The sequence below is a fragment of the Peromyscus maniculatus genome, chromosome 18 (assembly GCF_049852395.1).
Source record: "Peromyscus maniculatus bairdii isolate BWxNUB_F1_BW_parent chromosome 18, HU_Pman_BW_mat_3.1, whole genome shotgun sequence".
In the NCBI taxonomy this organism is placed as follows: domain Eukaryota; kingdom Metazoa; phylum Chordata; class Mammalia; order Rodentia; family Cricetidae; genus Peromyscus; species Peromyscus maniculatus.
In genome coordinates this window covers 25,164,770-25,308,948 of record NC_134869.1, presented here as the reverse complement: position 1 = coordinate 25,308,948, position 144,179 = coordinate 25,164,770, and the positions used below count along the sequence as shown (strand labels likewise).

The 144,179-nt window shown below is 42.2% G+C and overlaps 2 protein-coding genes and 1 long non-coding RNA gene across 7 annotated transcripts; 1 reads left to right on the top strand and 2 right to left on the bottom strand.

Moving 5' to 3' along the window:
- Positions 1–38,969: 38,969 nt before the first annotated feature.
- Kitlg (KIT ligand) lies at positions 38,970–125,787 on the bottom strand. 3 transcript variants are annotated; one of them, XM_006979578.4, is made up of 10 exons: positions 125,577–125,787; positions 89,510–89,623; positions 77,302–77,364; positions 64,673–64,843; positions 61,624–61,774; positions 60,827–60,910; positions 53,082–53,191; positions 52,133–52,200; positions 51,148–51,223; positions 38,970–43,347 (listed from the first exon to the last, which is right to left on the bottom strand). In XM_006979578.4, the coding sequence occupies exons 1-9, from the start codon at positions 125,589–125,591 to the stop codon at positions 51,184–51,186; spliced, it is 816 nt and encodes a 271-aa protein (XP_006979640.1). In that variant the 5' UTR covers positions 125,592–125,787; the 3' UTR covers positions 38,970–43,347; positions 51,148–51,183. The 3 variants fall into 3 exon arrangements, with proteins under 3 accessions (XP_006979640.1, XP_006979641.1, XP_042119104.1); XM_006979579.4 differs by lacking the exon at positions 60,827–60,910; XM_042263170.2 differs by lacking the exons at positions 38,970–43,347; positions 51,148–51,223 and adding an exon at positions 51,243–51,395 and having other exon boundaries at positions 125,577–125,741.
- Positions 88,759–105,684, top strand: LOC121823665 (uncharacterized). The gene is made up of 3 exons (XR_006065163.2): positions 88,759–88,883; positions 90,665–90,757; positions 105,569–105,684. It is a non-coding gene; the product is annotated as an uncharacterized LOC121823665 (long non-coding RNA).
- An 11,584-nt stretch (positions 125,788–137,371) lies between the features above and the next one.
- Positions 137,372–142,093, bottom strand: LOC143269152 (uncharacterized). 3 transcript variants are annotated; one of them, XR_013045502.1, is made up of 3 exons: positions 140,122–140,308; positions 138,869–139,310; positions 137,372–138,578 (listed from the first exon to the last, which is right to left on the bottom strand). XR_013045502.1 is itself a non-coding variant. In XM_076553839.1 (2 exons), exons 1-2 carry the CDS (start codon positions 140,805–140,807, stop codon positions 138,523–138,525), a joined length of 561 nt encoding a protein of 186 aa, XP_076409954.1. In that variant the 5' UTR covers positions 140,808–142,093; the 3' UTR covers positions 137,372–138,522. The 3 variants fall into 3 exon arrangements, 1 of the variants encoding a protein (XP_076409954.1); XR_013045501.1 differs by lacking the exon at positions 140,122–140,308 and having other exon boundaries at positions 138,924–140,115; XM_076553839.1 differs by lacking the exon at positions 138,869–139,310 and having other exon boundaries at positions 140,303–142,093.
- Between the last annotated feature and the right edge of the window lie 2,086 nt (positions 142,094–144,179).

Here is a 144,179-nt window from a genome sequence, read left to right as displayed (position 1 = left end):
ATGCAAGATGGTGAAATAATAAATTTTAAACAAGTAGATAAATACCAATGATAAATCTCTAGTAGCAAATGAGACCACCTGTATTTTTCTGAAAGTATTGAGATTTCAAGGAGTGGTGGGATTTATGTAAGGGGAAAGCATAGACCACAGTTCTACATAAACCAATGCGACTCCTGTGTTTTCTTCCCGTCATTATGACCTCTCCTAACATAGCACCTCAGCTCTGGTTGCCTCTGGTCTTCTCTCCTCTTAGTGAATTGATACAAAAACCTTCTTGTGGCTAGTGTTTTCAGAAGACACTGGGATACAAAAGAATGGAGAGCATGTTTATGGCTATTGAAATAACAGAGGTAAATAGACAGTATTACCAAATATATAGTCCATTGATTAAGACATATATGTGGCAATTTTGAACATAACAGTTATGTCTCATCCATGTCTAATGACAATATGTATTCAAGCAGATGTGAGAGGTAAGAGTGACAAGAATAGTTGTAGAGAGATGGCTCAGTGGTTAAGAGCACTGCCTGCTCTTCCAGAGGACCTGGGTTCAATTCCCAGCACCCACATGGTGACTCACAATTGTCTGTAACTCCAGTTCCAGAGGATCTGACACCTTCACACAGACACACATGCAGACAAAAAACATCAATGCACATGAAATAAAAATAAATTTTTAAAAAAAATTAAAAGAAGAGTGAAAAGAATAAGAGACGTTATCTGAGCGCCTTCATAGTTTCAATCCTCTTTTTTCATAGCAAGCAAGAAATCTGGGGTCACATGCAGTAGCGTATTCTAGAACTCCTTACCGATGGCCTGTTTCAGGAGTCCTCTTGTGAGGCCTGTGACCTCTAAGCAGAATGGCATGGTGAAGTCAGCAAGCATCTGCTAAGCTCACTTCTCTTTTATGAGGTCCTTTGCCCTTCCTCAAGCACTTCTGCCTTTCACCTCCCCCAGCTCTCTCAGCTCTCCGCTCTAAGTGTCGGATGAAAAAAGCAGTCACTAATACTTTAGGGATGGGGGAAGAAACTGCTGTTAGGTCTCTCTAAAAATCTGCGGTTACTGCTCAGACAGTAACTCAGAATATTAATTCTCTAGTGAGAGAGGTGACCCATGTGGGTATTTGAACTGCTATAGCTCCTGATTCAGGGAATTATTTTGCTTTTAAATTTATCATCTATACAGAAAATTCTACCATAACTTGGATGCTACCTGCACTCCAATCTCAGGTGGCTTTGGTTAGCACTACAAAGATGATATAAAAACCATCGTCTACCAGCTCTCTGTAAGGAAATTCACAACTTCAGGTTCAAGCCAGACTCACGCAGCGGATGCAGAGCTGTGAGTGTCAGAACACAGTGAATGGAAGCCTGCAAAGTGGTTCTTTATTTCGAGTGGGCCGCCGCTGCCCTTGCTGTGGACCTCACCACTTTCTGCCAATGTGTGCTAGTTGAGTAGACTTGGCTATTGGGCATGAAGAAATCACATTGTCAGTTAAGTAATCAATCAACAAACATGATAGTCTCTGGAAATCTGCAAAGCTCTGAGGAAATATACAGATCATATACCTGTATGTATATTTAAATATATGTATATATAATATACCTGTAATATATTTCTGAGGAAATGTATAGGTGTTTATGAAGCAGTAGGCCTCTTTGTAAGCAGTCTGTGATGACTGCTATAGGAAGAATGTACATAAGCCATGCTACTAATATCAGAAGTGAACACCACCATGGCTGAAAGTCCTCTGTACAGTAGCATTTTTGCTTTACTGAGTAATATTACAGGACAATAATGGAATGAATGCTCTTACTGAATACTATCCTTGGCCAAGCACTGGGTGAGGGTCCTTCCACATACAACATATAGGCTACTTAGATAACTGAGTAATGCATGATGATGATGAATGGATATTAGATCTTCTTACAATAGTGGGACTCATTCCCATTAGACTCTTTCAATAGGAATTGTTATCTTTTCCATTATAATCAAAAAGGCACATTAGAACTATTAAGAGATAGTAAGAGACACCAGTTCTAAAACTGATAACATTGATGAATGAAGGAAGAAGTTGGTGGTGAGCATTGGGTCCAGGAAGCAGCAGGAGGAGATAAAGCAAGCTGATGAAGTTCAAACCTTGTTGATGAGGTCAGAGGTAAATTCAAGTATGATAAACAGGAGAGCCTTCTCCTGAAACTTTCCTTAACTAACATAATTCCTAACTGTACTCTAAATACTTACCCTTATGCATACAGATGATTGTATCTCAGCCCTCATCAAAAAAGCTTCTGTTTTTCTTCTTTTATTGAAAATAAAAGAATATATAATTTCATTATATAATATATCCTGATCATAGTTTCCCCTCCCTCTCCTCCCATTTCCTCTGCACCTCACTCCCAACTAGATCCAGCCCCCTTTCTGTATCTCCTTAGAAAACAAACAGGAATCTAATGGTTAATAATCAAATAAAATAAAAAGATAAAAACTAAAACAAACTCATCTAATCTGGGCAAAATGAACAAATGTAAGGAAAAAAGCTCGACATGGCCCAAGAAACAGATATAGACACAAAGACCCACTCTTTCACACACCAAGAGTCTCAGACTAACACAAAAACACAAGTCATAACATATATGCAAAGGACCTGCTGCATAAAAAAAGAAAGATAACAGATAAAATATAGAAATAAAATAAAAATTAAACAAGATAAAATTAAAAGTAAAGTAAAAGCACTGACATGACATTATGAAACAGGGAATCTCCAAAGATGCTCTTGAGTTCCTTTTCTATTGCTCATCTACTGATGGACCTGAAGCCTACTGTTAATAATAGTTTGTTTCCCCAGTGAGACCCCCCTCAAAGAAAACTAAATTTTCATTTACAAGTGGTTATCAGTTGGCAATAGCTTCTGGGTTAGGGATGGGGGCATGTGTCCACTTCTCCTCTCAACTCTAAGACCCTGTCTGATGCTGACCTTTGCAGGTACTGTGCATGCTGCCTCCGTTCCTGCGAGTTCATGTGTTCATCCATCCTGCTGATTTTTTTTGGGGGGGGCTCGTTTCCTTGGTGTCCTCTATCCCCTCTGGCTCTTACACACTTTCTGCCTTCTCTTTCTTGGGGATCCCTGAGCTCTGAGGGGAAGGATTTGATGGAGACATCCCATTTAGGGGCTGAGTGTTCCCAGGTCTCTCACTCTCTGCATGTTGTCTAGCTGTGGGTCTCTGTATTTGTTCCCATTTGCTCCAGGAAAGGTAAAGAGGCTTCTTTTGTAGAAGATGAAGACTATTACAGAAAATGATAGCAGGTCAAAATGCAGAGAACAACTGACTCTGGGGTGCCTAACCCTAACAGATACATCTGTGTTTCCCAAAATATTGTGCACCCTAATAAACTTATCTGGGGTCAGAGAACAGAACAGCCACTAGATACAAAGGCTAGAAAATGGTGGCACTCACAACTTTAATCCTAGCACTCCAGAGGTAGAAATCTGTCTGGATCTCTGTGAGTTCAAGGCCACATTGTAAAGGGCCAGGCATGGTGACTCACGCATTTAATCCAAGGGAGTGGTAGTAGAAAGCAGAAAGGTATATAAGGCGTGAGGACCAGAAACTAGAAGCACTTGGCCTGGTTAAGCATTTGGCTAGTTAAGCATTCAGACTTCTTGCAGCACAGTTCAGCTGAGAGCCATTCGGATATGAGGACACAGGGGCTTCCAGTCTGAGGAAACAAGATCAGCTGAGAAGTTGGCCAGGTGAGGTTATCTGTGGCTTGTTCTGTCCCTCTGATCTTCCAGTTCACCCCAATACCTGGCTCAGGTTTTATTTTATTAATAAGAACTTTTAAAATTCATGCTACACAACTCCTACACCAAAGGCTCAGGGAACATCTTGGAAGAGGGGTGGAAAGATTGTGAAAGTCAGAAGACAATTCATGATGGTGCCTTCTATATATGACAGTGAAGGTGCACCAAGGAAATCTCAACAGTACCGGTCTCTGAAGCAAGACCTGAAAAATGACATCAACTGACATGTCAGTAAGGATGGGGGACATCTCACAATCCCTACTCCTACATGAAGAGCTGCAGGTAGTTAATGGCTGCTAAGAGAGGGACGTTCGGTCTTCTTCAGGGATGAGACCCCTAAAAGGTTATCTAATTCCAAATTGACAGTCTTAAACACATATACATATGAGCAATACTAATGTACTCATCAGGTTATATTTACACACACACACACACACACACACACACACACACACACACACACATACACTCCAATAATAATTAAAGAAGTAGAGTTCAAAAATTTTAGAGGAACTGGAAGACACTAGATGAGCTGTAGCATGGGAAGGGATAGAAATGATATAAAAATAGTAATCATATAAAATTCTTAAAAATAATAAATTGTATGTTATTTTAAATGCTTTTTTAAAAGCTGCAAGAGAGTCAGGCACAGTGTTTCTCTTGGATAAGTCTGTACTCTGGAGGCTTAATCAGGAAGATCATAAGTTTGACATATAATAATGAGTTCAGCCTTGATCATATTCATGTTTATATCAGGACAGTTATAAAATGCAATTCCTATTGTTTCATTTTCAGTGGGGGACAGGGCATAAGTGCTCTTGGCCCAGAAAAGTCATGCTGTAGTCCTACACATGGTGCTGACTCATAGGAAGGGCAGAATGACTAGGCATAAATGAGGACTTCGGGAATGCCTAAAATCAGTTTTTAATGAGCTACTTTACACTTTGATTAACTTTGTGGCTCTGACAATATTAACAAAAACAAAAATATTACAAATAAAGAGCTCAGAAAAGCCAAGGGCCTCTACAGACATGAGTGTGGGGTAGAAGGAGGGCTATAAATCAAAGCAGTCAAATAAAATGCAAGCCTTCTGACTCTAGATAACGGGCAAACGCATACATGTGTTGTCATCAAGTTCCAACATTTTTTTAAGTAATGAAAGAGTTGTATTTTTCAAAGCCCATAATGATGTTGAAAAAGTATTAAGCTCCAGATTAGAAAATGAAGACAAACTAGAAACAAGCCCAGGAGACAGTGGCAGGATTCAAAGGAGAATAAAGTGGCTTAGGATAGAAAGTAGCCTTATGTAAGTAAGTAATTATGTAACAAGTACAATAATTCTTTAAAGCAATGGTTCTCAACCTGTGGGTCACGACCCCTCTAGGGATCAAACAACCTTTTTACAGGGGTCATCTAAGACTATCAGAAAGCACAGATATTTACATTACAATTTATAACAGGAGCAAACTTACAGTCATGAAGTAGCAGTGAAAATAATTTTAATGTTGGAGGTCACCACAACATGAGGAACTATATTAAAGGGTGATAGCGTTAGAAAGGTTGAGAACCACTGATTTAAAGGATTCTGAAACAACTTAATCAAGTCTATCTAGCCAGCAGACTAACAATTTTGTCTCCAGGATATAAACCTATACTAACAGTTTTCAAAACAAGGTGACAATCTGCTGGGCCAAGATGACAGCAAACAGAACTAGCAAATAAAACATGATCTTGATGTTGAAAAGAACATGTCGCAGAGTTTAAGCCCACAGGACAGTGGGAGAGTAAGATAAATGACTCAACACAGCAGAGCAATGTGCTCGAATGTTCTAGCTCTTTTCATGTTTTGCATGTAAAAGTTCCAGCCTTGCTTGCCAATCTCACACAAAACTGGCCTTTTGAAATTTGGAGTATCATCATACACCATGATTAGGACAGGCAGGCTGGTGAGAATCAGATATACATGACTTTTAAGCCAAGTCAAATGTCTATATATGATATGACTGGTCCTTTCTTTGCATGTGTGTAAGAACAAAGAGTATCTGTGCATTAAAGAAAAGGGAACATTATAAAAATGGTCCAACAAAGCAGTCACCCTGTAAGAAAAGTTGACCAGATTACTAAAGTGCAAGCTTCTTCAAAAAAAAAGGCACAATCCGAGAATTTTATAGTTCTTAGAAAAAACAAGTGCAAGTTCAAAAACAAATGCATGCAGACACGAGGTCACGAGGTCAGAGAGCAAAACTGATACAGCTGAAGACCACATTCATGATGTGTGCAATGAGTCCCCAAAACAGAAAATTCAGCACAACCGAAAATATTAAAGACAGAGAATGTAAAACTCAGGAAAAAAAATAGGGCCCAAAGCCCTTATAAGCCAAAGATTTGAGGTGCGGTTTAATGACTTAGCCAAAGCTGTCATCATTACTGACATTGGCTGAGTTTCCAGGTAAGGTTAGAGGTTAGGGTGTAACTCTACAGCTTTTGTTAGGGTTACATATTTTGGTGAAAATATTTCTGCCTGTGATCAAAATGAGATCATTTTTAAGGACTTCATTTCCTACAAGAATTACTAGTAACTTTTGGTGTAGGGAGAGGACCCTAGAACAGTCAAACACAGTTTAGTTGACATGCTTAGATGCCTGGTAGCTCCTTGCAGGCACTCTGAGAGGAAGTATATGATACTATGTCATCTGCCCCCCCCCCCACTCTTTCCTCAGATGTCTCAGGCTGGCTTTGAAATTGCTATATGACCAAGGATGACTTTGAATCCTTGATCGTTCTGCCTCCAATTTCCCAAAGCTGGGATTACAGGCATGCAGCACCACACACAGCCCATGCAGTACTGGGGATCCAATTGAAGACTTAATCCTTGCTAGGTAGGCACCCTACCAGCTGAGCTACATCCCTAGCCCTGATATTCTTCCATTATATGTTTTAAGATGTAAAACAAAGGAATACAAAGAACCAGAAAAACAGAACTGGATGCAAAGAGATTCTTAAATCAACTGCTAACATAGACAAAGCAAAGAGGTTTCCAAGTTGAAGGCCCAACTTAGGGCTGCCATGATACTCAGCACCAGCATCGGCAAGGCCAACACACTGTAAGTGGATATTGGAGAGTCAGATTGAAATGACATCGTGGCAGATAAGTGACACCAAGGCAGGTAATCATGAGACTTAGGTTTGGAGAGAGGGGCATCAAGTTGTATTTATAGTTCTGGAAGAATTGAGGACCCGAAACAGAAAAAAAGACAATCAATGGAGATGGGACAGTAAAGGAAACTTCAATTGGAATAAATATCAAACATCACAGTGGTAGAATTAAAACAAAGCTAAAGAACCAGAAAAATCAATAGGCCCAGAGTCTTGCTGATCAAGGCACAAGAAATATGCAATCAGAGACCTTGAGATGCAAGACTGAAAATGAATGTTTAAACACATCCTATATATATAAACAGACAAATATCCTCATTGTTGTGATAGCTTGATTTATAAAGCAACAGAGCCAGAAATAATATCGTAGTTGTTTGGAAGTATTGAATTACATTCCTCTTTTTATCACACCCAAATTCCTTTGCTTCCTTTCTATCTCCTTAACATTTTTCATGTTTGGGCTCAAAAAAAAAAAAAAAACAAAAAAAACAGACTTTTCTGTTCCAAAACAAAAAAAATTCTGGTGCAGATATCTGGTGGACAGGGACTAGCAGGGGAGGTTTGTCTGAGCTCCTCTAGATGCTTGAGAAAACAGCAGTGAGCAAAACCACACTGTGTGAACACAGTCCATGGAAACGCGTAAGTGACGTGGGCAAGAACAAGGCAGGCTCAGAGTGAGCTGAGTGTGCAAAGGCTTGCAGGAGGGGTGCTGGTTCGTGCAGGAAAATCAACAACAGCCTCTGCTGCAGTAAATTTTAAGCATATACTCAAAGTATGTTTAGAAAAGGAGTAATGTATCTCTTCAGTGCAAAACATTCCTTTGAAGGAAAAACGCAGTGAAAAGGCCCTGGGGTGCATGAGGGAACTCATGCAGTGAACTACAGCAGCTTTGTCTCCCAAGACCTGCCCATCCTTAGTGAACTGTTTTGGTAGCATCGTCATTCAAAGTGCCATAGACTGAGTAGCTTAAAAGACATGAATTTATTTTCTTACCATTCTCCAAGCCAGAAGGCCAAGGTCAAGGTACTGGCATTTGGTTACTGAAGCCTCTTCAGTTTTCAGATGTATGTCTTTATGTGAATGTCTGTATCTTTCTTTTCTGTTCAGGACAGCTAAGTGAATTAAGACCTACCTACCTTAAAGTCATCAAATTGATTTATTTACTTTAAAATCCTACTTCTTAATATAATTTCATTACAACGACTTGTGAGTCTCAAAGCATGCATTTGGGGGATATACATGGTGCTCAGTAATAAAAATAACTGGAGTGCATCTATTCAGCTATTGACTACGTTTCTCAGCCTCCCTTTGAGTGGGCAGATGGCTGTCATTTTACTCTTAAATGTATACAAAAGTGATATCATTTCCATATTTCTAGTCCATCTCGTATAACAGGGGGAACATTCTCCTCCTTGACATGTTTCTTTCCTGGAGCAGTGAACCTACTCCAGGAGGAGACCCATGACACACATCCTGTATTGTCATATGAAAGAGAAAGAAACCTATGTTTTCATTGAGAGTTTAAGCATTAGCTGAATCCCTTGTCCTTAACACACGCGCACGCACGCGCACACACACACACACACACACACACACACACACACTTATGTATATACTTGCCTACCTAGTGTTGACTGAAGGGAAGGTTGGATATTAACCTTTAATTTGAACATAGTTGTCAGGCATAAGGGTAAAATAACTTAAAAGTTCCATAGTCTATATTGTAAACTTAATTTTTTCTTAACAATAATACAGCCATTTATTAAGTTGATAAAATTAATTTATTGAGCCCTTACACTCTAGCCATAATCAATCAGGCAAGAAGCAAACTCTATGGATTTCATACTATCTTTGACCTCAAGTTACTCAGAGTTCTATGACAGAAAATGTAATCAAGATCTATCAAGTGCACTCTGCTCAAAAGGAAGCCTGCATGATTTGCCTGGGAAAACCATAAAAAAACTGCAAATTAGAAATGGATGGCATTTGAGATGTGTCTGGATGAAACTACAATGGATTATTATATATGAATTTAAAGGAAACATGCAAGTTTTCGATGATATAAACATGGGACAATTAGGAGAAAGTTAATTGTAAGTATAAGATGAATGAAAATAACTCATGAATGAGTTTGAAATAGACACAGAAGGCAGACTTATGTGAGAGAATTGTTGACAGTTATCCTCTCTGCCGGGTGATAACTAGTAAGAAAGATGCTTAAACGTGATCAGGAATCCGAATTCCTTGTGCTAAGAGGATGGTCTAGGTGTCAGGTAATGGAAACCAGCTTTGTATCTGGAAAACTTCAGAGTACATGAAACTCAGGCCTCTGAAGATGGGTTCCAGCTGCCTTGAGGCAAGAGCTTAGGTATATCCAGAAGCTGTTCTTTTGCTTGGGGGAAGGCGAGAGGAAATCTCACAAAACCAAAAGTACGTTCTATAGTGGCCATTTGTGATGTATGTCTATGTATGCTCTTTGTAGAAATGCTTATGTCAATCCTGTTTTTATAGAAGAGGAAATGGATCCCCAGAAAATAAACATATACGGTCATGTAGAGGAAGGAGTGAATTCTATCTGACTCTGATGCCCGTATTTTTCCATTTCACCTTGTACTTTGTTTTCTGCAACCTACTTGCTGTGGGCGCTTCCAGAACCTTCACCTGCAGTATCTTTTTTTCCTAGAGTTTCATCACAGTGGCTGAGCAAGCCATCTCTGGAGCCTGGCTACCTGGGTGTGAAAGGAAGCCTCATCCCCTGTGAACTTTGCGGACGTGGAAACATGCTTAAATTCTCCTGCCCTCCCATTTCCCTCTTCCCTCCCTCCCTCTCCTCCTGGGCTTCTTCTGTAGGATGTACTCACTGCAGAGAGCTACCCCCCACTGCAATCCACAGAGCAACCATGACATACAGCACCTCTACTGTATTTACCTACTCTTGGCTGTGACCCAGGATAGATTTTTTTTTTTCCGTTCATCAACTTTAGGCTTTAAAGGTCAGCATTTAATTTTTCAATTTCTTTCTTGAGATGCAATATTAATCTGCACAATAAAAAGCAGAAGCTGAATCTATTGTGTAAGAAACTCAATGTTTTTGAAGATGATTTGGGGGCTCATTGGTCCTAAGTGAAACATTATGCCATTATATCCCACAGATACGTGAGGTTGAGACATTGTATACTCACGCTTCAGTTATTAAAATATTTGAGTCTCACAAGCCCTTTTTTTTTTAATTTTTAAAACTGCACTGCTTAACCCTTTGGTAGGGAAAACAGCTCAGAATTCATTTCTCCTTGCTTACTCTCCCACAGAACCTAATTCTGAATCAATGCTAAAGTTGATTCTGCTGTTTGTGTTGGTAGCTGTCTAGCTCTGCTCTGTGTCCCCATGGATAATCTTTTCCATTGATAATTAATCATCTTAGGTCTGGAATCTTTTTCTCCTTCCCAAACTACTGGTACCCATGTGGGTATTCCATGGCTGTTCATGCTGAATCTAGACACTGTTTCATGGCTCCCCACTTTATAACTATAGTACATATCCGTGCCCAGACTAGGTTCATTGCACAAGCCACACAGCAGTGAGCAACAATTCATTAGCTTTCAACTTGCAAAGTCCAAAGGCTCTCCTGCTCACTCTCTTAACTAATGCTTGTTTCCTCTTTGGCATTCTAGTAGTAAAAGCAGATGTTCAAGTATCTCTAATTATCCTAGGTGACCTAACAGGAGAGTGGAATCCTAATAATAACTATGTCAAGATCACAGGTGCAATAGAGGTTGGGATCTCCCTAGTCAGCCCAACCTTCCCTCACCATCTGTAGAAAAAGAAGCTAATATTCCAGACTAGGAATTAGGTAATGTTCATGCCACTTCCATTCTTTGCTAGTTATGTCCTTGAGCGTTAAAATGTACCACTCTGTCGCTACAATTGAATATAATCTAAACTTAATAGTACTGTTATAATTTTCAGCAGCTTTGGAACTTTTAGTTTGAGATCTAAAGTTACAATAACAGAAGTACCAGAACAGCAAATAATTTTGCCTTTAAGTTTTAACGATATTTGTAAGTTGATAGTTTAGTCCTATGTGTATAACCAGTTGAAATGTGTGCACGGGTTAACACACAAGTACAAAAGCATTCATAACAACAGTGTTGCATTCTGAACTAGAGACCATTGACATGTTTATCAGCAATAGAACTCATAAAACAATATGATACACAGCAAGAGAATGAACAATTGCATACAAACAAGGTTGACTCTCATAAGCATGTCCTTGCATGTTTAGATACTAGACTCAGAGCAGAACGTATTGCCTGATTTCATTTACACACTTTCAGAGAGAGATTACATTAACACATGACATTACAGTAAGCTATGCCAATGGCTGTCCTTTATTGGGTAGTCAAGACATGTAACAAAACATACTCGGAGAATATGAGATTCTAAAAATATCCTGTACTAGCCTAATTAAAAGGCAATTCAGTTTGTGAAAATTCAACCAAATATGTCCTTATATTTGTTCTCTATTCAATATATATGTTGTACTTTGATGCCATTTTAGACTTTATATATGTAGTCATCTTATATAAACAAACATTTTTCTCCTGAAAGCTGGTTACACCAGTTTTATGAAAGAAAACCCAGCTCTCAGCAAATCAACAGAAAGAATGCAATTTCAATTAAATGCATTAAATTCAATAAAATTTCAATGAAAATCTCTGATTGCAGCAGTCAGCTGTTAAACAAGGGAGTATAGAGCTGATGATGTGGTGCAATTGGTAAAGGACTTTGTTAGTATACAGAACACTATAGATTCGATCCACAACACCCCTAAACCAACACCTGAGAGAGAAGAGGAGGAGGATTAGAAGGTCAAGATCATCTTGGCTTCATAGTAAGCTTGATGCTAGCTTGAGATACATGAGACCCAGTTTAAAAATCAAATGTACACAGTGAATATATAAAACAGGGGAAAAATCACAAAATATGACAAATAATTCTTTTCCTTTTCAATAATATAACTAAATGTGTTTTTCTACATGTTACAAACACAAACTCATTGTCCCTTAATGTAGGATGCTTAATATTTGATATGAAGATATATTTCTTTCAGACATTTGATGTAATTTGCATTTCTAAAATAATGAGGGGAGAGATGGCTCAGTGGTTAAGAGCACTTGACTGCTCTTCCAGAGGTCCTGAGTTCAATTCCCAGCAACCACATAGTGGCTCACTACCATCTGTAACGGGATCAGATTCTTTCTTCTAGTGTATACATAAAATACATGAATAAATAAATCTAAGAAAAGAGAGAGAGAGCAAGCCATGCTATCACTCTTTCCTAGTGCCCTTGGTCTTGACTTTGCAGCCTTCTCTGTTTCGTTGGTCTGGAGAGATGGCTCAGAGGTTAAGAACACTGGCTGTTCTTCCAGAGGTCCTGAATTCATCCTGAGTTCAATTCCCAGCAACCACATGGTGGCTCACAACTATCTGTAATGAGATCTGGCTCCCTCTTCTGGCCTGCAGGGATACATGCAAAACAGAATACTGTACATACATAATAAATAAATAAATCTTTAAAAAAAAAAAAAAGAAAGAAAGAATGAGGTATGGCTAGAAATGACTTGGCAATTAAGAGTGTTTTACTTTTGCAGAAGAACTGAGTTTTGCTCCCATATCATGTGGCTTCCAGTAACTCCCTGTAACTCCAGTTTCCGTGGATCTGGTCTCCACAGGCACCAGTACATACCCATAATTAAAAATAATAAAAATAAATCTTAGAATTGTTAAGGTTTCATGCAGACATATTTACTGTTGGCTGTATTACAAACATCAAGAAAACCTGAGCTTGATGGGGTTGGGCAAATGGCTCAGAGGTTAAGAGCACTGGCTGTTCTTCCAGAGGTCCTGAGTTCAATTCCCTGCAGCCACATGGCGACTCACAACCACCTCTGATGAGATCTAGTGGCCTTTTCTGGCATGCAGACAGAACACTGTATTCATAATGAATAAACAGATCTTGAAAAAAATCCTGACAAATTCTATTTCTTTCCATTTCCTTAACATGTGTGGTACCAACATTGTCCCAAGAATTTCCATTTGATTAAGAAATTTTAATAATCTTTTGTTGCAATTTACATGGTCGGATGTTTTGCCTGCCTGTCTGTGTGCCATGTGTGTGCCTGGTGCCTGAGAAAGCCAGAGAGGACATCACATTCCCTGTACCTGAAGGTATAGCTAGTTTTGGGCCACCAAGAAGGTGTCGGGAATTGAACCCAAGTTCTTTGGAAGAATACAAAGTGCTGTTAACTTTTGAGCCTGCTCTCTAGCTCTCTACTAGAAAGTTTTAAGCAGTGAGTCCTCCTTTTGAAAATTCACATATCTTATCGGGACATGATAGCTCAAGTCACACTAGCTCTTGGAGGGGGGGGTGTGCCGAGGCAAGAGGGCTGCTCAGAGATTGGAGCCACCCTGAGCTAGAATGAGATAAGAAAAGAAGAGAAGGGAAAGGAGGAAGAGAGGAAATGAATTTCCCAAATCTAACAACTTGAATTTCCTACACACTCTTGTCTTGTCCCACACAGAGTAACCAAATTCTTCCATCTCTGCACAAAGGTTATATTTATATTAGAACTCCTTTATGTTAAGGCTGGGGGGGAGGGGAAGCCTACCAAACAGGCGGTAGGAGAGCCCTCCGGCATTTCTTCCGCGGGGACAACTGGAAGAACTTAAATATGGACAGAAGTGAGAGAAACGTCTTACAAGAAGCACCCTAAATACGGCTCCAACTCAGCTTCCCAAGTAAGATCTTAAGAAGATCCAGGACAGCGCTAACATGTTCCACATAGGAGAGATGGCAGGAGAGGAGTTCTGGAGCGCATACTTTGGAAACTTACAGAAACACCAGGTCAAGTGAACCCAAATGCTGGCCCCTTGCTGAGGCCTTCAGGGATGGATGAGCGCGGGTTCCATTGGCTCCAGTCTATATCTACTCTGTTTCCTCCCCTGCCTCACTGGTTACTCATCGCTTTTCCTGGAAAAGGGCGCTTCATCTCCGATTACTGTCAAAACACGGCACACACGCCTACCCCGGATCCTTTGTCATTGTGATCATCACCCCACGGGTCAGGTCGGCACTGTTCAAGTTTTCCCTCAGTGACTTGTCATCGAGTTTCATCAGCCTGCCTCATGGGCATTCTGTTTTAGGCCGGTGCACAGCAGCTGGTCAAAGTGTCTGGGATTTGTTATCGACCATTGTTATGGGATGACCAACAGAGCACAGCTGGGCAGCGGCCATTAAGCTTTGATGCAGCCCTGGCAGGGCTTCAAGGGCCTTAATGGTTTTTCTCTTGCCATTTGTTGTCGATTGGATCCCAGCGAAGAGAGCAGAGCTTTTATGGAAACACGCAGCAGCCATATTTCCAGCCCTCGGTCTCAGGACATGGTTCTTGATCCATCACTTGTGCGGACAGCAACTACTTTTTAATTTATTTGTGCTGACTCTTGGCTCCATTTTACACCTTGAAAGGGTGGGCAGGAACCTTTATCCTCCTTCATCCCTAATGTGTATTTGCCTAAGAACATGACTAACATTTGTGCTTACCATGGGTCTTGTAAGCACTTAGATCAAGAGTTAATTGCACCGAGAAGATGGCTACCCAACCAATGAATTTTAGCACCCTAACGATAGTCTATTACTAAGTATTATTCTCCACAGCCCAAAGAAGTACTTCATTTCTCTCAGATAATATAAAGGTTTTTTTTAAATTTATTTAACTTTTATCTTATGTGCATTGGTGTGAAGGTATCAGATCCCCTGGAACTGGAGTTACATAGTTGTGAGCTGCCATAGTGGGTTCTGGGAATGGAACCCGAGTCCTCTGGAAGAGCAGCCAATGCTTTTAATGGTGATCCACCTCTCCAGCCCTAATATAAAGATTTTATGTGCAGAACAGAGATTCATTTAAAGTCTCAATAAAGAATTAAATAACTTGAATTATCTTAATGCCATTGCTCAGGTTATGTTTAGATTATCCAACTAGTTGACAAGAACCACTGAAAGCTTGTTTGTTTGTTTTGTTTTGCTGGTATTATTTCACAAGTATTATTCCATTATTAATTCTCATATTCAAACTATATGAAAGGCAGTATTATCCCTGTTTGGAGAAAATTGAGCCTCAGAGAAGGGATATGTTTGCATGAAAGAAGACTAACAGGATACTGACTAGTTTGAAACATCATAGGGTACTTTTCACAGCTATGAGAATGTCAACTTTTAGTTAGCCACATTGCTGCACAGATAAAAGGATAAACTCTCCAGTCCACTTTGGAGCTAGCCATTAGGTTTTAAGTAAGATATAGCCTGGGGCTATATGTTATTTCTTACAATCATCCTTAACGAATAAAGGCCATCTTCCCTTTTTGTTCCCTCAGGTTTCCTTGAAATCAAATGTAATGGCTGGAGCAACAGCATGTCTTTTGATTTTGAGGTAATTTTTAGAAAATGAGCACCATGCATTTACACAGGAAGATGAAAGGTGTTGAGTCTGTGACAGTTTTCACACCGCTCCAGAAAGCCTACCCCTGAATTTATTTTGTCCTAATGAGAAAGAAATACGCAAGCCACTATTTTTCAGATTTTTTGTTTGTTTGTTTGTTTTTTTGAGACAGGGTTTCTCTGTGTAGCTTTGCGCCTTTCCTGGAACTCACTTGGTAGCCCAGGCTGGCCTCGAACTCACAGAGATTTGCCTGGCTCTGCCTCCCGAGTGCTAGGATTAAAGGCATGTGCCACCACTGCCCGGCTATTTTTCAGATCTTTATTTGCTATAATAAGTAGCTAATATATACAAAGCAACAAGTCTGCTGTAGCTAAGGCTTTGTCATTGCATCAGTTGGAGGGAACGGCCATCTTAAGTCAGAGCATTTCACTCCATTTGCAAACAAAAAGGTGATGATGGGTATTGCAGCTATAGTGTAAGTGAACTAATGCAAACATTGAAGGTCACGTGCCTTCCAGGAGTGGGATGTGACTCCCATGCACGTCAGCCAGTTTTCCAAAACGAGAGTCTACATTCCCTGAGCCCCTTTGCCAGCTTGCCTCCTACCAGGGCAACACTGGTCAGCATCTTGCCCTGGAGGACTGCTGGCCTCACTGAAGAACAGCTGGAGGAATGCTGTTGTGAAGTCACTAAAGACCTATAAGCATCTAATACAGGACCTTGAAATCAGCTGGTGAGCACATTTATTTTTGGCCGTCATTTGTTTCTTTAAAGTTCATGCCCATCAACCTCAACCAGCACATTGCTTGTTGGCTCTACTTCTGTAGTCATCAGCAGCTTGAGAAAGTGTGGAGTTCAACACCTGGAGTTTATAGCTGAGGAGAGGAAGCGGTAGAGAGTTGAAATGATGGATCAAGATCCAACCAGTGGCCTGGCGGTGCAGCACTTGGGAGGCAAAAGCAGGCAGATCTCTGTGAGTTCGAGGCCAGCCTGAACTACAGAGTGAGTTCAAAAAAAGAGCCAACCAGCTAAGTGTAGGTAAGAATTAAGAGTCTTGGTTGGCCATCAATCACCCCTCTCTAAATTAATTGTACCCCAAAGGACATTCAGATGACCTTCCTTCTCTTGACCTTTAATCTTAGCTCCAAGCATGTAGACACTCAGAAGTCACTGTGATCTTTTCAACTGAACCTAACTTTTAATAATTAATAAGAAAAAGAATGATGATACAGCTATCGCTGGCGATGTGTGTGGCATTTCATAAGCTCGCAACTGCTTCATGAGGTTGGCCCTTTATCATCCTCACAGACGATGGAGCAGAGCAGCTTCTGCAGTCAGGAAGCAAGCGAGCAATGGACTGAGGACTTGAATCTACAGCTTCTGACTCCAGAGTTTGCTTGTAATGCCTCTCACACCTGCCTGCTGTTACCCTAGCTCATAGTTCAAGTTGTTGCTCCATAACAATTATACTTACTAAAGGAGTAGTTTCCTCCCAAACAGCTTCCTTTTCAGATGGCATGGTAAATGACTGAAATTTATTTATCTATTTATTTATTTCTCTGTCTCTCTCTGTCTCTCTGTCTCTCTGTCTCTCTGTCTCTCTGTCTCTCTGTCTCTGTCTCTCTCTCTCTCTCTCTCTCTCTCTCTCTCTCTCTCTTCTTTTTTTTTCTCAAGACAGGGTTTCTCTGTGTAGCTTCAGCTGTCCTAGAACTTGCTCTGTAGACAGGCTGGCCTCAAATTCACAGAAATCCACCTGCCTCTGCCTCCCGAGTTCTGGGATTAAAGGCATGTGCCACCACTACCCGGCTTTCTTATTTGTTCATAATCTTTACAGGATGGATTTGAAAACTAGGAAGGGGAAAAAACAGAAACGTGACACGGTAAATGATAGAAAATTCTAAGCAATTATTAACATTTTAACATTAAGTTATTGACAGATAAGCATAGTTGCTCCTTGGAAATACTGAAAAAGCATGAGGTAACACACTGGGTTTTGAGATGCTGGAGAAGGTAGTCTTGAAATGCTGAAGACAGATGAAAGAGATCTCAAATTTAGTGGTTAAAATGCAGATTATTTGCAAAAAAAAAAAACAAAAACAAAAAACAAAAGGAAGGATTGAAATTCAGATACACTTAAAAGGATTTAAATTTGTTTTTGCCAAGGTGTTCCATGCTGCTTGGAGACCTCCTTCTCAACCAGTACCACCTAGTTTTGATTTTATTCATTTTATTTAAGATTATTTAATATCACTTTGCATGAGATCATTGTGACAATTTATTTTTATTGGGATTAGGCATATGTGTGGGATGTGTGCATATATTAGTATATGGTGTGCATGTGTTAATATACGTGCATTCCCCTTGTCTACGGGAGCACATGCTTGTGTGGGTGACGTGTGCATGTACTAGTGTATGTGTGTTCCTGTGTACATGGGTGCACATGCATTTGCGCCTGTACATGTAGAGCCCAGTGGTTGACATTACATGTCTTCCTTGATGGCTCTCCACCTTGTATATTGTGGCAGGGTCTCTCCTGAACCCCAAGCTCTCAGATTTGGCTAGTCTAGCTACCAGTTTGCCTTTAGAGATCCCCTTCTGCCATCTCTAGGATGTGAGCATTGGGATTTCAGATGGACTTCTGAGCACAACTAGGCATTTATATGAACGCTAGGGATCTAAACTCAGTTGCTCATGCTTACACAAGAAATATGTACCCACTGGGCCATCTTCCCGGTCCCTAGTACCATTTTTTTCTCTCACTCCAGTTGCATATTTTACAGGTAATGTTAACAAGCATAATGTAAACATATTTCTCTCACCTGAAGGAATAATCTCTAATTTTACAGTCTGATTTTAATAGGGAAAGCAGTATCCAATATGTAGAATTTCACTTAAGCAATCATTTTTACTAGCAACAAATTTTGTTTTCAAGCTCTACATCCTTAACGTTTTGCCTTCAGTATTACAACCAATCTCAAATTCTTATTTAGAGCCTGCCAACACTGTGCCTTTTAAGCTTCTGATAAAGAAAACAGTTGAACTAATTTTTTTTAGTAATCCCTTGTGTATAAGCTTCATATTGCATGTTTTACAAAGCTATACAGTATCATTTGTAATCAGGTCTGATCTTATAAGCCTTTTAATGAATTCCGTTCTCTCACTGAGTGAGGTTCTGCATGCCTATTAGACATGAATCATCTGTTCCTGCTAGCAGCTCAATGAGTCTATAAATCATGACTCTGGGTAAAGAATGTCTAAAGTATAAGCCTTTTTTTAATCTGCGTGACATACACACTCTAAGTGGAAAATTGCTAAGTGAACAGTAGCAAATTCCATGTTTGATTAGGCATTTGTCTGTTCCATTGGGTTTTAAAACCATTCATAGTCATGCACGGATTTCCTTAGTTAGCCTGAGGCAGCAGAACTTTCTCTTAAAGCCTTGCTCCGGAAGTAGTCTTCTGTGCTCTTTTCTTTAGATACACTACCAGATCAGGTGCCAGACAAACACTCTCTCAATGTATGCACCTTAGGAACCAGCTGAGACACTGAGTCCATGCGGACTTTAATGTTTATTATACCAGGCACTATCATTTTGGAGAAAGTTAACAGGATATGAAATTATGGCTTTACTTGTGTAGAGATCCTGTCTTTAAAAAAAAAAAAAACCGAAAAGTAAAATAAAATAAAAGTGATGGTAGCTTTTGCAGGATCTTCCCAGTACTGAGGGAGAGGAACCAACAGAAAAAGCTTATTGGAGAAGATGAGAAAGAGCTGAATTCCTATAGGACCTTAGTAAGTGCATCTCAGCGAAGTGGTTAAAATCCATATAGACTTGAAAAAGCTAGAAACCGTGCTGTCAAAGCTCAGTCTGGGACACATCGCAGTCAGTATTCCTTATCTTGAAAGTCCTCAAGATGAGATGAAGAAAATTAACATTAATAAAGTATATTTAGGGTTTAGGAGCTTCAACTGTTCAACCAGAATATAAGAGCTGGGGTTGGGGTGGGGGAGGGAAGAAACAAAAACAAACCAAAAGAGCCATTAGAAGTTTAAGGATGAGAAGAATCTTAGCAGTCCAGCCTTATTATCGTGGTACATTAAGCGTGTCTGCCTACCATTGGTTGGGTATCATTGAAGGGGGTTTTTCAGCTACAAGTAGCACAGGTGAATTAGAGTGCCAAAACAAAACCTACAAGGAAGAATGACCAGCAATAGATACCCAAGGCTGTCAGGGAAAGTTCCCTGTTGCAGAGACTTTCTCCTCTTTATTGCTGTGTAGTCACAAGATGGCTTCAGCGCATTGAAGTTTCACAGCTCTTCTTTAGGCATAAAGAGAGGAGCAGCAGCAGACAGAAAAGCCAGCTAATCCCCTTATATTGTATTTTCAAGAGGACAACATTTCTTAGGAGCCGGTGTCTCTCCGCTTTATTTTTATTATATTGGTCAGAACTGGGTCACACGAGACTCCAGAGATGATAAGTCATTGTGGAGTGAGTGCTGAAGAGGAAGGACATTCCTGTAGTTTAGATCAGAATTGGGATGGGGATCGTGTGTGCCAGGAGTCCTGTCCTAAACATGTGAATCAAACTTATTAGGGTTTATGTTAACAGAGAGGAGAGGATGCGAGAGGGTACCAGTGCAGCCTTTGGATGGCTTCTGCCATAATTAGCCATGGAGTCCTAGCCAATCTTCATGTTTGAAAGCTAAACCTTTCAAAAAGCAATATATCATTTTCTGAAAAGCAAGCAAGCAAGCAAACAAACAAACAAACAAAACCTTGAGGATATATTGGTAAAACATGTTTCTCATTTGTTTAGTATTTAGGTGACTATAAAAATTACAGAGGTTTGTTTTGTATAGTCATACATTTTTAGGCACGTATACAAAACAATAAAACACAGAATCCTCTTTTTGTTTCCCCCCAGAAGCTAAAATCTTTCAGCTCTGCCATGAAATTATGAACTCTTATCTTTGGAAAGAAAGAAAAGTTTTTATTGTATAGTGGAAGAAATGTCATCAAAAGTCCTTATAGAGACAGTCCTCCTTCTTCACGCTTAGGACAATACTTTAAACACTAGGATAGAAGTCCAAAAACCATCCATCCCCATGGCAGAGTAACAGTCATCTGATGCTCCGCTCAGTGAAGCTGGAGAGCTGTAAGGCCTAGGAGAAAGCTTGTTGAATAGGTCAACCACACACCAGGGCGGGCCACACTCCGAAGACTAGTTGAACAACACATACTGGATTTGATGGGAGAAAGAAGAAAACTCAAAATAAGATGGGAAGCGGGCGTTGCAGAGGGTACTTATGCAATGAGTTGGGATAAGTGGGAGGAAATGTCAAATATGTTCAAAATACGTTGTATAAAATTATCAAAGAATTAATATAAACATTGCTTTAAAATTATTTAAATTGATTATTTATAAATTTGTTGTACATGGAAATACCATGAAATATGGACTGGTATGTGTACAACCATGAAAGTGCAGAATCGTAGCTCAGTACCCTACAAGAGTGGCCACAGATGCACATCAGTTTTGATCTGGGATAGAAAAGAACAATAAATAATTCACAAAGGACTGCTTCGAGGCCTATTGCAAAACAGTAATTCATCAAAGGAAACTAACAAGAACCTCCCCTCCACCAAAACCTGCATGTATCTTACATCTTCCGACCCACAAAGGAACAGAAGGAAATAATTTTTATTATCCCCAGTTGCTGGGATAGAAAGAGTAAAATTTTTAATGACAGTTGGTAAGTGGTAGAGACAAGATTTGAACCTAATTGTGTATGAACTTAAAAATCTCTGTTTCATCCATGACAGAGCCCTGTCCCCTGGACAGCATAGATGAAGATCCATGTTTGAAGTTTCTTTTTTATATGGAGTCATGGGACACATCTCCACCTTGATCTCCAGTGAAGACTAAATTACAAAAGGTGTCCTGAGTAATTGTATATTTATACTTACAGACACATTAAGCAAGTCTTATTCGGCTATTACAATGGTTAGCATCAATTTTCTGACCAATCTCTTCCAAGATCAAAAATCCATTTCATGCTTTTTTTTGGGGGGTTCAAACCTCATTTCTTACTTCCATTAATTTTTCTTTTACTCTTCAGTTTGTTTACTCTGACACTATGAGATTCACAACTCATAAAGATATACATGTCTTATCTAGTGCTCTTGGCTCACAATTCTCTCTCCAAAGCAGGTCATATTTCCTAGCAATTCTATCCCAGAGATGACCATTGATGTTACTTGACCTACTTTGTCTGAGAGTAGATAAAAGACCTTCATGTCAGAAGAAGTTTTGCTTATACACCAGGAGAAGGACTCCTGCTGAGAGAAGCCAAAAAGGATTAGGAAAGGTCATGTATGGTCCCAGTCTTCTGTCTAGTACCCTTAAATCATACCCTTTTGTCTAATTACATTTACACATGGACCGTTCAAGCTTCAAGGATGCCTATTCAATAAAGCTGTCATTAAAAACTTCAAAGAAGATTCAAGAAGCACTGTATATGTGAACTGCAGAGGCTTCCGAGAAGCAGATAGGACTCATCAGCATTCCATAACATTGACTCAACCCAGCTCCTTGGGAGCAGCAGCGCTTATGCTCAGGACCCTTCTAAACCTTACTTTCTTGATCTGGTTGTTTAATATTCTTTCATACACCACCGAATTTACAGAACACAAACTTTAAGAATGCGGAGTTAGTTAATAAACTCATCAATTTTAGGAATGTATCTAAAAGAAAGATTATGCTTATTATGGTATTCATTTTTGTTGGTATCCATCATTTACTTTAATGTGTAAAGCGTGAGAGAAATAGAAAAGAAGGAAGGATTTTCCGGTAATAAAAAAAAGAGTATTTATGACTAATCATGAATACTGAGTCATGCACTATGAAAGGATGAAAAGATGAGTAAGACATATTTGCATACAGAGTCAACAATGGGCCCTCCTTAGTCATTGGTTTTGTGCCTGGATTCCACCAACAGTAGTTCAAAAATGGTCACTGTTACCCTTATTTCACGAGGTAATTAGGGCCATAGTGGTTATGTCTGTTCTGAACACTTGCAGACTTGTCTCCTTTCCTTTACTCTGTAAACAGAACAGTACAAGAACGTTCATGAAGAATTTAAATTATATTGGATAGGAAGGCAATTTAGACATGTGGCAGATTAGATACGGATATATTTTGTTTAAGTAACCTGAGCATCTGCAGACTTTCTCATCTGCATGGTTCCTAATGCTCTGTAGATACCAAGGAATGACTGTATGTAATCATTGTCAATTGCACCTTGGTTAAAAAAAAAATTTTTTTTTTTTTTTTTTTTTTTTTTTTTTTTTTGGTTTTTCGAGACAGGGTTTCTCTGTGTAGCTTTGCGCCTTTCCTGGAACTCACTTGGTAGCCCAGGCTGGCCTCGAACTCACAGAGATCCGCCTGCCTCTGCCTCCCAAGTGCTGGGATTAAAGGCGTGCGCCACCACCGCCCGGCTAAAAATATTTTTAAAATATGTATTTTGAGCTGGTGAGGTGGCTCAGTGGTTAAGAGCACTGAACAACTAACTCTTTCAGGGGACCCAGGTTCAATTCCCAGCACGCACATGGCAGCTCACAACTGTCTGTAACTCCAGTTCCAGGGGACCCTACACCCATGGCAAAATGCCAATGCACATGTAAACAAAACAAAATTTAAAAATATGTATTCCCCATCCTTAATTTCAAGTAACTGCCATAAAGGACGATTATGACAGAGATGTATAAAGGACACTCGGAGACTAATAGAGTGAAATGGTCAGTTTCACGGTCTGATCCTTCTGGGAGCCCTGAAGGCAAATGTGTCCTCTGACTTTCACTTAACGTCTGGTAGCAGTATCAATCCTCAGTTTGTAATGTGTAGCTCTCTTCTCTGCCCCTATCACTCCACGGCCTTCTTTTCTCTGACTTTATCTTCCTGCAACTTCTTTCAGCTCTAGTCATTGGATTTTAGAGCCATCAATTCAACATGACAGCATTGAGGAGATAGCCATACATCTGCAGACCCTATTAACTAATGAGATCATGCAAGTAGACGTGAGCTATGGAGATGCTCATGTCAACCCCATACATTCACTTGTCAGTTACATGAATTTAAAGAGGTAGCTTCTTTGGGCCTCATATATAAATGGAGACTAATAATAGCATCTAAATCCTAAATCATAGAGACATTTCAATAAAACATATCAATGTATTCAGGATACTGTTTGGCAGATAATAATTGGTAAATAGCCAGGCGGTGGTGGTGCATGCCTTTAATCCCAGCACTTGGGAGGCAGAGCCAGGTGGATCTCTGTGAGTTTGATGCCAGCCTGGTCTACAGAGCGAGATCCAGGACAGGCACCAAAATAGCACTGAAAAATTCTGTCTCGCAAAAAAATTTTAAAAAATGGTAAATAAGTGCTAAGGAGTATTAGTTCCAAGTGCTACAGTCTATTTCTTCCTTATAATAATAATCTTGTATTGGCTTGTCTTTGGGAAAAGTCTATGAAATCCATCCTGCTGAAGGGTTTAGCTCACTTCTAAGCTGCAGCAGAACCTTATTACATGCTTACAAAAGCTATTGGAGGAATATTAGTGCCAAGAGTTTTACAATTATATGAAAGGAAAGTCATGCCCCAAAAATGTGTTCACTTGGGAACTGGCTGCCTCCACTTCTTTAGAAGATAGTGGGTTAAGTAAATCCTGGTGCATGGAAGAATCAGAGGCTAAGATTTGGCTGTTATTTCCTATTAACTTGAATAGGAAACAAGGATTTCTCTCCTCTCCCTCTCTGACTGCCAAGTATGATGACCGAGGGCATTGCAGATGCCAGAAGATGAGCAGCTATTGGTCCTTTAAATTGCAGGCTTTGTGGCTCAGTGCTGGTGGCAGATCACAGGTTTGTCTGGTATGAAAGGTGGAGACTTCAAGGTACCCTGAGAGATGCAATGCTCAAATTCCTGAAGAGGCTGAGGAGGCTGATGTGCAGCCCCTGAAGGGCTACAAAGAAGTCCAGCAAGCTGGTCTTTTCTCCCAGCCTAGTTCAATCTTCTCAAGCCTGGGCATCGAAATGGACTCATGTGCCATCCCTCTGTAACACATGGACTAGTCATTGGTGCACAGTGCTGACTTTTTTTCCCATTTGGTGGAGCACCCCTACACAACGGGATACATATCTTTGCCAGTGTACTCAGTGACCTCTAGCCATGGACACTGCTGAATGTGACTACCTAATAATGTTACTCAGTGTCAGTTAGAGCATGCCATTATGATTAAAAAAAAAAAAAACTCTCTACTCTCATGATGCTTGCCTTCTAATGAAGAGGCTACCAATAAGAAAGAAAACTCATCCACATGCCTGTAATGTCAGGGAACAATGGAAGCGGTGCAAGGGGAAGAAGATGCTTTTTACATTGGTGCATTCTGCTTTATGCAGATCCCATCATAGGATACTTGACATTTCAGGAAGTGTCAAGACCGAAGTGAATTTTCTTTATCTCCCAATATTTAGGGAAGTCCATTTCAGGAGAAGCGAAGAACAAGATCAAATACTCTTCAGAAAAGCTGAGAGATTTTTAAGGGGCCTGGAATCAGGTGAGTTAGGAGTTCAAAGAAGTTTAATGAACTAAAGAAAAGCAGAAAAAAATGTCCAAGATGATAGATTTCATTATGGCATTTTCATACTTGTAGGTAATGTACTTTGATGACCCCATAATCACTCTCATGGTTTGTATCCTTCCTCTCAAGAAGCACCCTTCTGCTTTCACTCATCTTTAGATTATTGTTTTATTCAAAACATACTAATACAAATGAATTCCCAATTCCTAGCAGTTAATTCATATAAACCTGGCTGACCACAAGTAGTCTACTAAGTCTGATGTGGCAAATGGCTGACGTAGAAAAAGTCTGGATCAGAGAAAAAGGCAGGTTGTGAGCTCTCAAAGATTTTTGTTGGATTTTTGATCTTTGAATTATTGGAGCTCTTTTGCTTTTATGAGCAAGGCTACTCGAAAGAGAAAGCCACTTGAGGGATGAAGTGGGGCAGAGAAGAGCACAGAACTATTGCCTAATGTCAACCTCAAGGCTGTTTCAGGACTTCTCATTACACCAGCCAATGCTCACCCTCGTAGACCAAATCACTGAGTCACTTCTATTATGCATTCATTCAGAACACTCCAATGCACTGTTCTCTATGATTAGGGTAGTCCCTTCTCAAGTTGGAAAATACTTTTCATTCAAAGCCAAACTAAATGATCACATCTTCCATTAAGCCTTCCCCATGCATGGGCAAGAATCACTGATGTTTTTATTCTCCCATAGGTTTTTTTTTTTCTGACTTTATGATGACTAATGTTGGTGTGTGAATTTGACCGCATTAAGGATCGTCAGAACAGTCGGTAAGACGTTATTCCTCAGCATTCCTGCAAAGCTTCTAGAAGAGATTGGCGCTTGACTACATAGACTATGGGAAGATGGTAGCTGCTAAAGGCGCAAATACAAGAAAAATGCAGAAGGGAAGATTCATTTTTTGAGCTGGGACATCCATCTTCTCCTGACTTCAGATGTGGGCACTTCTGCGCCTCGGATCTATGGATCTGAGCTCAACAAAATTGCAACACCAACTGTCTGGTGCTTCTAGAAATGCTGATGGCATATTATGTGACTTCTTGGCCTCACTAATCATGAAAGCCAGTTCCTATAATAAATCTCTCTCTCTTTTTGCATTATCTCTTTATTCTCCTTCTTTCTGTCCCTTCTCCACACCTATGTGTGAACATAAAAACTGTCTGTTTCTCTGTAGAATTCTTTTTTTTCTTTTTTTTTGAGTGCTTCTTTTTTTTCTGTAGAATTCTAATACATCCTTCTACTAGTTCTCCATTTGCTCACTATATATTCACCAAATGTATATGGTAGTTTTCTTATAGGCAAAGCCACATACAGATAAGTAAAATGGTGGAACTCCCAGCCTCTGTGGAACTTACGTTCTATTGGCAAAACAAAGTAAATACCAACAAAAAAATACACGAGGGGTTGGTATTTAAAATGATTGACGATGAATAAAGCCAGGAAAATAGGATGGGTAGCCATGGGGAGTGGCGGCAATATGAAGCAGGGATTGGGGAAGGTTTCTTACAGAAGATGAAATTTAAACAAAGATTTCAAAGGCATCAGGAAGGCCCAGCGTTCTTGGGTTACACAAGAAATGCCAGCACCTGGGAGACAGAGGCAGGAGGATCATAGATTTGATGTCAGCCTAGGCTGTACAGCAAGACTCTGTCTTTAAAAAAAAAGTAAGAAGTAAGTGTATATCTGGGGAAAATGAGGCAGGCTATTGGCCATGTTCAACATTATTGTATGAGGAAGAGAAAGAGTAGAGAACCAGAGACAGACCACTTCTGTGGTGGAACTGTAACAGGGAGAAGAGAAGAGTCCATGGGAAGCAGAAGAAGGATGCACAGAATCTTGTAAGGCCGAGACCTGAGTTTGGGCAGATACTGACAAGTTCTGGCTTCTGACTTAAGCCTCACTTGGTTGCTGATTTGAGCACCAACTCTGGGAGGATATTTCTCAAGTTGTGATTGTTAGTTGTCTATTTGTCTCTGGCATTTCTCCCCCTTATCAAGATTGAAGCTCGCTCATTTTAATATGCTTGTTATTTGACATAGTTTGACTTCTGGGTGGTCATCACTTTGTTGACTTTTTCTATTTCTTCATTAGTCATAAGATGTGTATATATATATATATATATATATATATATATATAACATATGTATATATGCATATGTGTGTGTGTGTGTGAAACGTAATCTGAAAAGGTATGCTAAGCATATTCATAGAAGAGTAAAACTAAACAGGCAGGTGAGTTTAAGTAGAGAAAAAGAGAAAGCTACATAAACTTGCACGTAGGAAGATAACATTTAAAAGAGAGAATAAAACAAAATGTTATTAGGTTCAAAAATGAATTAGGACCTACATGAATTTAGGAGTATAATAAAAATAAGTGTATCAATTCAACATCTAAAATGACAATTATCCTATGATGCAGCCTATTTCCTTTAAAATTAAATGTTACTAAAAGCCTAGGAAGAGACTCAAATGCTTCTATTGGATCACTGTTAGAAGCAAATCACCAGCTAAGTATTCTATAGCTGAAGAAACTTGTCCCCAGAATCTAAATCAAATGTGCGCTTGAGGCACATCTGTTACTTCCAAGTACAAACTTGCAACTTCATTGAATTGTCAGACAATTCATAGGTTTGACTGAACTTATTCTTTAGCACCAATTGTCTGGCGTTTGAAAAGCTGTATTCATAAAATCACTGGAAAATATTTATAAGCTGCATGGTGCCAGGCATTGGCAAATGTCCTCCCCTGGACATGTGCTGAAGCGAATAAGCCATACAGCTACTTCCCTCCCACATAATCCCTATGGCTCAGTGGGATTGGGTGACCTTCCTGGGAACTCTTTACTGTAGTCCGCATGGATGCCAAAAGCCCAAGGAAGCTTGCTGTGTTGTTCTCATTCAAATACTGAACTTGCTGGGTTCTTATTCAGGCATCTTTAGACACACTTCCTTCTTGCTCAGCAAAACTGCTAATTGGCACAGGAAACATCCTGGCTTTGTCTGTTTTCTATAGAAGCTGGAAACGCTTCTACCTGACTATGCTCACAGAATTATACTTTCAATGGTATGAATGCCCCAGACATTTCAATGACAACTTTGGGTGCAAAGTAACACATAATACAGTCAGTTGGTCTTACACTGTCTGGTGAAACAATGTAAGTCATTTAAAGCAAAAATCCTCAGAAAATGGGGATTAAATAAAGTAGGTGTTTGGGATATAGCTATTTAAGTTTGGCGAAAGCGGCATAGAGGATTTTTCTGTTTCTATGTTCTTCACCTTCACTGGTCCCCCACCCACAAGTTTAATCTGTTCACTGCTTGCTGTAACTAAAAAGGGTTATTGTGGTTGCTCTCCCGAGAAATGTTTTCTCATAAGCTCAAGAAAGCATGTTGCGTTGCCAAAAGTAAAGAAAATAGTTCCTGTACTTACTGCCAGCCATGAATCTGGAGGTGGAGGCCGGGGTGGGTGAAGGAAGCCTTTAATTCTTATTTTTAGGTCCTTCCTGCCTCTCATGGACTTATGTAGAGTGAAAGGCAATGGGGAGGAATAATTAATCACTTGTGAGCACATTGGGGATTTGGGTTTAAATTATTATGAACTTTTAAGGCTGGCATTTACATCCTGAATCTACTTGCCCAAGGCGCCTTAAAATCTTAGCATATGTGTTTCACATATATTTTCTTTGAATTCATGTAGATGCATCAAGTTTTACTTGAGTCTTTAAAGGCTGTCCTTGGAGCATGACATGTTCTATTGTGATGGTGAGTTCTGTTCAAATGCATTACTACGAGCAACACTCATGGAGCCAATCAGAAATTTTAAGTAACGATTGACTAACCAGGTAGATGGCTATGTATAGAAAAGTCATTGCTAGACTTTTCTACACTACATTTATAAGAAATCCATTCATGCTACCCTATTTCCAGTGTTAGTAGTTATTTGAGTCATTAACATTATATGTGCTGACATTATGCCCAGAACCATGATAAACATTTGAATGGATGAAAAAGAAGTCTCCTGGAGAACCCAGACAGCAATTGAATTGTGATTTACAATTCTTGCTAAGTTGTTTGTTGGAATTAGCTTTTTAGAGAGAGTTTGGAAGGGCAATATTTTATGCTTCAAACCCTCAACTTAAATATTCATTAATATGCAATGCTAAACCAGAAACTGTTTTCAGGATCACAGTGAGTTAAATAGTCAGTCCTTGAGAGGGCATTAAAATGACAGATAAAACAGAATTGACAGTTACAGAAATAAATACAAAATTCTCATGGGGATTTGGTGTGTGGCAAAGCTGTTACTTCAACACAGTGAGGGAAATCAATTATTTACTAAATAGGGGTGAAACAGCTGGCTAGCCATTTGGTTGAAGTTCAAGTGACATCTACATTTTTGAACATTATTAAAACAAATGGCTGAACAACAACATTAAAGGAACATTTAGAAAGTGATACAATTTTTCTTTATCATGAAACAGGTAATGTCTTCTTAAAAGATAAACCACCGAATGCAGGATACACAATATTAAAGGCAGAATTGACTACATAAGAACTTGAAATTTCATATCACAGAATTATATAAAACACAGCACCAAACTGAACAGATAGAAAAATTATCCCTAAAATGTAAATAGATAGATAGATAGATAGATAGATAGATAGATAGATAGATAGATAGATAGATAAACAAAAGGCAAACTGGTAAGAGTATCTGCTGAATATAGAAACAAGAATTTAATTTCTAGGTAAGCAAAAAAAATTCACAAACCCATAAAACAGCAAGAAACACCTAAAAATAATCCACAAAAGTGTAGACAGAAAATTCACCGAAAAGAAAACACAAAGGTCAGTAATTATCTACTTCACAAATTTGTACTGAAAACTATGACTGCTCAAAGTGCTTGGAGTATCTGAGAAAGCAAAGCAGGGATAAGCCCCTGCACTTGGGCACCTTCTGTAGTGGTGGGTCATGATGAGAAGCCATTTTTCTAATACATCTAATACAGAAGGAATTGTACCCTGGCTTGACTGGTGTGCTGTTTAAATTACCAAGGGTCTAAATATTGGTGTCCCCCAAATGCATATGTTAGAATTTAATTCTCAATGTCATGATAATAATAGCGGACCTTTAGGGAAATGATGCAGTGGTACATCAGAACATCTTGCTCCTACACAACAGTAATCTGATGCTATTGATTAATCCTTCCCAGCCTCAGCAAACAGCACAAACTTGGGTCCTCTGGAAGAGCAACCAGCACTCTTAACTTATGGTTAAGATAACCATGGAGGCATCTTTCCAGTCCCAACAATGTTTGACTCTAGCAAATAACATGGTAAATGGAACATTCTTCAGTTAAGAGGTATCAGTGTAGTGGTATGATTCTTAGTGAGTCTAAGAAGCCATTTCGATAACTTCCTTGTGAGTGCTGGAACTGAACCCGGATCCATGGAAAATCAGCCTGTCAAAGGTGACAGAGGAAGTGAGGCCTGGTTGACTGAAGTAGGTCACTCCTCCCTCACTCTCCTTCTTTTTTCCCTCTCTGTTTCTTCTTGGCTTTCTGGCCTAGAGTAAGTGAGCAGCCTTCTCTAGCACATTCTTCTACTACTGGGACAATTCTTCTTCACCACAGACCTAAAAGTTATAGAGCCTCTTCAATATTAACAGAACGCATGAGCAAAAATAAATCCTCCTTTAAAGTGATCTCAGGCATTTTGTCACAGTGACACACATTGGACTAATTACAGTCATAATGAAAGAAAAAATAATTAAAGATAAATGTCTGAAAAATCTTACAGTTCACGTATAAGCAAAAAAAAAATTATATAGACTTTCCCAACTTGATGATTCTATAAATTTACATGCCATTGCAAAAATGAGCCATGAAGGTGAAAGAAGCTTACTGTATTAGCATATTTTAAAAGTTCACCAGTCATATTACCCATGCCAGGGGTGTAACTGTGGGAAGACTGGATTATATGTATACATAGAACATCAAGAAACGACTCGGGGGCTGGGGAGATGGAGAGATGGCTCAGCTGTTAAGAACACCAGCTGCTCTTCCTGAGACTCTGAACTCACCCATTGATAAAATGAGCATCCTCGTGATCCCACCACCTGGTAAAGGGACCAGTGGCTGGGGTCAGACCCTCAACCCATGAGCCGGGAGCAGTCACTTCATATCTAAGCCCCAACCGCGTAGAACTTCAGACATTTGTTGAACTGATGACACTTTTGAGCAGTTTATAGTTAATACCTTGTGGGGAATGTATTATGAACTTTATATTATTTCCTCATTGTGATATTTAGGTTTTTTTTTCCTTTGAAATGGGATCTATTTTGCCATGCAGCAGTATGGGCCGGCCGATAGCTCATAGTATTCCTGCCTCATTCCCCATGCTGAGATTACAGGTGTGTGAGATTTCTCTGTTCTCAGAAAATACAGTACTGTATCAAATCATCAAAACCCTTCAGTAGTTTGATTTATATTCCAGGGGCACATTTAAAAATTGACTACAAATCAATATAAATATCTACTCGTTATTCCTTTGTGAAGTTACATTTTTTCTACTGACAAATTGCTATTTGTTTAAACTTTCTTTTTATTTATTCTTTGTGTCTTTTACATCACGCATCTCGATCCCACTCATTTTCCCTGTCCCTTTGCATCTGCACTCTGCCTTTGCAGCCTCCCCCCACCCCCACCCCCGCCAAAATGAAACAAAATAAAATTGAAGAGAAAAAAAAAAAGAAAAAAGTAAAGAGAGGGGAAAAAAAGGAAAAAAAATCTCCTCATGGAAGCTGTAGTGTGACACAGTAAGTCATAAAGTAAACCTTTTTGTCCATACATCTTTACTTGCAAGTGTTCAATCTGGTTCAAGGCCTCTGGTTTCTGCTACACCATTAATACTGGGCCCTCACTGGGACTCCTCTTGGATCTGCTGTTGCTGTCCTGTGTCGTGGAGATCCTGAAGCTTTGGGTCTGCAGGATCAGCCCCTTCACATGCTCCAGCCAATCATAGATGGGGTGGATGTTGAGGTGAGCCAGCTCATAAGCCTGGTTCGAGGCCTGGGTAGTTGCTGCGTTGGTCAGCCTGCCAGCTCTTCCCCATCCTCACCACCAGGATGAGCTCTCCAGCAATGCCCCTTCACCCCTTGCGGCGATGAGTGAGGGGCGGGGCTGTTCTCCTGCTTTCACGCCCTCAGGGTCGACTCTTGCACACCTGGACCATAGGGGTCAGCTCTACTGTGCTGTCCAGGGGCCACTCTCGGGAGTGCTGCAGCTGGTGAGGAGCAGGGACAGCTATGGAGCTCTTATGTCCTCAGGGCCAGCTCTCCCACCTGCCACATACGGAGAGGTGGCCAGTCTCCAAGTTGTGAGCCTGGGAGAGCTGTTCCCACTGCTCAGCTGTCCTGAGGAGGTGGCATGGACAAGAGAGAGGCGTTCCCCCTTATTCCTTGCCCCTTGCCATCTGGCACAGAGGAGGGAGCCGACCCCCCCTTTCCCAGCTACAGCGCTAAGGAAAGCCGGCCCTGCCCCTCTCCTGGGCAGCACGGGAGAGCTGACCCTGTAGGTGGAGGTTCTGGTGAGATGGCCCCGAGAGTGTGAGAGTGGACTAGCTGGCCACGCACCCCTCATCTGCCATGTGGTGGAGAGGGGGAGGGAAAGATGCCCTCCCCGCCTTGCCCCTGCCAACACCAGTGGTGGGCGAGGGAGCTGACCCTCCCCCTCACCAGCTGCAGCACTCGGGAAAGTGGACCCTACACCTCCCCTGGGCAGCAGAGCAGAGCTAACCGGATTGACAGGGGGACCGGTGAACTGGCCGGAAAACAGAGCCTGGTGGATCCGCCCCCCACCTCCACCCTCCCCACCTTCCCCCACCCCCACCCCTGCTTGCTGACTGTGACTGGAGGAGAGCTGGCCCTGAGGTCATAAATTACTGGTTGTATAGGACACGGTTTTGCTAAAACTCGATTCTCAGAAAGAAAGTAATGCAATTTTCTTTCCTCGGTGATCTTTATTGATTTCTGGTTCATATTTATTTATTTTATTTAAATATCCTCTCGGTTATTTAATAAATAAATGAGTACAGAGACAGAAATGGATTTTTAAATCTATTTTACGTGCTGAAATAAGGGTTTAATCATTTCTGAATTGTTTTTTTTATGACACATTTCAAAACATCCTTCCAAATTAGAGTTAAATGTACACACATTTTGCCAACATTTTAATGTGTTTTGGGTTTTGTTTTACACATTAAAAAATACATTCAAGAAAATTTTAGGATGATGTATTGTATTATATTGTCATTAAGATGCAGTATACAGCATCTTGACCTCCTAAAAATTGAAGTTTTTGAGTATTAAAAATGTTCTGTCAGTATGAGAAAACATAGGATAGATGTGACATATGGGAGTAATCAGATTTGGGTACCATGTAGACTGCTTTTTGAGATTAAGGAATGGACTCGTCATAGGAGTCATACTCTGTTCTTACATGTTTTTAAAACAGAGTCACAGATGCTTTGCAGAAAACACTGAGGAGAATGAAAGGATAAATTGTGTGCACATCACATTATCTAACAATGAACTTGTTTCCAAAATACACAAAGAACACTTAAAACTCTAGAGAAGAAAACGAACAGCCCAGCTTGAACGTGGACAATCAATGTGATCAAAAGCCTCACTGCAGATATACAGTTGGTAAATCAGCATAGGAAAGACATTCACATCATTTATCAATGAGGAACTGCATTCTGAACAATAATGATGGGCGACTGCTCCAGATGAAAAGGCAAAATTGTCAATGATGGTGCCTCGCCAAGGATGGGGAGCAGCAGGAAGTCCTATTCATCGCTGCCACGGGTATAAAATGGCACCGTGACTTGGGGAAATAGTTTGGCAGTTTCTTCCAAACCTAAACATAGTTTTACAATATAACTAGGCAACTGTATTCCTAGGCATTTATTCAAATGATTTGAATACTCAGGCCCACACAGAAGCTTGCACAATAGTACTTAGAGTTGGTTTCAGTAATAATGGTCAAAATCTGGAACCATCAAGATGCCCTTTATTAGATGAATGGATAAAAAAAAAACTGTGATATCCATACAATGGAATATTATTGAATGAGACCCCAGGACCCACATGGGTGAAGGAGATAACGGACTCCTGAAGGTTGTCTTCATATCTTCACATGAATATGGTGTTACACACACACACACACACACACACACACACACACACACACTACACACACATTATAAAAGTTTTCCTTTAAGAAAAGTCAATTTTGTTAATTTTTATTGCTTCCTTGTCATTGAAAAGAAAAAATAAAAGTTTGTCTTGTGTATAACTCTATACAATCAAGCCCTCATGTCCATAGTTCCCATGTCCATGGATTCAATCAACTTTTGTTAAAAATATTTTTCAAGTGTCTGTATATACAGGACTGGGTATTGATACTTTCCTGTAGTTATTCTCTAAACATCACAGTATAACACATATTAATGTGGCATTTTTATTTCATTATAAGACACCTTGAGATGATTTACTCTATGAGGCATGTGCATAGGTGAAAACACTGTATGAGATTTGGCCATCTTAGAGTTGGATATGGGCAGCAGGTTCTCAGAACAATCCCCTAGTGTCAAGGGATAAGTGAACTACCTCACTGTTTTCCTGCCAAGCAGAAACATCTGTCTGGCCAGACTTGGATAAAACCAGTCTCCCTTTATAATTTTACACAGCAGGTAAATTAGTGGTTATGAAAATATTCTACAAAGTGTCTTCTGGCTCCAATGCATTTCCTCATCTCTCACAAACACCCTTCAGATAGCAAGTCTATTGAGTACGTTTCTACCTCGTTAGAGAATCTGGCTGTGCACCACTGGGTCATGGCATGCTAGTGAGTTGGCACAGTGGTCAGGATCTCTGTCATAGCAGCTACTGGTAAATGGAGCTGGCTGCAAATTTACAAAAATACATGACCATGTGAAGAGGTTGCTTAGGTCCACTCTCAGGACTTAGAAAGTATGTGTGAAAGGAGAGATTCTGGCATTAGACTCTACTTAGTTTGATAGAAAAAATCAGAATCTAAGACAAGAGTACAAATAAATGAAGTGATAGCTATCCAGGCACATAGACCACCAAGGAACTGTCTGAAAGCCCGTTAGTATGTGAAAGGAATGGTGAATGACATATATACTCCGGCCATAAAAGAGTCAAATTAAGGACCAGAAAAGGTACCCCAGATGGTGCAATGAGGAGTGGGGAACTCATCCTCAGATTGTGTGGCAGCTGTGGGGAGCACAGTTATTGGCTGAGAGGACTAAGGAGGTGGAGGGGTCCTGATAAGGAGCCACATTTAATTCTGAAATGATGAAGGGAAATTGTGGAGTGTATCATGCATTTTCCTAAGCATGGGCTGAAATGTCAAAGGACACACATTACAAAACAACCTTACTGCATACCTGTGATTTCCTGGCTGCTGACGTACAGTGGAGGAAGATTTTTCTAGGCTAATGCACATTCTTCTAAGTGTAACTAACAGTGTAAGTCCTGACCAACATTACATATTTAATTACAATATATTATATTATACACATTATATAAAAATATATATTATATTACATTACAAAGTACAGGCCAATATTACATTTACACACACACATATACATGTGTCTGTTTGTGTGTGTGTGTTACATTAAAAAAAACTATTCTAGAGGTTAGCAAGATAAGTTAGAAGTAATACCCCTGGGCACAGCCAACTATCCTATTGAGGAAGATTGTGGGTTAGGGCTCGTAGGGTTAGGATTAGACTCTGAGCTGTACTTTATTTCTTACTCTAGGGTAATAGTGGTTCATTGTAAAATGTGAAAGAGCTAAAATATGAATAAAGCAAGCCTTTTTTTATTAGTAGGTTCCAGATCAGTGGATTCAACCAGTCATAGAAAATGTTAGATAAACTAGTCTATGTGTACTGAACATGCATTGATTTTTTTTCTTTTCAATATTTCCTGAACAATTCAATATAAAGGCTCTTCACACAACTTTTACACTGTATTATGCAAAACAGTTTACATTTTTATTATTTGTATTTATATTTGTGTGTGTGTGTGTGTGTGTGTGTGTGTGTGTGTGTGTGTGCATGAGCTTGTATAGTGGATGTATGGGCTCATATGTGTGCTGATTCAAATGAAGGTCGGAATATAGTGTGTTATCCCCAGGAGCTGGAGTTACAGGCCATCATTAGCTACTTGATATGGATGCTAAAAGCCAAACCCAGGTGCTCTTCAAAAGCAGCAAAGTGCTTTGAAACACTGACATATTTTGCCAGCTTCTCTATAAAACATTTTTAGGCATTCACCCGACAATAATATGAGAGGAGAAAAGGGAAGGTACTAACAGAGGGTTTGGTAAAAATGAGATATTTTAGGGTTGGAACATTGCTATGATTACTTGAAAACCTAATATACTCTTATGTCTATTTTTATATGCTACATTTCAAATTTTCCATAAGAAAGTCTTAAGAAATAACTTTTATCAAACAGTATGATAAAAGATATCTACTTAGTCAAAATTTGTTCCAGTTACATAAGTACTTTTGCTAAGTTTGAGAAATGTGGTGGTATAAGGATTCGCCGGTCCAGCTCTCACATTATTTATGCCTTAGAAAACAATGAGTTTATTAACTCCCTCAAACATTATGTTATAGGTAAAAGGATTGGTGAGCCATATTGACATTTGGGTTTTAGCATGAGAATAATGTGACTGTGTCAGTCATTGAGGTTTATATTACTAGAAAAGAAATGGGAGGTGTGTAAGTGTGGTGTTATTAAGCTGTAAGGTGTGGTCTGTATTAGTTACTTTTCTCACTGCTCTGACAAAATACTTAGCAAAAGCAGTGGAAGGTAGGAAGGAAAGGAGGGAGGGAGGGAAGGAGGGAAGGAGGGAGGGAAGGGAGAGAGAGGAAGGAAGGAAGAGAGGATGGGGTTATTTGGTCCACAGTTCAGAGCAATGCAGTTCATCATGGATGGGAAATCATGGCAGCAGGAGGGTGAAGCGGTTGGTAGTGTTACATCCTCAGTCAGGAAGCAGGGAATGATAAATGCAAACAAACACTCAGCTGGCTTTCTCTGTTCAATCCTGGGCCTCCAGCCCATGGAACAGTGCTGCCAGCCAACCATTGAGGTCGATCTTCTCGACTTAGATACAATCTTTCTGAAAACACCTCTGTAGACACATCCAGAGTTATATATCCTAGTTGACTCTAAATCCAGCTCAATTGACAGTGAAGAACCCCTTCAGCAGCGTTCTCAGTTCAACCTCTCTCCTTTCAATTCAAATGAACTCACAGGTTCACAACTTGGAACCTGGGGGTTCCTGCCCCCCTCCCATCAGTGGGATTTCTTTTTAATACATTTACCTTGAACAGTGATAGCTTCTTTATCCATACCTGATCTATCCAAATCTTTGAACTCATTTACATTTCCTCAAAAAACTACACATTTCCCACATCTTTCTAAACTCTTTAACTGTAGCTCTAAGAGCAGTACGAAGTAACCACAATGTCCTAATGTCACAGCCTGGGTGTTAATGCCGTCTTTTGTTTTTTTCAAGACAAGATTTCTCCGTGTAGCCCTGGCTGTCCTGGAACTCACTCTGTAGCCCAGGCTGGCCTCAAACTCAGAGGTCCACCTACCTCTGCCTCCCAAGTGCTGGGATTAAAGGTGTGCACCACTACTGAACTCTCCCAAGACAGGGTAAGATGGTCTTTCAAAATTCCTGCTTCTGATAATGGTCTGACAGATACTCTAGGCCTGCAGCCAAACTGGATGCCCCAACAATGCTGAGAAACTTCAGATGACTGTCCAGGATGCCAGCTGTCTGTCTATTCCCACAAGATTCCCGAAAGTTGGTTGGTGCATTTCCCATTTTCTCAGGTATTACTATATTCCTTCTCAAGTCTTTGATGGGGTTGAAGACTTACAGTTACGATCTTCTCGTATCTTAGCTAGAACATATTAAGAACTAGAGCCGGGCGGTGGTGGCACACGCCTTTAATCCCAGCACTCGGGAGGCAGAGCCAGGCGGATCTCTGTGAGTTCGAAGCCAGCCTGGGCTACCAAGTGAGCTCCAGCAAAGGCGCAAAACTACGCAGAGAAACCCTGTCTCAGAAAAAACAAACAAACAAAAAAACAAAAAAACTAGATTCATATTCTAAAGGATAGGACAGCTTTTGGAATAATCTCTGAAACATGCCACTTACCTACATTCTGGACATCTCTGGATTTCAGTATGTGTCTCTTGTTTGATGTTGTTCCCGTTGGTTGTAGTTCCATTTTTGTTTATGTCATTATCCTTTATTGACATATTAATAAATGGACTGTATTTGATAATCATTCCTATTGCATATAGTTTTGTATTAGGTTAGGACTTTCTTAGATTAAAAGGGGGGGATGTAGTGGGTAGCTGTTCTAGCCATGATCTTGAAGCACACACACTCCCCCCGCCCCCCAGAGAGACACCAGGTGACTGCTACACATGCCCATCACCTTGATTTGAAGTACATCCCCTTAGGGTATAGCCACTTGGGACCCTTAAGACCTGGGATGCCCGTGTGCATCACTCTCTTGGCTCCGTGATGGCTTGGATGCTGGGACTGACCAGGCAGAACTTGGACCAGGCAGATCAGCGTGAAACATAGCTAGACTTTCCTGGACCCTATGATAAATCTCCCATGCTGTAGTGAGTTACCCCTTAATAAATTCCTTTGCTCATTAAATAGACTTCGTGGATTTCTCACTTTAAATCCATGTTATCAATAATGTAATAACCTAAAGATACCAAATGAGAGGGCAGATTTATGATGGTGCATAAAATTCTTTATTTAGAACAATAAAGTATATGTTTATATAATGTAATTTCAAATTCAAACCTGTATAAAAAGGGTCAGGACATATACCTATTTTAAAAAGTACACATACAGTATATACACATACACATCACATTTTACAACTTTTATTTAATTAAACTTCAGTCATAAACTATTTAGAATAGTGTTGACATACATTTACATTACAATATGCAAACTCCAATCTATGACTGAACTAGCAATATATCTGTGAAGCCATCTGAATGTCTGAATACTTCTCAAGTCTAGTGACTTAAAAAAACAGTGGCAGGTGGACACAATAATCACACACCAATCCCTAGACTACTGGAAAATAAGACTATAGGAATTTTGACTGGAAAATTTTATTTAGTGAAGTCTTAATACCCTAGAAATTGAGTAAATGAAAATACCATGTTTTTTTGTTTAAACAATTTTCTTTTTCTAAAAACAGTATTATAAGAAAATATTTGGAGATGGCAGTTGTGCATTTACGATGCTTAGTAAACGTTTTAGGATCATAAATATCCACCTTAGTATGGATCACTCCAAAACACACACCTGTTATAAAAGAGGTGCCGTTAATTTTATTCTGACAAAGGCATTTTAAGACTGGCTAGTAGAAGGCAGTAACATGAGTTGTGTAATCAGATTCCATAAATAAATTTTTATCTGAATGGTTACATTTAAAGCCAATTTCCCAGTATCATTCCAAAGATAAACCGGCTTACTTTAAAACTCGTGTCCTACTTTTCCAATTTTAAATGTAATTTATGGATTATCATCTTACAGATTGGCTCGAAAACATCTCTTGGCATCCAAGATCCTTAGTAGCACCCTACATTTTTTTTTCTTAGCTTTCAATAAAATGAGAACATTTACATTCATCCTCAGACACATCTCCAAATGTTACATACCATATCTTGCCTCTCTTCCTGATTGAAAATGCACTACCAGTTTCCTTTCCACAGAGGTGATCCCAAACATTTACTTAAGCAAAGGTAAAAGCCATCTCAAGTGTAAATGGTTATCCAATTCACCCTACTTAAAACCGAGTTTCACTTTTACTAATGGACCCTATTTACATTAGAAACTAAAACAGAAAGGACTTCTCCCGGACCAAACGCTTATGGAGAAGCCAGAGGTGGGTGTTTTGCCTGGGACTGTTTCTGCTGCTTTCTCTGCTTTGTGAATTGTGTGGCATTAGGGCTCACTCCTGAAGGGTGACCTCAGAGCTTACCCACACACAAATACAAAACTGAGATCCAGACAGGGAGGTGACATTACATCTGTAGGTGGCAAAGCAGAGTCCCCCGACGATCTTTCTCAACAGTCACCTGACTATATCTAACTGTCAAGTTTAAAAAATACATTTCTTCAAGAATGTGTATAGGATAGCTAAGATTCCATATCAGAATTAAATCACAAAATCAACACCTACTGTAGAAACACAGTAGAAACAATCTCGATTCCACCCATGGATTTTTCTGCTCATTTATAACTTCGATTGAATTAAAGAACCAAACTATGCCACACTTTTTTTTTTCTAAGCACATGGAAGGTCACTGAAATGTGTTTATTTCTAAACTAAAAGCACAGACTTCATTGTGGATACATACTTTTACATATTTCCACATTTTCTCAATACTTTTTGTAGTGCAGGTTTGTTACTGTATAGAGAAATTAATTTTTCTCTGATTCATTACAACGTGGCAGTGTGTTAAGTATGTTAAATAACAATACAAAAACCAGAATTGCTCTATCACAACCCGCAGATCACACAGATAGGATTGTTATAGGCCTGATTTCTACTGAGGAGATCCGAAGCTTTCGATATAATTTGCACTCTGAAGATTTCTTAGATTGTTTTCATTAAAAAGCAAATTTTAAACATTAAAAAAGAGAACTCTCAGGAAAAAAAGTGGGCCAATGGTAAGGGCAACTTTGCACATTATCTTCTCAGTTGGGAGGTTTTCATAATTTAAGAAAAATATTCAGAACACACATGGAATAAAATATGCAAAGATATGTATTTTTAACTGAAAGCAGGTACGCCATAGGCCATAGTTAATGTCCAAGCAGCTAGTATTCAAAATAATGTTCAGCATTTTCCTATCGTTCATGCATTTTATTGAACTTTAGTATGTTAAAAAAAATTGGCAATCCATGTAACTCTCAATGAACCAACATATTTAATAGGCAGGACACATCTTCCACCGTAAACCATTTCGGATTTTATAACCTGTTAAATTTGTTTACTCCGCACTATTGATGAAGACCATGTTTTTGAGCGTTAAAATCCAACTGCTAGCTGTGAGAACCGATGTATATTTATTGTACTCTCAAGCTCAGGAAATAGCACTGTCCTAAGCCTGAGCAAAATGAAACTGCCAGGTAAATAAATCAAGCCACAAAACTGAGAAATAATAGCAGCCTCAATCTATATACACCTACACCTATGATTTGTGCTAACCTACATCTATTATTCTCCTCAAAGCAAAATCAATGCCCAACAACAAAACAGACCCTTTCAGGAACTAACCTGATTTCTCGTTTATTACTAATCAGTTGCAGCCTGGGATAGGTGAGGGCTTGAACAAGTAAGTGCAGTGTCTCAATGCACTTGGCTTCATCTTGTGGGAATGACGGCATTAGAGGAACCTCGGAGCCTTAGATAAGGAACTATAGAAACCATCTAACTCTTTGGCATAAAGAGGAGCAGCAGCCACGTACTGGAGCTGTATTTGGACTAGCTGTGAATGTAAGCTAGGTTTTTTTTCATGCACTTTCAAGACAGAATAGAAGCTAGCAGTTAGGTCTCCATGCACCTTTGCATAATTACATTGAAAATGGTTGTCTTAAGGTTTTAGTACAGGGCAAATAAAATTATTACAAGGATTAAGTTAGAATAAAAAGCTTTAAATTTTCTATGCGTCTAGAGTAGGCGAAAAGATCCTTCACCAAAATAAAAGCAAAAGAAAAGCCATTCTTTGATTTTAGTCAATTGTTCTCACTATTAAAAAACAAAAAAAAGGACCAGGGGAATCCACAATATATCTTGCAAGTTCTGGTTTTTAAAAGCACAATGTTCATTGTGGAATTACTGCCAATTTCTGTCTAATATGAGAAATGCTGTCACACATTTTAAATAGCAAACTGACATGCATAACTACATAAAGCTCTCTTTTTATTTCGTTTCATAAACCTTAATGAATATAGTGTCTGATTTTTAAATAAATGGATACTTTAAAGAGATAATGGTTACACTGTAAATAACTAATGTTTTCTGAGTCCCGGCATTCTTGTACAAACCCAGTTACTTAGTTTGCAACACCCATATTAGCATAAAGTGTACATTTCTAACCTTAGGTACTACACATTATCATTTATTTTCTCCCATGATTATTTTTTTTAAACAATGGGACTTATTACACATTCAGCATTTTCTCCCAAGTCTGTTTTCATATCTCTGTAGTCGTTTCCAAACATAAACATGTCACATTATACTTTTGCAAACATGATTTACACACTCTAGGCTGGTGGTCAAGGGGAAAGACCAGCTTCACTGGGGGCCAACCGTCTTCCTCGGCATGCTCTTCCGCTGGTCCATGCCTACAGTTTTCTGCTGCGATGACTGTACTGGAGAGTTTTCCGTATACCATGGCATCATACTTGAGTCCAGCACTGGCTCTGCTGCCTGGATAGAACCAGTCAACCATGTCCATTTTCCCGGTGGGATATGGTGCACATGGTTTACGTCAGGAAGAGCCGAAGAAGCTTAGGCTCCTCTTGCTAATCACAACTACAGAGCAGATATGCCTGCTCAAAAAAAAAAAAAAAAAAAAAAAAAAAAAAACTCCCCATGGCTTTCAACTCCATACAGTGGCTGATGCTATGGAGTTATTGTTTTTAAAACTGTTTTCTACATCCCTTTGTGAGGAAAAAATAAATCCCCCCCGCCCCCACTATCCAGGCTGAGATCTACTTGCAGAGACCAGAATTAATTACAGGCTGCAGGTTGTAACTGAAGAACAAAGCTGTGTGGTTTTTTTTCAGCACTTAGACATTTCTCAAGCCTTGCAAATGGCGCAAGTGGACTAGACACGTGTTCTCTTTCCCGTCATCACTTGCAAAACCTCCAGAGCCCTGCTCCATGTAAATTCTTCTTCTTTGTAGATGATGAATTCAGTGCCAGTTTTGCCGCTAAACACTCAGCTCCAACTTCGGAATCATCCACACACAGTCATGGGTAGCAAGAACAGATACAGATGAGGGCTGTCACTTGAGACAGAATAGGCATGTGTTTAAAGCTGCTTCATTTATGAAGCAAACATGAACTGTCACCAGCCTGGAGAGGGAGAAAGAGGAGAGGGATTAAGATGTGTCTTCCTGCCTTCTTCTCCTTCTCAACAGCTAAATTCACAACTCCCATATAACCGTGGAATGAGTAACAGAGTTAATAACATGTGTCACATTTGAAAAACTGGTAGAATTTTTTTTTTAAATCAGCTCTGATGATCAGCCACTGTCTCCTTGGGAAGACATATTATCGCAAATGATCTTATTTATGATCCGCTGCCCATCTCTTCTCATTAGACTAGAAGCTCTATAAGGTCAGATGACTTATCTATTATCTTCATTGTTGTGGCACGACTCTCAGAACAGGGCCCGGCATGTAGTATGCCATACACACAGCAAATATTCCTTGGATGTAAGAATGGATAAAGTCCACTGCTTCTCTGTTCATGATAGCAAGAAAATGGAGCCAGCCTAGGTGTCCATTAAACAGGTGGATGGATAACTAAATGTGATGCCTATACACAATGAAATTTTATTCAGCCATTTAAAAAAAGGGAAATTACAGTGTAGGAAAATGGTTTGATCTTGAATGTATACTATTAAGTGAGGGAACCCAAATTCAGAAAAAAAAAATCAAACAATGTGTGGTCTTCTATACACACACACACACATGCATACTCACACACACACACATGCATGCTCACACACATGCACACATAAATGGGTTTAAATGTGAATAAAACTTAAGAAGCTATAAAGGAAACCAGGAAGGACAGAAATAGGTGCGGAGGAAGGATGGGGGTGGGGTGGGGAAAAGGACATAAAAGAGATGTGGAAGTGGAAGAAATGATGGGGGCGGGGTGGGGGAGTTGGCTGTTACAAGGTGAGGACATGCTGCTTATTTCATGAGTATGCTGCAAAAATCCAAGGTAGCATTGTAAAAATAATTGAATTTTCCCCCTATGGAAAAACAGCTGTAAATGACAGAAAGGTAGGAGAAATGAGGAGGCAGAGAACCAAAAGGACACTTTGTTCAAAAATACTATAGTAACATAAGAACATTGAAAATTAAAAATAATAATAAATGGGTAAGTGGGCTGGGAAGATAGCTGAGCTGATAAAGTGTCTATCAGTCAAGTATGAGAACAGGAGCTGGTCACCAGAACCTATTTTGGAAATCGTGTGTGTGTGTGTGTGTGTGTGTGTGTGTGTGTGTATTTATGTATATTGGTGCTTTCTTTCCACACCAGAAGAGGGCATGGGATCCTTATGGACCGGTTGTGTCAGATACCATTATTGATAATTGTTTGATTTTGAATGTATCTGAATATCACACACACACAGATATGCACATACATACATACTATATATACATATATATATATATATATATATGTAAAATGTGGTGATATTTTGTGCTGAAATGTGACATTTTATTTATATGTTAATAAAGTTTGCCTGGATATCAGAGTTCATAGTCATAAACAGAAATCAGGTGGTGGCGGCACATGCCCTTAATCCTATCACATGGCAGGTAGAGTCTCTGTGTGGTCAAGGACACAGCCAAGCATAGTGACACACATCTTTAATCCCAGTACCAACCATAGAGACCTGGAGGTCTGTACAGACAGGCAGTGACAAGGAAGTGATGTGGCTGGGCTTATAGTCAGTGAGAAGGCAGAACAGGAAGGCAATAAAGGTGCAGGTTAGACAGGAAGAGGCTCTCTTGGGAAGCTATGGTGAGGTGATGAGCTAAGGTTAGTTGGCTATTGCTCTGATCTCTACAGCTTGCACCTCTGTATTTGGCTCTGTGCTTCTTATTTAATAAGACTATTTAGAAATTCATTTAACACACACACACACACACACACACACACACACACACTCACATATGGCCATACCAAAGCCCATTTCTCTGTAAGCTAATAAAAATAATATTTAAATTTTAAAAAATCCTGTGTGGTAGCATGTACTTGTAACCTCAGCGGGGATGGGTAGATCCCTGGACATCACTGGCCAACCAGCCCAGATGAATTGGCAATCTCCAAGCTGATAAAAGACATTGTCTCAGAAAACAAGACGGATGGCACCCAGAGAATGAGAGTCATCGAGTTGTTCTCTTGTCTCAACATGCACACGCGCACATGAACACACATGCACAAGGAAAAAGAATGAATAAATTGATATCCCGTGACTTTCATGCCCCCGAACCACCACTTATCTCAGTCTGTGACAGGAGAATGAGCAATCTACATAGCTTTGAAGTTCTCTAGCATACAACATAGTAGACAGATGATGAGCAAAGAAGGTCTGAAGCCCAACGAAGTGTCTGGGAAGTGCCGAGGTTGAACCAGGTGCAGTGCCGTAGGAGACAGAGCTGTACTGGTGGAGAACCATAGTACCACAGCCTCATGCCTGAGCAGCTCCAGTGTTCTGGCTGGTCTAGCTAGTTCTGAGCCATCTCTTCTCCCAGCTTAGGAAATCACAGCAACAGGTTCTCACTAAGTATTTCTAAACCAAGGAAGAACTGCTGAAATGCCTCATCACACACTGAGGAATTCACTTGGCCTCAGTATAGTTTATTGTACTTGGTGAGACGCGAAAGGCACACTTTGTTTTCCTTTTTCAGGGCTGGTTTTAAACCACTGAATGCTCAGATATTTCTGCTTTCCAGTAATTTGGGAAAGCAGATTTAAATCCATACAGATAAATGAAGAGCGATTAAAGGAAAACTTCAAGAATATATAGATTTTTAAAAATAGAGCACAGGCAAGGCAAGCAAACTGGAATAACAAGAAGCAATGAAGCTATGCATAATTCAAAATTCTAGCATTCATTAAATATAGAGAAACCGGGTTGGAAATCTATTTTGGATTTTTGTCCTTGAGTCACTAAAGCAAGGAAGAGAAAACTGAAGGCTGATGACAATTTTTCCATCAAACAAAATTACAATTTCTTGATAATGATTCCTTGGATCTTGCAACACATCCATGAAATGGGTACTGTGATTCCATCACTATACAATGATGTGTCACTTAATGATGGAGATGCAACCTTACAAACAAGTCGTTGGGTGATTGTGTTGTAGAAACAGCATAAGGTCTACAAATCTAGATGGGCTAACATGTCACACAGTGAGGCTATATTATAATGGCGACATTATATTACAATGCCACCATTACGTGTGGTACACTGGCTGAAACCTCAGCATGTCCTCTACGCCCGCGTATGAAAACACGGAGGTTAAAGGATTCTAAATCATCCAGGATGCTAGAACTAGTTGCAGAGCCGGGGCCTGAACTCAGGCCTAACCTAACCATTTCTAATCGTTTGCTTTCTAATGCAGAAATGAAAGAAAACTCACAGGGAAGAAAAAAAAAAAAAACCTCCCCAAACCCAGACATTTTTAGAAAATATCTCATAAAGTAATCAGGGTCCTCCATGACTGGTGACCTTCCATTTCTAAGCCTGCACCCTACATGTCCAGGCATGGCGTGAGCTTGTTTTCATATCAAGTCTCAGATCCATTTCTCCCAGTGCAGCTCAGATCGACAGGAAAATTTTAGGGCGTGCTGTTTTTAACCTCCTTCCTTTACGGCTTTCTACTCCTGTGTGTGTGTGTGAGTGGATGTATAAATATGAATTATAATATATATATATTTCCACAAAGACTTAAAATTTTATATATTGAAATTATAATAAATATATGAAAAAATACAATGTTAAGATCTTTTGAAATTAGAGTAATTTACTTTCTACTCTTACAATGGTAAAGTAACTGAAAGTAATTAAATGCATGCTACAAGCACATACTATTTACTACTACCAGCCAGCAGCCTGAGCCTCCTCTGGGAGCCAACAATGGTTTTCCCAAGGTGTCCAGTAAGAATCTGTGTAGATAACTCTCAAATTCCCGTCAACAGTTCTAGCCCCAAGTGACCTCCATACCCTGAGGTCACTCTATGTGGTAACTTCTCAGAACTATCAATATCCATTAAGAGCTCTCTCTTGACCTCAGACACCCCATTTCTTTTTTTTTTCTTTCCTTTTCTTGTTTTTTCAAGACAGGGTTTCTCTGTGTAGCTTTAGTGCCTTTCCTGGAACTCACTCTGTAGCCCAGGCTGGCCTCGAACTCATCCGCCTGGCTCTGCCTCCCGAGTGCTGGGATTAAAGGTGTGCACCACCACTGGGCCCCATTTCTTTTAACAGCACCATCATCCTTTCTGCCTTCAATTCCCAATCATCACTGACACCCATCAAGTTGTCCAGTCCACCAGTAAAGATTGGGTGACTGTTCTACTGTGATGTCTCCAAAGTGGTCCATTTTTTTTTTTTAATTGCCACGGCCTTGACCCTAGTTCTCATTCTCTCCTGTCTGAATGGAAGACATTTCTCCTGGGCATAACCTCTCCCTTCAGCTCAAACCTCTGTCCCTCGGGCCATACCAATATCTGATGACTTTTCCTAAGCCTCAGCTTTCATGACATTGCTGACACTTTTCCAACCCCTCGAACAGCTTTTCAATTATCTAATGGAACACAAGCTGTATTCCTAGAATTCAAATGTGTCTTCAAACTGATTTCCACTCTTCCCCCACGCCCCCACCCAGCCCCGGCATTGACCCTGTGTGCCAGATGTTGTTATGTCAACTTGACACAGGCTAAAATCGTCTGAGAGGAGGGATCTTCATTTAAATGTCCCCCGTAAGAACCAGCTGTAAGGCATTTTATTAATTAGTGATTGATAGGGGAAGGCCCAGCCCATTGTGGGTGGTTCAATTCCTGGGCTGGTGGTCCCAAGTAAGAAAGCAGGCTGAGCAAGCCACGAGGAGCAAGCCAGAAAGCAGCACCCCTGCATGGCCTCTGCATCAGTTCCTGTCTCTGGGTTCCTGCCCTGTTTGAGTTCCTGTCCTGAATCCTTTTGATGATGAACAGTGATTAGGAAGCATAAGCCAAATAAACCCTTTCCTCCCCAACCTGCATTTTGGATCATGGTGTTGCATCACAGCAACAGTCACCCTAATTAGGACGCCCTGTGTATGTGACTTCCGTTTCTACCAGTTGTATGGCTTTGTAATGGCATGTACTCTGAGCCCCTGCCATCTTTGTTTAGGCCATGAGAAGAAGTATCTACATTAACCCTCTCTACTGCTAATAAAATCCTACCCACCGCAGGGCAGTGGTGGCGTACGCCCTTAGTCCCAGCACCCGGGAGGCAGAGCTAGGTGCATCTCTGAGTTCGAGGCCCGCCTGGTCTACAGAGTGAATTCTAGGACAGACTCCAAGGCTATAGGGAAACCCTGTTTTGAAAAATAAAAACAACAACAACAACAAATTCCTACCAATTATTAATCATTTGATGCATCTAGTATATGTAAACATCACCTCTATCAATCACAGGACCAAGTCTTTGCTCTATTGCCGGTGATTTCTCCTCCCCTTCAGATAAAAGAGATGGACTGTGAGTGGGCCTGGCATAATCCTAAGGGGTGCTGTCCACATCAATATCTGGGTTTGTGACAAGTTCACATTTTCTACATTCAGTGGCCTCATTGCTTACCTTTTGGTAGTGTACCCTTCACACACTCCATTAGTTATTTCTGAACTTTTTAAACTTCCTTACTTCAAAATATGACTCTGTGTTAGTGCCTTTTGCAGGCCACAATTAACACAAGCACACAACTAGGCTATGCTGCTGTGAGTGCACCAATGTACCTTTCACAGTTTGTTGGAATAACAATGTGAGAAGAAAAAAGAACACAATTTCTCTCTAACGTACCAACATAAATCAAGCTTTTAATGCAAGTTATCTCTATTTCATTTCTCTCTTTTAAGCTGTATTTCCATACAGCCCCTGCTGTTGTGTGGGTCGTTAATATCATCTCGGTGACAAAGTCAAATTCTAGTGTAATATATAATTTTTCATCTTTGATGCCAAATAAACACAACTTTGACACTTTAAAAAAAAAACTTGTTTTGCTTCCAGCTCATTATTTAATTCCTTCCACATTATTTCCTTACTTTTAAAATATTACTCTTAATTTGGTCTACAAATTTTATTTTCTTCGGAGAATTAACTATTCGGTGTTTTCCCTTCTGCTTGGTTAAAATAACTTAAGCCTCACCAATGCATTCGTTCAACAAACTTTCATCAGGAATCCATATTATCCTTGCAATGTGCTCTGTTCTGGGAATATGGCGTGAACCAGAAAGACCCTGTTCCTGTCCCTGCACATTACAGGACTAGTGGAAGTATGCGTAACTCCTCTGATTATGTTTGTTCTAAAATGTCATCAATTCTTTTCCTCCTAAGTAGTGGCTTGTTTTCCCCATCATAATCCAAATATCAGAGGGCAAACGCCACAATCCCAACCACAGGATTGAAGAACTAGGTACCAAGACAGGATCCCTGGGATGCCACCCCCAAACCAAACAACAGTGGATAGCACCTGAGCTTTTAGGATGCAATTAACCCCTTAAGGCGAGGTGTGTGAATGACTGGCGTTAAGGAAGTGAATGGCAGTTATGAGAAAGACACAGTGATGTTTGTGCTGGGTCTAGAGGAAAGAGAAAGGGGTTTCTAGGAAGAAAAATAGTTTCAGCTTAGAGAATACTGTTTTGGGGGGGGGAAGGAGATTCCATTTCCTTATCATTTCTTATATTATTAAAGAGGAGGAAAATGAGCCTTGGGAAGCTGAGATGGGAGCAGATAAGAACTATACTCATGCTCTGTGCGTGGCAGTCAGGGGGATGGCTGACGGCAAAATTCAAACGTATATGGAGCAATTATCATCTCATGGTTAAGTCTGGTTGTTAAAAATGGTCTTTTATACCAATCAAAGTGAGTTACTAGAGCAAGACGCAGAGACTATGACCCAGGGTCCCCCCCAGGGAAGATTCACTCTGGAGAGATAATTTTGGAATCTGGGACAGAGTGACAGCTGGAAGGACAGTGACCTATAGGGAAAGGAGAGTTCAGCTGACACTCTATCTGAAGTAAGAAGCAAATGGTCCTCTGACAAGAAGGTGTGTTGGAAGAACCGAGGCTCTGGGGAGAGAAGCAGACATTCCCACTAGGTGTGGGAAATGTACATAAGGCCCAGAGAGCAATTATTAATGACCAGGTACCGGAAGTGAAAGTGAGTCAAAGGCTGAACTGATACTGGATTCAGATGATGGCTTTCTGGGTGTCCCACCAACCACGTCTCTACCCAAGAGCAGGAAAAGTAGATAGCATGAGAGATAATGAACATCTGTCCCTTCTTGCCTTGCCATACTCTCCTTTCCTGTACAGTGTCCCCCACCCCAAGCCACACAATCACATCAGGCATCTGTTCTTGGTTTATGGAGTCAGTACACCAAGCAGGCCGGCACCAAGCAGCGTTTTGCCTTGACAGTTTTGTTCTGACTAGAAGACACTGATTTTTTTTCTTTAAATGGTAGGAGAATCGTTTGGGGTTTTCTCTTTATTAAATATCTGCAAATGGGTCACTGGCATTTGATAATGGTCACTCCTAAATAAAATTGGTTGTATTTGTTGTTTCTTTATTATTTTATTTTATTCCCAATTTGCTCTTTTACTCCAAGTCAACAATCAATGATTAATATTTTATGTCTCTCCCATCTAAAACCAGCCCAGGAGCGTGGACCAAGACTCCCTACCTTTCAAAAACCCGAGAATCTGCCAGTGAGAGACACACAATTCAACTTTGTAACTACTTCAGCCTACATTCAGACATCAGTGACATCAAGGACATAACAATCAAGTTTGTTTCTAAATGTTGGCCTTTAAGATCTTCTACGGTTCTTGCAAGCTCCTACGGCTTGATTTTCCAGCAACTGCAACTTACCACTGTGCGAAGGTAACAATGTTGATACATCCACAATTACACCTCTTGAAATTCTCTCTCCTTTTGTTGCAACATACTGAAAAACAACAAGAAAAATCCTCATTTGCTTCTGGGCAGATTCTGAAGGACATCACCAGCTGGGCATTGTGAGACGCTGATCTAGAAATGCAGTAAATACAGTAGCAAAAAAGTGGCTGGGCGGGGAGGGGATAATTCAAACACGTAAGAAGCTTATCTTCATGTCTGTCCTATAGGGAAGAGAGATGACATTGTCTCAACATCATCAGCTGAAATAAGTTAAAATATATATATCGATAATGTTTATATGCTGTGTGTGTGTGTGTGTTCATGTGTGCGTGTGTATTGACAGACACAATAAGAGATAATACCATGCTGAAGATTATAATTGAAGACAGAGAAAGTCCTGGGTGAGAGGTGGAAGAGTCATCTGGGTCAGTTACAGTAGGTTGGAAAACATTTAAAATAATGGTTTTGTTTAGCTTTAGATAAAAGGCTAAATAAATTGGGCACAGTTAAGGGCTGCAGAAACCAGACTGAAGGAAAAGTTGTATTAAGGCTGCAAGACAAAAGTCATCTGAAGTGTTCTGAACAGGAAGTAGCATCACAGAGATTTACGAAGGAACACGACAAAGAAAGTATTTACAAGAGCTGGTGAAAGAAGATTCTGAGATAGCAACTCGGGCAACAAATATAAGACAGACAGCAGACACGGGTGAAAAAGGTTATCTCAAAGGACGCAGCCGTCTGTGGAAAAGAGAACACAGGCAAATGTGCCTCCAGAGACAATTACTCCACAGGGAAAGGCCAGGATTGAGGGAGGTCAGAGACAGCAAAAGATCTGGAATACACCGCATGGCAGGGGCGGCCCCACAATGAACAAAGATGTTCACGCTCATGCGCATGCTCAGCAGGAGAAATGGCGACCCCAAGCTCATTTGAGCACACGGTTAAGCGAGCAAAATACCTTATCTCGTTATCTTCTTCATTAATCTGTATATTTTCAACTGCCCTCGTAAGACTTGACTGTTTCTTCTGGAAAAAACAAAAACAAACAAACCAATGACGTGTGCTGTTGAAACAGCAGTGACCGCCGCAATGTTTTGAGGACAGTGGTCTTCACTTGCACCATCGAAGGCAATTAACGGCTGTCTCGAGTACTTTTTCTTTCTTTTTTAAAAAAATAATTTATTTGGTTTTATTCTATGTGCATTGGGGGGAAGGGTGTCAGATTCCCTGGAACTGAGTTCCAGACAGGTGTGAGCTGCCATGTGGGTGCTGGCAATTGAACCCAGGTCCTCTGGAAGGGAAGCCAGTGCACTTAACCACTGAGCCATCTCTCCACCTTCCTCCTGCACCCCGTCCTTCTTCTTAAGCATGCAAAATCTTTGTATGCAATGAAAGCTACGCAGGTATTATCAACTCAACATTTTTAGGCTGTTCTATAAAAAGTAATCAAATTAAAAAGATATTTCTTAAAGCCAAGTCACAATGATTTAGCACGTTCAAAATTTCAGACAAGCTTCAATAAGAGAACAAAAGAGGTAGCATTCGAAGTAGCAGCCACATAAAGACACTTCTGCTTGGCTTTTAAGTACAAGCATATGATTCTCAACATATTTTCTCCCTTTTCCTATTTAATTCAGACAATTAAACTGGGTCCCACCCCTTAAGTGTGCATTCTCTGTTCCAGGATTGCTCCAATGCATGATGGAGAACGATGGAAGTTTTTCTAAAGCTCGAATTTCATTGAGGCTCTATGTTATAGTAAAAATGATTGTCACCACCATGCCCCCCCCAACCATAGAAGCATTTCTAGGAAAAGAGTAGTATATTAATCACATGTATATATGTTTATATAGTATGAACAAATATGTAAAGTTGATGATGGGGTGGGGAAGAAGAGCAATGCTCACCTTCCAGTATAAGGCTCCAAAAGCAAAGCCAATTACAAGAGAAATGAGAGCCGGCAACGCCATGGCTGTCCATTGGAGGCCCGGGTCTTCAGGGGTCTTCGCAGCTTTCCCTGTAAATTCAAAGAACACAGTGGTGAATACAGCTGCTGCCTGCTAGAGGTCTGCCCATTAGGCTGTGGTTGTTCCCAAAGGTTTCCGTACTGACGTAGACAATCCTTTACAGTTTTCAAAGAGCAGGCTTTTCTGTTGAATTTTCTTTTTGCAAGCAGTATAAATCCACATAACCTCTAAAACACGAAGGCATTTTAAAAAAAAGAAAGAAACTCAACGGGCAGGAGACTTCCAGTGCTTAAGGTTCATGCATATTTGGAATACAGGATGGATATATTCCTGGGCAGGAAAGATTTCTACCATCAAGCAAATCTCTCTTCTCTAATCAATTGCCCAATATTATTTAGCTTTCTCGCTCTTTAGCATTCCGACCAACCCCCCAACTTTAAAGAGCCTTGCAAGGTGGATCAGATCCTGCATGCGTTCAGCTGGGGTTAGTCTGTTGCAGACAGTCAAGTGTTAAATGCATGCTGCAGATACAGCACTTTAAGCAGCCTTAAAATGATGACGATTCTTTGCTCATTCACAACCTCAGTACACACAGGGAAATGGGATTTTTTACTTTCTACATCAGAAAGTTTAAAATGACCAGAAGAATGACCGTTGCCACCACTGTCACCCCTCTCAAGATAACACCTTAAGGACAAAAGCAAATGGTACTGACAGCTAATACCTTCCCTGATCCTGCTACACCTTTCCTTATGAAGCTGCAAGTAGTTAAAAAATATATACCAATAATGTTTATATGGTGTGTGTGTGTGTGTGTGTGTGTGTGTGTGTGTGTGTGTGTGTTCAGGTGTGTGTGTGTGTACTGACAGACATCATAAGAGATAATACCATGCTGACGATTATAATCGAAAATAGATAAAGTGCTGAGGCGAGAGGTGGAAGAGTCATCTGGGTCTCTTTCTCCCAAAGCAGAACTGAATCTGATTTTCCCATAGGACTCCTTAAGAAGAACAACTTAGTTACTTGGAAACCTTGGCACATTTGCTAGCCTGGAATTTCCTTTCTAAGAAATTAGAAATTTCCAACAATTACAGGACCCACATTAAAATAGGATCAAGGTAAAGTGATGGCTTTTTAGCTAACCTTATAACAGGAATTTGGTCACGAGGTCAGCTTCCAATTACTTCTTTAGCATCTGACACCCCTCTAAGGGATTACTACAAAGGGACAGATCTACTATGTATGTAAACTCTTGCTGATAAGGGGAAAACTCAGAGGTTTAATCTAAATGGTAAGAAATAAATCATATCTACTATAATGAGAACAGGAATCCGCTATTCCTCCAGCATGTGTAAAGGACGGGGAGGGAATTTCCTAATTCTGATTCCTGTACTTCCAACATCATGTTCGCTTGGGAGCTCCTGCACATGCATGGGTTAGAGGGGAAGCTAAGGTGTGGGTGTTCAGTATAAAATGCAGGGATTGTGTGGGGAGTTGTGGGAAGGGGTACCAATCACTTACATAGTAAAAAACGACTTCCTCAAGAAAAAATGAACAGTTCTCTGGCCTGCTACATCATATAACCTCAGGACAGACATGTTTTAGGTATCCTAGGTTGGGGACCAATATGCATTTCTCTCTCCAAAACAAAATTTCCCTTGAGTTACAAACAGATTGAGTATAACAGAAGCAGTGATGTACATCTATAAATAGACTAGATATTGTAACTGTAATTCTTACTTGCTAACTGTTTGGTTATATATAATTTTACTATGTTAAAGTTAAAACTTTCATTTTTAATTAAACAGAAAAGGGGAAATGCTGTGGGATAATGCTTTTGTACACTGGTTTAATAAAATGCTGATTGGCCAGTAGCCAGGCAGGCAGTATAGATGGGATAAGTAGACAAGGAGAATTCTGGGAGGAGGAAGGCTGAGTCAGGAGACACCAGCCTGCCATCTAGAGATCAGCATGTAATGGCACACAGGTAAAGCCACGGAACACGTGGAGAAGTATAGATTAACAAAAATGGGCTGAGTTTAAGTATAAGAGCTAGTCAGTGGTAAACATGAGCTAATGGCTGAGCAGTTTTAATTAATATAAGCCTCTGTGTATTTACTTGGGTCTGAGCGGCTGCGGACCAGGAGGGACGGACGGACACACACACACACACACACACACACACACACACACACACACACACACACAAAACTTCAGCTACATACGTCATAAGCAATTTTACCACTTTGGGAATTTCAGTATCACTGTCTACAAATAAATAATTAAGCTGTGTTTGTCTTCCCTTTGAAGGACAACCAGCTATGGCCACCACTATCTACTAGGACCATTCACCCTAGGACGATTGTAGACACAAGTTGTGCAGTCTAAATGCAACAACATTTCTTCTACAGGAAAGGAAGAGAGAAGGACCATAAAGACAAGGGGAAGAAAAGGCATGGGTGATATTCCTTTTCCAGAGGTCAATGTTGATTTTGTTATTTCACACTTGGAAACCAAGCCTCAGTTCCCCCAGGTACACTCATCATGCCAATCCTTGCAGAGAGAGAACAGCTTTATCGGAAAAGGCTCCTTACACTAACTTCAGGGAGGACTTCGGCACCTCCACTGAGGCTCTCCACCAGAGCTGGATGCCTCAGGGCCCACATGAAGAGTATTTGAACCAAAGCCCATGCATATAACAGAGCTGTGCTTTCGTACAGAGACTGCCTGCCAAGACTTTGCGGGAAAAGAGAGCCGATCTAGACAGGATCTGAATCATCCTCAATCCCTGGGTAATAACTGCATGGATTGTAGCTCATTATTATTAGAACCTGTCCATGGTTGAAAGAGCTTATGGCCTGATTTGCTACAAATCATAGTAATAAACATCTGGAAAACACCTGGAACACAAACAATGGTGCTAATCTTGCTGGGCTTCTTTGTAGGGAGTTAGCCTGCTTAAGAACTCCCATACAATGGCTCTCTTAGTACTTAGGAAACAGGCAAATGATTTAGATTCCAAACTCAACAGAGTCACTGCCCCACAGTCGTGTCTAGTGGTCTTCATATCAATGACTAACTCTTTCTAGACATTAAGTATGGCTCCATGCACATGCATACCAACTCATTTAAATTCACAGAAGTCCTGTAAAGGGGGATTATCACACACCAGACTAAAGATTTAGAAAGCATAAGCAACTTGCCTAAGGTCGGTATCCAAATATCCTGATTCATAGCAGATCTCTAGGAGATGTGTACTTGATCACAAATAAGGCTTTCTTTCTATACTATTGCAACACTGTCTGGAAGGCTCTCAAATGTAAGTGTTCTGGAAACACTATTTTGTTTTGCATAAAGAATGGTACTATTTACTCTGTAACTATAATCCCATTCATATAAATGACAGGCCTGTATATGACTTCCCCCTACCCACTCACATCTTTGATATGTCTTGGTCCTCTGATTATCACAACTTATAACTCTTTGTTTGTTTTGTTTTTCAAGACAAGTTTTTCTGTACAGCCCTGGCTGTCCTGGAATTCACTCTGTATACCAAGCTGGCCTTGAATTCAGAGATTCATCCGCCTCTACCTCCTAGGATATAAGCACCACCTGATTGCTTATAACTCTTATTTCTACAAACTACGATGCTTTTTTCAAATTTTCCTGATCATTCTTCCCCCAAACAGATTAATTTCCTTGACACTACAAGTAAAACCATTTTAAACTTCTATGATGATTCACATTATACACTGTATATAGATATTTCCTTCATACCTCTTAGGATATGAGCACCACAAAAGACTATTCTACTCATTGGTATCTAACTTATGAGTGACATTATACCTAGCCAAGCTGTGACATGTAAGAAAGCAAAAGGGCAAAATAAATGAAAACGGGGAAGGAGAGGAAAGCTAGAACAGGATGTCCACCTAGCCAACAACAATAAAAAGGTTTAAATAGCTTTTGGACTTCGCATTCAGGTTTTCTTGAAGTTGTTAAGTAGGAAATTCTTTTGCTTTTAATCATGATGGTGATAGCCATCTCAAACAACATCATAATCCTGGAAACATTATGTGAATTTCACAAATTAGCCTACAAACAGTACAAAGGTGTGATTGCTAACAGAAAGAAATAACAAAGTGAATGAGACCCATTACTGATTTAGTTTCTAGCTTTTGGCTTCTTTGGGCTGGGAAGAGAGAGCTCCACTAAGACTCAATGCTCTCTTGCGGGATGGAAGTTAAGGGTTGCTGACTTGGGTAAGTTCAGGCAGGGTTGTACTTGATGGAAATGAACTATGCAAATTAGAAGCATTCAAACTTTTTGATGAGTCTCTTAAAGAGACAAATAATCTGCACATGCACAGGAAGACACATAACAAAGGCTGGCAGGAACACAGCAAGCACACACACCATAGTGTCACAACAATACACAGAGGTCTACAGCACAGAGTGTTCAGTATCCATAGTACTCTAGAGACATCTCAGAAACCTCAAACCTTAAGAATGAGGTTACCTTTTCCTTGTCCCTAACCAAGTTTTAAAACAAGCTTGGAAAGGAAGGCAGAGCTTATCTATCAGTAAATGACCCTCTAACTGAACAAAACTCAATGGCCTCTCAAAGAAATCCAATGGCTACAGAACCCAGAAGTCATCTAACAACATAACAGTCATGATATTCGGCATATGTTAAATTATTACTGACTGTTTATAGAGAAATATCTGGCCACAATCAGGAACACACACACACACACACACACACACACACACACACACACACACACACAAGCTATAGAGATTAAATGCTAAGATGACAGACGTGTTCAACTTAAGTGGTAAGAGTGTTAGACAAAAAAAAAAAAAAAAAAAAAAAAACATGTCTTGATAATGAAGATAGAAAATCTCCGCACCACAGGGAGGTGGTGGCACACGCCTTTAATCCCCTTTAATCCCAGTACTCGGGAGGCAGAGGCAGGCAGATCTCTGTGAGTTCAAGGCCAGGCTGGTCTATAGTATGAGTTCCAGGAAAGGTGCCAAAACTACACAGAGAAACCCTGTCTAGAAAAACCAGAAGAAAAAAAAAAAATCTCAGTATCAAGAGTAAAGAGTAAGCAGATGAAAATTCTAGAACATAAAAAAGAAACTAGAAATGAAAGCAGACTCTGGTTGTAAGATCAATCCAGAGTTGGTAGAAGGAAACCTTAACAAACTGGAAAACAAATAAATGAAGAGTATGTATTGAGATCAAGAAAGATAAAGAGGTTTCACAAAATGAATACATGGAGTCCCAGCACCTGGGAGGTGGAAGCAAAGTATCAGAAACCCGTGAGCTCAAGGTTAGCTTGGACTGGGTGAGATCTTTTCTTAAGAGAAGGAAAAAGAAAAAGATAAAATAAAAACAATGCGACTTTTGTGCCACCTACCACAATACTAAATTGACAAAATAATGTGTGAATGGTTATCTCAGGAGAGGAACAAGAGAATAAATAAGGAAGAAATATTTGCAAAAACTATGGGCAAACTCTCCCTAGCTTTGGGATTGAAAATAAACTTAGAAATTCAAGAAACTAGACAAAAATCCAGGAAAAATAAATACAAAGGAAGTCACCTGTCATTGGCATCTTGCACATTGCTCAAAAAATAAAAGAAGACAACATAAGGGAAAATACATCCAGTGTTTACATGAAGAAAAAACACCACACATGGTTGATTTTGCCTTTTAGATACAGTATTTGCAGAAAGAAAATATAATGCTGTCTTTAAAGGAAGAAAAGAAAAAGTTACTAAGCCAGAATTTGCTATTTAATAAAAAGTACCTCTACATGCAACAAATACTACAAACATTTTTCAAATAAAAGAAAAAAAAAGATCTGTTGCTAACAGATCTGTGTTACAGAAAATGCTAAAGAGGTTTTTGCTTCCTGAAAAGAGGTAATGTTAGGTAGAAACTTGGATTGAGGAAAAAATGGAAGGTATGAAAATAACATAAAAGATGACACACTTTTTTCTACTTGAAAGGATACACAGTCGCTTAGAACAACAGTTTGAAAACTCCAAATATGAGGGTTTATGACTTAAGGGTATGACATGTATAAACACAATAGCTTGGTTCAGGCAAGGTCCGTGTTTTTCTTGAAGTACACCAATATTAGCTCTAAGAAAAATATCACAAGTTAAGATGTATATTTTAGTTCCCCAAATCACTATAAATAATGAAAAGAGATATTGAAGATCAAATAGAGATGACATGGATCCCTCAGAATAAAGGGACTAGAATGAAGAAAGAGAGTACAAAAACTGGAACAGGAAAGCAAGGGGAAAAGGTGACAGATCCAAGCTCAGCCACAACAATGACATTATACATGTAGAGCTGAAATACCAGAGGCAGCTGGGTGTGGTACCACATACCTGTAATCCCAGCACTTCAGAGGCTGAGGCAGGCAGAGAGCAAGCCCGGTTACACATTAAGAATTCATTTCCCAAAAAAAACCAACGCACGTATGCATATTTTTGAAAAACCCCAGAAACACAATATACAAAAGTGTATAGGACTCAGTAACACCAGTGCACACAAAAGAACTTTTACCCTCTAAGAAAAAAAAAATAGTTTAAGATCAACGATGCAATCTTTCCAACTTAAGAATCTGGGACAGGTTGAGTAAATTAAAAGCCAAGTAAGGAGGATGGAAATAGTAGCTATTAATATTAATATCAATGAGACAGGAACAGAGACAGATGCTAAAAGTGGTTTCTCTGAGAAGGTGAGTGGGAGGCCGAGTCCCTTTCAGAAACTTGTCCGATCTGCTGTGTTATAAATTTTAGGTTTCTGGAGCCTGTCCTGCAAACACTGGACATTGTCGACTGCCAGCCAATGAGCTCTGGCAGCATCCTTCCACCTGATATATTAAACAATTACACTGCGAAATGTATAGATGTTCTTTAGAATGATAGACTACATATATATTTTTATTTTAGGTTCAGGCCAACGTTTGATGGAAAAAACTCTGAAATGTGTACTTCAGAGATTTTTCTTTGAAAACTCTATGAGCTCCTATAAATCTGTAAAACAATGAGACCAAAATATACCCAGTATATTCAGTAACCTTTATAATTATTGTTGCACAGACTTGAAAGTAAAGACAGTCTTCCAGGAACCTGGGTTCTTGGGTAAAGAGGACAGAAATCTTAGGGAAAGAAGTACATTCTCCTCTAACATACATTCTTAGGTAAAATAATAACGTCACCAATTTTCTAAACATGCAGTAGTACATACTGAGACACAAAACTGAAAATATCCTTGGAATTGAAGAGAGTTAGCACATGCACTTGAAATTTGAAATTTTAAAACTCCATTTTTGACCAGAGACATTCTCCATGAAGTTTAAGCCTACAATGATTTTAAAAAAGAAGTCTTTATCATACATCTACAATTAATTTCATGCCTTATTTAAAACAATCTTAGCAGAAAGTTCATTGGCCTAATTCCTTCATCATTATCTTAAACTCTAGGGTAATCCAATTCTATAAATCAGATATTTAATTGTCAGGAAGACCATACAAGGAATAACAGTAACAGAACAGTATGATTAGTAATAATGTATAAAATTTCTGTAAAGTCCATGCAATACTCCTATAGAGGCTACTCGGAGCCATGCATGCATTAACGCAGATACGTGTACTTACTATTACTGCTACTGCTGTCATTCCTAAGGGAGCTGGCTGCAACAGGGGGTAACATAAATGGTTTTGTGACACTGACTCTGGAATCTAAATAGAAAGCAATAATGCGTCAGTGTTACACGGTGATTTATATGAATTACAGAGTCCCCAAAAGGTGAAAGTGCAATACCAGAGTATGTTCTGGGCCTGCTTCCCAATCTAGATCATTCAGTTCCTATTTATTCCATACTCAGTCCTGCAGCTCAGTTGTATCAAGAAGTCCACCATAGTCAGTCTTACAGAACGATGATTTATTGCATGCATACCCATGCTAAGAAACGTGAACAATGGAAAGTTGTTGGTAATTCGTCATGTTTTAAAAGAAAGCAATGAAGTTAGTTCTGTCATAGGGACCCAGCTCAGGGAGGATAGGGATTAGAATTAACTAATGACAATCAGAATTTAAGTCCTAAGGAAAAGATATGAGAAGTGAACATCAGGGACACTGGAGATGAAGAATAACATAATTCCACTCTACTAACAAATATCAGATAAGAAAAATGAGAACCACCATCGTGTATTGCTAACTCACACAATTCTTCAATTTAAAAATATCAAGTACTGTGTTTGTCTTGGAAACTGAGATAATTAATAATCATTAGTAGTCATCGATATTTGCTTTTTTTATTAGATATTTGCTTTTTTTATTAGAAAAACACAGATGTTATTACTATGGCAACACATTCAGTTGATTCAGACGATTCATCTTCCTATATACATTTAATGCTTAATGCTTAAGTAGAAATGCTTAAATGCCTTACCTTTCTCAGGACCTAATGTTGATGAAAGCACACAATCATTATTGTCGGATGCCACCATAAAGTCCTTGAAGGCATCAATGGATCTATTGAAAATACTAAAGAATTCTTCAGGAGTGAAGAGCCTGGCTTCTTTCGGTGCTTCTTTTACATTCTAGACCAATAAATAAATAAATTAAATAAATAAGATTCCATTTTTCAAATAACTCATAGACTTGACTGATGTCCAGATAATGGACTATTGACTATGTTCTCAGAGATTCAAGTATTTGAACTCTACAAGCCAACAGTTTTGAACAGATGTTCTACCAGACACAACTCAGATTAGCTACAGGATAATGATGGCATCAGATAAGTCTAAGACTCAACTCAGGACCAAAGCAACTAGGGGGTGGGGCAGAAAGAACAAAGAAATACAACAAGAAAATGAAATGATTCCAACAAATAATTAAGAATTTATAAAAAGCTTATTAAAGTATGAGTATTAGCTTTTATTATTATTGGCTTTTTGAGACATAGTTTCTCTGTCTCACAGCCCTAGCTGTCCTAGAACTCGATTTGTAGACCAGGCTAGCCTTGAACTCACAGAGATCTGCCTGCCTCTGCCTCTGCCTCCTGAGTGCTGGGATTAAGGTGTGTGTCACCACACCCAGTGAGTGTTAGCTTTTAAAAGACGCCTCCATAACACGTGTTCCAAGAATTTACATCTGGGCATATTAAATATGGACAAGGATTTGGATTGAAGGGAAGTCTTAATTTTTTTTATTTCTGCATTATGCGTACGTATGTGTTGGGGGTAGGAGTCGTATGTGTATGTATGAGTACAGATGCCCATGGAGTCCTGCAGAGGGTACCATACCCTCTGGAGCTGGAATCACAGATGGTTATTGAGTTGCTCAACATGGGTTCTAGAAACTAAATAAATTTGGACCCTTTGCCTGAACAGTAATTGTTCTTAACTGCTGGGCTGTCTCTCCAGACCCACTGGAAATTCTTATACTTTGATCTAGAAATTCTACCTACAGGTAAATTCCCTACTGAAACTCTCATGCACATATATCATAAGACAGACAAAAACTGTAGCAGCAGTGTTTGTAACCTTTACATCCATCAATGAATGTGTGGCTTAATAAACAGTGGTATTCTCACTGATAATGGAATAGCCTATAAACAGCAAAAAAATCAACTGTTATGTTGATTATGGAAGTTAGTATATCTTATAAACAATACAGAATGAAAGAAACACATCATAAAAATAGTACGACTGACTTATATGAAACTTAGAGACTCAAATCATAGCTCTATGTTAGGAACACATAAAGAATTAATATTATATAGTATTAACAGCCCACATCTATAATTCCTTGGGCTCTAGTAAAAAAAAAATGCCATGGCTAGCAAATGCACATTTTTTGTTATTTGTAATGCTTTATCCAACATTGCCATTTGTTAAACACCATTCATCTTCAAATCCTCACTCTACATGTTATTTCCTTTGTGATAACCTTGTGATGTCTGCATCCATTCTTTTGTGATTCCTACTTGCTGTGAATGAAATGACATTCTATCTGCAATAGCAATATGATGTACATGGATAAGGCAATGTTAAGACGTTGTGAATTTCAAGGTCTGTTCTACGTTCACAAATTAGAAAGTGAAACAACAGAAATGGTCAACTGTCACGAACAGATTATTACTATGACAACACAGCCAAGCAAAGACAGCATTAAATAAGACTTCAGTCTTGGGGGGCTGGAGAGCTGGCTCAGAGGTTAAGAGCACTGGCTGTTCTTCCAGAGGTCCTGAGTTTGATTCCCAGCACCCACAGGATGGTTTACAACCATCTGTAATGAAATCCGGTACCCTCTTCTGTCCTGCAAGGATGCAGGCAGAATACTGTATGCATAATAAATAAATAAATAAATAAATAAATAAATAAATAAATAAATAAATAAATAAATATTTTTTTTAAAAAAGAGTTGAGTCTTGAAAAATAGCTGGAGTTTTTATGAGAACAGGAAGAGAACATTTAGGACTTTAATTTTTAAAATTGTGTTTAGACTTCTAGAAGTCCAAATAGGCTAAACTGGCTAGCTGAGCCACTGTATCTAATTAGATCAGTGGTTCTCAACCTTCCTTAATGCTGGGACCTTTTAATACAGTTCCTCACATTGTGGTGACCTCCAACCATAAAATTATTTTCCTTGCTACTTGATAATTTTATAAGTCGTAAAATAAATATCTGATATGCAACCCCAGTAAAAGGGTTGTCCCACCCACAAAAGGTCATGACCCACAGATTGAGAACCACTAAATTAGATCCTCCCCCTACCCCCCGCAAGACCTAGTCTATTCCAGAGATAGTACTACAAAAAATAGTATCAAGGTGTGTCCACATTTATTTTACAGGATCTGGTGTTAAAGTACTTATCAAAGACATTCTATTGTTGATTGCTGGGAGAGGGATTGTGCCACTGTCCCCATTTTAGATACAAAGAAAGTAAAGTACGGAAAAGTTAAAGTGAGCAGTGACAGACTAAGAATTTGAACCTCTCTCTTACTGTTAATTCCTTAAGCTCAGAAGCCAAACTAGAGTTATGTCCAGACCCTCAAGATGGAGCAACAATTCTATAATAACGTGAGGATCTGAAGTACACTGTTATTGTCACTGGGTGGTAATTACATCACAGGGCAAGTAATCTGAGTTTTCCAAGAGCAACACTGGGTTTGAATACACCTGTAACTTCCTAGAAAGGTGGCAGGAACTTCATTGAGATATGAATAAAAATAAAGGCAAAAGCAAAATTGTTGTTAGCATTACAGTGTAAAGATACCGTATTTTCACCTTAGGTGGCAATATTTAGGACTGAGTATCAATTTCAGCCTTGCAGTAGAACTACAGATTATGAACTCTTTTTAAACCATTTTTAAATTTAAAGTTGATAATTTAAAAGAACACAAAATAAGGAGGCTCTCATCCCGCCAATACCATTCAGTAGGAAAGGTCTTAAGAGATGTAGGAGAAAATTAATTCTGATGACTACCACGTTACCTTGGGTGCGTTTTCTTCCATACATTCCACGAGGTCATCCACTATTTTCACAAGCTTGTCTATGATGGAGTAATTACTCAAGCCTTCAGAAATATTTGAAAACTTGTCCAGAAGGTCAGTCAAGCTGAGTGACAATTGTACTACCATATTTCGTAACCAACAATGACTAGGCTGGAAAAGATTCAAAGAGAAGACCAAGCATCCATGAATATAGTGCGGTAGACCCAGAGCTATAAATGCTGTCAATGACTTAAGTCACTGGCTGCAGGACAAAGGATTTCCTTAGAACACAGCAGGTCAATTCTTGTCTCAATCACGTCAGACTTAGCATCCATTTCAAAATAAACAAAATGCATGGAGATCAGAGGAAATAGTGAATGATTTTGCCCTTCCACAAAGAAAATAAAGCCAATACAGAGGTGACCCTTACCCCACACAAAGTACATCTATTAATGGATTTTAAATTCTATGGAAGATTATTTATGTTCTACTCACTGTGTCCTCAAATAAGCATGAGATACAGACTGGATTATCAAAAATTACTAGGGAAGGGAGTCTTAGCTCTGAAGGAACTCTCAGGCTAATATAAATGAACCTAAAGGTCTTGATAGGTTTCAAGGCTTCTAAACAGATAGATTACAAGGGTAGGGATGTGGTCTGAGATCTGCAACGAAGCACTTCGGCCTAAAGACAGTACCAGCTGTGTTATTTGTGGGAGTAAGTGCAAGGTGAAAGTGTATTTCTTGTTCAAAATTATCATCCAACCATTTGTTCAAAAACTATCTAAAATCCCAAGGTTGTGATAATGGGACACTAAACCAAGCAGACACAGTTCTTGGAGCCAGTTCTGCCCACTCGTTAGATAACTACTAGAAGCTGGAATCAGGCCTAACTGCACTCAGGTCAAGCTGAGAGACTCCAGGCAAACAACCTAAACTGGGAATCACGCATTGCACGTGTGTATAGCATGAAAATGAAGGAAATCATGTGGATAATTTTTAACGTAAGTCGCACCAGGGCAACACTATAACAAAAAAATCCTTGTTCTCTGTGATGCCTCTACTGCCGAGTATTCTGAGGCATGTGGGGATTGCTGAGAAATAATGTACTAAAAGGATATAGGAATGAATGAAAAAAATGGATTAGTTAGAGCCCGGGGAAACGACTCAGTGGCTAAGGGCACTAGATGCTTTTGCAGAGGATTCTGGTTTCCTTCCCCACACCCTCAGGACAGCTCACAAACATCTCTAACTCCAGTTCCAGACCTAATGACCTTTTCTGGAGTCCGAGGGCACTTGGCAAACACACAGTGCACATGCGTGGAAGCAAGCTCTCAACAGAAACACTTCAAAACCCCCAAGTTCCTTCTTGGATTACTAACAAGTCCCTTGCAAAGCTGTCAGTCTTTCGTGCTGATCCACTCCGTGAGTGTCTTTCCTATTGGACCATGATAACACAAGTAGCAGTCTTCCGAGCAAGGGCCAATAGGATATGGAACCCAGCACACGCTACAATACCATTTATACAGTAGCACACACAGCCTTCACCAACCTGTATAATCAGCTGCAGCTATGGAAATTTTCAATGATAATGCATCTCTTTATTCCATGCTACCAATATTCTTGCCTATCTTTTTGGACACAAATTCTGACACAATTAAATTCCCTTGTTTTGAAGTAAGGTACCCCCTTTTATCCTGTGGTTGTTCCTTTAAAAAAAAAAAAAGTATTCTTCCTCTTCTCTCTTTCTGTGCCCCCCGCCCCCTGCCCGCCAAGCCCCCTGGCTTCGGTGGAAGACTGTTCATTCATTTCTTATTTTTGAACTGGGAAAATTTCAGAAGACTTGCCACCCCCCTGTTCAACTCTATTTATGACATTTCATCTTCTTCTGTCTATTTAGTTATGATTTCTCTCATTTTCACAGACTTAAATCAAGTCTGAGTGATAGGATTTCTCATGGTTTATCCTTTCAAACACAGGCACAATGTCTTAATAGCTAAAAAAAAAATGTCTTTGACATAAATTTATTCATTCAGCCTGGTGGTAGCGGTGCATGCCTTTAATCTTAGCACTCAAAGGGCAGGTGGATTTCTGTGTGTTCAAGGCCAGCCTGGTGTCAGAGTGAGCTGCAGGACAGCCAGGGCTGTTGCTACACAGAGAAACCCTGTCTTGAAAAAGCAAGAAAAAAAGTCATTCATTTATTCATTTCTTTCCTTTTTATCCCCATTCCCCATCCTGCTACACAGACAAGATCTTGCTATGAAATCCAGGTGAACCACCACCTTGTGATCCTCCTGCCTCCGTCTCCCAAGTACTGGAATTAAAGAAACATGCCACCATACACCAGGCTTGCTAGATATTTCTGAGCATTCTGTTCAAAGCTCACATATTTCCAAGCCCTTGTTTTATTTTATTCAACGGTCATTATTGTCTGTGCCATAGTTCTCCTGAAAAGACTGCCTCTTTAACTCAGCCCTATGCATTCACTAATTTGTTTACTCAGCTAGGCAGCAGCTTTTTGAGACTCTTGGACCTATTGGAGAGACAACCAGAGCAAACAAATCGTATTCACTGTCAGCCTCTTTTCACCTTCCCAGCACCGGGGTTGGGGGGGGATGGGGGGAGGGCCCTCAGGGGGAACCAGTTTTGACTAGAACATCAAGCAAACGTTTCTCTTCCTTCTTTTTTTTTTTTATTACTTTTTAATTAAATATAGTCAATGATTTGCAAAGAGAACAAAGCACAGTGGACCAAATATTTCATTTGCGAGATGGTGGGAAGTCTGTTTTTCAGTTCTTCCAGGATTATGGTTATGAAATAGATGATTAAGTGTTGACAAATTCACAAACAGAATCCTTTCTCCTTTGCCTTAAAAATAGCATTATTGATACTTCTTATCTTTCCGGGGCCATTTAAAACTTAAATACTTTAAAATAAATATTAACTTACAGCAGTCATTAGAAGATAGAAATGTTCTCTTTTGCTCCAAGAATGCGAAGGATTAGGAGAGTTAACAGTAACCCAAGATGCCAGAGACAACACATGACTGTCACATTTCTGAAGGACATAGAATTTGATTGTTTTTTCTAATCCATATATATATAATTATATTTCATATATAATTTAATTTCATATATATATATATATATATGAAATTAAAACTGCTTTGAAGAGGAAAGTTTGCCTGAGTTCCTCCTTGACTCCAAACTGCATATAATCTTATCTTCCTTCCTGTTACCTTCTGATGTGATAGGAGGTTAATTAGAGTGGGCCTGTCTGAGACTATTGGAACAGTGTGTGCTTCCTACCTCTATATATTTGTAACCTATATTCATCGAAAATGCTAATTGACTTCCTGACATTAAACCAACATCTTTGGACTACGAGCAGATCGCTACCACTACTGATTTAGCTATGAATTTTCTTAGAGATTTTAATGTCCCATGGGCACCAAACAACATGATTTCACTACCTGACTAAATACAAGATATTTGAAAGGCAAATATAATTATCAGTATTCTGAACACCAGGGGATATGACTGTTTGTGAGGGGTGAGGATGAAAATACCCATGCTCTCCTAAAGTCAAACAAATGTTAAAAAGAAGATGCATGGATTCTGTAAAGTGTGTGATGGAGCCATTCTACAGTATCAGAACTGGTCAATTTGAATCATGCATGAAGAAAATGTAGAGATAGATACCTTGGGGCTTGCTAAGTCTGGCCTATTTTGTGCTCTCAGAATCCGACACAGTATTCTGTATCAGTTTCAGACATACAGTCTCTTTGTGGTCACCATAAGATTCGTGGGATTCGCAGTACACTAGGCATACTTGGAAGTTAGGTGCTTTCTTAGTGAGCCTAAATTTGGCATAGTGCCAATGCCAGTCAGATTCTGCAGGAGAAAAGCCCTAGCTGGTAAACTTTGAATGATATTTATGAGAAGTATTCACCAGCTTCTAATTCTTGGCACCAGCAATATGATTCATTCTGTGGGTGGGCAAATCTAAAGTTTCCTAAAAACAGCACTCTGTAAAACATTATGTCTTGACATGGCTAGTGTAGACTCCCGAAAAACTTAACGCCTTCTGGATGATCTAGGTTTGGGGATGACTCTGTGAGTCCTCCCGGGAACAATTCATTTGGATCTCCAGAGCTTATTCCACTAAATTTGCATTTTCTCTTTTGAATGAAAGAGATGGACAAAATACTGACTCTGACTAAGACGGTATGCCACCCAAGCAGTATCAATACATGCTTTTTCTTGGGACGGGACTGTAAATGGCCTCTGAGCCAGACCCAAAATAGACAAGTGAGGACACACGGCAGGGAGGGGATGGTAGCAGAGACGGATCAGAAACAGAACCAGTTCTTAGTTATAGTCACCTCACTCTGAATTTTAGGCAAGTCAATCCATTTAGCGTCTCCCTTCCTCCCACTGTCAGGTAGAGGGATCTGTTTCACTGGTGGTGGCACATGCTGGAGTCGATCCCCACCCGTGGCTACTTCTTACAACACGCACGAGGAACATTTAGTGTCTGAAGTAGAAGTTGTTGTAGGCATGAAACCCGCGCAGTGGATTGTCAACAATGAAAGGAAGGTAAAAAAAAATATTCTATTGGTAATTTTACACTAATTGTAAAGTCAATGATTGTATTTTGCACATTGCAAGCTAAATACAATTTATTACATTCAATTGCATCTGTTCTTTTAAACCTCTTTTTCTTAAATGTATTTATTATGCAGTGTTCTGCCTGCATATGTATGTCTGCACACCAGAAGAGTGTACCAGATTTCATCACAGATGGTTGTGAGCCCTTGTGGTTAAGCCATCATGTGGTTGCTGGGAATTGAACTCAGGACCTCTGGAAGAACTAACTGCCAGTGCTCTTAACCTCTGAGCCATCTCTCCAGCCCTAAACTTTTCTTTTTTAAATGTGGCTACTCAACAATTGAACATTACACTTGGTTCTTTTTTTTTTAAATCAGGCAGTAATTTGGTCTATATGTTCTAAACAGGGTCTCATTTCATTTATCAATATGAGCTGTAGTGGGAGTACAATAAAAGCCCTTTAAAACAGTATTCAAAATCCTAGTTTATCCATTTCTTTTTTCTTTCCTTCTTTCTTCTTGTCTTTCTTTCTTTCTTTCTTTCTTTCTTTCTTTCTTTCTTTCTTTCTTTCTTTCTTTCTTTCTTTCTTCTTTTCTTCCTTCCTTCCTTCCTTCCTTCCTTCCTTCCTTCCTTCCTTCCTTCCTTCCTTCCTTCCTTTCTTTCAAGAAACACTCTCTTAAGGCAGGTATTGGTGGCATGGGACTATAACCCCACTACTTCAGAGGATGAAGTAGGAGGATGTGGAATTTAAGGTCATTATTGGCTACCATAGTGAGTTCAAGGTCATCCTAGGCTACAGAAGACTCTCTCTCTCTGAATAAAATAAAATAAAAAATTTTAAGTAATATTTTCTTCCTAAATTGGAGGTTGAAATAGATGAAGAGATAAGTACACTTACCCACTTAATTTAACTTCTATAGTAAGTACTCCATATCATAGGGGTGACCATCTAAATCCATATGTACAGTGACATGTTCTGTAGGACCACTGATTAGATGACCGTGGACACCTGACTCAGATAAGCCAATAAGAGAAATCCCTCCCACAATTGGAAGTGGTAATCGGAGCTAGAATTAGTCTTTGAGCTGGGCTAAACCTATAGTGTGTCGATTTGGGGACTCTGAGATAGTTGTGGAACAAAGAAGCAGCATTCTGAACAGACACAAGGAAAGACTGCAGAGAATCAGACACAAGCAAAGGAAAGTCTGCTATCTCTGCAACCTGGTACCCATGAGACCTGCACATGCCCAGGCCCTTTGCAGGGAGCTAGTCTAACAATGGGGTCTGCCTTCCCTTCCTTCCTCCTTTCCCATCCTTTTCTTTTTCTCTTCCCCTTCCTTTTCCTGGTTAAGCTTGAGTTTACTATTGTTAAAAAAAGGACCATGGGAGTCCTTATGAGTGGTACAAGATAGGCTTCTTCAACACTCAGAAACCTAGCATTTTCACTACAATTAAATGTTCTCTGGTAAGCGGTTTTTGAGAAAGTAGTATATGCACAGAGTCATCTAGAGAATGGAAAGGAATACAATAAGGCAAAGAGGCCACCCCTGCTCTTTCTGTAGTTAAGACAATAAACAAAGAAACCAACAACATAACCACGCCATCTGTGCATCGTGGCACACCTGTATAATAGCACTCAGCATTTGGGAGGCTGAGGCAGGAGGACTTGGAGTTTGAGACCAGCCAAGTTATCATCATTATAATGATAATAATAATGATGACGATGATGACAACTGTCATGTGCACGCCACACATAAGTGTAGCTAGAGTTTTCCTGCCTTGCCCACAGTCAGGACAAATCTTTGTCACCCGCCAGTCCCACAGCCGCTCAGACCCAACCAAGTAAACACAGAGACTTATATTGCATACAAACTGTATGGCTGTGGCAGGCTTCTTGCTAAGTGTTCTTACAGCTTAAATTAATCCATTTCCATAAATCTATACCTTGCCATGTGGCTGGTGGCTTACCGGCATCTTCACATGCTGCTGGTCATGGCGGCTGGCAGTGTCTCTCTCTGTCAGCTTTCCACTTCCCAGAATTCTCCTCTCTCCTTGCCCCACCTACTTCCTGCCTGGCCACTGGCCAACCAGTGTTTTATTTATTGACCAATCAGAGCAATTTGACATACAGACTGTCCCACAGCACATAAGACTCTTTTTTTAATGTCTTAATTATTCCTCACAACACTCTTGAGAAGAGCACATATCAGCGACACTTACAGCTGCCCTGTAAGTGATAGGCTGTTGTACCCAAAATGAATACCTTTTAGGGAAATTCCACAGAAATCAAGAGTTAATAAAATAAAAGACAACATTCCTTCAACATGCACAGTGTTCGTGCCGCTGACTACTATGTCTTCAGCATTAATCAAAACACTCAGCTCAAACTCTATGTGGTGTTAATTTCCTACAGTCTCATATTAAAGAGAGAAGAGAAAACACGATCTACAAGTGTAGGTAATGGCTTTGTGTGAAAACAAGACCTTAATCTACTCTTAAAAGAGCTGTTAGCTGGGCTGGAGAGATGGCTCAGAGGTTAAGAGCACTGGCTGCTCTTCCAGAGGTTCTGAGTTCAGTTCTCAACAACCACATGGTGGCTCACAACCATCTGTAATGAGATCTGGTGCCCTCTTCTGGCGGGCAGGGATACATGTAGACAGAACACTGTATACATAGTAAATAAATAAATAAATAAATAAATAGCTGTTAGCTAAGGTATGGTCAGTTCTAAAATAGCCACAATTCCATGGTAGGATAAGTGGGCAGATTCAGCATAGCACAGGAGTTGAGATCACATAGGACTTCAAAGGGCAGCAATTCATCGGGCTAGGGTAGTGAGTTGGTGTAGGGGAAAAATGGGTACTACAATGGCAAGGTTAGGATGAGGCAAGATTATGGGGATTCGAAGGTTTGGATCCCAGCCTTCAGCAAACTAGAACAATAAGATGGTTCTTGAACAGAAACATTCAGTACAAATAGATTAGGAGGTTCAAATGCTCAACTACAAACTCTTACAATCAAGACCTCATGGGATGTGCACAAGAAGAGACAGAAGCATTGCTGAGATTCAGATACTGTGCCTTGAGTTACAGGCACCCAGCCATCACATCACCTGGGACCTTAAGACGGTGACACGTGATTACACATCAGGGAATGTTCCTACTTCCCTTCCATGCATCCTTCCCTAAATGCCCACCAGCCAGAAGCCACTGCAGGTGCAGAACAACAACATGTATGTGTAGCCTTCATTTTTGTCAAGTTTGTAGGCTAGGGGAAGATCATCAATCAAATAGTCCTGTAACCAATCAGGAAACTGTACTCTGTGCCCTTGTTGCAATAACGCCTTTTCCTGTTTCAGAAGATGAACGGGAAGTCATTCAGCATATGTGAAGGAGAGATAGATCCACAACTGCATAATCATTTTTAAGTCTCTCTGTCAAACCAGGAACCAAAGTACCAACAATAAGTCCTGGGGTGGTGAAAAGAACACAGAGCCTGTGAAAGAGCCTCGGAGTGAACATGTGCGTGCCCCAGGAACGCTACAGATAAAGACAGCTAGGAGGTTTACTGTCCCAGGAAGAATGGAGGTCCCCAATCAATCACTTCCCTCTTAGCTGTTCCTTTAAAAACTGCTTTAGGAACCAGGCCTAAACTCAGTGTGCCTGGCACAATCCTGGGTTTGATCCCCAGCACCCAAACAAACAAAAAAGGAAAAAGATGGAATAGTAGAGATTAGCTCCGGTAATAAGGGTCAGTAGTTATAAACTTTGATAAGGAGCAAGTTGTTCATGTGGGTTTAAAGTGTCCCCAAGACTGTTAATGATTACATGCACAGAAATCAGTTGAACATCTTCACCAGGTGAGAGGAACAAGTTGCCTTGTGGAAGATGGCCTACGTACACTGCACACTCTGGGAAGGGCCATCTGAACAGGTGTCATGAAGTGACACCATGGTTTAGAATGCATGAAGTCCACAGAATCAGTAGGAACTCTCAATCACATTTAAAAGGGAACACTTTACCAAAGGGCAGGGGGTACATTGCCATAAAGACAAAAAAAAAAAAAAAAAAAAAAAAAAGGCTGAGGAACTTTTGAGGGGGACTTTAAGATAGAATCTGTTGACTTCTTATTGTAGCTAGAACAAATTACCATGGAGCTGCTAGATAAGATCAAGTTTATTGTACAGTTCTTGAGACCAGACATGTGGAATAAACCTTACTATAAAATTAAGTCACTCCTCATACTGAGGGAGAACTTTGCCCTGCCCTTTCCAGTTCCTACAGGCCACCCGCCAGGATTGCTGGAGCTGCTGCATTCATTTTCAAAGCCAGCAGAACTTCTGCAAATCTCCCTCTCTATCTCAGACACATCAGATTCCTTGAAAAAGGATGTAAGTGCATTGACTGGCCCCACCTGATAATAAAATCCTAACTGAATTACCTCTTGATAATCCAGGCTAATCCTCTCATCTCAAAATCTTAACTGAATTCCTTCTTCAAAGTTCCCATAGCCAGATAAATTAACTGGACTATGGTATCTTTGAGGAATCACTATTGTTGATTCTAAAATTATGCTACTGGAGAAATGGCTCAGCAGTTAAGAGATGTACTTCTCTCCCATGTCCCAAGTTCTGTTCTCAGCACCCATGTCTTGCAACACCTCTAGCCTCCATGGGCATCTGCACTCGTGTGTGTGTGTGTGTGTGTGTGTGTGTGTGTGTGTGTGTGTGTGTGTGTATACATATACACAATTTCAAATACCAAAAATAAATCTTAAAAAACATAAAATATAAATCATGATCATGGAATGGACCTTTGCCAGAGTAACAGAAATGAAAACACAAAAGGATGAAATTGAAAACAACCAATACATTAAAATATTTGCTAAATTTACTAGAGTTGAAAAATACCTTGCTGATAGGTAAGATAATTATTCTCTACTTAAGAAACACATATTAAATTATTTAGAAGTAAATGGCTGTGATATACACAATTTATTTGGAAAAAATAATTTAATATATATTTATAATAGAAAAAAGATTTGATAAAGCAAATGGATGTTGAAAAGAAACGCTGAACCTGGATTAGAGCATAGAGTGTTCTCAGAATATTCCTGCAATTACTCTGTGCAACTAAAGAGATTCCAAAGAAAACTGTGACTATGTATATATAATTTGATCTAATTTAAAAATGATGAGGAATTTACTCCGGCACCTCCTGGTATATGGGCTGATACACACATTAGAACAAACACAGCTGTGTAGCGACATTCAGCAACCCCATGTCCATTCTTTCTATAGTAACTGCTGGGTGAATGAAAGACCCAGCAGCATACATTAAGGTATTTCTAAGCTTAAGAAGTGGAAGGAAAAATCCTACCCATCTGGCAGTATTACAGTTGTGAGGATTTGGAATTGGTGACTACCTGTGGATTCAAATACCAACTGGATGGTCACAACCTGATGTTTCTGAGAGAGAATCTGCTAGGTTATTTTCTAAGAAGGCCCTTGAGTAAGGAAAGTAGATTTTCCCTTTCAGCACTGAGCTGGTTTTTTACAATAAAAGTGAAAAATAAACTGTATCCTGCCCAGGGCCCGTGGCTGACTTTTATTGCTTTGGCCCCAGGGAATCTTTCTAGCACCAAGTCCCGTCCCACCCTCCATTGTTTAAACACAAAAGATTAGGCAGCTGGAGCTCTGACCACCAACAAATCACCACAGGCCACTCAACTGGGAAAGGCCTCTGGTCTTGGCAGAGGCGAACACTTTAAAACGAAGGTAAAGGGTAAGACCCCAGTTTCTAGGCTAAGCCCTCCACACTGGCTTGTTTTCCTTGCCAACTGCGGTGGCCAAGAACAATGTTTCTCACTAGTTCCACAATAGCATGCCAAGACCGAATAATAGCAGGCTTCTCCCGATTGCAGAAACACGCACGAAATATGTGGCAATCGGTCGGCTTTATTTTTACAAGCCTGGCTCTAGCTATCACCAGCCCATACTGAAATTTATGATTTAGCACCATCTATGATTAGACCGGCACAAAATCATCTATTTAGTTATTTCCCGCTTAACGCTTGGCTTTGCAAAGAACAGCAGGGTTGCTTTGAGCAAGACTGGCAACCGCCAGGCTCAAGGGGGCTACCATCAAGAGCAGAGCGGGAAGGAGTCTTTATTACCTAGAAACTTCCTTATAACACTTGGCTCACCACCGGTAATTATTCACATCCCCATGTTCATAACCCAGTGTGAGGAGTCAGGATGGGTGGAGTGGGATGGGATGGGGGTGTGCTTTTTTTAGGGCTGTCACGTTCAAGCTGTAGAACCCTGGTCAAAAGAAGTCTGGACCATAAATCTCCTAAAGGCTTTTGTAAAATATGAGTAATAACAGTCTCCCTAATTTACAGGCTTTCGCTCACCTTTGTTGGGGGGCGGGGAGGAGAAAGTGACATCTGTCATTTCACAAATGAAAAAATGTTACAAAAAGGCTTTAGACTCAGATCTTAGTTTTTATTAAGACGTTTTCATTGTTTACTTCGTGTCATGCTACAGATGGAATTCCGGGACCTTACCTACACTAGACAAGTACCAGAATGCTAAGGCCAAAGTTTTTAACCTTGTAAGCACAGGTACAGGTGTGTTCTTCACCAAACACTTGGTGACAACGTGATCGTTTGGTGACAACTGGATCAAATGTCTGCACTGATTGACTGTCAAGATGCTCTAACTTTATGTCTCTATTGCTGAGACACCACCTCCCCCCCACCCCCACCCCCGCCCCCACCACCTGAATTGACAGTCAATTGATCAGGCTCAAGGATAGCTGGTCCAGCATGAAGAACCATGTTCTAGGAAGTTCTAAAGATTTCATGCTAAAATGTTCACCAAGTAAAAGAACCTATAGCCACAGGCAGTCTCTCGAAATGAAAACCTTGTGTAGTACTGGAAAGGTGTTCTGAATAATGGAGTCCTATGCTTAAATTGGTAACCATTTTGATGGACTGATCCACAAGATCCAGAAACAAAATGTGCATGCATCATCAACATGCGGTGAGTATTTGGTATAGGGAAAGATGGGGGTTGCAATGGAGAGGGCAGACCAAATGACTAAGTTTACTGCAGGATTGCAGCAGCTACAGTGAATTAACATGGGCAGCATGCGTGTTGAAAACATGTGACTAAGTTGCAAGTTGGAACACACAGTGTAACAGCATTAATATTGTATCTTTTAGTATGGCAAACCTTGAGGTCTCATTAGTGTATAAAATGTAAGTGTTACTATGCATCTTTTTCAGTCTACATAACTCTAGTGGAGTTTGTCCATAGCCTAACATCCCAGAACTTACATCCAAGCAGAAAAATCTAGCTCCTAATAACTTTTATCACTAAGAGACCATTCAGGGAGTAATAGAGATGGGGAAGCATGTCTGAGGCTGAGTTATATTTTACCACTGGGGGTTAAATACACTGAAGCTGATACTGTGCAATGCCAAGGTTTAATAATCTTCATGAAGAGGCTATACATACTTCACTTATTTCGTATTTACAAATTCTGACACTATAATAGGGTTTTAGTGACAGAGTAGAATTTTTAATTATAACCACACACTTTTATTCAAAGATCTATTGCATGGCTAATAAACTCAGAAATAAAATATTCTATGTTCTTAAATAAAATAGAAATGAATATATATGAAAGACATTGTCAAGGAAAAAAAATTAATTAACATGACTTTACTTTCAAGTCCCTTTAAGAGATATCTAGGAGAAAAAGAGACATCAGTTGCTAAGTCTAAGCATGAAGATGGCCTGTTTCCTTTTAGCTTACAGGCCTAAAACACAAGCTGAAATGCTCAATTTTAATCTAGCAATGGCCTGAAGGAATTTTTTTTTAATTGTATAAGTCAAAATCTACAGACATCATCTTCAAATCAAGACAAAGAGCAGAGAATTTCTTAAATGTGGACAATCCCATTTCCCCCATTAGCTACTAAAACACAACTCAGAAATGTACAGATTACATACCAAAACATCCATCCCGGTGACATAGTTGAGTTCTATCATATAGTCATTTGGAAGATTTGCCACCTACAGAGACCAATAAATAAGTAAGTAAGTATGAAAGAATTCCTTGAGAAAATTCATACATTCCACCTGTCATATCATTTACATTCCATTCCCCTTTGTTGTCCAAAACTCAGTGGTGAAACAAAATTTTTGAATTCTACTCTGATCATGGGTCGCTAAGGATATACCATACCTGGTACCTACCCAATCACCCATGGCTAGTGAAGTCATGGGTTTTGGTGGCGAACCTACAACCATCACTATTAATTCTACCCAGTTTGGGAAAACCTAACGTGAACCTTCATTTCCAACTGTAGCCCTGGAATTCCCCTTGAGGACAATTTTCCAATTTGTGTCTACGTAAGGCTATTATGCCTTTCTCGTCAGTAATTCTCACGGCAGACAGGTCAGGAGGCAGAAGGAAACGGCTGTAAGTGCAAGTTCTCAGGTCTCAGCATATGGGCTGTGTTTTATACAGCAAGTCCCGCAGTGAAGTTGACACACACTCAAGCCTGAGGGCTACTGGTCCATGTTGATCCTATAAAAAGTCAGGAAAGGTTCCGGAGGACAAGGCTTCTCTGTCTGTCTGTCTGTCTGTCTGTCTGTCTGTCTGTCTGTCTGTCTGTCTGTCTCTCTCTCTCTCTCTCTCTCTCTCTCTCTCTCTCTCTCTCTCTCTGTTTTTCGAGACAGGGTTTCTCTGTGTAGCTTTGGAGCCTGTCCTGGATCTCGCTCTGTAGACCAGGCTGGCCTCAAATTCACAGAGATCCACCTGCCTCTGCCTCCTGAGTGCTGGGATTAAAGGCGTGCGCCACCACCGCCCGGCTGAGGCTACTCTTAGAAGAAGTGGCTATTCGAGTTTCGACAGAGAGGTTTGGTTTTGTGATAGGACTCAGTTCAGTCACCTCGGGTTGGACACTTGATTGTGCTTCACCAACCTGGCTAATTTCCATAGGCTGTGAAAAGTATCTCACACTTTTAAAGCAATAATCCTGGGTGTCAGTGGATCAGCAATGGACCGAGCACTAGCACTAGAGAATTTGGAATTAAGCTAAACTCTCTTGGTTTCCCTCATGTATAAGACAAAGATCCAGTTACTCGTTACTAGTTAAGCGAATGTGCCAACCACATTGTAAAATAGCATCCCGCGTTCTTTATTGAGACCTAGCTGGGAAAAATAGTTTTAAAGGCGGATGACATCTTTATCCTGTGTCTGACATCATCATTGTTCCTATATAAGAAAGCTGGGATCACATGCATATTTACAGGGGCGGGTTATCTCCGACAAGTTTCCTATGACGTAAAACAGATGCTGCTTTTTGGTCTTGCCATGAGCATTTAGAATCTGAAGGCAATTTGGTGAGAAAATGCCAGTCTAACACAAGTGACCAGAGCAAAACTAAGGTAGTAATCGGCCCCACGGTGGCGTTATTCCACCGCTCACCCATTTCGGCCTCGATGGACAAATTTAACAATTTCGCTTCCTGCAACCCATGTGATGATTGGTAGCAAAGGGGTTTAACCGTTTTCAAGCATTTCCGCTATTCTAGGCACTGCGCTCTTAAGAGTGAAATTGGTATTATCATCTCACTGCCAGGGTACCTCTATTTAACAGGCGAAGAAAGGCAGACTCAAAGGGACCAGATCACTTGTCTCTTGGGTGTTACTTGTGGACCAGAATCCAGCTTCCCCCATAACCGAAGACGCATTGCCGCACGGCTCAGCCGCCTATGTTCATCTAGTGTTTGGCTCCCTGTGCATTGGAACAGACTATACCAGACAGTCTATATGTAAAATACTATGTACTAGCCTAGCAGGGCGACACATGCCTGTAATCCTAGTATTTGTGAGGCTTAGTGGTCAGACGGTAAATGAAATTCTCCTTGTGAATCTCTACCATTATCCATCTCTTGCTCGTCTCTCTGTCTACTGGAAATAAACCAGGGCTCCTGTAGAAGGTGGTAGCGTTATATTTATTTTAGGAGTTAACTCTTACATTCCACACTTTACCTTTCTTCTTCTCAGCCAATTTCCCCTTCCATGCTTTTATTACTTCTTTTGGCTTCTGTATCTTTAATTCCAACTTCGAAAAGCAAAACTACCTAGCCATTTTAGACAAGCCCCAACGCACCAGCAAAGGCATGAGACAGAGAAGTTATTTGTAGTTCATGATGGACTAACCATGTAGATTAGAGTTGTTCCACAAGGAAAACGCACCAAGAAGTTGTTAAGTATTCTGAACACAGACTGCTGAATACTTATCCATTTAATCCTCTTTCACAGACAAAGTAGAAAGTCCATGGAGATAATGTGATGTGCCTAAAGGCCACTGTTCCCATTGAGTGGTGCTGCCTCCCACAGGACTCCCACAGGACTAAGGAAGTGCTGGGCATCTCTCTGTTCAACACTGACACAGACAATGGAAATCTCTAGAAAAGCGGGAATCAGAGTGGAGTGTGTGTGTGCACACCTGTAATCCTAGCCCTTCGGAGATGAGGACGGGAGGATCAGGAGTTCAAAGTCATAGTTAGATATAGACTACTTGGAGGGATGGAAGTTTAGAATTAATATTTAAAAACCTTAGGGTCAGAGTATATCAAAAGGTAAGGGAGATGCTGGCCAACGTCATTTTATGAGAAATTAACACATTAAAAAAGCTGATTTAAAGAAGCCCAAGAAAGCTCATAAAGAGTCCTATGACCAGGACACTAACCATCTCCACGGTGTCAGTAGGAAGATGCAGCGCCACACTGAGCTACTTTATATTTGACTTGTGGTAGGACAAAAACAAAAACAAAAACAAAAAAAAAAAACAAGACAACAACAAAAACAGAAAACCAAAAAACAAAAACAAAACACAGAGACTACTTTTGAATACCGCTTTACAACAGATAGTGGGTTTTCATGCAGTCACTATGGTAACCCCATGAGACACGCCTTATTAAGCCTACTTCACAAATGAGGATGGGGAGGGACGTATGGCGGTCTGGAGGTTAAGTATGGCCGTTAAGTGGCACCTCCAAGGTCAAAGGCATCAGGAGTACCTGGAGGGAGGGAGAAACCCTGCCTAACTTGAGCTGCTGTCTGTGCAGCAAACCACAGTGAAGGCTCTTTGCTAGCGCTAGGCTTTCCTTGCTTGCTTTTCAGTTACCTCTGGAAGAGAATTTGAAAAACCGAGCTGCAGATTATTTATGATCATTTCATAGGTTATTGTATTACTTTCTCAGCATTTACAGTTATGTTGAATGAGACTGAGAAAACACAAATAACCTGGAGATAAATTCCACGTCTCTGACGTTTATTGATCACTGGGGAAAGTTTTATAGAGAAGGGAGAGCCTAGGACCTGACAGACAGATGTTGCTTAAAGACTCGGAGTTTGAAGTTGGGGCTAACAGCACAGGTTCTGAAGACAGACGTTTACATTGGATGCTGGCCCACCACCTGCTAACTCAGGTCTTGGAAGTTACTTCAACGACTTCAGCTTTCATTTCCACATGTGTAAATGGAAATTAGACTAGACTGTGGCTAAAGGTTTTATGAGGATTAAATAACTCATACTAAAGGCTAGCTGGGCATGGCGATGCATGCCTTGATTCTCAGCACTTTGAAAGCTGAGGCAGAGGGATAGTCATGAGATTGAGACCCCAGAGATAAATATAATGAGTATAGAGCCCTCCTAGGATACGTGGGAACCCTGTCTCTAAAATCCACAGTGGAAGAAAGCAAAGGGGAGGGAGAGAAGAGGACCTGGGCATGGTGTATAAATGAGTGCAATAAAGTGGGGGGGGGCATACTGAATACAAAAGTATTAAATGTAAGGGAAGGGACGGAGAGCTTGTGGTATATTTGAGAGGCTAGATAGAAAAGAGACACTGGATTAGAGACATGTCAGAGGGACATCTGAATCCTGGGCCAACAGATTCCTGTGGGAGGCAGCACCACTCAATGGGAACAGTGGCCTTTAGGCACATCACATTATCTCCATGGACTTTCTACTTTGTCTGTGAAAGAGGATTAAGTGGACAATTACTAAGATTAAGTCTGGTTTAGCTTTCTGGCAAGCAGGGAAGGAAAAGGGCAGTACATTTAGGATGAAGAGTCTAGAAGAATGGACGGGAGAATGGAGAGGTCAGGGACGAGTGGAGAGTTACCGTGTCACTAAGGAAGTGCTGGGCATCTCTCTGTTCAACATTGACACAGACAATGGAAATCTCTAGAAAAGCGGGAATCAGAGCGGAGGGGGTGTGGGTGTGCACACCTGTAATCCTAGCCCTTCGGAGATGAGGACGGGAGGATCAGGAGTTCAAAGTCATAGTTAGATATAGACTACTTGGAGGGATGGTGAACTCAACCCAGCCTGGGCGACATAAAATGCCACTGGAAGGGGGAAAGATAGAAAGATGGAGGGAGAGAAAGAAAGGGAAAAGAGGGAGAGAAGGATAAAGGGAGAAAAAGAAAAGCAGGGACATGGTCTGAATTCTCCACATGATGCACTCACTAACTTTAATAGAAGGAACCATGGGCAGTCTTCCTTGGATAGCCGAGGACTGACCATATTCAGTGACATTGGAAAAACCAGCAAAGGAGAACCGTGTTCAAAAAGGCTCCAATCACTGCCAAGAAAAAGAGGCTTGGCAAGGCAAGCTGGCACTGGCTGCTCACCAGCCCCTGCAGGTATTTGGACTCCAGAGAAGAGAACACAAAGTTGGGACACTTAACTCCATCTCTGGGTCACTGATCTAAAATGTCTGGCTCTCAGGACTCCAATGTCATCAAGGTCCCTTAAAGTCATGCGATCCATGGGCACTTGCACATCTGTGACAAGACCCTGATGGTCTCAGTGTTTCCCTCAAGTCCACATGAGTGACTCATGGTTTCCTTGGTACCATCTATGAAATGTTTTCCTTTTCCAACCTTTCTGGGAAAAAGGATCATGATCTTTGGTCTCATCAAGAGCAGAGACGTTTAAAAATCATGGCTGCAGCAGACAAGGCTTACAAGGCCGTCTCAATTCACTCTTGGCCAGCTTTCTGTAATGTGGCTTTTAGTTCTCAGCACACTTCAGGGAAATACTTTTTAGTGTCTTTGGATAACTTTATTTTTCTATTAGTAATGCCTAAAAAAAATCTAATTAACTAAATCAGCTACCATTAATTTTTCAAGGGTATCTGGGTGATGGCAATTGTCATTTTCAAAACCAAAATGATGACTTCAGAAAACTCTCTATACCACCTCTCATTAGTTCAGAACACCTAAATGAAAGCTGATAGGCTTTGTTTCCTTTCAAATAGAACAGATTAATCTTTTTTTTTCTGCGCATATGGTACTAGTAATCAAATCCAGGGCCTTATGCACGTTGGCCAATAACTCTATTAGCTGAACTACAACCCCAGCCTAAGACCATTTTTTAAAATCTACTTCAGAAGTGCCATGGTTTGAATATAGTTTGTTCCTGAAAAATGAATAATGGAATTATTTTTATTGTTTTTACACCTATTTATACTCCCTTCATCCCCCACCCTTTTTCCTGCTCCCCACAACACACACGTATATGCATGTGTGGAAGTCAGAAGACAGCTCATGGGAGCCAATTCTCTCCTTCCTCCTGGGGTTTCCAGGGATTCAATGTAGGTCCCCAGGCAAGCATCTTTGCTCACTAAACTAACTCAACAGTCGGTCTTGCTGAAATTTAATTATGAAAGGCAGTGGGAACATGTGGGACCTTTAAGAGGTAGCTAGGACTCTGTCCTTAGGAATGTGGGTTGTTCTCTTAATATAATGTATAGATTAATGGGCGATCTCAAGAGTATGTCTGCCATATAAGCCAGTTTAACTGGGTCTTAGCTTTGCTGTCTGTCTCACTTTGTGCTGCATTGCTCTGTCTTAGGACTCTGCTAGACAGAACAGCCAGACAGTCTTTGACTTGGACCAGAACTGTGAACCAAATTCAAACTCTCTATACCTTACCAAGTCTGAGATATTATGCTATTAGCAACAGAAACAGAATAAGATACGTATATGCACCTTCTGACAATTTCAGTTAACTTATATAGTAATCGAGCTCCTAAATGTAATAGCTTCCCAGTCACAGTAAGAAAAGGTGGTTCAGGGAACAAAACTCATTGTCTTGCTCTGGTATTTCACAAACAACAGCAGAAACATTTACCCCAGGCTACTGGCAAGGCATTATCAATTATGAATATCAACCTACCACAAAAAAAAAAACCTTTTGAGAAAGGCAAATGGTGATGTAGCAGATATTTAAAGATTAACCAGAACAGTTAAAAAGAATTAAAAATCACATTGAACTGAACTCCCCCAAACGAAGGGGAAAGAGTACCACAGTGAAGAGTAGGGAGAGCAGATGGGAAGAATCCACTTGGACTATTTCAACATTTGGATTCTTTCCTGGATGCACAGTGACAAGCATTCAACGCTGCATCCTAACTATCCATAGAACTCTTCAAGTCCATCCTCTTCCCAGATCCTCGACTCTTTCCTTAGGTAGGTCTGGCTTTGCCATTTAAAACAAGTCTTGCAACATTTTTCAAAACCGAGCAAAATGTTCTGTAAATAGATGAACTATTATGCTAAGTAAACATGCCAGAAGGATTTCAAATAAAAGCCATGGGGACCACAGAGGCAGGACAAAATGTCCAAGAAGAAATTAAAAAAAAAAAAATGTAAAGCTATAAATCATGTGCTCATGTGGCATGAGAATCACCCAGGCAAACATACTTTAGGTCTGTGGGCACAGCTCGGAACTGTCACCTACTGTAAGGGCAGAGCTAGCTGGTAGAGAGTACAAAGGAATGATCTCCACAGAAGAAACAGCTGTGAGCACAAAGCAAGAGCGTAATACCGGCTCACGTTCTTCCCATCACAACAAATGCACCCGGGTTACGGCCGCAAAACCTCTTCTTCCATACAATCCCCGTCAGTCTTGGAAAGATTGATTTATTCTAGGAGGCACAAACTAATGAGACTTCATTGTGGAATAAAATAACATAGAGCTTAGAAGGGATGCCAAATTCTCTAATCATATCGATCTGTCTGGGGCCCCAGACTTCTCTGGGAAGTGAGGAAATATATATACACAGGCTCCTCAGAAATGGACATAAAGGATATGAAAGTAAACTTATTTAAGAGTTTAAAATATGAAGGATTTTCAGTCATGCCCATGTTTCTTATTTCGACATTCAGAAAAGTAAATCCTGGAAGGACCCAGTAGCTTGCCTATGTATGGGCAGATGAACAGGTATTCAATGGTATTCAAACCACCCTGTGTCTCCAGCTTTCACCCACACACTGTGCCCTACTATTCTTTAAAAGAAATTCTGCCTCCATAACCTTAGCAGCCACTCCTGTTGGAAGGAATGAGGCTGTTGGATCAGCATAGGAAAAGCTTCACTTTGCAAACACAAAAACCAGAGACAACAACTCCACATAAGCCCCGCAGCTTCTGATGAGTCGATGGACATCTACTTTCTTCCCAGGCCCACATCCACCAGCTGCACCTCAACACTTCTGCCCTGGGGCCCACACAGCTCCCCTAGAGACTGGTGGGGCTGTTCTGCTCTGTCCTACCAATTTTGGTTAAAGCAGTGGCTTTCGAGCCGTCTTTCAAAAGCTCGTCTACGTCAAGCCAAGTTTTATCTGGAAGCCCAGATCTATAAACAAAAGTCAAAAGGCTCTAGGAACCACTCAAGGCTACTGCTCCTGAAGGCACAAAAGAGGTCACGGCCCCCAGAGCTGGGCTTCTCCTCGAGCACTCCAGTTTCCTTTTTTGTCTATGGCTTTTTGGGATCATCTTTACATCCCTTCTACATCCGGTACCCTACCACTACCACCACCATAAATGGCTGAGCATCACTCTTGTTTCAATTCTCACAATCATTTGATAAGATCAAGTGCAATTAATTCATTGTAAATGGCAGGAAAACTGAGGTGGAGAGAAACTATGTGAAAATAACTGGGTTTTTTTTATCTTTTGTTTGTTTGTTTTTGTTTTGAGACAGGGTTTCTCTGTGTAGCTTTGGAGCCTTTCCTGGAACTCACTCTGTAGCCCAGGTTGGCCTTGAACTCAGAGATCTGCCTATCTCTGCCCCCCTGGGATTAAAGGCATGTGCCACCACTGCCTGGCTGAGAATAACTGGATCCTATGCTATGTTGTGAAATTTTTAAAAATCAATTATAGTTAGCATGTGCGTGTGCGCTTGCACATGTGCACATGTGCATGACAGAGTGTGTGTGTGTGTGTGTGTGTGTGTGTGTGTGTGTGTGTGTGTGTGTGTAAGTCTGAAGGCAATTTATGGATATCAGTTCTCTCCTTCTCCCATATGCAGTCCCAGGGATAGAACCTGGGTTGGCCAGCTTGTCAGAAAGTGCCTTTGCCTGCTGAGCCATATTGTTGGCCCCACTGTTTTTTGTACCGGTAACAGTGGGACAACTCACATTGCAATTCAGAGAGTGGATCGATCAGGGGTTGCTTTATACATTTTAGTTTCCTCCTCTATAAAACACAGGCCATGCATTGTATAGGTCTCTATTCAGCTACAAGTGACCTCCGGAGTCCCATTTTTTCCTAACTTGACTTGTTTTCAAATGTCTTAATATAAACTATCCAAGAAAACATACTGCTTTCACTAGAGGAGCTCTTGGATGTTTTTCCCAAGTCAAATGCTGGAAGGCGGAAAACCTTTCTTTCTGGTTCAGTGATTTTTAACATTTGTTCTTGGGGTGAGAAATTATATCTTACTGTCCATATTAACAAACACTACTTTCCAAGCATTTCTTCTTTCTCAGTTTCTTAATGCTTTTGGAGTGTTGTTTTTTTTTTTGTGTGTGTGTATCAATGTACTATTAAAAGTAATAGTTCACAGAGTATCAACCTATTATTAAAAGGTAATAGTTCCCAGAGTATCGACTTATTATTAAGAGGTAATCCTCTTCAGATAATGACAAGCACAGAGTGCTGGAAGGTGTTTGCAATACCCACCTGTGCTGCTCAAAAATACCACTTTGACATTTACAAGAGGTGGTGCTTCCCAAGTCAAGTCCCTTCAACACTCTGCAGGGAATTTCTCGTAAGCATTGCATTCATCTTCCTATGTCCAGTCTGCGGTCAGATATACCCTTATCTTCCCACAAATATGGACCGCCTGTTTTTCAATTCATCTCATTTTGTATGTGTATTGGTGGTTTGCACGTCTGCATGTATACCTGTGCACCATGGTGTGCTTGGTGTCAAGGAGGTCAGACATGGGCATCAGATGCCCTAGAACTGGAGTTATAGAACCCAGGTCCTCCGGAAGAGCAGCCAGTACTACTGACCTCTGAGCATCTCTCCAGCTCATGACCACCTATTTGAAATCTGCAGCTCCCCAAACTTACTCTCAGCATCCACCAATAAAGTAGCATCTCCAGGAAGCTATTTTCCAGTGACCTACTTTCAAGTATCTGTTGGAGCTTTGTATTAACCAATATTCTTAAAATCTGTATAACATAGAATCGCTGGGAGATAATAATTGAGACTGAATTACAGCAAAAATAATGATCTCTTGACCCGTTTTAAATTATTATGTATTTACTTTTTTGCAGCACTAGATGTTGGACCTGGGCCTTCACACACAGAAGTTCTCTAACCCTGAGCTACATCCTGAGCACTCTGTCTCTAAACTTTTGACAGAATAGGCCATCTAAAGCAAACTGTTCTGAAACCTCCTTACAGAACTTCATGAAAAATGTAGGTGCCTGGACCCTTTCCCAGGCTTACTGAATCAGTTCCTTGGACTGGGGCCCGGTGTTTCATAAGCACCACAAGCAACGGTGACGATGTGCATCAAAGTGCAGCCTGCCCTTTCTCCATTCACCCAACAACACAGAACCATGATGAGTGTGAGGGTCACTTTCCACTGTCAACTTGCAACAATCTAGAGTTACCTGGGAAGGGAGTCTCCATGAGGGATTGTCTGCATGAGGTTGGTTTGTGAGTGTATCTGTGGAGGCTTATCTGGGTTGCTCTAATTGGAGTGGAACGACCTCCCCACTGTGGGTGGCACCATTCCCTGGGCATGTAATGCCCATTATATTAGAATGGAGAAAATGAACTGAGCGTTAGTATCCATGCATTCGTTCACTCATCTCTTCTGACTGTGGGTGTGATGTAAGCAGGTGCTTCAAGTCCCTGCCACCTTGACCTCCCATCAATGATGGACTGTGACTTGGAATTAGGAGCCAAATAAACCCTCTCTCTAAAGTTGTTTCTGTTATTCACAGCAACAGAAAAGAAAACTAGGACCATGAGCCTGGTGTGGTGGCATGTCCCTATCATCCCAGCATGGAATAAAAAGGTCACAAGTTTGATGAGGTCAGGCTGGTATACACAGGAAAATCCGAGTTCAAGAAACAAAACAAAATGAAAGACAGACAGACAGACACACACACACACACACACACACACACACCAACAACAAGTCTCCCAAATACTTGAATTTTGTGCTGGTGATGCATGTAACTCAACAATAAAGGACTTACTTAGCAAACACAAAGGCCTTAATACCACATTATCACACCCCCACCCACCCACCCAGTTCCAACACACAGGGTGGGGGCTGGTCCATCAGATGAACATCTTTCATTAATATACACAAAACTTAGAATATAAACACATAGCATCCTTTTAATATTATTTCCTGGGTCGCCAATTACCCAGAAACTCGAAGCAAAGGACCATGATCTATGCTTCCAAAAGGACTTCCTCCTCACCCCCATCTATCTGGCACTCAAGCCTGAGAGGGGGGAGCCAATAGCTGTCTTGTTTTGCTCACCAGACCCCCTCAAGTGAAACGTGCACACACTGTCAGCTATTTTATGTCTCTCGGTGTTAGGGAACAGACTCGGGGCCTTGTGCACACTAGGCAAGAATGCTTTTAAATCTGGAATGTCTTGGCACGCCGAGGAATCTGCATAAATCTGTGTGTGTGTGGGGGGTGTGTGTGTGGGGTGTGTGTGTGTGTGGTGTATGTGTGTGTGTGTGTGTGTGTGTGTGTGTGTGTGTGTGTGTGGTGTGTGTTTTCGAATTCTTCGCTGAGGCTAATGAGCCAAACCCTAACTACAGAAATCAACTTCTGTTTTCAAGTTCTATTATGAACACTACACACACACAAAACACACACACACACACACACACACACACACACACACACATCAACCCATAAACCTATACTGTGTACCTAAAGATGGAACTGCCTCTGTTTCATATACTAATACCAGTAAGTACAGTTTATATTTTATTCCTTTTCTCCCTAGTACAATTCTTATATCACCTATGTTCTCTAGTCAATTTTCAAATAGCCAAGAGCCCCAGAGTTAAGGAATTTTCACTCAATTTTGCTTTTCCTCCCCTTTAGGTCATCATAGAGAACTAGGCTGTCCTCCACCTCATCATGCTCCTGCCTCAGTTTCTTGAGTCATTGTATGGGTATGTCCCCATGCCTAGCTCAAATTTTGATGATGCTGAGATCATCTTCAGTCTTCCAAGTAAGTATAAAACCTCTCTCCTAGATCCTGAGAGTATGACCTAGTGAGTCTCAGTTGTACTTTGCTGACCCCGAGTCTTCATCCAGAGAAGCAAAGCAGGAAGCTGGCTGTGGCCGAGCCACGTGTGTACAGAATGGCTTTTGCTGAGGGAAGGCTTCCAGGGTGACAAGCATGGAGATGAGTGGCTTCTAGGGGTTGGGAGAAGCACCTCTTGCTACACTCACTGGGATCAAATCTCGTGCCACACATGACAATCTTTGTGCTGGTAGGGGAACATAGCGGTCGTAGGTGTCCTGTGGCTAAGCTTCCTACAAGATCAGGAAGGCATGTGGCAGACATAGCCACACAGAGAAACCCACTCAGCATATAATGGGGAAAAGCCAGCCACTGTCTTTGACTGAGAGGCCAGGACCCGAAAAGAAGCAAAGTCATTATGTTGGTGTTCAATGCGCCAGTTTTACAGACAAATCCTCCATGGCCTAAACATCTCTCATCTGCTCTGTAGCAGCCTTTCAGACTCATACAGTCCTTGTCTTAGAAAACTATGTACTCGGGGCAGGAGTGCCCTAATCTATGTTCAGCAAGCAGCGGGAAGAGTCATAGCTTCTCAAATTGTCCTTACTTACCAATTTTGTGATGTCTTTTACATTATCAGTCACAGGATTCCCGCAGATCTCCTTAGTTTTGACGAGAGGATTAAACAGGAGCAGTTGAAGATAAATGCAAGTGATAATCCAAGTCTAAACAAAAACAGAGACATTTCTTGGAGCCCATCAGTTAAAAAATCCATAATTATGCAAACCACTAAACCACCTTATACCATATGTGGTGAATGCAAATATACCAACGCGTTTTTAAAAATCTGATGGCTTAAATACAATTAAATGCTAAGCATTCAAGATGCTCTCACCAAGCTTAGAAAGAGCAACAACAAAATACTCCTGGATACAATCCTGATTGAATTATTCTTTCAATGGCTTCACTGTTCACTTCTGTTGTAAGCTTTCTACAGCCAATTTCCTAATAGCAATTAGGGGTGAACTTGTAGCAACATGCAGAGGAATTATCACTTAGGGGGACCTCGGAAAAAGTAGGAATGCATGAAATTCATACCCTAAGGCTGAAGGGAACCACTTTCCTTTTAAATGTAGACAGTTTGGCAAGCGGGAACACAACCTGGAGAGGGACTTTCATTTAGACCTCTACATTAGCACACCATGCCACAGTGAGGCTGAGCGGTGTGTCTTTAGATCGAAGGCAGAATTTAACCTCATTTCTAAGACAGAAAGAGAATTGTTAAGACAGAAAGACAATTGTTGTGTGGAGTCAGTTTGTTAGTGGCTTTATAGGGAAAACATTTCATTAGCCAATAGTTAGATGTTTCTGAACTCCTCTCTCTCTCTCTCTCTCTCTCTCTCTCTCTCTCTCTCTCTCTCTCTCTCTCCCTCTCTCTCTCTCTCCCTCTCTCTCCCTCCCTCCCTCCCTCCCTCCCTCTCTCTCTCCCCCCTCTCTCTGTCTCTTTCACAGACACACACACACCCCTCTAAGAAAATAACACCTTCCACCATGGATTAGTTATTTTTATTCAGGGCTTGTTTTTCTTCCATCCAGATATCATAGAATTTTCAGAGCTTAAGCATCTGACTTGCTTTCTTTTTTCAAGCATTGACAAAACACTTACACCGGTGCCTTGCATACAAAAATCCCTCAATATGTGTTTGCTGGATGAATCCATGGCCCAGAGCAAAAAAACCAAAATCTTTTCTAATTCTCTAATCCAGGAATCATTTACTGAACAAGCGTCAGGAGACAGTGACTGCAGCAGTTGCTGGGGAAACAAGGATGATGAAGATGTCCTTGAAACTCAGAGGCAGGTAAATACGTAACACCTCAATCCATGATCAATGTTTTGGGAACACAGAGAAGACAGCAATTATTCAATTAATCTTGAGGGGAGACAAGGAGAAGGCAGGCAGCTCCAAAGGAACCGAGGGAGACAATGTGACTCTGGTTAGATGGGAAAAGACAAGGACTTTTTCGCAGGCGACGGTAAAGAAAGCATGACCGCTGCAGAGCAAATAAGTAACATAAAGCAAAGGCAAGTGAAAGTATTTAAAAACGTTGCATCTTTTATGAACCGGTGGGTGTTCGTGTGTGGCATTTTAAAATTCTACAAACACACAGGTGCCCACGGTAAGAATCTTTCCTGCTTCTGCAGCTTTGCCACATGTTCAAAGGCACTAAACTATTGCAATTTCCCATAAATCTCTGCACACCGGCACACTGGACCACATGGCCATTTTCATTTGCTAGAAGTTGTCACTATAATACTGTTTTGGTGGTTATAGTGGCTCATAAATGGAATTAAAGCTTCTTCTTCTTCTTCTTGGGGTCTACTTTAGCAATAATCCCACTTAAGTATATTTAGGGCTGCTTTGAGCACTGTGGGGGACAGACTCCCCATTAGACCATCTCCGTGAGCCCATAGCAAAGACCAAGTTGTACAAATGATCTGTCTGGGGGGTTCTTGTTGGGGGGCGGGAAACCTGGCACATGCACTTCCCCTGGATATCGCAGTTTTCCTTCGTGGGTATTTACTGCAGTTTGCCTTCCTTTTATATTGCTGATGCCGAGTTGGGACTCCCCCTGAAGATGATTTCTCCAAGGCCCTTTATCCTGATAAGATATGAGAAGCCTCCTCAAGGACCTTGGTCCCGGGCCAACCTGCCAACCTCTCCCAAGAATAATGTTCGTATTGTAGGTCCTAGGAAGCATGGAGGCAGATGATGTTCCTTGTCTTCACTGTGGCACTATGCCTGGCACGGAATGAATAAAAGTTGGAGAGAGAGAGAGAGAGAGAGAGAGAGAGAGAGAGAGAGAGAGAGAGAGAGAGAGAGAGAGAAATGAAAATTTCTCATTCCTTCAGCAAATATTTATTGGGTGCTTTCTTAAGTATATATCATGTGCCATACTAGGATTATACACCGAACAAAAGGCAAAACACCTCTTCCTCCAGAAACCTCATCTTTAACTTAGGTAAATGAACCATGAACAGGAGTGAAATTGTGTTAGATCGCCTGCTATGAGGACTTAGGAAAAAGAATCCTTAGAGAAAGGGTTGGGTACTAAAACAATTAAAATGAGATCCTTTGAACCTAAAATCACAAATAGGCATGGTTTGGTAACAAAAGACCTGGGTATGGGACAGGCACACCCAATTTCATCGGGCTCCCCTCTGTCGCCTGTCACAGCCCTTGTGGCTTTCACACTGAAGGTCTGTGACAAGCTCGTGGCCATGGAATCTATCGGTGCCAATTTCCAACACCTCTGGTGGTCCTCAGCATTTTTAGCAAGAAGTAACTTGACAATTTATTTAAGGGGTATGAGTGTTTTTTCTGCATGTACATCTGTGCACCACATACATTCCCAATGCCCACAGAGGCCAGCAAAGGGTGTCAGACACCGTGGGACTGGAGTTATGGACGGTTTGTGGGTGCTGGGAATCGAACCTGGGTCTTCTGAAAGAGCAGCCAATGTTCTTAAGCTCTGGGCCCCCAATAAAGCATTTTGTTTCAGCTGTGCATACTGTTAACTTAGATATAATGCTATTACACACTTACTGCTATAAGTAGAGTAGACATAAATGTTGTATGTACAGGACAACTAAAGACTTTGTGACTCTCTTTGCTGTGACAGTAGTTTTGATATGGTGTCTGAATGGAACCCACACTATCTCCAGCTTTAGAGAAAAACTCAGGACAGATAGCAAAAAGCAGGTACCGATGAACTGAATCTCAGCTTCTAAGTCGTCTCTAATGTCGCAAGTCACTGCATACTTGGGATTCTCGAGGCAATGACAGAGAACAGTTATGCAGGACTACCCCCCTAGCTATAGAGACACTGAGAAGCTTCATCCTTTTACCAAAGTGGCTTTCCCTCACCAAGACGTACCACGGCAATTAAACAATAGTGACACTTCTGCTGCTACCTCACATCTTCAGCTGTATTCTCTTGGATGAAATATAGACATGCTACATGCATATCTTGAGTTCATGTGTTCGGAAACAATTACAGGGAGAATCAAATTCCCTGGCCTCCCCCTGAGTCTAAAGAAAAGACCATCAGACCTGGCCTTTACCATTATCCTTCCAAGACTACAGCATGGGTGGAAACAGGCTGGTATTTTAAACACAGTAATCAGTGGGTATCTCCCGGGTATTTCCCCCCCAATGACTGGATAGAATTAATGTAGTTCACTTAGACCTCTGTGGGAAAATGCTGCTACAGAGAAAAGAGGATGCCAAGTCCCTAAGGTATACTGAAGGGATCATCTTTATTTAAAGAGCCAGAGTAAATAGGAGCAGCAGATGGCATTGGAGAGAATGGGGAGGCAAAATCAAGGGTATTGCAGTTCAGTTCAAAGTCCAATTTTACTGTGCATGGAACAAGATTCATTGAAGACTGAACAGGACACATTAAGAGGGATATGAACAGATTTTGAATTAAAATGAAACAGAAGTCAATTAAGTAGGGGGCTGGTGGTGGAATGCTTGGTAATGTACCTAAAGCCTTGGGTTTGATCCGGGGCACCAAGTAAACCAGGCATGGCGGTGCACACCTGTAATCCCAGCACTCAAGAGCTGGAAGCAAGTTTAAGGGTCAAAATGTAAGGCTATTCTTAACTAGATAGTAAGTTTGAGGCCAGCCTGGGATACAAGCAACTGTGTCTCAGAATAAACATCTTAATTCATTAAACAGGCTCCTTTAAATAAATAAAACCACTGTGATTGCTGTAGGGTGACAAAAGGTAGAAACATTTTACAAAGAATAAAATAAGCTGGGTGGTGGTGGTGTATGCCTTTAATCCCAGCACTCAGGAGGCAGAGTCAGGTGGATCCCTGTGAGTTCAAGGCCAGCCTGGACTACAGAGTGAGATCCAGGACAGGCATAAAACTATGCAGAGAAACCCTGTCTCAAAAAACAAACAAACAACAAACGGTCAAGAAATACCAATGAAGAGTTACCCTTATAAGCCACCAAAGGATGATAACAAAAATGCATTGATCAGCATTCAAGAGTCTGGACCTGGGCAGGCTGAACCCCGAGTCAGAAGACTTACAGCTGTAGTGCGACTTGAGACTCACACTCAACTCCAAGATTTGGACCTGAACAAATGACCGGTTGTGCCAAATGAGATGAGTGTGGGGCACACTAGAAGCCACACTACGTGTGGTTGGGTCTGAAAATGAAAATAGGATCACCTTCCATAAATACATTGGATTCTAAATAAGAAGGGTCACCCAGGGATTCTAAGTAGGAAAACTAACAAAGTACTGAACACCATACAGTGTAGAGTTCAGGTCCCACAGAAGATGAGAATGTATGCAGGAGCTGTACCAGTAGACAAGGGAGTAGGAAAAAGCAAGAATAACCAACGCTAAGAGCAGAGTGTGGTTTTGCACGACTACAAATCCTGCCTAGCACTTGGGAGTCTGAGGCAGGTGGATCACAGTACTGTCGTGGATTTACACAGTGACACCATGGCAAGTTAAGAAGAAGGGGTTCCACCAGATGGTAGTGGTGGTGGTGGCAGCGGCAGCACACACATTTAATTCCAGCACCGGGGAAGCAGAGGCAGGTGGATCTCTGTGAGTTCGAGGTCAGCCTGGTCTACAGAGCGAGTTCCAGGATAGGCTCCTAAAGTTACACAGAGAAACCTTGTCTTGAATAACTTAAAAAAAAAAAAGAAGAAGAAGAAGAGGAGGAGGAGGAGGAGGAGGAGGAGGAGGAGGAGGAGGAGGAAGGAGGAGGAGGAGGAGGAGGAGGAGGAGGAGGAGGAGGAGGAGGAGGGGTCTGGGCCAGATTATGTTAAAGACTGAGAATCAACCATGGAATGAAGCAACATGGAAGCCATTGATAAAATACTAACCATGCATTTTGATTGAGGAAGCTGAGGGGGGGTGGGGGTGGGTGTCTGAAGTGTTTAAGAAAGCAGGAGGAGAAAAAAAAAAGGAACCAGAAAGAACATGAAACTCTTTTGAAGAATGTTCTTTCAAAGGGAAGCAACTTAATAAGCAGACAGCCAAAAGTAAAAGCAAAATGGAGTGGCCGGTGACGGGGAAGTAGGGGTGGGTGGGGGAGTTATTTGAAAGGAGACGGGAACATCAGGATATCTGAGTGTCACTGGGGATTGTCCAGCGAGAGGAAACGACCGCAGATAGATGCGGGTCAAAAGAGAGGGACCTGCTACAGCCACAGAGCTAGGTGGACAAGATGGAGGAAGACCTGTGTCTGACGGACAGCCGCTGACTTTGAACTGGAGTGTAGACAGCTCATCAAAACCAGAAAATGAGACCCCCAGTAGCCCAACTCGAGTCTGTCTGACTCACATTTCTGTCCCTTTAAATACAACATACTGTCCCAAGACTACAGGAAATCTGTCAGATCATTTATGAGCCCATTAAGGCACATCTCTAGTATTTTAATAATTCTGCAAATACCAAACATATGGGAACACATTTGTTCCATATTACATGCACAGCTGAATATTCTGCACCATTCAGAGGATATTTTTTACTATATGTCATTTCATAGTTTCTTAAAATACAATTAAGACAGATTGCTACAATTGCAAAAGAAATTTCACCTGCACAGCCTCAATTTTTGCTGTCAGTCAAATACAAATGTCTACAGAGATGCTTTTGCTAATTTTATAGACGTGTGCTCGGTTAAGGTGAAACTCAAATCTGTGCTAACTTAATCAAATGTCACCGGAAAAAAAAAAAAAAACTCTATTTCTTGAAAAACTTTATTTCACAGCTATTACAAATAAATCTGCAGTGTAATGGAGTTTTGCAGGTACTTTGATGCCACGAAGAAAGAGCCTCCCTCTCGCCAAGAGCTTACCATACGACCTTGAACAAGTCAGTTTACCCCCCTGGCATACCTACCCATTTATCAGCCCCACACGAACTGAGAAAGTAAGATAAAGAAAGAAAAGCCTCGCCCATCTCATGAACTGGCGGTAAAAGTGAGATGAAGAACTATTCCAACCAGGGGAACTACACAGCCATTCATTATTCACCTTATGAACTTTGGATTGGTTAGATGGAAAAAAAAGTGGAGGAATGTTTGAATAAGCCACAAGTGCTGGCTCACACCTATAATCCCATATCTTGGGAGGCAGAGGATTGCTGTTAGTTCAAGGCCAGCCTAACTACCTAGTAAGTTTCAGGGCAGTCTGGTTTTCAGAGTGGAATGTTGTCTCCCAAAATAACTAAAATAAGAAAGAATGAAAAGCTTGCATAAAAAGTCTTAGGAAGTCCTTTACAGAGTGAACTAACAGTGAACAGAGTATGGTTTTTAAATGATACATAAAATCCTATCTGTCGTGTGGAAGGTGAGGGTGGACTTTTATACACGGGTATTCTGACACTCTTTTGGGGGCCAGACACCACTATTCATCCATGCTTTAGTTTTCAACTGTGTTGAGAATAGCAGCAGTTAAGGAAATCCAGCGAAGCGTGCCAAGATACAGACAGAATCTTTATCCTCATTTTGTTCTCCTCCTCGTTCACCAAGTTCTAAAACCTTCAAGGAGAGCCCGGTACACCAGCGCCTCCCCGCATGGGTGTGCACACAGACGTAAGCACACATCCCAGGGGAAGATACCGTGCCTGAAGCAAAATAGCCCTTCTGTGCGACTGCCGTCCTAAATGTATCTCTTCAGTTTGCAGAATCATCTTGCTGTCGTGTTCTGCAACATTCTCATCTGAATGGCATTTTCTTTGGCTACTTTGTGTTAGAGCGGCACAACTCTTCTCTCTAGGCCACACTCAGTGTGTGATAACCTCCCCTTTGAGATAACCTTTACTGTACAGACACACTAAACAAATCTTACTGACCACAGTGCTTGATTTCTTTCTTTCTTCTTCTTTTTTAGAGGTAGGGATCAAAAGCATCTCCCTATCAAACTTACTACAATAGCTTTTCATTGCAAAAGATTGCTTTCAAACGATGGTCCCGATGGGAGGAAAATAATGAAAAATTTGCATGTCCTGTTGGGACTCAAATCATACAACGGAAGCAGTCCTGGGAGAAGGGAGTCATAGAGACTACAATCCATACTTCATTGAAAAGGACAGATCTCAGGTCCTTCTCTGAGAGTGGGTAGGGAAGTGACGGGAGGAGGGAGCTGGAGACCACTCCTGCCCCCAAGCAAAGCATCCTTGGGGAGAACAACCTTAAAATGGATTCCAGTGGAACACTCATCTCGTCCCTGATCCCCCTGAAGGCAGCTTGCCCCACGGTACAAAGCTATGAACCAGCAAGAGGGTTTGCACCCCTGAAGTAAACTATCTACTTGATCCGAACATGTGTCCCCACAGAGAAGTTCTCCAAGTGGGACTCCTGTGGTTTCCTGGGCAGCACTAGGAATCCACATACACACGGACCAGACTGCTCAAGAAACTAGAACACCCCAACTCGGTAAAGTTAAAGTACAAAAGCCGGGCCTGGCGGTGGCGGCGGCGCACACCTTTAATCCCAGCACCCAGGAGGCAGAGCCAGGCGGATCTCTGTGAGTTCGAGGCCAGCCTGGACTACAGAGTGAGTTCCAGGAAAGGCGCAAAGCTACACAGAGAAACCCTGTCTCAAAAAAACCAAAACATAAAAAAAGTACAAAAGCCCTCTTCCCTATGTGCCTATGTGTGTGAGGAGTTTTTAAAAAGCTCCCATGACCAGGCTCCATGTTACAGACTCCACAATGTCATAAAGAGAGGGGAGTGACTCATGTATGCAGCGAAACTGACAAAATGGATATTACAAGTGCCCTGAACAAAACAGCCGCTGCTACCAGAAACACCATTCATTTCCTCTTTAATCTCACCAGCCCTCTGTGGAAAGCAGGCAGTTGGTTTCCTTGTAGCCCAAATGTGTCTTGGAACACAGCCAACGGCTTAGCCACCCAGAGCCAGGAAAGTAAATTATCAAGACACAGGTATAACAATTAGTCTTGGGCTCAGGTCGTCTGAGGTCATCAGAAGCAAAAACTTCTCCCGAGTAAACCAACAAGAAGATCCTCGTTCGGTGAATAAGCAATCCGTGTTTTACTACCATTTTGCTTTTTTGGATTTTTTTTATTACTTACAAAATTTACCATCAAATGTTATCAAGAGCACAGCCACTCACTGTACACAGATTCAAACTTCCTCTAATTTCTGTCTCGTCATCTGTAAGAAAGAAAGGAACTAGCAGAATTCCTTTCTAACTGTTACTGCTCAGTGAAACCTGCTGGCAGGATAACGACTTCTCTCTGAGATTACTCCACAAATATTTCTATCCTCTTGTAAAGATGTAAAATAGATATTTTTAAAAAGAAATATTAAAGGTATTTTAACATGCATGACGGTAAGGATGTAGTGAATAAACTCTTGTAACAACAACAACAACAAAAAAAAACCCCTAACACTGACCTTAGCATGGTGGTGATACCTGTAATCCCAGTGTTTGGGAGCTTAGATTATGTGATGGAAAGTTCCAGGCCATCCTTGGGATACAGAGAGTCTCTCTGTTTCTGTCTCTGTCTCTCTCTTTCTGTGAGCACGCAAGCAATCAATTCTACATTCCCAGAAACAAATTGGTTAATATAAAAGGCAGATGAATTTAATAGGAACTTTAAAGTATTAATCTATTGTGGAAGGGGGAAAAAACCACTCAGAGTAAAAATCCTTGTTATATATAATGGCTACTTAGAGGGTAATTCAGCATATGTTTACTAAGGGCTTCACAAAGAATGAACAATTGGCAAATAGTATTTCATAGAACACTTTCATTTACCAAGTAAATACTGCCCTGTTCTGGAGGACAATAAAACACGATACTGAGAAATCAAGTAACTTCCTTAAGGCCCTGCCCCTGGTAAATCACTGTTAGGTTTTAGCCAAGACTATACTACACTGTAATGAAAAATACTGGGCCAGTGCCATAAGAAAGCTGACTCCATTTACATGAAATGAACCATTAGGTTTTATGTAAAGGTCTGGGCAGTGGGAAAGATACATGTTCCTTGAACTTAATCAGTCCCCTAGACAAGTGCCCTACTGAGCTCCACCCCGAACCCTTGAATCAGCCCCTCGCTGAAACCACCAGGCTGGGATAAACATGCAGAGCAGGTAAGTGAAGGTATTCTAAACCGGAGTTTAAAAGACGCAACTTATACTCAGAGGGACGGGAGAAACCCAAAATTTAAATTGAATGGTTCCTGCTGCCAACAAATATAGATGCTTTCTGACTTCTATAAATCTTATTCAACAAACACACTTTTGAGTACCTGAAAAGTAGATAGGATAAAAGCAGAGAAGATACAGACCTACCATCAGGAGCTCAACCACTCACAGAGGCAACTGAGTGGGAAGGCCCAGGATAAACCTGCTGGGAGAGATGGCTGGAGGGGAGGGTTGGGACAAGGAACAGGTCACCACCCACCAGGACCCCACAATTGACTTCTAATTGAGTGAGATGTTCAATAATACATCTGCAAATTCCCTAGAGACAGAGGTTCCAAGACAGCCTGTTGGAGAGGAAGTTTTTTCAAAGGTATACAACAGGAGATAGCCAGGTCAAAAAGGGCCATGAGGAGAGCGCCCAAAGAACAGAGGGGACAGGAAATACTCACAGAAGGCCTGTGAATCTGTGGCCTTAGGGATTTAGCTGAGCTTAATTCTGGCCACTTGCAGGAGGCGGTGGGGGTGGGGCTGTTCTGGAATGTGGGCCACTAACCAGTGGTGGCAACACTTAAGAAAAGGATACCCTCTCTCCCAGCATCCAATAGCTACCCATCATCCCTCTGTGAGGGTTGGGACTACATGAAACCCTCTCCCACACAAGATGAAATGGTATCCGTTAATCGTGTGCTACAGGGAGTGCATTGGCCATGCCACATCCAGAAGACTCAGCACTCCTCCCTGACATCCCCTTCTTTTTTTTTGCTTTTGTTTTTTTTCGAGACAGGGTTTCTCTGTGTAGTTTTGGTGCCTGTCCTGGATCTCTCTCTGTAGACCAGGCTGGCCTCGAACTCACAGAGATCCGCCTGGCTCTGCCTCCCGAGTGCTGGGATTAAAGGCAGGCGTGCATGTGCCAGCACCCATTGCCTGGCCCCGTCATTCTTTTCTGCCTCTCTTTCAGGGAACTGACTGAGCCTTGGAGGGGATACTACAGATGTTAAGCTCAGGGCCAATCACTCCTCAGTCATTTATTTCCCTCAGTTTGCCCAGATGTTGAGTCTCTACTTTTTAACTGTCACCTACTTCAGCAGGAAGCTTTTCTCATGAAGGCGAAGAGTAGCATGCATTTCCCAAGCAAAGACAGGCAGTTTTGATTTTTACTATAAAGGGACTGGTGGCCCTAGAAAGATTTGAAGGGTATCAAGATCCGACTCAGTCCTGAAAGGTTTATGAGGCATCAAAAGGAAGGAGCGGGGATGGGGAGCAAGTTTAGAGGCAGGAGGCCCGTAAGGAGAGCTCCAGCAACTTGATTCATGTTTGGGCAAGATGGCAGAGCCACCGTGTTAGTTGTAGTGGAAAGCAGTGCCCAAGCTCCAGATGCGATGGAACTAGAATGGAAGGCCTTCTTGACTAATGGGGCAAAGGGGAGGTACAATTGATTTTCAGGTTACAAACTGAGCGAGTGGGTAAAAACCAGCAGGATTCACCGAACCACAGAGATACACACAGGAGCAGAAGAGAAGCCCCATCTGCATGTCTTATGGCTAACAGAAAAGAAAGAGCTACACACGCAGGATGTGATGAATACAGTAAGCGCTAACAGAGGTCAAATAAATGGCACTGCCCGAGCAGCTCACAGTATGGATGACGTCGACCGGGACAGTGCAGTGATGGAGCTGAAATCGGACCACAGGGGAGAGAGGTCACAGACTTGAGAGGGGGCGGGACCACAGGACCGCAGTAGAACAGCGGCTGGTCATACAAGGGCAAAGTGGAGGAGCAGCATCTGGAGCCCTGGAAAGTTCACCTCTGCCATCGTAAAAGGGGAAAGAATGAGGTGGAAGTGACGGCCTCAGCAAGTCTCTTTTCCAAATGGCCTAGAGGGGATGACTCACCCGTGGCTAAAAGGGAAACCACCTAAGCTCCCAAGTTTTGACCTTGAGGAAGAACCAGACACCAGGCCTGTGTCTCAAGAGCTGCTGCTGTGACTTTAAATGCATGTGTGGTCAACATTTGAGCTGGTGTTGTCTATATTATTCCCCTGAAGACGAGTAAAAGTACAGGTCACGAAATAGTCAGATTAGCAGCTCTCTATGAGTTCTACCAAACTTTTGGGTGCATGCACGGTTGGGGGAGAGTTGACCTCTACCCAGTAGTCCACTAGAAAATAGAGTTAACAGCTAATTCTCATCCATTTTATGAAGATGAACTATGACAGAATGAGTCAAGAAGACTCTGAACACAGAATGGCACATCTGTTGCTCTTTGGGATATAGTTTAAAAAAAAAAAAAGAAGAGGAACAGCTCCCAAAATTGGCCACATTATGGAAATACAGTATTGGGGGAGGGGGAAGCAAACAAAACCCTCGTGACCCTTTTGAAATGTCCATGACCTCCACAGGCACTGATTCTTTCATGGTGACACTGTTCAATCATATCCCAATTAGCTGCTCTTCAAACTGAACCATCCAGATGTGCAAAAAACCTGATGTTTGTAAGCTGTTTCAAACCAGCAACAAAATCGTGAAAGGCGGTGTGTACTCTCTCGCAGAGGAGGCTGGATCCTGAAATGTGTTATCTTATGAAAGTCAAGAGCTTGAAATTCTTTAAAATCTGTAAAAATCGCCCAAATTGCAAAGAATTCAGTGATGGGAAATGAGTGTGAGCTCCCACTAAGTCTGGAATTGAGTGCCCAGAATGTTCTAGGATTCCTTGTGCTTCCTGCCATGAATGTAATTAAACGTGAATTATTGTCAGATTGGCTGCCAAGACAGTGGCATGGGGGGCTCATGGGCCATTTCCATTTTTAACAATCTCCACGCCAACCCTGAGAATTCATACACAGTTAATGGTTAATTAGGGAGGGATAGACATTTTCTTTAGAAGTGTAGTTACTGATAAGACACAAAGGCTCCTGCAAACAACTTTCTCACCCATACTTATGTTAACAACTCTACTAGGAAACATTGAGTCAGTCCCCCTCCCCAAAAAAAGGGAAAGAAAAAAAAAAGATGTCAGGGCAGAAGGGGGATAGTTGGGAAGAGGAAAGGATTAGGAGAGGAGGAGAGAACGAGGTAAAGGGCAAGTTAGTATAAAGTACAGTTTGTCACAATCAAACCCATGATTGTGCATATAGTTACTGATGAAGAAAAAAAAAAAAACATTAAAAAATGTCACACCAGGAAGCAGATCAGGCAGTCTCAAAAAAAAGTTTCTGTTTCCTGGGTTTTCCACTCAATTATGATACAATCAGCTTTTCTAATCTGCTTTAGTACTTTCCAAAAATCCTCAAAACTGGCCGAGATGAAGGCATGAACTCCACAAACATTCACAATCTTGATTGTTTCCTTCATCACGTCGGATGTCAGGCCTGACAGGCAAAGGTCAGGGGAACTAGCATTCCGGATTGCTCAATCTGTGCTGGACACACCAACTGCCTTCTGCTGAACTACACAGATTACGGCAGCGCGCCCCTCCCCTTTCATAGACTGTGTCCCGCATGGAAAACTGGAGCCGGCTCTCTTGTGGTGAGGGGAAGTGGAATCATTTGGGATGCAGATTCCTTAAATGCAGATTCCTGTGAAATGATTGTCACAAGGTATCCAGATTTCTGAGGGTGCATCACGTGCCCTCTACCTGATTCTTAACAGGTTCTCTGAAGTCTGGGACACTAATTTTAGGCAGCAAGTATAATATGATTGAGGGGAATACACACGAGTGTCTAAAATGGTACACAGCATTTCATTCCATTCAGAAGCCATCTAGTAGATGCCTGAGATTAGAACAACTTGCTACAAGTAAATGAGTGTGGAGGAATATAACAGGATCAGCTTTTCAAATCCCATTGTACCTTTTCTTGTGGCATATCCCGTCCAAAATGCCTAGAAAGCTAAAAGCGAGCTCTCTCAGCCTTCGCTTAGTTTGCTGGGCTTGCAGACCTGATTTAGGTCCTGTCCGTCTATCAGACATGACTCTGCAAGATTTCTTGTGCGAAGGGAGAGTGGCGAGAAGAGGCTGGAGGCTGGATGTGTCTGCTGGCTGCGCCCGAGCAGGACGACAGGGCGTCAGTGAAGTCTTTCAACACTGGCTTTAGCAGCTCTGCTGACTGCAGTGGACTTCTGCTGGAAGCATTCCCAAGCTCAGCCCACACCCTGTGCCCACAGCCCTTCCAAGGGTTTTTACAGCTCGTCCGCTGCACTTCAGCGGCCCCCTTTCTGTTTTTCGCCAGCTACTGTTCGGCTATCGCGTTATCTGCACAAATCTGACATACAAAGGCCAAGTTATTAAACATTCGTTCTCAAAAAGCTTGGTCTCGATTTTGTTTCCCCGGGGACTTGTCTATTAGCAGTTGGCAGTTCAAACTGTAAAACAATGACCATTTGAAATGTTTTTAAAAGGAATTTTGGGGAGTCACTGCTCAAGAATTTTAATATACATATGCTACTTGAAGCAGAGTAACACATTTATGGGGTATGCTAGGGACATGTTCTTGTGGTAAGATACGTTAATAGTAGCTTCACTCACATGCCTGAGATATATATGTTCACCTCACACATCTCAAGGGCAGGGATTTGCTGTGGTTGCTGTTTGTACCTTTTACAAAGGCAATGGTGTTTGAAGTAGAGCAGCCTCAGAATAAGACCTGGGTTCAAATTCTGGCTTTTGTCAACTTTGTGCTTCTACCACAAACAAATTATGAGCAGAGCGCCGCGCTGTGCCTCCCTCCCCCCCGCGCCCCCCCCCCCCACCTAAAATGACATTTTTGAATTCTTTTTTAAAAGCTTAAATAAGGTAATATATGAAAGTACTCATAAAAGGATTGGCAGACATAGACATGAGGCCATTGTGCGTCAGCTAATGCCAGTTGCTGTTTTACTAGCCATTTAAGAAATCCCTTAAATGCTGAAATCTACAAGCTGCACCTAAAGTCAAAGACACTTTTCTGGGCATGCGCTGCCTCCCTGTAGACTAAAGACCAGCACACAGGAGTGATAAAAAGTTTTGAAATCACCCCTGGGTTTGGAATTGGATCAGGGAGGCAGGCTCCTGCTTACCTGCTGTAACAGTGAGCCCGCTTTGTTTGGGCAGTAGCTGAATGTTTAACGTACATAGCAGCTTCAAAAGTTAACCTCAGCCCAGACAGCCCGAGAAGACCAAGTGTTTATTCTTTTACAGGGTGGGGTGGGGTGGGGTGGGGTGGGGTGGGGTGGGGTGGGGTTGCAGGGGGGAAGAGTGGAGTAGAGGAAGATGGGAAGCGTCTGTTTCGGAAGCAGAGTGCCCAAATGTTCCTCTCTGTTCTGCCATCAATTAACCTGTGGCCTTCAGACACTTATTTAATCTTCCCGTGCCTCAGTTCCCTTGTCTGGAGCATGGGTATAAGAAAAGAAACCACTTAACGGGTGCGTGGAAGATTAGATAGAATTGTTGGAATGGTGTATGTAAGACACTTGATACATTATTTGAGAAATGTCTCAAAAATTCTCTGGCTATTATTATCAGTTTCAACCATATGTTAAATGAGCATGGCCAGGAATGCCATTTCCAAGCTTGCAGGATGGTGGTTCACGCCAAAAATCTGAGTTATCATTTTGACTCTTTCCATCCCATTTCCACATCTTGTCTGTCGTGTTTCCTAGTACCACAAACAAACACAGTCTCAGAACAGTCATTCCTCTTCGTCTTCTCTTGTACCACGCCACCACAGTTCCCACCGAGCTCCATCATCCTGACTGGAGGATGCCTATGAGGAGATGATAAACATTTCCCCTTTTGTGCTTGATACAGTTATGTACTCTGGAAGTATAAACTGTCACTGCCTGCTTGAAAGGTCACAAGATTTTCCCATCACACTCCCAGTCGAATTTGAACCCGCAACCAAGTCTTGTACAACTTACCACTCTATTGAATTCCTATGCCTTACAAGGCTTTCTCTCTCTACTATGCTCTAGCTATCTATATCAGCCTTTTTTTTTTTTTTTTTTTTTTGGTTTTTCGAGACAGGGTTTCCCTGTGTAGCTTTGCACCTTTCCTGGAATTCACTTGGTAGCCCAGGCTGGCCTTGAACTCAGAGAGATCCACCTGGCTCTGCCTCCCAAGTGCGGGGATTTAAGGCGTGCGCCACCAACGCCTGGCTTGTATCAGCCTCTTTAAATGCCTGAAACATGAAATACACTTGTTCCTCAAGCCTCCTGTACTTGCCGTGAGTGGCAATTCTTTCTCATTCAGAACCACTTTCTCGGGGAAACCTTCCAATGTTTGGTTCTTAGATATGGCTAAATATGATACCTGTAACACAGGCTTTTTAATTTTTATTTATTTTTCTTTTGAGTACTTGTCCCTAGCTGGTGGGCATTATTTAGGAAGGTTCTAGAACCTCTAGAAGGTGGAGACTAGCTGGTGGGAGAAGATTGGTAAGGACAGGCGCCTGAAAATTCTAAACTCTGCCCGTTTCTCTTCTCTCAGCTTCCTATCAGCCATGATGAGAACCACGTCTGCCACACGTACTCGCCATAAACTGAGCTCTGCCACATGCACTGAAAGCCTCAGAAGGAAACCAAAGTAAACCATTTTCTCATCTGTTGTCTGTCATGTGTTCTGTCAAGCAACTCAAGCATACCAGTGTAGCATCTCAAGGCGGTCTATCAACCACGTCACAGTTTTCTTGCCAAAACAATTTCCACCACCAGCAATGATGTGTCTGTGTGTCTGTGTGCAATGTAATGTGTGTCTGTCTGTCTCTGGGTGTGTCCATGTATAATGTATATGTTTGTGCATAATGTCTGTGTATATATCTGTCTGTCTGTGTATAATGTGCATGTGTGTATAATGTATGTGTCTGTGTGTATGTATCTCTGTCTGTATAATGTGTATGTGTATCTGTATGTGTGTATGTGTATGAGTCTCATATGTGTGTCTGTGTATAATGTCTGTGTGTGTGTACGCGTGTGTACGTGTATCTGTGTGTCTCTGTGTATGTCTCCATGTCTGAGACAAGAACTCACTCTGTAACCAAGGCTGGCTTGAAACTTATTAGGTAGTCCAGGCTGGCCTCGAACTCACGACAGTCTTGCTTCAGCCTCCACACCTACTTCAAATAAATGGTTATTTTTATTTGTTTTTTTTTATTTTTTTTATTTATTTTTTATTTTTTTGCTTACTCTTTTGTATATGGTAGGCAAGTACACTATCACTGTTACAATCATGGCAGAAATAAGCATGAGAACCTAGTAGGTCTACTCACCATTTGCCCCTTGTAGTGAGGGTATATACATTGTAAGAAGGAAGGGTTTACTATTCCTGTTCTGTCTTAACCTGCTCTTTACAGTGCATACTCATCCATTTATGAGTGGTGTCCATTGCTCACTGTGTTGTACTACTTATAAGAGCTGCGTAAACGCTGGGCAGCAGTGGTGCAGGCCTTTAATCCCAGTACTCGGGAGGCAGAACCAGGCAGATCTCTGTGAGTTCAAGACCAGCCTGGTCTACAAAGTGAGTTCCAGGACAGGCTCCAAAGCTACACAGAGAAACCCTGTTTTGAAAAAAAAAAACCAAAGAGTTGCGCAATGCCAGGAGTGATATTGTAGTCTTGTAATCCCATCACTTAGGTGTCTGAGGCAGAAGGATTACCATGAGTTTAAGATTACCCCAGGCTACATGATATGTTCCAGGCCAGAAAGACCCTGTATCAAAAAACCAAAACCGAATTCCCTTTTATCCAGTGTAGACCGTAACTGTGGCAACATCCTCATCAACCGCATTGAGAATAATCCTAAGTATGTGAAATGGACAGAGAGGACATTTTGGTAGTGTTTAGTTCAATCTTTAGCAGATGGTGTCCATATTTACATAATGGGGTTGAGTTGCAACATCCCTAACCAGTTTTGCTTATCTGACTCCCACAATGAGTACAAAGCACCATAAGACAGGACTTTCAATTTCTCCCTGTTCCGTGGAAGGTGGTTGGCCTAGTGTCAAGCCTGAAAAGGTCTCTTGCAAATATTTTAAGAATGAATGAATGTCGGAAGAGTCTTCTCATGGTTGAGTATAAACCCTTTACTCCTGGGTGTAGTCACTGTGATATCTAAGATCTAACTGATCAGTTAACAAACCACTTCTATGTTTGAACTTCTGGTTTTTCCTTCTACCTTGAAATTTCAACTGATGCAGAAAATAAGTACCTAAAACCAAGAGGGGACTGCAGACTCCATGGAGACCAAAGAGATGGCAAGTGTTTTGCTTATTATTGCATCTCTGGGTTTCAGAGCAGTGTAGAAACGAAGTCTTCATTAATAACTAATCATTGGAAAATGTCTAGTGCGTTGATGCAGAAACATGGTAGATCCAAGTGGCTGGTGTTAAGATCCTGGGTTCCCCTCCCACAGAAGTGGGTAAAGATAACCTAGCAAAGTAACTTTCTTACATTGTTTCAACACAGTGGTCCTAAATAAAGCCACTACAGTGTCTTGCAAAGCAAGTCCCCAAGGAGACTCCAGTTCCATGCAGCTATGACTTGCCCCCTGTAATGCAAATGAGCTGCAATCGATCCAAATTTCTACAGCAGGACTTCATAAAAAAAATTATTCATGGTGACTCTGCACAGGAAACATACACAGGAAATAAGACTTCACCCAGAGACAGACCCATTTGAAGTGGTGACATAGGGTAAACTTTTAAATGCTAATCACATCCCTTTCCCAGAGTAGATGACTCTTACCTATTTGTCATCCCCACAGAAGCAGGCCAAAAGACTCACAGAGAGGCATTTCTGGATGCCAGTCCAATTTTCACTTTGACTCAAGAACAAAACTAGCTGCCCTTTCTTCAAGGTCACATGGACTAGTGCTGACGCATCCCCCTCTCACGTGACTTCACATAAGAAGCAGATAGTGGCATGCCGGGATAAGTCATGTTCATATCTCATCCCCCACCACCACCACCACGCCGCCCCCCACCAAAAGCCTGCCTTACTGCATTTTCATGCTAATAAGCATGAGCAAGTGAGGCAAGCTCACTTTTTAAGCTTTTCTGTCCCCCCCCCCCCCCGCCCCGACACTTTATTTTCACCATGACATCTGGGTAATTATACCTAGGCATTCTGTATGATATGACTCTAACGGATATTACAAAGTCATGCACGCAGGAAATAAAAGAAAGTAGAGATAATTTAGATCTATCAGCACAGGTGATACGGGCAGACATTGTTATTATTATTAAATACTTGTTTGTTTTGTTTGTTTGTTTGTGGGAACAGGGTCTTGTTGTGTAGCCCTGGTTGGCCGGGGACTCAAAGAGATCCACCTGTCCTCTGGCACCACTCACATGATTAAATGTTCTTAAAGGTTCAGTATTCACGTTCTTTTTCTGCTGTTCTGATTTTCATCCTTATGCGAGACTTCGGGAAGATTACCAATTAATCCAGGTTTAGAAATGAGAATAAGAACAATGGACTTTCAGAGTTCAAGTCCCCACACTAAGTCACACTGGGAGAAGAAGAAAGATAGCTTCTCTTAGGGACAGGAAAGAGGGTAAGTGAGTAAACCATCCCATGGTAATCCTCTGGGCTTCTTTTCAAAGCAGCTGCTTTGCTGGGGATTCAAAAGAGGAGGGAGGCAGAAATGTAAACACGAGACTGTTTGGAAAGCAAAGAGACTCTCTCACCAGATGGCAGAGAACAGGGATGGAATCGACTTCCTCAGGAAATGGAGAGACGGGCTTGTGAGCAGAGCATCCAGCTAAATGAAATTAAGACGACATGCTTCAGCTGCTGCAGCGTCGGAGTGCCAAGTCCGCATGGACCTTCCTGCACACAGGCCTCGGGGCTCAGCTTTCTCTCTTATCTCCTCCCCTCACTAATGGCCCTTTCTGGAGGTCTGCTCGCAAACAGGGGCAAGAGCGGAACTCTGCTCTTGGTGAGAAAAGCAGCTAAAATCTGAAAAGGATTGGTTTCTGGAACTGCCAACTTGTTTGTTTGGTTTTTGTTCCTCGGTCTCTTTGCTTTTTTTTTTTTTTTTTTTTTGAGACCAGGTTTTGCTAAGTGGCCCAGCTAACCTTGAACTTGCAGCAATCCTCCTGCCTCAGACTCCTAAGTACTGGCACTGAAGCATACACAGTCATATCCATCACTAAGATGCTGCCCTCTATGTTATCTAAAAACACTCCTAAACCCTTCTCCAGCTCTTTACTCCACACTCCAGTCATCTCTAATCTTAACTGTGGGAATACTGTTCTGATATAGACTCCTTGACCATGTCTGCCTTTCATTCATAAATATCGCCCAGATGCAACCATCTCAAACTTCTCACACTGTTACAATCCTGAGTTTGCCGGTTATATACATCACAACTGGTACTAGTCACAGCATCCGATGCATGTCTATGACCTCAGGCACCTACTATGTAGTCTAAAATATGGGGACATTTCTGGATGAGGCGTGATGAATAAGGGTAACCTGGGGGAGGGGATCCCTTTACTGTAACCATCTTGCCCGGCACTGCCACTAAACAAGAAACTGGGAGCAGATGAGACCTGATGACTGATGGTTATAAAATGCTGAGCAACTTGTTCAACCTCTCTGAACCCATATTCCTCTTCTGTACCAAGGAACTGTCACATTGCCACTCTCACAGATGGGGCAAATTAGGACATAAAAGTACGTGACACACTTCGCTCATAGTTAAGAATCTCGCACTCAGAAATGAACAGTTTCAGTCCCAACACCCTGACTGGCTCTTAATTCTTCCAGATATCTAGAATCAGCTGCAACTGGTACTTGCCTTTCAAGCTGTCATGCTGAGTCCTTAAAGAAGTGGTTCCTAACCTATGGTTCGAGACCCCTTTAGGGGTTGAATGACCTTTTCACAGGGGTTTACCTAAGACCATCAGAAAACACAGATATTTACATTAGGATTCATAACAGTAGCAGAATTACAGTTATGAAGTAGCAACGGAAATCATTTTTACATTAGGATTCATAACAGTAGCAGAATTACAGTTATGAAGTAGCAACGGAAATCATTTCTTGGTAGGGGGGTTCACCACCACACAGTATTCAAGGGTTACAGCGTTAGGAAGGTTGAGAACCACTACCTTAAAAAGAGGCAAGCAACTGCCCACGGTCTTCCTCAATCTCAACAGAATACGTCTCATTTTTTTCTCTGAACAGAATTACGTTTGAACAATATGTGTGTTTGCAGGGGACTGATACGTGCATGGTTTCATGCGCCTCCATTGACACAAGCGCATAATAGTAATAGACCCACTGCTTCCTCCTTTCCAACTCACCCACACTGATGCCCACAAAGTGTCAGCTCATGTCAGTGGGCATAAAACTAGTAAATGCCCAGAGCTGTGCTTAGACGGCTGGTGGCGGTGGATGTTTTCCCCGGGACACCAGACATGATTCGCTACCATCTTAGTTCGGGCTGTTGAGATAGTCCAGCAAGTAAAGGGGCTTGCTACCAAACCTGACATCCTAAGTTTGATTCCCAGGCCCCACATGGTGGAAAGAAAAAACCCAATCCAGCAAGTTTTCTCCACACATGCCATAGTAGGCACACACTAGATAAATGTAGTAAAATGTTTAAAAAAAATAAATCATAGTTCAGTTAAGAAAATCTTCACGAAGACTTTGGCATTGTGTTACTATAAGATAAGAAACTAAGCCGGGCGGTGGTGGCACACGCCTTTAATCCCAGCACTCGGGAGGCAGAGCCAGGCGGATCTCTGTGAGTTCGAGGCCAGCCTGGGCTACCAAGTGAGTCCCAGGAAAGGCGCAAAGCTACACAGAGAAACCCTGTCTCGAAAAACCAAAAAAAAAAAAAAAAAAAAAAAAAAGATAAGAAACTTAGTTTAACCAAGTAAGTAAAAAAAAAAAAAAAAATTCAAGTTATTATGAACAGTACTTCTGCTCTCTCTCTCTCTCTCTCTCTCTCTCTCTCTCTCTCTCTCTCTCTGTGTGTGTGTGTGTGTGTGTGTGTGTGTGTGTGTGTGTGTGTGTGTGTCTGAGTCTGAGTTCAGGGAGGGAGAAGAGGGAAGAAGGGTTAATGGACCCCCCAGATGACTCCCTGGAGAAAGACTCTATCTGCATTAGGTACATGAGCTACCAGGCCTTTAAGAACATTCACTACGGCATGTGCTCTGGTCATAGAAGATGCCAAAGTGAAATTTATGACTCAGGGTGTGGTGGAGATAAGCAACAGCCAAACCACAGAGGGCCCTGCATGGTGTGCTGCAGGCTTGGATTTTGTCCTGGACCTTGAATAGTGTGCTACAGTCTTGGATTTTATCCTGGTACTACAAAGACCAGTGGAAGATTCTAGGAGGTTAGTCATAGTTTAGCCTTGTCTTGATACCACTGCACAGTGGTCACTACAGAGAACCTCTAAGATTCTAGAACCCACTACTCCTTTTGCCTATAATGAAAGGGACATCTCTATGACTGACTGTGGGCCAACACCAGACACTTGAATTTAAGAAGGGAGTCTCCTATGTGCTGCCTTGCAAATTCTTATTCTGCTTTTCCTGGGTTCTTCCTCAAAAACTAGGACAACACAGACCCTTGGGGAAAGGTGGAAACCTCAGCCCTTTTAAAATCTAACTCTGCTCCTAAGCCCTTTATAGGCATGGTCAGTCTGTCTTGTTTGCTCTTTTCTTTCAGGGGAGGACATCGAAAGTGGACTACCTCCCACCACCTTCCACGACCACTACCACCGACAGTAACACCAACGGCAATACCTTCCAACATCCACCACCACCATGACCATCCACCACCACCAACAGCAGCAACACCCTCCAACACCCACCAGCACTACTACCACCAATAACACTCACCAACTATCCACACCCACCACCACCCACCACTCACCAACACCAACACACCCACCACCACCCAACACCCACCACCACCCAACAATCACCAACAACATCAACATCCTCCATCACTACCCCTTTTCCCCCACCACCATCCATGAGAGATTCCCCATCTGTTTTTCCTGGTGAGAATTTTTGTGTCAGATCCTCTTCTACATTGAGCCCAACTTGACTTTACTCTTGTGGCTTGGTGAGTTTAGTCAAAGAAATTGTAAGCCTGTAGTCAAAGATTCAGGCAAGAAACCCTTTAAAAAAAAAAAAAAAACAACAACTGTGAGCTTGGAAATGATTAGAAAACAGAAGCTGTGTTCTCTCTTCTACGAGTGCTTTGAACAAGTCAGCACACCATCAAAGAAACATAACGATTTAATGTTCTGTCAACGAACGGAATGCTTGTTTACCTGAAGAAATGGACTGATAAAAGAAACTTGTGTCTGCTTTTGACTGATAAAAAACTTACTCCAAGATTAACCTGTACAATTGGGGCCTCAAGCTCTCAACAGAATCACTGGCAAGAGGCTTGGGATTTACTTCAATTGTACAGCATGTGCTTAGCACGTGTGAGGCCCTAGGCTCAATCGCTGGTACCAAAAATAAAAAACAAATAAATAAAAAATGAAATCATTGAGAAGAAACAGAACATGGATTTATAAGAGAGATGTTGAAACTGTGTCTTCTACATTTATTCAAGTAACACTTTAAAAAATTAAACCACAATATTACACTCCAAAAATTACATTTAACTGGAAGCAGGAAGTATTTACCTAGGTTTCTGGTAAGTAGTTTCTAACCCTTTACCTATTTGGTCAACTACAGTCTAGCCTCATTTTACAAATGAGAAAATCTAAATATCAGAAAAACAGAGGGCCTCAAAATCTCTCAAATTGAAGAGCAGTCTCCATAATGCAACCCCCCCCCCTCCAAAAGAGGTTAAGGCTCATTTTGAAAGACATTAATAAACAGGTATTTAGAGTGCTTGAATTTCCCCCCTCACTTTCATTGCCTTTGGCCAGGCCGTTTGTAATGACACAGCCCGCCTCTCACATTGCCCACAATCTTGCTTTGCTTTTCAATGAGAGCGGCTTTCAAATGATGATACCCATCCTACACATGGAATACAGAGACAGAGTAGGTAGACAATGCCCCTCCTGAAAGAGCAGCGACGTTACTTACAGAGAAAGGCACCTAAGTTAGACGATTTCCCCCGAACTACCTCATTTAAACCTGTGTTCTAACTGTAAATTACCGTCTAGCATTCATCTGGATCAGTGATTCTCAACCGATGGGTCGTGACCCCTTCGGGGAGGCTGGGGGGGGGGGAATCGAACAACCTTTTCACAGGAGTTGCCGTGTGCCTATCAGATATCCACATCACAATTCCTAACAGTAGCAAAATGACAGTCATGAAGGAACCACGAAAACAATTTTATGGTTTGGGGTCACCACAGCATGAGGAGCTCTATTAAAGGGTCGTCCTCTTAGGAAGGCTGAGAACCACTGCACTAGATGAAGCTCTGAGGCCTGAAGAAAGAAAGAAAATCATATCGGATGGTCTCAGTGATTGACAGAGGTAGGACACAAGCCTCATTCTGATGTTAAAATCTCACTCACGTTCCTCCGGGTCTGTGCGGCCCCTCAGTCAACACGACAAATACAGAATTTACCCGCCAACACTATCACTATCATAGGAAGCAGGTTAACTCTGAAAGGTTTCTTTCTGTTGGCATGTTTGTGGCTAGGGATACAACTAGGGTCTTCCAGAGGTTAAACTAGCAGTCCACCACTGAGTTTTATGTCCCCAGCTCTGCAAAATACTTATCATGGAACAATTCTGAGATGGTTCATCACATACATGTCATTTCTAAACTTAAAGGGGGGTGGGGGGGTGGTAAGAGAGGGACAGAACAAGGGGAGGGGGGGAGAAAAAACAAACAAGGAGGGGGGTCGAAAGGGAAACTACAAAGTCTCCTCTTTCCATTCTGCCTAAGGTTACACAAAGGTTAAACAAAGTTAAATACATTGCCTAAGACCCCACAGCAACCCAGAGTTAGAGCCAGAAGTAAAACGGAAGTGCTTTTAACACAAAAGCTACCCTCTTCCCACTCTCCCTCAACAATTAGGTGGATTTCTTCAGATGCTAAAACGGACATCTCTCAAATAAAAGATGGCAGGGAAACACGCCCTGAATCAAAAATGGGAAAAGGTTAACACTGTGCACCTCCACCACCACCCCCAGTTTTAGGCACCAGGCTTACTGACGTGAACTTTGGATACAGACCTCCTGGTTCATGGGCCAGTCCACCACTGATGAGCTCTGTGGCCTTGAACACGTGACAGAAAAGGAACTTTGCTCTTGGTAAACTCTTCTTGAGACTGGATAATCGCTTCTAGTCTTCCCATGCACCCCTACAGTCTGGGTTTAACAATTGCTCTCTGTAGGAAATGAGCCATCACTACAGATGGACACTAAGTTCCCATTTTCTTCTTGCTGATATAATGACTTCCCTGGGTGTTTATTCAGGGCTTCCTTTTTACCAGGCACTGGCCCCAAGTGCTTTCTGTGGGCTACTTCTTTCAGTCTTCAAGGTCTCCTAGGAGAAATGTCCCCTCACCCTATTTGACCAACAGGGAAACTGAGGCAGGGAGCTTACATGAAAGAGCAGACCTTCTGCCAGTCTGTTTGGCTGAGCCTCTGTTCACAAGGTGCCACACTATGAAGTAATTACAAAGTAATTAGTTACATGGTGATACTGTTACTAAGGATGCTAGAACAACTGTCTGTAAAAAAGTTATCTGGTGGTGGAAGCCTTTAATCCTAGCATCTGGGAGGCAGAAGCAGGTGGATCTCTGAGTGCCAGGTCTGCCTGGCGTAACAGAGAAACTCTGTCTTGAAAAAAAAAAAAAAAAAAAAAAGGAGGAAAAAGTTCTCACTTTGGGCTGAGGTAGAAGCTGAGGCAGTATAGTGCTGGAGGACCTGAGTTCAAGTCCCAACATAAAAAGCCAGGCACAGTGGTACAGGCTTGTAGTCCTGGTGCCAGGTTTTAAATCTCTTAAATTAATTGTCTTCTGTGGTCTTTGCTGAATAAGTAAGGAATCCTAAAGTAAAGAATACAACACAAATGAATTACAGACTTAAAACCCAGACATAATCATAAGAGGCATTTGAATGAGTTTCCTTATCTGATTGTGGCCATTGAATATTGTCTTTAAAAAAAAAAACAGCATGGAGACAGAGTCCGAGCAAACTGATAAATATATCCTCTCCAGCACCCCCTCTTTCTCCAACGAGTTATCTAGAAGCACAATTTAAAAATATTTAAAAACCTGCTCTCTGCCTTTCAAGTACTACTTTTTTGAAAGATACCAAATCCATCCAATAAAATGGCATTTTTACAGCTTACAAAGGGCCTCCCCCACAACAGTCAGAAGGCTTGGGTATGGAGCTTCCATTTGAGAGTTCCGGAAATGGTGGGGGGTGGGGGGGTGGGGTTGGAGAGCTGCCTATGAAGTCAGGCTCCCTGACTTGTAGGGCACTGTTCAAACATAACCATTGACACTTGTGGACAGCACCGAGGAGCTGGAATCAAAGCAAATTTTCCCCTTAACTGGAACTCAACTTTGCCTGCTCCCAGGTTCCCTGGTGCAAAAAGATATGGGTGGAAGAGGAGAAAAAGGGTGAGGGGAGGGAGAGGAGGAGGGGAGGGAGAGGAGGAGGGGAAGAGTTGGAGTAGCCCCTCAAACCTTACAAGTGGGGTAGAAATTGAGATGATCAACTTTTCAGGAAACAGGGTTCCTTTGGGCTTGTAGTTTCCAAGACTAGCACATGGTCATGTGGCCTCCTTGCTTTGGGGCTGTAGTAGCACTGTGTATCATGGTGGCATGGTGGTGTGGCTGAAGCCTGTTCACTTTATGGTTATCTGAAAGCAACACTTCAAGAGCTGGTACTAAATGATCTAACTTCCATTCACTAGGTCCACCTGGTAAAGGCTCTGCTACTTTTAACAGCACTACGGTTGGATACCAAGCCCTCAGCACCCTGCCTAGGGGGAACACGGCACTTATAGCACAGGTGGTATCTCTAAGCATGTGTGTAAATATGGGTGTGTGGCATGTCAGTGATTAAGAGGGATCTAGTCTTTAGAACCTAATAGGTGTGGCTTCCTGTTCTCAACCTGGAGACTTCCTTGCATTCTTTCCCTGTTAATCCCAGGCAAATCTTCTGAATCTTTCTGAACTTTTATTTATTTTGAAAGTCTCAGGCGGGGCAAAAGGCAGGGGCTGGGGAGAGGTGGGTGTCATCACGTCCTTGTATTATGTACTTCCAAATACTTTTGCTTGAAAATCTTGTGTAGTTTGTGGCTCAGTGTCTCCCTCATGGGAAGTTCAGTGCATGCTAACTTAATAACTAGTCTTATTTTCCTTGCTCAATAAACTTCTCTTTCACTTCTTAGGCAGCTACTCCCTTGGGTACCCTTCACAGAAACGGTACTACGTGAAGTGCCAGTTGCTAGGACAGCTGATAGTCTATCATGTGATCTGCCCATGAATACGTCTACCTTGCAGTTACTTCTGCCCATTCAAATATGGGGAAAGTAAAATACAGAGAGAGAAAAACGGACGGAGGGTCACAAAGCCAGTAGGTGATGAAAACGATGAGACAGCTCATCCTCCGCTCTATTCACTCACGTGGTCTCTAGTAATAGAGGATATGGGCCTCCACAACAAACCAATTGCCTACTCACTGAAAATGATTGCTGTTAAGTGATGGACAAAGTAGCCTCTGGAGTTATCTGCACATGAAACTGGTAACAGTTTTTGGTTTTGTTTTGTTTTTTTAAAGTTAGTATTTTTGTACAAAAGAAAAGCTTGCAAACAACTGTACCAATCGTCAACAACCGGAATCAGACATGCATGTATTTCATTGTGTATTGATGGGAGCATCTAACATGAGCCACCCTTCCAGGCAACAGGAACTATGACTTTCTGTCCGAATTCTATTCCTGGCTGCTGCTTTCACTCTCTGAATCACTTTTGCTTTCTATTCAGTGTTCCAGTCAACAGAATGTCTATCTCCAAAGCACTGAATCTGTCACACTAACGTACTCATTGAGTGACATGCCATCTCTCTGGGGGACAACAGTGGCAATATATCACAAATTCCCTGAGGCAATACCTAGTTTCCCCACCTGCATAATGAAACTGAACAAGAAGTCACACCTACCTCCCAGAAGAAAAATTAAAGGAATGAATTAATTCTCGAACTACTTTCTGCTGGGCACCATTTTGCCAATGTGTTATGACCAGAATGGTTCAATTCTATAAAACAATGGTGGGAACTTAAAAATAGCTTCCCATTTTAATACTTTACATGGATTGTAGCAAATTTCAATCCTTCAAGCTAGGTTATTCCCATGTGGGCATGTGCACAGAAGTACCAACAATAAGTGGCCAAATCAGTTTTGCATTTAAAAGTCGAACTGTTGCCCGGCAGTGGTGGCACACTCCTTTAATCCCAGCACTTGGGAGGCAGAACCAGGTAGATCTCTGTGAGTTCCAGGCCAGCCTGGTCTACAGAGTTCCAGGACAGGCACCAAAACTGCACAGAGAAGCCCTGTCTTGAAAACAAACAAACAAACAAACAAACAAAAAAGGTCTAATTGTTTAAAATGTTGAAGCATATGAAGGACTTAGAGCCCTCTAATTGTGAATGGTAGCTTTCAAAACTAGCTGTATTTGAAACTATTTCTGATTTTTTTAATTAAAATTCTTCACAGTGAAATGGACATTAACATGAAATAAAACTCTGTAGCTTAGTAAGTTACCAAACGTAATTCTAAAAGTGGAAAAGAGGTTTCTAGTATTTCATAAGCAGTGTTAGGGTGTAGTTTACTGAGGCTTTTAGACATGATAAACCTATACAAAGGGTTTAAAACACTCTCCTGGGAAGGGTTTAAGTGAAAAAAAAAAAAAAAAACTTTTAATTTGTTACAAAAAAAAAAAAACTATGCAAATTGTATTTCTACACGAAATTAATTTCATCTAAATATGAAAAGCTTCCTGTTAACCATCTCCCTTTTATTGCTCACGAACCCTGCCTAGCCCCCTCAGGACTCTGCAGTCCAGCCCCTAGGGCAGGCAGACTACCTGGAAACAAACTGCATCAGCCCTTCCTCTGCACAGTTACAACTTTCGACAGAAGAGACCTGTGTGATAGGCTGAGTGCTCCCCCTAGGAGAATGCACCAAAGGTCTCCCGTGAGGCCTACAAAACGTAAGCTTTTGAATAGTGTCACAGATCCGGGCGGAGGCAACCACAGAGGTTTGAGCTGGTTGTGGACACTGGAAGGCCTCCTGTGTTTATTATTTCATTAAGTGCTAAAGTGTGAGTTTATATAGAAGCATAAATAATGGCTCTGCATATGACTCCTGGGGTTTGTTTTGCAATCCTCGGGTCTTGGGTTTTCTAGATTGTATTGTAAGCCAGTTAGTATAAAAGCATCTCTACTTTCTCCCTTCTCGAGGCTCATCCAGCTAACTTTCAGTGGTGACTTGAGTTATAACAATTTAACACACGGTACCCGCACAGGACGGATCCCAGGAGGTAGCAAGACCTTTAGAACAAAAGCATGTTTTGTCTAATTAATGCTCTTCTTTGAGACCCAGGAATTGGTCTGTTCTCACAAGGTGATTGCTGGGTGTGTGTGTGTGTGGGGGGTCACCCCAGAATACAACAGAAAGCTCATCACAGTAGAGTACCTAGGGACCCTCCACAGGCATCAACCACTACACACTTCTGAGTGTTGACGGCCATCTTGTCTAATACACACACAAGCCAGTAACGTGATGTGATTCACCCTGGAGTGTTAGTAAGCACACTGAAATGGAAAAGGTCATTTGCTTCAGAGATTGTATGTATATCAAGGTGAAAAAGAAGACGTTCTAAGCACCCACAGCGCTTTTGTTCCTAAGATGAACCTCGGGTGGCAACACAATTATGTGCGGACAAAGCAACCCCCCCCACCCCCCACCCCCCCACCCCGCAAACCAACCCGCCCCCACCCCCAGGACAGGCTGCGCTCTCCCCTCCAAGGTTTACACAAGGCCACAGTTACACACCAGAGATGCCCTTTCTGCAAAGACGACCCAGCCTTGCTTTTATAAGTGGCTACTGTGGATGGATGGGTTTCCCTGTGGTCTTTTCACACCCTTTTACATGGTCACCCTAGAGAGCAAAGGCATTCTTCACAAGGCATCTAGGAGATGTTCCAGCTGCCGTCTGTGTACAGAGAACACACACACACACACATACACAAAGGCCACCTAATCGCTCCCCTCCCAACAAAACCAGCCTCTAATCCACAGCTCTCAAGAGAGCCGAGCATAGCCAACAGTTACAGGTGCCGAGTCAAGTACTCAATCTGCATCCAGATAACCAAAAGAAGGCTACTGCTGTCTTTTGTTTTTTTTAATAGTCTGGAGTATTGCCTCAATTGTGAACTTTCTTTTAATAGGCAACTCATTACTCGCTGGCAGCACTCGGAATTGAGCATTATTGCCATGGCCATGGCACAATTGTTCAGCGGAATCTCTAGTCTCTTGGCTGCAGGACGGCCCAGCTGGCTTTTAAGTATTCTGATGTCAACAAGGAGAGCTGTGGCTTCTGACATCTCAAGAAAATCGGTTGCCAGCCCTGCGTCCTGTATCTAGCACTAGCCAAGGAAGTGAGGTGGACGGGGATTGCTTGAGAGGCGCTCTGGTAAATGCTGAGGCAAGCAGGGACTTGGCAAACACTACTACAGAGCTAGCCTTCCCCCAAGGCTCCCAGCTCGGTCCATGTCTGTGGCCTCAGCTACTGTTGCCTTCTCAGTATGGATGCTATTCAGGGATATTGAGACTCAGTGGCTTGTCCAAGGCCACGCATCTAGACACAGAACAAAATGCACAAGCCCCTTCCTCTGATTCTCTCTACTCCTGTTTCCTGCCACAACACCAGATTTGTCTATTTTCACCCCATAGAGATGTGGGAGCCTGGCAGGAAGACACTGGGAAGCAGTGTCTCAAAAAAACGTATGTCGTGGGACTGTCTGACTGTTTAGGATTCTTCCTCGCTCAGAGAACTCAGAAGATTGGTGGAAAGTGGAGGTCTTCTTCAATTAGAAATATCATCCTTGTTTTAGAGAAATAACTAGCAGTAGGTGAAATTCCTAAAGAAGAACAGTCTAAACTTAAATCTGACTGTCTCCCCATCAGCCGGCGCATCATCCTAAACCAATGGCAACACACTGTATTCACGCTGAAGCGATGGCCACATAAACCTCAAAACTAAAGGAAGCTCCTGCGCCATCTGGTTCAAACTTCCCTCTTAGAAGTATTTTAGTAGAGAAAGATTTTTTAGAAGCAGCGGCACTTAGAAAAGAACAGTCCTACTTTTCCTTCTTACAGTTGAGGAAACAGGCTTGGAGAGGTCCAAATAATTTCCCAAAGTCACACAACTCGGTATTCAGGTTAAGAAAAGAACCCAGGGGCTGGAGAGATGGCTCAGTGGTTAAGAGCACTGGCTGCTCTTCTAAAAGACCCAGGATCAATTCCCAGCACCCACACAGGCAGCTCACAACTGTCTGTAACTCCAGTTCTAAGGGATCTGACACCCTCACACTGACTTACATGCAGCCAAAACACCAATGCCCATGGAGTATAAATAAATAAAATTTAAAAAAGAACACAGTCCCCTAATAGCCAAGCCAGTTTGTCAGCCTAGAAACAATCAGTAAAATACAGTCAAAGGACACAGGAAATGCAACAGTCTTCCCTTGGATGACACACACCATGCTTCAGAAAAAAAAAAGAACAACAACAAGAAGAAGAACAACCAGGAGGAGGCCTAATTATATGAAAAGCACCCCCACCTTCTTTTTTTTTTTTTTCTGGATAGACAGAAATAGGTAGGGAAGGATAATAATAATACCAGTCCCAGTTCCAGTAAACAGTTTTCAGTATGCCCATAATTAAGTCAAAAGGCAAAACATCTTTCTGCATCTGTAAATCAGCAAGGCTGGAGTCAATGGTTTCCATGAAGCAGGGACTGTACACGTACACAACAGCCCTGAGTGCAGAGCACGGCTCAAGCATCTCCTCCAGGTGGTCTCTCTCACCACAGAGGTGACTAAGACCAAACACAGAATTCCTGCAGCTGCTGGTGATTCACGTACTTGAACAGATAACAGATCTCTACTTGGAGATTTATATATCCAATGCCTCTCCACAATTTACAGATGGAGGGGGGAGGTCCCCAAACTTGGATAGTGGGGGGGGGGGAAATATCACAGATCGTTGCCTGGTTATGACAATAAAGAAGAAGCAAATGTCCATCCTCACAGAGAAAAGCAATTATAACAGCATGGATGGGAGCTGACCAGTTCTTCGTAGTCTGAAGGAAGACTCAGAACTTCAGAACCACAGATGATGAACTTGACCCAAGTAGACAGACTGGAAAGTAAATCGGAAGAATGCTCCCACTTCTGTTTCCCACCCTAGATCTCTCGGTCACTTTAGAGAGCTTCCCATCCGCAGGTCCACACACTACCACCCTCCTTTTGGCGCATTCCTAGTTTAGCCTGTGTTAAGGACAACTGATAATCAGATGTCAGCTTGTAATGAAGGCCAAGCACTGAATTAAAGGATCCAGATTTAGAAAAGCTTGCTCTCCGCGTTACTCCTTAGGGGTCATTTTAAGTCGGTGGGAGGGCTATTCCCTTCTCAGGAATGCATTTCAGACTGTAGTTACAGTGAGCTACTGTGCAGGACAGAGACTGTTTACCCCCTCTTTAGTCCTCTCAGCCACCATCTGAGAAACATCTTTATAACTATTTTACTAACATCGCACAGATTACAAAACGGAAATCCCAAGATGCCTCTTGCCTAAGGTCATTTGTCTCATGAGTGGTAAAAACGGGAATTGAAGCCTAAGTCTTCCCAGGCTAGAGTCTTCCCACTAACTGTATTTTAGGTGCTCCACCAACAGGGAGAGAGCGGAAAGAGAACATGAAAGAAGCTTCCAAAGCTGAAAGACTAGTTATTTTGGCAGGGATTTTATTTTTAAATGTTACCTAAGGTGGCGGTAAGATCTCAATCACCTGTCATTAAAGAACAAACGTTCGCTCACAATTTGCTATCTTCACATCAGCAGTTAAGACATAAATAAAATTTAGCAATTTTAATTGGTTTGGCACTGGCTTTCAGATTTCCATATGGTTATTTTCCCTGTTTTATGTTAAATGTAATCGACTTAGCACTTGAGTCTCGAAGTCTTGGCAGAATGTATCAATTAAAAGCTACATAAATTAGGCCTACTGGAAGCACCCACCGAAAACCGAGCGACTGCAAGGACAAGATTTAAAATGCTCTTTTGACAAATATGTTAATTTTTCTAGATTGTAATTGCCGCTGTCACCCACGTGACAAATATTTCGTAGACCAAAAAAAAAAAAAAAAAAGATATATTTTTTTTTTAGTACAGTCAGTCAAAGCTAAAATTCTATTTGTTGCCGCCTCCCTGAGCGCTTCAGTGTTCCTAAAATAGACCTTTCTGCATTGTTTTCAAGACAGACCTTTCCTGTCTCCGTACTTCTGACGTTGACAACACTCACAACAAGCTATGGGAACCTGTAGGGGACACTAAGATGTAAGCATAACAGGCATAAACATGAACACAGTATGTTGACCACACCACTGGCCCTGCAACATGGCCTCTCCATTGCAATGTAACGTATTAGAGTCTTGTGTTTTTAAAAAAATAGCTGCTTATTATTGAGAGGGATACTGTTTCTAAGCCAGAGTCACAGTTTTCTTTAGATACTGTAAATTCATGCACTGGGAAGGGGGTGGGGGGAGGGGGAAGAGAGAGAAAGAGAAATCTCAAAAATACAAAACACATTCTTCATTGCAGACACAAGACATCATTTATTGTCCCGACTGCTCAGCGTGACTGCTGTGTGTACTTATTTTCCAAATCCTGAAGTCTATCACTGGTGGTACTAAGTAAATCAAAGAGCCATCCATCAAGCCCCAAGTGGCTGCTGAGGGAATTTTCACACTTATTTAGCTTGACTGAAGGCTCAAAATGCCTGGTGTCCCCATGATTCTTGCAAAGCTAGATCCTTTAAATCAAAATCCTTTTAAAAAATATTACCAGTAAATTCTTTTTCACTTAGAGGGTAACGAGAAGACACTGAACCAGGGGGCTGTAGCAGAAGTTGGTATTGTTCCCACATTTACAGTAGACTAATAAAAGTAGATTTTCCTCCCCGGCAAAAATAACATCAAATTAAAAAGGAAAAAAAAAAAAAAAGCCCGGATCTTTCTTAGTGTCCATTTCCCTTACCCTGCACATGCAGAGGTATGTAGACAATCTCTTCACAACTCTTGGATTAGGAGACCTGATAACAGGAAAGCGAATCTAATCCCCTCCTTCATTGCGACCGAGTATTTTATTGATTTTGGTGCTATTCCCCGTGTCCTCTTTTTCAGGGACAAGAATGTGAATTGCTAGAAGTATCCTTAAAGGAAACCTTGAAGGTCATTAGAGTCGAGACAATGAATGCCTTCATTCAATGAGAGCGCTGCCCTCCATTTGCCTACAAACCCTTTATCAGTGGCAAGTTCCCCCAAAAGGGCCTGCACTTTAACTTGGTCCAAACAGGTCACATTTCTAAAATACTTAAGTTGTCTCAAATATCTCTGGCCGGCACAGCACAGAGTCACCCAGGCCACCGCGACACAGTGTTGCAGACTGGACCTACTTCTTTCTAGTTTCCAATGGAATTATTCCATGTAATCCTATTTACACAGCCATTTAATCAAAGCGAGAAAGGAGATTACGAAGCTCGCACTTCGTTTTGCAAAGAGGGTGCAAGGATCATCAATCCTACCGCCTCTCAAAGTGACTCCATAGCCACACTGCTGGGCTTTGGCGTGTTGCACATTAACCTTGTCTGCCTCCTGTTTTCTTGTTTAAATAAGAAGGTCTGGCCTCTCTTCCTGAATCAGAGGCTGCTCCACTCAGAGCCGCCACCATTATTCATGTAAGCAGATGCTATTATAAAAAAGAAATAGGTACCCCACCCTTGTTTATCATTCCACAAAGCAGAAGGCACGTACACGCAAAGCAGCCACAGCAAAACTTTTCTTTGTTGCAGGAATCGTTACCATCCGCATCTCAAGAGCATACTATAGCGATCTTAGGTGTGATGCCTTGGGTAAAAACTAACCTGCATGCCGGGGTGGATACCTGCCTTCCATTTCTCCCCCAACCTCACTGAGTCAGGGAGAGTGTTCTAGGGAAAACACCTCCAGTATGCCTGGTCATGCTCCCTCCCCATCCCTTTCCAAACCAGAGAAAGGTGCTTTATTCTTGCTGGTTCCTAATGGGTTCCTCTCCAAGCCTAGATATCTATTTAAAATAAGACGTCATATGAGTCATTTAATTAATTACTTGCAATACACGGATGCCTTCATCAAAGCTGAAGATGAGTACAAGCCCTCAAATCTCATCCCGATCCATACATTTCAGAAATTGCGATCACCCACAGAATGGGGGAGGGAGGGGACGGGAAGGATGTGAAAGAGACGCTTTATCTAACCTGCTGCAGCTAACAGAACAATTCGGAAAGGAAGAACCATGAAGAGGTGGCAACCGCGGGGGGTAAAAGGAACTATAGAGAAGAATACTACAGTGGCTCTTTATAACCCCGAGCCAGATATGTGCGTCAACGAAGAAAAGACATAATTGTACCCCCGGGCAATGTTTTATGCATAAAGCGCAATTTAGCGACCCTGGGCATTATCTCAATAACCATCCTTAGGAGGTGTACATTTAGGGAAAAAAAAAAAAAAGAACTTTTACTGTTTTGTAATGGAAGAGGGCGTCATGCAGAGTGGAAGTACTACTACTCCATCTAGAGCTTTCTGGAGGGCCCACCCAGAGCTGTGAACCCGGCCGACTTCTCAGGTTGCCAAGTTTTCCCCGCCTGCCGGGCAGGTTCTGCACCCCGCCTGGCGCTGCTGCCTAGGAGCTCTGGCTTGGCTTCTCTCCAGCGGCTGCACCCGCGTCCCCACCGCGTCCCGCGCCCACCTGGGGACCGCACAGATAAATCTGACTGCGCGAGCGAGCGAGGGTGGCGCGTGGGAAGCTGTTTCATAATCTCCCCGAATCCACGGGGAAAGACCTCCCGTGCAAAAACAAGCCTTCCCCCGTGATAACTCGAACTCCCAGGCCGAAGAGCGAAGCCTGCAAGCTGCGGTTTGCGACTGACTGACAGCTCCAAACTTCGCTGGGGCGGCTGCAAACTTGCCACCCGCTCCCTCTCACCCGTGGCGCTCCCCAGCTCCCGGGCTCATCCCCCCTCTCTAAACACACACACACCCCAGAGCAGGGAGGCTCGGGCTCGCACACCACGCCTGCCTCCCCCGCACCTTCCTGGCTCACCCGGCGGGCGCAGCCCCACATGGCCCGGCTGCCGGTCCCAGGGCGCGCCGGGCTCCCCGGGGCTCCGGGCGCGATTTTCTTGGAAAGCCTTCAGGCTCCTCCCGGGCGTGCCCCTACTCACTTGTGTCTTCTTCATAAGGAAAGGCAGCGCTGCAATCCAGCCCAGGCAGCGGTGTGGCGACTCCGTTTAGCTGTTCTGGAGCTCCAGCATATTGCACGAGCAGCGGCTGCAGATAGTCCCAGCATTGGGTAGCCCGAGCGCAGAGCCCTGTCCTCGGCCGTTGCTTTCCCGCAGCACTCCCGGTCCCAGTGACAGACAGCAAGTGAAGCCCCGGCTGCTGCGCCGCCAGGGCTTTTTATACAGCTCCTGCTCGCCCGCCCGCTCCGGACACGCCTCCTTCCCTTCCGGAGCCTCCTGGAGGCGAACCGCGCGCGCAGGAGGGCGGGGATCGTCCCAGAGGTTGGACAGATCGGGCCTCGTGCGTCCCCGGCCTAGGGACTGGCCAGAGTCCACTGGGGGCGCGGGGAGTCTCGGACGCCGCTGAACAACCTGCAGCGGTTGCCGACCGCAGCGCGGGGCTCAGCTCTGCAGCAGGCTAGCACCGCCGGGGGGAACCGTGGGGACCATGGTTGCACCTCGTGCTCCGGAGAGGGTCCCAGTTCCGTCTATAAGGGTGAAGCGGAGCTGCGCGGCCAACTTCACCTGTTTCGCAGCGGAGACTTTCCCCCGCCCCGCAACAAAATAATAGAACCAACAACAACAACAAAAGTTTAATTACAATCTATGGTTTAGCTATTGTATTAAACAGTCTTCTTTTCTTTCTTTTTTTTCTCTCTCCTCAGTTACTTTAGTGAGAAAATGAATGACTCAGGGTTAAATGTTACTAAGGGAGATGTTGTTTTCAAGAGTCTACTCCAGTGCCTTTAGAAAACAAAATTGAAAGAAGTTACTAAATGTGCGAGCTGTCCCTCACAGCAAGGGTTTTGAAAGGTCCACTTTTTGGTCAGGAAAGTTTGTAAAATCGGAACGATAATGCAAACCGTCATAGTAATAGCTAACACCGCCATATGATGACTCGTTTATTACGTATGTGGTGTTGCGCAACAACTATGCATAAATTATCTCTTTAAATCTTTTCCATGGACCTAGTGCGTGTGTGTGTGTGTGTGTGTGTGTTTCCCAATTTACAGATAAAGAAATAGCCTCAAGAGGTTAATTTCCCCAAATAGCCAAGTTTAAATTTAAATCCAATTTAAATTTAAATCCAGAACCTTGGATATACTGCCTTAAAAAAATATGCCAAACAAGTATGTCCTTGATTTTCCAAAAGCACTTCAATATTTTTACACGCAATTGAAGAATAATAAAAAATTTGGTTATTTTTATAAAGAAAATATTAACCTAGCATCCCCATCAGTAATCTCTTGGAGCAAGCATGCTGCATAAATTTAGGAGTCCAGCCATTCTCCCAAGAGAGGAGCATTCCAAATTTGCTTTGATTGCTTCAGTTTCCATTGTTAAAAAAACAAACAAACAAACAAAAACCAAGTATGCCAAACTCACTGTACTACTTGCCTACTTCAGCTGTGAGAATGTAACACAGATTAAATGGTGTAAAACATCACACGTTGGTCTTAGTGTTGGGGGTCAAAAGTCCAAAATGCCTTTTGTTGAGGGAAAAATCAGCTGTTGCCAAGACACATTCCTTTGGGCAGGCTGAGTGAGAGAATTCACTTCCTTGCCTTTCCCAGCTTCTAAGGCTGCCCAAGGTTCCTACACTCACAGCTACCCTTATCTTCAAAGCCAGTAATGTGAAACTGAGTCTCCCCTTGGAGACTCTTACCTTCTGGTCTGCCTCCCTGTGGCACTTCTAAGGATTTAGGAGATTGCATTGGTTTACCTGGGCTATCGGGAATAATCTCTCCACTTTAAAGCTAATTGTTTAGCAATCTGAACCCCACTGACAGCAGCCTGGATTCTTGACGGAAGTGCTAGGGAACATAAATCACAGGTTCCAAGACATGGCTACTTTAGGGGCTAATATCCTGTCTGCTTCCCTCATCTGCAAGTTTGTGGAGAACAGAGAGGAGGTAAATCTCTGCACATCCTCGTAGGAGCTCGCAGCTGGAAGAGTAAATCCTTCTTCGGTTACAAGATTATTAATTTTTGGTGGGGGAGACCAGAAGAAAAGCTGAAAATATTATATAACTGATTTTTTTTTCACTTTCAACTAAAAAGGTGCAACGAACCATTTTGACCAGAAGAGCAAGAAGCCTAAAAGGGCACCAAATATAACTATATTGGAAAATCTTTAAAGGAAGGGGTCCCTCCTGGCAATCCTTGTCTTAACGCAGCCCTTCAGTATCTCTTTGGTTTGTCTGACAGAATCTCCCAAATATCTGCTATATGTACAAAAGAGCTTTATCCCGACAAGTTGCATTGAGATCTAATGAGAGATGATTTTGAGGAAGGTTGATTTTTCCCTTCAGATTCCCGTGCAGACTCTAATATCTGTCTGCAAGGTTCAAAGCCAGGCAGACATTCATAACCACAGGGAACCCTGAGATGACTTTAAGTGTGGCTCATGGTTTGCAAAATTGTGGACTTGTTAACAACATTGATATATGCTGAGAAGTATATTTAACAATGTAGTAGATCAACAGAATATAACAAGTGATTCCAAATTGATGTTTAAACCTTTTGTGTATAAATTATCGAGCATTAGTATTAACAATAGCAGGCGGTGGTGGTGCACACCTTTAATCCCAGCATTTAGGGGGCAGAGGCAGGTGGATCTTTGTGAGTTCCAGTCTAGCCAGGGCTACACGGTAAGATTGTATTGAAGAAGAAAAGGGTGGGGGCGGATGAATATAAATATGTAAAATATTTTAAAAGAAATGCTTAATCTGGGGCCTAGCAAGTGTTTTCCTCTACTGGCATTACTTTGTGGGGCTGGGGAGGCAGTTCATTTATTAAAAGCACTTACTGCTTTACCAGAGGCTCCAAGTTCGGTTCCCAGAACTCTTAGGTGGATGTAACTCCAGCTTCAGGGAACCCAGCCCCGTCTGACCCCTATGGGCACCTACACGCCTGCAGCAGACACACAGATACACACACATACACATGAATAAAAATAAATCGTTTAGAAAAAGATTGCTGCCGGGCGGTGGTGGCGGCGCACGCTTTTAATCCCAGCCCTCGGGAGGCAGAGGCAGGAGGATCTCTGTGAGTTCGAGGAAAGCCTGGTCTACAGAGCGAGATCCAGAAAAGGCGCAAAGCTACACAGAGAAACCCTGTCTCTAAAAACCAGGAGAAAAAAAAAAAAAGAAAAAAAAAAAGATTGCTTTGATGGGAGCCGATGTGATGATTCAGCAGGTAAAATGCTCGCAGTGTGAATCTGATGGCCTGAAATTAGATCTCTGGAATGCACGCAAAAGTGGACGGAGTGCGTCAACCCCGCATTCTGCCCGCCATGTGCGCACTGTGGTATGTGTGTGTCCCCACATACATCACACATATGCATGTGCAAGAACAAAAACGAAAACATCGAAAAATTATTTTGAAGTCAGCTATGTATTTTCCCTAGAGGTAATGAAGTATATTTAACAAGTAAAAATTGCATAAGTGTATCATGTACAACATTATACACACACACACACACACACACACACACACACACACACACACACACACTTTAATTCTATCTTTTATTTTACATGTATGGGTGTTTTGCCTGTATGTGTCTGTGCCCAGGGAGGCAAGAATAAGATGTTGGATCCCCAGGAACTGGAATTACAGATGGTTGTGAGCTGCCTTGTGGTGTTGAGAATTGAACCCTGGCCCTCTGGAAGAGCAATCTGTCTTCTTAACCATTCAGCAATCTCTTTAAGCCTATTGTGAAATTTTGAAATCAAGCTAATTAACATGCCTGCATTCTAATATACTTATAATTTGAGGTCTGGGAATACTTAAAGTCTACTTTCCTAGCAAAGTCTAAATATACACCACACTGTCAACTGTGGACCATTTTTGTGGTCCAGTCAAGTGGCTTGAAAGTCAAGGAAACATAACCAAGCCATGAGAGGGATTGGGAAGAGCTGGTAGTAAACTGAACATCATAGGCCAGCTCATCCTAAGCTGAGGAGTGGGTCAGAAATAATAATAGCCTTTACAGTGGGTAATTTTTAGCATGCAGTCAACATTTCCTTATCATGAAAGATCCAAGGAGTTATTAATACAGGCAATATGATGTCCCAGTAGACAAGGCCCATGGGGTGCTTTCTCATGGTAGGCTCCCTACCTCACAGCTCAGAGTTCAAGATACAGCATGCTGGGTAGAAAGCCTTCCTGTGGTTATCTAGTCTTCTATATGTCTGATGCTTTTTGGTAGGTAGTTCTTTGTGCATTTTAAAAAATTAATCCAATTAATGGAAAAGTTTGGAGGGATTTACTATTTTTGTTGTTGTTAGGCATATTTAGTTTAGAAAATAGATGTTATGAATCTTTGTCTTGAACACAAGACCTATCCTGTGCTCTTTTAGCATCTTGTGGTTGTCCTCTTTTAGATACATATGCTGATTTTATGTACACATTTGTGTGTGTGTGTGTGTGTGTGTGTGTGTGATGTATTTGTGTTTATACACTCACCCTTATGTGGGAAGACAAGAGATCTACACTTGGAATCTGCTAGCTTACATTTTTTGAGACAGGTTCATTTTCACTGAACCTTAAGCACACCAGTTTCATCGAGACTGGCTGAGCCCCCCCCCCCCCCCCCCCGCCCCCTCCCCCGCCCCCAATCTGCCTGTCTCCTCCCTTCCCAGTGCTGGGGTTAGCGGCCTATGTGTTCACACCTTGTTTCGACCCGCCTACCAAGGATCTGAACTCAGGTCCCCATGACTGTGTAACAAGTATTGTACCCACTGAGCCACCTCCCCAACCTCCTGTACCTGTTCTTTTTAAAGATGGCGCCCCGTCCTGAAACCTGCACGGTCTAGGCAAACTGTACCAGAAGGGTGGCATCCATTTCCAATTTAGATAACTAAAGAGGAGAACAGACCAAAGGATAAGAACCATTCTCTGACTACAGAGCCTCCTTTACTGAAAAGCCTTTGGTGGTTTTGCACCGCCCTTGTCCTAAAGAATACAGAGCCTAGCAAAGGTTTTAAGGTCTCCTGGGCATATCCTGAGCTCCTCCTTGGGAGGTCAACCATTCTCCTGCTCCCCACAATTCTATCTCAGCTAAGTGCATTTGCATATGATCCCATCCTCTGCTTGGACGCTTCCACTCTCTCATCTTCGCTTAGGATATATCTGCTCAGTATTTAGGGGTGAACCAAGGCACTCTGTCTTCCCTTGTCCGTCGAAGCTGCTCCCGATGGCTTCCATTTGCTCAACTCCTACTACTGTAAACTGAATCATAAATCCCTTCCCTTACTCAAAACAGCTGCAGTTTTACATTTGTGTGCTTGTGTGATCATTTCCCTAAAACCAAGACTGTGTATACCTTCCTGCATGCATAATTTTATCTCCAGTGTCTAGGGCTGTGAGCACAACACAGGGACACTTCCAAATACCAATCTGACTAAGTTACAGAGGCCAGAGAGGAGCCAGTTATTGGAAAAATGAGTCTGAGAGGTAGAACTTCTGGATCCATGTCAGAAATACTAATTCAACTTTACAGAAATAACTATTGGTATTTATTCACCGGTTCATTTAGTTGACACATATTTTAACACCTCTACATAGTATTAACGAATTTTCATAAAATTAATATTTTCCTAAAGCACTGTTTCTCTCCAAATATTAACAATAATAGTCAATAACTGATTTCTTCCCAAGCATTTTAATAATATTAATAATTTCTTCCAACTCATCACCCGTTCTCATCACTTTAATACTGCTAGTAATTTTTTCCAACGCATTGTCCATTCTTACCACTGTCTTTCAGAGAAGTCTTGTGAATCTCACCTAACTGTCTGCGGACAGCATTTTAACTTTGCTGCCAAATTTAACTATTACACGTGTACAAATCCGGCCGTGCCACTTCACTGCCTACATGCGTATTTTTACTCTTAGTATCTAGGGAATAAAATGTAAAGGCTCACAATTTGGTCACAGTGTGTATAGCTTCCTGGACTCATCTATGGCGGTACCCACCTCCTTCCAGCTCCTCCACTGGATAGCTCACACCTTCTCTCTCGTGCTTTCTGTCCCTCTGCTCCCCGTTCCTTCAGCCCGAAGCAGCTTTTCCTCTATTTTCTGCCTGAAATCTTCTTTTCATGACTGGAGCCTGGCTCAGGTATCACTTCCTCTTTGAAGCAGAGTTGTTGCTCATTCCTTACAACTTTAATTAGGTTTACTGTTAACGGGAACATGAATTTGTCATACACAAGCCTCCACTTCATGAAGAATAAGGAATATTGCTCAAGATACACTGGGTGAAAGAATAAAATAAGCCGTGGAAGGCAAAATGGAACATTCTAGAGAGAGTGTGCCTACAGGACTTGATGAAGACACACTTCATGTCATTTTTTTCTCTACTGAGTGTAATGCTTTTTTTTTTTTTTTTTTTTTGAGCTGAGGATCAAACCCAGGACCTTGCGTTTGCTAGGCAAGCACTCTACCACTGAGCTAAATCCCCAACCTGCATAAATGCTATTTTTAATTTAACAAAATTTGTTTTCAAAGAAAAGAAATGTGATCATTTAATTTACCTATTTGTGCTATTCTGTTTCCCTCTCTTGAAAGATTTTAGGAACTGTTTTATTTCATGGACATAGGTTTAAAACTGAAAAAAGGATTTTGGTAAAATGTAGTTACACAACTAATCCGCAGCTAAAACAACAAAACTCTGAGGACCAAGATGAGCCCATTTATAGTAGAAGGAAGGCACTGCTCACATGCCTAGACCTGACTTATGAGAACTAACCCCAGCCAATCCGGAAGCAGGGCTGCCAATAAAGATGAAAGAGAAAACATTCTGTTCCTGTCCTAAAAGAGGTAAAACAACAACAATAAAAAAATTAAAAAAAAAAAACACAATTGTTTTGAGACATGGTCTCTTTGTGTGGATTAGGTTTTTTTTCAAGTCCTAGGTTCCAATGAACAGCTTTCTAAGTCAGTGGACTGCAGTAGGCATGTGCCACCTCAGTGGAGTGAGTGGTTTACTTCTAAAAAATATTTAGTTATTTGTGTGTATGTGGGAGTATATTCACACGTGTCTGCAGGCGTGCTTATGTACAAAGAGGTTGGAGTTCCAGGCCTTTGGGGGATGCCCACCTTGTTACATGTGTTCTGGGATCAAACTCAGGTTATGAGGCTTGGTGACAAAATCTTCACACACTGAGCCCTCTTACTGGCCCAGTGATTTAAAAATTGTTCATATAACAACTTTTAGAAAAGAAGAAAGGGTGAAATTTATTTCTACATGATGTGTTATTCTGGGAATGTTTTCATATATTTGTTTTGCTTATGATATAAGATTGTGGCCGGGTGGTGGTGGCACACGCCTTTAATCCCAGCACTCTGGAGGCTGGGTGGCTCCCTGTGAGTTCAAGGCCAGCCTTGTCTACAGAGAGTTCTAGGACATCGAGGGCTAGAGTGAAACTGTCTCAAAAATCCAAACCAATCAACCAAATAAACAAACAAAAACCAATATAAGACTATATGTGTACATTTTGGATGTTCAAATGTCTCATAGTTCTACAACTTTCATGTATTTTATTACATAACTCTTCTCCATTGCCATGTACACTTATCATATAACTGCACATTCTTATATAATTTTAGTTATATCTTCTATGTGTCTGATGAATTTTATATGCATTAGATAAATTTATTTGGGCAGTGACATTATCCGTTTTTCAATTATTTGGTTATAAGGTAATTTATGGGGCTAGTGCTCTTTTTTCATATTCAACATTTGAAACGTGTGTCCTCTAAAGAATCATTTAAATGAGAAATTGCCAGAGCATGGCTTATTGCCTAATTGACGAGTTTGTTCTATGTGACTCTCTCTTTTTTAAACAGGAGCAGAACTGTTCTTTCATTGGAACAACTGAAGGACACCCGTCTCTCCACAGGGTGTGTGACTTTTGAAACGGCAGAGTTAATGAAGAGTATAGGGGCATAGATAATTGTACTGTCTGAAACGTTCTAGCTGAAGATGTAATCATCCTATAAAAATTAACAGGGACCATGAGGCAGCTCAGCAGGTTAAGGCATTTTCTGCTAAAGCTGGCGAGCCGAGTTCTAGTCCCAGGACCCACAGGGTAGAAAGAGAGAACTGACCCCCCCGAAAGTTGTCTCCTAACTTCCACTCACTAACTGGGGCATGAACAGGTTCCCCCCTTAAATAAATACAACAGTAAAAACGTAAATAGAAAAGAATCTATCAATGTCGTATATGTGGTACTCTCTTTTTGTTCAGAGTGGGGTGGTGCACAGATCTGAAAATAAAGAAAGTAAACAACTGATGGAGTTACACTGTGGATTCCACAATCTGAAACGGTCCCTACAGACGCTCCTCCCCCCCCCACTTTCTTTTCTTTTCAGCCTATGTGCAACTTGCTCAGACAAGTAGCAGATTTTGTCATGTGTCCTTCCAACGTCATCAAACCCCTTATCAATTTAGATAAAAGATACTTGTTAACAATGTGCCTTATTGTCTGAATTTCCTCTCAGCCAGAAACAGACTGGTTGCAAATGACCTCCATCTCTAGAGGTTATGTGTGCAGCTTGACCAGTCTTGATCCAACTCACCAGAAGCCTTGAGGGAAGAGATGGCTTTTGGGCTTTAAAGATTCCCAAGCTTAGAATGAACTACAAGCTGCAGAAACTGCCATCACGAGAGGCATAAATCACCCATTTCCACCACCCCCTCTTTTTCGCTTTTCTTGTTCCATCCGAGACTGCTACTCTGTGTTCTGGAGGCATCCATGGCAAATCGCATATAACCCAGGTGAACCAGTGGATGAAGGGATCACCGTCATAAGCATTGATTTTTTAAGTAAACAGTTTTTAATGATAGAGGATGCATGCTTAAATTGGATTCATCACAGCTGTGATAGTTTCCGTTTCCGTTAACACATTCAAAGTGGTACTGTGTAGTGTGCTGCACCGTAGATGCCAAGTGTTAAAAGCATTCTACAAAAGAGATTCAGTCGGTAGGTAGGTAGTGTTAGGATCCTGCCCTCACTCCTGCACATGTGCAGCTCGGGGTCTTGCACCTTACATCATCAGGGGACGTTGGCGACAAGGTACTAAGTTTGTGCCTTAAAAAGCCCCTATGCAGCCGGGCAGAGGCCTTTAATCCCAGCACTCAGGGAGGCAGGTGGATCTCTGTGAGTTCGAGGCCAGCCTGGGCTACCAAGTGAGTTCCAGGAAAGGCGCAAAACTACACAGAGAAACCCTGTCTCGAAAAACCAAAAAAAAAAAAAAAAAAAAGCCCCAATGCAGACCCCCCCCCACACACTCTCTCTCTGTTACCTACTCTGCTCTACTCCCTCCCCCCCACCATCTTTCTCTCTCCAGGGTTGGCTCTCTTCTTTCTCCTCCCTACCCCTTTCCCTCATAATAAAGCACTATATACCGGTTCTGTTGTGACCGTGACCTTTCCATGTGGTCACCAGCGCCACCACGAGCACCATTTGTCTTTCAAGTAGACAGCAAGTTACTAGAAATTTCTAGTAGGAATTTCCAGGTACTAGGATGGACTAATGCAAACACTTCAATTACATGAATCCATCTTAGGATCTAGCTCATGTGTGAACATTGAAAATATACAACAAATAAGAATGTGTGGGCATATTCACAAAGCATATTATAAGGGAAAGGGAGTTTGTGGTGGGGGAAATAGTGGCTAATTAATCATTATCACTAATCTAAGAAAAGAGCTCTCTCATTGGTAAACTAAAACGTTAGGATTGGTGGACTAGCTAAAATTAGTTTAGAAATACTTGAGATTCCCAAGAAAGGTCTGAGAGAGGAGGAGGAAAGGATGGGGGGAGGGGAGGTGGCGGGAAGGAACTGGGAGTAGAGGAGGGAGGGGAAACTGCAGTTGGGATGTAAAAACAAACAAACAAACAAACAAACAACCCAAACCAGAAAGGTCTGAGAATTCAAGAAGGTCAAAACATTTTAGCAATGGAAACAACAGGGATTTAAACCCTAAATAGTCTCAAATACTCCAGCTACTGATGTGGGAGGATTTCTAATGCTATATCGATCTTAGACCAATAGCTAGTGGAATAACTTAATGGAAAGATTCAATCAAATTCAGGTCTAGAGGTTAATCTTTGTCGACACACCAGTATATTGTTGAAAATCCATGTTAACAGGGAATGGAGCGTTGGCTCTGTCAGGATCATGCTTGGCCTGTAAGCATGAGAACTTGAGTCCTACAGTAAGTAGAATCTCAGCATCAGGGAGATGGAGACAGGCAGATCCCTGGCACCTGCTGACCAGCGGGTCTATAGCCATTCAGTGGGTTCCAGCTTTGGTGAGAGATTCTATCTAAAAAATAAAATGAAGTAACTGAGGAAGACAATGTTGCCCTCTGGCATCCACATGTATGCCATTGGCACCCACACTCATGAGCATCCACACAGATACACACATATGCCCTCATCCTTCTCCCCAAATCTACAATGGATTCACTAGCTAGTTTTTACCCATCATATGAGAGAAAGTCATCTTTATTCATTGAAGCTGAGGATTAAGAAAATAATATGTATTCTATGTATTCAAATATTAAACACGTGAAAGTCATTTTTAATTTTAATGTTTTATATATACTTAGTTTACATTTTATAATAAGAATTCTTAAAACGTCTATATACCTGGTAAAACTTAAATCTATGATTTGCTTTCAATTTATACCATAATGAACCCAAGAGTCACACATACTTAGTAGAATTGAAGCCAATTTATAAATGTTTATGAGTACCTCCCAACCATTAAGTACTATAAATATATTAATGAATATTCATTTTTTTTTGCACAATAGTGTTCTCAAACTGTTGTCTGACAAAACTGTTCCTGGGAAAACAAAACTGTACTCACTCCAGATAGGGAAACCAGAACACACCAAAGTTCAGATACCACCAAGTCCAACTTGGTGACCCAATGTGTTTCCTTGGCCTTATTTACAGGGGCAGATATGACCTAAAGACGGCTGCATCACCAAGACTCACCCCAGCACGAGTGACAGCTCACAAAAGCTGGGAAGCCCAGGACACACTGCAGGGCGGCAGGTAGCTCAACAGGATGGAGAGTGTCTTTTCCAGGTACCTCAGCTGGTCTAAACCTCTTCCAGGCAGATCTGCTGGTTTCTGCTTCTTCCAGGCTGCTAGACTGGTCTGGAATCTTCTTTGCAACTTTTCTTCTCTGTTCTTCTCTGGGAGTCTTCTTTGCCCTTGGAGGTTTACTGTTTACTCTTGTAGGGAGGGGCCTCGTGAGTCTGGTCAGTTTCAGGGAGTTCTTTATGGACTTTTTAGGTTGTTTACTTCCCTGTTGTAGAAGCTCCCCTGCAGGATGGAATGTTTTAGAATTGGAAGAAGCTGTTACACAACACAATATCTCCATTACTGTTTTGTTGCAGGTAAGCCTTTGCGCATGGTCATTGTTTACAGAAAGAAACATAGGATGATCACATTCAGCAGCCGGGTGAGTAGTATCCTGCTTTACGGATGAGGAAAGTAAGCCCCAAGACAGTTAAGTGACTTCAAGGTTACAGTGGTGGGATCCCACCTGACTCCCGAAGCCCATCATCATTCTAACCATGAGGTTTTACTGCATAATGATGCACTATGATGATTCTTTATGTCAAATAAAGACATATATGTGAAAGACCCCCGGCTGAGATCTTTCTCCGGGAGAGACCCCAAACCCAAGGAACACACCGAAACCACAGATCAGATGCAAAAGCAAGAGGGTTTATTTAGACCAGGTACCTGGGGCGAAGTCTCTTGGAGGACTTGCGCCCTTTCCTAGGGCAAGGGGGACTTTTTATGGGATCCCAGGGGCAGAGGCGCGGTTACAGAAGCGAGAAGCATAGTTACAGGGTCCCTATTGGTTGTTTCAAAGAAGGCCAGGGTGAACTTGGGGTCATATGTGTGTGGCTGATTTGGCCTTGTCCAGGCCAGCTGCTTATTCCTCAAGGCCAGGGGCCCGCCATAAAATATCAACTGTCTTACTCCCAAGGCTGCTGACCACAGTTATCTCTCTCAAGGCTGGCCATAGCTATCTCTGTCAAGGCCGGGTAGCTGGCTATGGCTGTGAACTCCTGTTTTTCTGATTCCTGCAGAATGGCGTTTCTAAGGCCAAGTTATTGGGGGGGGCACAACATCGGCCCAATGCCCCATATCCTCATAATGGAGCGGGGGTCTTTCATTCCCCCATTTTCTTTTGTACCAAATGAAATCTTTCATTTTAGGATGGAGAATAAGGGGTTAACTCTATCTCTGACTGTCTGAGCCTCTGATATTGCTGGGTTAGGATCAAAGCCTGGGCAACAGAAACCTTATCCTTGATGAATTGCACCAATCTGTTGAGGATGTATGACCCAAACAATAAAATGAGCAGGAGGACGATTAGGGGGCCCATAATGGTGGAGACAAGGGTCGTAAACCATGGTGACCTTTGGAACTATCTTTTAAATCTTTTCTGTTGAGCATGGCTACTTGGAGCTGTCTGAATTGGCCGGTCTCTATAAGGGCTGCAGTCTTGTATCTACCCCAGCAGCTATTCCGCCCATGGTAATTTTTTTTAGTAACAGGGCCAGCGTCAGGGAAACAGGCTCTCTGGTGATGCCCCTCCCAATGTCAGGAGGACTATTAGGGGGATCAAGGGGACCCCCGGGTGAGTTTTATCTTTAGTGGGTTTGGAGAGCGTTGAACTAGATGTCTCGGTGCCCTCAGCTTCGTCGGGTTCCTTGGCAGCCTTTACATGCGACGTGTGGACCCAAGCCGCTGTCCCGTCAACCTCGGCTCTAGGTTCCTAGATTGATGGCGTCGGACCTAGACAGAGTCCCCAATCTTGAATGGGTGAGGCATCACCGGGCGGTTCAGTTGCTCCCGGCAGGCAGGGGTTTTTGCACCGTCTTTTGCATCAATTGGAGGGCTAGTGGCAAAAGAGGAGATATCAGAGTAAAGGAAATTTACAATTGGTGGGGGAGCCCCATACATGATCTCGAACGGGGTTAGGCCATGAGGCCCAGGAGTGTTCCGGGCTCGGTAAAGGGCTAGGGGGAGTAGGAGCACCCAATCTCTAGTGCCAGTTGCAAGCGTTAATTTGGTTAAAGTCTCCTTAATGGTTTTATTTGTACGTTCTACCTGTCCTGAGCTCTGGGGGCTGTATGCACAATGAAGTTTCCAATCGATCCCCCGTAGCCTGGCCACCTCCTGACTTACCTGGGAGACAAAGGTGGGCCCATTGTCTGACCCCAATATCTGGGGTATTTCATACCTGGGAAAGATGTCATCCAGGAATTTCTTGGTTACCACGTTAGCGGTCTTTTTTTCTTGGTAGGCAAGGCCTCTGTCCATCTATGATGTAAGCGTGTCGCTCGGGGCTTTATTTCGCCCCCATTTTCTTTGTTAGTTCCTGGTCCTCCGGGCTTCCGCCATCCGGAGGGCCTGGGTCAGCGCGATCAGCTCTGCCTTTTGGGCCGATGTTCCAGGTAGCAGTGGTGAGGTCCAAACTATCTCCGATTCGGTGGTGACGGCTGCTCCGGCCCTCCGTTCTCCTTCTTGGAGGAAGCTGCTCCCATCCGTGAGCCAGGCAGCAGGGTTGCGGGGTTGAGGGAGACAACTGGTCTGAACATCACTCGGTCTGGGGGCTGCTGGACCAGAGCTTTCACCGCATGGGAGGATAACACAGTTAATGGCTGTCCCAAAGTCAGTTTCCCTGCATCCTTGAGCAAAACAGCAATAGTGGCTACCCCGCGCAGACAGGGGGCGGGCCATCCTGCAGCTACCGGGCTTTTATGGCCCCAGTCTCTGTACCAGCATTCCTTTTGCAAAGCCTGAGTTCTCGTCCACGAACAGTTTAAAGGGCTAGGACTTGTAGGGGGGTCCCTTTGGGTCCTGTCCAGATGTCAGCTGAACCTTTTTCTCGGTGGTCCTTCGATATCTCCTGTTACCTGTGGCCCCCTGGACCAAAGCTGTGCGGTCATTGAGAGGGCCTCCGGTATGGGTCAGGACTGAATGTTGAGCCCCGGTGTCCACTAGGAAGGTCACTGGCTGCCCCCTAATCTTGAGAGTTATCCTAGGTCGGGGGGAGGGGGTCTCCTGGCCTTGACCTCCCCAATCTTCCAGATTGAGGACCCTTGGCTTAGGTCTCCGAGACCCTTGAGGCTTTTTTTGATCAGTCACGAGCCCAATGTCCTCTCTGTTTACAGTAAGCACTTTGTCTTTGTCAAGCAGTGTTCTTTTTTTGATCTCCCGTCCTAACTTTCTAACTCCCTCTCTGACCTGTCCCTGAGACATTACAGTGGCCAGGACTTTTTTGTTTGTTTTTCCTCTCCCTCCGTGTCTCTCTAAGTCCTTTTTTTAAAAACGCGCTGCCGGCGTCTCTTTCTGGTAACCTGAGCCCAATCGGTAGGGGGTTAGAGCCCCTGGAGACCCGCTAAGAGCAACTGGCCAGAGATGTAGGTGTTCCCTACCTTCGCTGCTTTGTCCCGCCTTCCTCGTAGGCGACCGGCAATTGGGGAGGAAGCAGGAACTCATCCTCCGCTGTTTGGGGGCCGCTGCAGGAGCCGCCGGTCCCTCCGGCGCTGTCGGGGGGGTTGTAATATTCGGGGCGGGGTGACTCGGCGTCCATGGGTGACGCCGCCCCCTAGTCACCTTCCCCATATTGGGCCGGAGCCGGTCGTGGCACATCGCTGTGGGTCGCCGGCCAGGGGGCGGTCCCTCGCCGACCCCATCCCCGGCCCCGCCTGCGTGTCCCTGCCACATCCCGTGTCCGCCTGCGCCGCCGCTGCCGACTGTGCCGCTCGGCCGCCCATCGCGCTATCCACCGCCCCTCCGAGCGAGCGGCTGTGGGGCGTTGCCGGGACCGAGGCCGCCTGCGCCGCCGCTGGCTCCCCGCCGCCCGGGTCCGGCTGGTCGCCGGCCCCGCCCCTGGCCCCGCCTGTGTCGCCGCGGGCCTCCGCCGCCCGGGTCCGGCTGGTCGCCGGCCCCGCCCCTGGCCCCGCCTGTGCCGCCGCGGGCCTCCGCCGCCCGGGTCCCGGCCAGCCGCGCCGGGGGCCGCCGCGCGCGCGCGCGCGCGCGCGCCGCCGGAGGGCAGGTCCGAGCCCGAGTAGGCGCGGGTGCGGCCGTTGGCGGCGGGGCCACTCTGCTTGGTGCCCATGTCCGCGCCGCCCCGGGCCTCCGCGATCAGATTCCCCTGGTCTGCACCAGCTCCAAGTCCGCTGTTAGGCGCCACGCGGAAAACCACGGCCCGGCGGGGCGGACTCCTCCGCCCGCACGGGAGACATGGACAGCCGGGGAGAGCGGGGAGTGAGGGGAGCCCCCCCCAGCGCCGTCCCGGACCCCCGCGACCGCGCCGCGGCCGCGCGGACGGGAGGAGGCGCGGGGAGCTCCGGCACCCGCCGCCACCACCGCCATCACCGCTGACGGCCTGCGGGGACTGGGCAGGGGGCGTCCCGGCGCCCTAGCTTCCCGGCAGCCCCGCCTGCGCGTTTCCTTTTCCCGCACCCGCCTGCAAGCCTGCCCGCGCGCCCGCTTGCGCCGGAGCAGCGGCCCGCGGGGAGAGGAAAAGACTTGCTGGTGTGGGGTTAGGGAGGAACAGGGAGTGGGAGGGATCCGCCGATCTGGCTTCCTCGGCTCCGGGATTCGGCGAGCGCTGCTGCCGCCGGGGGGCTGAGGGGAAGAGAAACGGCTTAACCCATGGGGGAGGTTCTGTTGTCAGGAGTCTCCACCTGGCAATGTATGGGACCTGGTCCGGGTGGCCATGGGGACTGGAAGCAAAAACTTTTTTTCTCCACCTGTGAAATAAGACTGAGGTTAAAGGTTTCCTGACGAGGCCATCCTACATCCATTTTAACCCAATCGGCCTCGCAAAGAGTGATCTATTTTTTTTTTTTTTCTTGATTACGACTCCTTTGTTGTTGGCTCGTGTCTTTCTTTACGTCTGACCAGTGTTTAAGCATGAGGCTCAAGGGGGTGATGACAGTCTGTCCTATGGCTGTTTTTAGGAGGAGAACGGTTAAACAGAAAACAAAAAACGACAGACCAATACAAATAACACTGACACGCGCTGCGCGGCTTCGGTTCCAAACCGAAAGCAAAACCAGAAAAACCGTGCCCCCGGAGGGGTCTTTAAACCGTGCCCCCGGAGGGGTCTTCAGACCGTGCCACAGAGGGCACTACAGATCGTGCCTCAGAGGGCACTTCAGACCGTGCCTCAGAAGGCACTACAGATTCCCGTGGAACTCCCTTCCAGGGTTTCAGATTTCCCTAGGACGTCTCCTAGGGTTCAGCGGCGAAGTCCAGACCCGTCGGTCCCCCCTTTCAGATCCACTGACACAGACAGATTATCAGACGCAGGCGCGGAGACAAACAAACAACATTTAACATTCAGACAAACAGACAACCCTCAGACTGGACAGGGATGACATAAATCAAGGCCGGCCGGCTTACCTCCTGATGGTGGGTCGGTGGTTCCAGGGAGGGGTCTCATTCTCCCCGTACGGGCCACCAAATGAAAGACCCCCGGCTGAGATCTTTCTCCGGGAGAGACCCCAAACCCAAGGAACACACCGAAACCACAGATCAGATGCAAAAGCAAGAGGGTTTATTTAGACCAGGTACCTGGGGCGAAGTCTCTTGGAGGACTTGCGCCCTTTCCTAGGGCAAGGGGGACTTTTTATGGGATCCCAGGGGCAGAGGCGCGGTTACAGAAGCGAGAAGCATAGTTACAGGGTCCCTATTGGTTGTTTCAAAGAAGGCCAGGGTGAACTTGGGGTCATATGTGTGTGGCTGATTTGGCCTTGTCCAGGCCAGCTGCTTATTCCTCAAGGCCAGGGGCCCGCCATAAAATATCAACTGTCTTACTCCCAAGGCTGCTGACCACAGTTATCTCTCTCAAGGCTGGCCATAGCTATCTCTGTCAAGGCCGGGTAGCTGGCTATGGCTGTGAACTCCTGTTTTTCTGATTCCTGCAGAATGGCGTTTCTAAGGCCAAGTTATTGGGGGGGGCACAACATCGGCCCAATGCCCCATATCCTCATAATGGAGCGGGGGTCTTTCATATGGACTAAGAAGTGAGTTAAATAGATATAATACTCCAGTTTTCACACTGCAGGGTTTTCTCATCTGGTTGAAAGGTAAAAAGGTAACTTGTCAAGTCCTAAGGCATGCCGGGTAGCTCCCAGGACTGCAGGATAATTAAACACCTTTCAAAGCGGTGCTCTCAGCATGGAAAATGTCCCTAAGGACTTTGATTCAAATGACTGATTTCATGACAATGAAGGCCTCTAAAGTAGAACAAGCTTCTTTTATGTGGAGCAAAGTAAATAGTCAGGCCAGCACGGGAGCCCTTTCGTGGCAGAACATGGGAATCTGAAGATTATTGGTGCTGATTTTTCCCTTAATCCCTGTTATTGGGTTTCTGGTTACCCGACCTTAGCATGGCCTATACAATATCATCTCTGTAACCTTTGTGTTTGTCGGTTCATCTTGATGAACTCTCAGTGCAAAGTGAGAAGCCGCCTTCATCTCGCTTCCAATGGTGCTAACTAGAAAAGGAGAAATGAAAAAAAAAAAGTTTGCATTGAGCAGAAATAAGATATGAAAGCACCAACGGTGAACTTGAAGAAGGTGTTTGAAGACGGAAGGATTCCTAGGGAGAAAGTTCACTGAAGAATAGCCTCAACCCGGGACACTGGGAACAAAGAGCGGTGGCTAAAAACCCGATTATTTTCAGAAGTACAAAGTTTCTCTTTTTGAACTTTTCTAAAAAGTTTTTGTCAATTCATCCTTCTGCTGAAGCTGCCCACCTAAATCTCATGCATCAAAGGTGGGCATTGTTAAGAAAGATAATCCTTGAACTCCTAGGAAGAAACAGGGAGAGCGGGTGTGTAAAAGAGATAAGGGGGTGGGCAATGTTCCACACACCTTCTTCACTGGAAACAGTAGAAGAAGCTTGGATTCTGGAGACCAAGGGACCCTGAAAATAAGAGAAAAGGCTTCATAGCCAGGAAGAGAGGAGAAAGCGAACAAGGATGTTGTAAGACACAATACGAATACTTTACAGCTGTTTATTCAATGAAAGGGAAGGTGCAGCTTGCGTATCTATCCTGGCTCCTTCTCGGTTGTCGGAGCTGCGGAGATGGCCGCTCCTCTGCTTCCTCCTTGGAAACCTTGGTGTAGCTTCTCTCTCTACAAAGGAGAAGTAGCATGTCCAGAGCGTCCTCAAAGACCTGTGGGGCCCTGCCAGTATCTTTTCCAGTCTTCTATGTGACTGGGCAGCTCAACCTGTGAGCTTGAGACGCTGCATCTGTAAAGAGGCGATAGCAACCTCCAACCTCTTCAGTCTAGAACTTTGTCCTGCACTCGGGGACAAAACGTATAGGACTGGTGATCTTTAGTGATCTATATCCTCTCAAATGAAGATAATAATGACTATCTAGTACTACCACTTTAATGGTTAAGCAATATTGAAGGTCTCCAGTTCTTAGGATCCAGGTAATCAATATTAGGATTGCATTATCAATTCGAC

Coding starts and splice junctions, on each gene's coding strand:
- LOC143269152 (XM_076553839.1), bottom strand. CDS start 140,807: ATGGGCACCAAGCAGAGTGGCCCCGCCGCCAACGGCCGCACCCGCGCC. Junction 138,579..140,302: donor TCCGGCCCAATATGGGGAAG/GTGACTAGGGGG, acceptor TTTTGCCACTAG/CCCTCCAATTGATGCAAAAG.
- Kitlg (XM_006979578.4), bottom strand. Junction 52,201..53,081: donor TTGGAGCCTTATACTGGAAG/GTGAGCATTGCT, acceptor TGTTTTTTCCAG/AAGAAACAGTCAAGTCTTAC. Junction 51,224..52,132: donor GAAGAAGATAACGAGATAAG/GTATTTTGCTCG, acceptor GTTGTTTTTCAG/TATGTTGCAACAAAAGGAGA.